Source organism: Scardinius erythrophthalmus (genome assembly GCF_964197995.2).
Source record: "Scardinius erythrophthalmus genome assembly, chromosome: 10".
Lineage (NCBI taxonomy): Eukaryota > Metazoa > Chordata > Actinopteri > Cypriniformes > Leuciscidae > Scardinius > Scardinius erythrophthalmus.
The window spans coordinates 44,730,276-44,874,454 of NC_138230.1; the positions used below are offsets into that span (position 1 = coordinate 44,730,276).

At 38.8% G+C, this 144,179-nt stretch overlaps 2 protein-coding genes and 2 long non-coding RNA genes across 9 annotated transcripts in view; all 4 read right to left on the minus strand.

Moving 5' to 3' along the window:
* Positions 1-3,867, minus strand: part of LOC308697026 (uncharacterized protein) — a 5,361-nt gene extending 1,494 nt beyond the window's left edge. Inside the window, exons 1-6 of one of the 3 annotated variants that reach the window (XM_081376060.1) lie at positions 3,714-3,867; positions 3,256-3,310; positions 2,302-2,366; positions 1,851-2,133; positions 1,445-1,578; positions 1,336-1,368 (exon numbers count right to left, since the gene is read on the minus strand). In XM_081376060.1, the coding sequence (XP_081232186.1) occupies positions 1,336-1,368; positions 1,445-1,578; positions 1,851-2,133; positions 2,302-2,366; positions 3,256-3,266 (526 nt within the window). In that variant the 5' untranslated portion in view covers positions 3,267-3,310; positions 3,714-3,867. Of the gene's footprint in view, positions 1-1,335; positions 1,369-1,444; positions 1,579-1,850; positions 2,134-2,301; positions 2,367-2,512; positions 2,616-3,255; positions 3,327-3,713 lie in introns of those variants that run through there. The other 2 variants (XM_081376061.1, XM_081376062.1) reach the window with 2 other exon arrangements.
* A 5,077-nt stretch (positions 3,868-8,944) lies between these two features.
* Positions 8,945-9,614, minus strand: LOC308696728. Its single transcript, XR_014030861.1, has 3 exons — positions 9,502-9,614; positions 9,293-9,411; positions 8,945-9,189 (listed from the first exon to the last, which is right to left on the minus strand). It is a non-coding gene; the product is annotated as an uncharacterized lncRNA (long non-coding RNA).
* Positions 9,615-17,031: 7,417 nt separating this feature from the next.
* LOC308697435 lies at positions 17,032-20,442 on the minus strand. The gene is made up of 6 exons (XR_014030939.1): positions 20,292-20,442; positions 20,138-20,202; positions 19,268-19,386; positions 18,871-19,148; positions 18,200-18,706; positions 17,032-17,373 (listed from the first exon to the last, which is right to left on the minus strand). It is a non-coding gene; the product is annotated as an uncharacterized lncRNA (long non-coding RNA).
* A 4,577-nt stretch (positions 20,443-25,019) lies between these two features.
* LOC308697029 (fucolectin-4-like) lies at positions 25,020-94,011 on the minus strand. Of its 4 annotated transcripts, none has more exons than XM_081376066.1 (6): positions 29,217-29,523; positions 28,696-28,758; positions 26,277-26,341; positions 25,703-26,003; positions 25,406-25,542; positions 25,020-25,309 (listed from the first exon to the last, which is right to left on the minus strand). In XM_081376066.1, exons 2-6 carry the CDS (start codon positions 28,704-28,706, stop codon positions 25,305-25,307), a joined length of 519 nt encoding a protein of 172 aa, XP_081232192.1. In that variant the 5' UTR covers positions 28,707-28,758; positions 29,217-29,523; the 3' UTR covers positions 25,020-25,304. The 4 variants fall into 4 exon arrangements, with proteins under 4 accessions (XP_081232192.1, XP_081232193.1, XP_081232194.1 ...); XM_081376067.1 differs by having other exon boundaries at positions 25,045-25,309; positions 28,696-28,755; positions 29,217-29,289; XM_081376068.1 differs by having other exon boundaries at positions 25,045-25,309; positions 28,696-28,755; positions 29,077-29,281.
* Positions 94,012-144,179: the final 50,168 nt, after the last annotated feature.

Consider the following 144,179-nt stretch of genomic DNA (forward strand, 5'->3'; position numbering starts at 1 on the left):
AACTAAGCTAGCAGGCTCTTGTTCTGTGGAGAAAGCCGAATAGGAGAAAGCTGAGTAAGTAGGGGTTACCATCTTCCTTTTCCCGGACTTAAGATCGTTCAAAATGCACGGGATTCAGCTTTTGCTTTCTGCGGTTGCCATTCATTGTTTACATGCACACCTTTTGTTACAATCTAACTGAATTCATTCCGATTGGTGAATCTGAATGTAGTGTTTACATGAACGCTAAACAAGTGATCGGTTGATGTGCGTTTTACCATTGCTAAGAAAATTCCCGCTCCTCCGTGAGAGATGCGAGACCGGCGCGTCTCAGTAATGACGCCACCGGCCTCGCGCCGTTCTCCCGCAGTCGTCAGCCTCGTCCTGCTCGCCACAGTAAACATGAATGGCGACTGTAGAACGCAAGAGCCGAATCCCGGACATTTTGGGCGATCTGTAAATCCCTGGCAAACTCATCACGTAGGCTAGCTAGCCTTGTTGTTGTTTTCAACTCTACACTCTTAACGGTAGGCATGGCCTCCTAAGGCAGCGAAGCAAGTGCATTCTGGGAGTTGTTGTCTTTCATCCACATAAGCCAAAAAATAAATTCTGGCTTTTCTCAATCTAGAAAGCTCCAAATTAAAAAATTTCTTGACATTTCTTCTACTTAAATGACCTATTTTAAATACACATTCATCTTCCCAGAAGTGAAGTAACCCTTTAAATATTTGTCTTGCAAGGAATATTTTCTTTCTTTACAGAAGTTTTGCGTTTATTACAAGTGAGCATATAAAATATTTGAACTCAAATCAATATTTTGTCAAATGATTTGTGGCTAGTAGCCATGTAGTAAGCCGGGGTCTTGATCACCCTGTCGGGTTTATTTTGCGATAACATCCGTCTTGATGTACATTATACCTTATTATTACATGCCTTGGTTGAATTCTAAATGTAGAATATTATTAGTTATTTCTTGATATCAGATAACACACCGTTGCCATGAAAATCAGAGCGTTGCTATGGACGCAGGATTCTAACCATAGAGACGGAACAGACCATTTTCTTTAGCGAAAGCAATATAATCGTTTTTAAATCAAACTCTTTTTAAAACCAATATTTGGTCAAATTATTGATTTTGTAGGTAGTCATGCAATACGCGGGATAATGTAGAGCGAGGCGGTTATAGCGAATACAACCCCGATAGGCTGATTCAAAGACTGTCCTGATCACCCTGTCGGGGTTGTATTCGCTATAACAACCGCCTCGCTCTACATTATCCCTTACTTCGGAACCAAATGTTCAGTAATATTATATTATGCGCTATCGACAACATTGAAAGTAATGAAAAGCACTCACTTGGGCCACAAATGTACAATGGTGTGTCCAATACTGTTAATAAAATAATAGGAGTTAGACACAATATTAAGTACATAAATTCTATCACAGAGTCTTGTCTTTCCCTTACCTCCAAACACCTCGACTTCACACAGAGTGAGGATTTCATCATTCCCAGGTAAAAAAATGTTGACATATCGGCCATTAACAGACTCAAATGAAAATGTTTGTGTGCCATTAGGAGCAGTGAGAATAGTTGCAGCCCTGCAAATACATGAACAGTGTTAAAATGAAAAACAAGCTACAATGCACGTCTAACAAGTTTAAGTCAGCTGTATTGAAATCAAATGGTTTTGTATAGCACTGCTACAAGAAACAAATGTCTAATCACAATCTGAATAAAATATGTTCAAGTACATCTCCATGGCTGTGGCTGATGAGTGGTTGATTTGTCACAATTTTACCTCCTGTTTTATTAAACCAGACTGAACATCATAAACATGGGAAGATGATAGAACAATTAAAACATTTCTTACAGCTGATTGTTGTTTCCGTTGTTGTCCAGCTTGTTACCAATACGAATCTGAGCTCCTCTAAGGCGGTCTTTGCAACAGTCTCCACGATTAGTGATGGTAACATTGCTTACATTGTAGACATTTCCAAGGTCGACTCTCCACCATGGATTAAACTCAGTTTTAGTGATAGTGCATGAGTCCTTCTTGTAATCTGAGTCTCTGTTTCCATCGACTGCATGTTGAGCATCTCCCTGTGGGTCTCCTAAGGAGGACTGCACAGCCATGCCATTAAGAGCAAGATTCCCTGTTCAAGATAATTGGAAATCAAAAAAAATATAAATATTAGACAGGTTCAGAGCATTACAAATAAATTTCAGAATATAATTTTAATAAATTAATTGGATCAATGTGCAACACAATGGTAACAGATTTTTAAATCCAGGTATTTTTACTTGTATTATTGTAAATGTACCTTTGGAATCAGCGACACACATCCCAGTAAAAAGTGTTAGAAACACAACCACACGCATGTCCATCCTGATATAAGACATAACACATCTCATATCAGCATATGAAGGAATCATTTTCAATCTCACCTCATTTAAACAAAAGAAACAAATTGATAATGTAATGATAAAATAATATAGAAGAACCTCATGATTACAGTGAGTAATGTGACTAACCTGCCTCCGTTCTTTTTTTAAATCCCTCTGCAGAGTTTGCTTTATTTTTATTTTTTCCTCATTTCATCTTGCTGTGATCAAAATAGCACCAATGCTACTTTTTCTAAATGTCAATCAGTTTAAAAACAAGTATTCATTACTTCAATGAGCTTATTATATCTGCATTAAATTACTACATTGTTTAAATTAGTCCATTTTTAGCTAACTGTGACACTTTTCTAAGTACATTTAACAATACATAACTTAGTTACCTCTGACAACAGAAAAAGTTGTGTTATGGACTCATGCACTCTGTAAAGCTGCTTTGAAATTATGTGTATTGTGAAAAGCTCTATACAGAAACGATTTGGACGAAATTGGACAATTTTAAGGAATAGCGAAAAAACTTAATCCTGTGCTTTTCAAAATTGCCGCTACTGTAACTGGTGGCTCTTGATATAAGATGTTTAATGTGACCAGTATCATAAGAGGAATCAGGTGTACTTTGTTTTATTTTTCTAGATCAAATTGTTCAAAAGTTAATAACCATTTCAATGCAACATTTTTGAACTGGTGGTAGCGCTAGTGTTTGTCCTTGACACTCAAATTTATCAAATTACTTTTCTTTACCAACACTACAAGTGTGCCAAGTTTAATAATTTTCCTACTTACAGTTCATATGGCTGCCATTGACTCACATTAGGGAAAAATAATAAAACTAATGGATTTGAATTATAATGTTAGTGTAGAAACATTCAACTCACCTGGAATTCATCAATGTATCAACCTCACAGAAGACCTTCACAATTCAGCGGTTATCTGCTTTTAAACAATACTGTCACGGAGTGGTGCAGAAGAGTAAATTTCCCATACAAACTTTTACTAACAATTAGTGATGAGAATCTTGTTCATTGCATCAGTCACGTGAAAAATGAACTAAATACTAGGAAGGTAAAGTAATTAAGTTCCCTGTAAATTATTTTTGACTGCAATATAATGATTTCTTAATTCAGAATATGATCAAAACTGCACAGGTGGATGAGTTCAGGGAATTTGCCTGTTAAATGTATAACATTTAAAGCCCCTTAAATGAACAAAATAACTCAGATTCACTAACTTTAATGAACAAGATCAAACAAGAGAGTCAGTAAAATGATCAAACTTCCCATCTCTACTAACAATATAGTGCAAACAGGTACAGACAGGCAGAAGGTACACATACCTTAAATACGACAGAGATCAGAGCAGGACTGACAGAACAGACAGAACTTAAATACAAACACAGATTACACTGATGAACAGAACACAGGTGAGACAGATGACAATAATGACTAAACAGGTGATACAACTGAACTATAGATAATGACGGTAACCGTAGAAACAAAGGAGTGGCGGGAAAAGAACAAAGGCAAACAGGAGCCAATCAAAACTCAAACTGAAAGTCCAAACAAACGCTGACACGTTCACAATTATGTTTTTATATTAACAACAAATAGCAATTGTTTATAAACTATTGCTATATTTATTTGTTATCCAATATATTATTCATGTGAGAAATATGATGTTTTCAAACCAAAAATGTGCTATTAAACATAGATATGAATATTGATATGAACCAGCAGTCTGAAGAGGGTTTAGTTGAATAATATTCTACTCAGAAATGATGGTCTATTTATTGTTGAATTAAGGCCCTCCCAACCAAATAAATTATTCTGATATCTGTAAAATAAACTTAAAATGGATCCATTACAAAAGAGTCTCCATTTTAATAAGCTGTAACCCTAACCTTCACATGTCCTCCTACAATATTAGTCTTGGTTAAACACGGAGATGATCACGTCTAAATAAATGTATAATTCATAAATTAATAACTTTAATTACACATTTTTGTGATTTTCCCCATTAAATAAAAATACTTAATATATGCAAAGTTAAGAAACACACAAACATATTATTCCATTATTGCATCTGCAGGAAGTGTCCGTTACACATTCCCTGTGTGTTATATCAATATTTATGACATGTCAGACTTCTTGTCTAATGGATAGATTTTCACTTTGTCCTTGCAATATTTTCTCGTCTTTTACCATATATTAACCTTAACACAACAACCTGACACAAACGCCTGTGCTTTTTTTTTTTGCACAATGATTATAAAGTAATTACAAGCAAAAATAAATAAATCCAGAGCATTTTTTCACTGTATTGTGCATCTAAGCAAAAAAGTTATAATGTAAATTATTATCACCTAGTAACTGTATGATGCAAATCACTTTATTGTCATATTGGTTATTGTGTTGTTGTTTTTTACAGTGTTTTACTTGTGTGTAATCGTATTAAACATTTTTAGAAAAAAACATCATTTTAAGATTTCTGACCGTCATTTTAGTGGGGTAGCAACAGAGAAATATTAATCTTGTCACATTCACCGTCTGTCTTCATCATCTGTGTGTGCACTACACTTCCCATCATCCTCCTTGTCTCACCTGCACACCTGCACTCATTCAGCCATCATCATCATCACCTGCTCTCCCTCGTTAACTAGCCATATATATTTCAGCACTCTCCCTTCACTCCTTGTCTGATCTCGTCTATATGTTGATACATGTCTCCCAGACTCACTCTCGCTACTCACCTGAGAACCTTACCTTTATCCGAAGCCTTGCTGCTATCATCCGTCTTCAGTCTTACACCTTGGAGTTTCCAGCTGCCATCTACAAACAGAGACATTGTTATTCTTTAAGTTAAGTTGCATTCTGATTATCTGCTATTTATATACTCACCCATTCTCTCTCTCCGGATCCGTACTTCTGCAAATAAAGTTATAATTCACTTACCATCCTATCTGTATCGTCTGTGATCCCTGACGGAAGACCAGACCAAAATGCAGAGCTCCACGGAAACCCTGTGTTCCATATTTCAAGATGGCAGATCTATAGAAGCATACGTGGAGGAATTCCTGCTCTACAGCCACCTTTCCACCTTGAGTGAGGTTCAATTAATGGACTTGTTTTGGAGTGGGTTAGATCCACACGTTGCCCCATGGATACCAGTAGGTGACTTTAGTTTCAACCTCGAGAGTTAACTTGAATTGGTGCTCAGTTCGTGTGGATCTTCCTATACTGTTGGTGTGCCCTCCTCGTCAAAGGTCTCTTTATGTCCCAAATCGAACCAAGGTGTTACCATACCCAGCACACTTAAGATCATTTTCAATAGTTCTAATCTGACATCGAAATTGCTTGACCCCTCTCTGATATCCGTCAGAGGGGCTCTCCAGTATGCTTCACACAAAATCAGCCCAGCCAAACCCGCTCATCCTACCTGCCCGCCAGAGCCAGCCGCCTGCCCGGTCGGGCCAGAGCCAGCAAGCGTCTGCCCAGTAGATATCGCTCACGAAGACTGCCCAGCCGAGACGGCTCACGGCGACTGCCCAGTAAAGCCCTCATCGCGGGTTCCGTCCAGCTCAACGTCCTCTTCACCGCTGGTCCCGTCCAGCACAGAGCCTTTACCGCTGGTCCCGTCCAGCACAGAGCCTTCACCATCGCTGGTCCCGTCCAGCTCAGAGCCCTCTTCACCGCTGGTCCCGTCCAGCTCAGAGCCCTCTTCACCGCTGGGTCCGTCCAGCTCAGAGCCCTCTTCACCGCTGGGTCCGTCCAGCTCAGAGCCCTCTTCACCGCTGGGTCCGTCCAGCTCAGAGCCCTCTTCACCGCTGGGTCCGTCCAGCTCAGAGCCCTCTTCACCGCTGGTCCTGCCCAGCTCAAAGCCCCCTTCGCCGCTGGTACTGCCCAGCGCAGAGCCCTCATCGCTGCCCAGCGCAGAGCCCTATAAGTCCAAATATCTTATTTTGTGTTAAGCAGAATAAAAAGAAATCCATACAGGTCTGAAACAACTTGAGGGTGATGAAAAAGACATTTTAAGTGAACTAATCCTTTAATGGATCCCTGAAGGAGGGAACAGAGACATTACGTCAGAACTGATTGACGCATTGAGATCTCGTCTGAGAGCCTAATCACCTTCAATTAGTAACAAAAACAAGCCATTGTACACTGGCGAGCAAGATTTGGTGGTAAGCCACTCCCTGTACGAGTGAAGCAGCATGCAACTAGCTCATTCAAGTTTACGCTGAGGAGCTGAGACGGGTTCTGGCCATTCAGCAGTAGTACAGGGGTTGTGGCAGGCGGAATGTAATGTAGCATGAGTAACGGAGACATTCCCTATCAGTCAGTCACGTTCTACGTTACATCAGAACAGACTGAAGCATTGGGATCCCTATGGATTGCGGCACAACCGTTGATCCTTCTTTTTTAAGTTGCATAGACCTCCATACCCGGTGGGATGGAAGAACCTAACTTTCCAAGGGGAAGATCGATGGCTGCTGTTCCTTTCTGTTTACCCTATACAGTCAGGTTTACCAACAGGGAAACTGTGCAGTAGAAGAATACACATATGGGATTGCCAAGAGGGAATCACAGGATATGGGTAATATAGACCATAGAGGGGCTGACCGACAGGCCATACACACGAGTACTAGGCCTGGCATCGTTTGCCCCACCTCGTCTAACTCCCAAAGGGTGCTTGGAGGAACTCAGAGGTTCGCCAGGCAGGGAACTCACCTGTAGAGCAAATTAGTCTCTTGTATCCCCCATGAGAGGAGAATGGAGTTGCAGGCAGGACACCAAGCCAGCCTTTCCACATATTACCTGTTTGTACATCAACACATGGGAAGAAATACGGCTCCAAAATGAGTGTGTGACAGAGAAACTGCAGACAATCTCTAAAACACCAGAGAAACACCACACACCAACGCTCAAGAGGAGGGCTACTTATAGACTGAGCCCCCACCCCAAGGGGACACGGCACACCTTGGGACTGATATGCAAAGACGATGGCATCAACTATCTAGTGGCCAACCTGTCTGGAGACACCCTTTCCCTTCTGCTGATCTCCAAAGCAAGCAAAGAGCAGTTCAGAACGGGGCCCGTGTTTATCAAGCCTCTGAGAATTACTCGCAAGAACACAGCTTAGAAGTGACTTAAGAGGAAAACAATTATTGGCTCAAAGCTGCGTTTAAAATTATGTTATCAAGCATCTCAGTCATAATTCAAGTGAAGTGTAGGACTAAATCTTAAGTGTCAGTCTTAGAGATGATTCACGACACTTTGCTGTGCCACAAACAGGATTTTCTATGATGACATAGGCATGGACCAATCACTGAATACATTTCCTTATTTAAGAATATTATCAGATAAATTCACATTGAATGGTGAAATTCCTAAGGGGAGTTTACATCCAACACACATTTTACAATACACCATTTTCAACAGAATACACTATGATATACATATTGGCAATGAAAGATAAGTGTTTTTCACCATGTCTTAATTACACATTTTTAACGGGTGTGCTGTTAACTGACATGCCTATAGATTGTATGATATAATCAGCCACTTTGGATTCCAAAAGAAAACCGAACTGGAGAGAGGAAGAAGCGCTACTGCTTGCTGAACTAGTCGAACAGCGGAAACATGTTATAAAAGGCAAGTTCAGCCCAACATTCACAAGCGCTTACAAAGATGATGCCTGCTCTGTCCAAACGATACCGTTTGATTAACTGCTCTTCATTAAACATTTATAAAACATTCTTCCTCTCCTGAAAGATTACCGCACTTCTCTGTCTCCTCAGTGCATTACAAGCCCCTACTGGCAACTCCTAACCACTTGAGAGACCTCTCGAGCTGTCCTGAATAACTGGGAGAGTAAGAGTGATCAGGGCCGGAGTGGGGCCACTTTTCAGCTCGGGAGTTTCAGGCCCAAGACCGGCCCACTTTTTCCATGGTGGAATTCCAAATTAGCACTTTTTCTAAACACTGCATGAAAATTGGGATTTCCGACCCCGTAAACGGCCGTAAATCTCCCTAATTTTCGGCAGTTAACGACAATTTACAGCCTGTGAACGTCGCGTTCGTCTGTGCCGAATATTGTCGGAAACGAACCATGACGTATGCAGAGCGCTCGCGCCGGAGGTGTGAATGGCTCTAATTACCATATGAATAGCAGCTCCCGCCAGAGAAAGGCTTGAATTTCCTCACTCACGATTGGTTGAACCCACGTGGTTTAAACAAGAAAAATCACTCGTAATTTGGTTGGCAGATCTGTTACTATTGGTCACCCTCGCTCATTATAAATTCAAAAAATTATAATATTGATATAAATTATGATATATAAATTATTTTTTTATATTCATAATATGCTATTCTGTGGTATATTCATGTCATTGTTAACCTATCGACTACTACACTATTACCATCAAGGACATGAATTTATAAAGGAAAGGAAAATTTGCCAGGGACATGCTGTTTATTCAAAGAAAGCTTTATTAGCACAAACACAAAACAATATAAACCTATGTACAAAGCATAGATCATCTGCACACACAACATATTGGAAGCTCAGTGTCTGTTTTCATCTTCGGAGCTGTAGGTGACTAGCGGCGCTCTCTCTGAATTCGATCCACTTTGAAAACGTCTGTGGTGTGTTGCCCTGTATTTAGGAGTCGCCTCTAAGCTCGACTGCAGCGTAGGACAGAGCTCTGTGAGCTCCTGGCTGGTGGTTGAACTTCATCGGACATCAGATCTATGGTGGCGCACTTCCAAATGCCCACGTCATCCTCACCTAGCACACCGTCTCGCTTCTAGCAGCTGTAAAAACAATACAGACAATCAGTACTGTGATGCACTGTGTATGGACACAAAACATCTATTAATGCACATGAAAAATAGTCACATTGACTCAAAATCTTACCCTCTTTCTTCTCGCTCGACTCTGACCTGAACTCTTCACAGCTTCGGCCTGCAATGCCAGATCTGGTTGTTTGTACCTGAAGCTCCTGCGTGCTGTCTCGTAGTATGTCTTACAGGCAGCTGGAAAACAATTAAATGAGAGTGATATGAATAAAAACAACGCTAGTCACAGTAAAATGAAACAAGGAGAAAATAGTAAAAGTTACTTACAATGTCGTCATGATCAGCGTCATGAAAATCTGGACTTGCAGACATGGCTCTGAGTAAATGTGAGGCTACGCCCTCGTTATGAGGCGAGGTTACTCTGTGGAAACAAAATGTATGATTAAGATCGTAAACTATAACGGATCTATTTTCAAGAGAATGAAAGCATATTCTTTGAATCTTACCTTTAAAATGTTTGTAAGTTTATATGAAAGTAAAAAAATAAAAGAATGTAAGATACTTTTTTTATTTTTTTACCTTGATCCAGTTCGTAGCGCCCACAATTTGGCTGCGTTCGAAACCGCATACTCAATGAGTAGGTACTTAATTTCAATGAGTACTTACTTAACGAGCGCTAAAAGAGTAGGTACTTTATAGCCAGATCTCGTTGAGTATGAATGAGAACCGGACATCTGCCATGTTGACGTTATCATGTGACCTACGACGCGTTATCACAAGCGCAACAACTTAAAAGATTTGAACGACACGTTTAATTCATCTGTCTGTAAATATCATGATATTGATTAAACTTGCTCATTTTGTGGTCTTTTTGAAGAAACTGCTGCCCATTTATTGTGTGAGTACATTTAGGGTTGATTTAAGTTCTTATATTTAACCCTACTAATGTGACCCACCGTTTTATCCTGAACGATATTTATTTTTATTACGAAATCCCAAAATTGTTGTAAGGACCACCCATTGGCCCAACGACGGAATCCAACGGCCTGGCGAAGGTTTAAAGCGTGTATGTCTTTTCAGCGCTCCAGTGAAGTTCACTTAATCTATTGGAACTTAGTTTTAGTATTACTTTAGCTCTACGTTTGATCTGACTCCAATTTCAAATGATAATCAAATTTAGATCGTATTTCTGATTAGAAATTAATCATAAACATCGATTATGAATTAATTTAGATCTTTGATTATCATTTGAAATTGGAGTCAGATCAAACGTAGAGCTAAAGTAATACTAAAACTAAGTTCCAATAGATTAAGTGAACTTCACTGGAGCGCTGAAAAGACATACACGCTTTAAACCTTCGCCAGGCCGTTGGATTCCGTCGTTGGGCCAATGGATGGTCCTTACAAAGTGGTGACAGTCCCTCCGTGATTCTCCAGGTTGTGAGTGTCTTTTCAGCGAAATATTGGGACTTGCAACAAGTAAGAGAAAAAAGATGTCCTTCTCTTTCTTCAGCCGTTTGGTAAGTCAATTCTCTTTTGCCTTTTAGAAGTGTTGAGGGAAAATTCAGACGCACCTCATATAGACACATTTGTAGAATGGGTCGGCATACCCAGTTAGACCGGAGAACGCAAAATCTGGTGGGGCTTGAGAATTAGATAAAACCACATATCAGGGACATGATAGCGGCAGCGTAGATGAGAAATGACATCCCTTGCTTTAACTTTAAATACCTCCTTGTTTGTCTAAGCAACAAGTGATGAAACCTAAATTGGGATAACATCATCCAAATTTTATTATGGTACTCAACAGAGGGTTGAAAACTAAAAACTTAAATTCTGAGGTAAATAATGTTGTTACATTTAATTATTTGCTTTGTTGCAACAACATTGCAACACTGGAAATAAGAAAATGGTCACGCTAACTTGTGAAAAAAAAAAACTTGTGAATTGATGAGCTAAAAGATAACAAGTAAAAATGTCTCACTTGAATCCTTTGTGTGTGAAGTGTAAAGTTGGACAAAACAGTGCAATGCAATTAGAATATTTCAAAAGAAATTATCTGGGAAAATGATTCCAGTCCTAGAGAACAGCTGCTATGCAGGAGTCCTAGGCTGAAATTTGGAAAAATACGCTAAATTTTAAAACTGATGCATATAATGACAATTATTGTGTTACTAGAGGCTTGTAACCAGGCCTGATAGTGTCAGAGGACATGCACAGCTTGTCCTTATCTTATGAGATAATTTAGACAAAGACCTATATGAATTACATCAAAGTAATTGTTCTTTGAAAATCTTTCAATAGTTTCAAAGAGTTCATGACTGATGTCCCATATATGGGTTAAACAACACCATTTAAGGCTCAGTCTTATAAAACATAGCTTTTAATTTGGTTTTATACCAGACTTTGCAATCACTGCATTATTGTATGCTTTCGAGGTCTCAAAAGAGACTGATAAAAGCAACAAACCATAAAACAATCTTGGCGCCCTCCATGAGACCTGTTTGTCCAACCTTTCTTTCATATTTAAATAAGATTCTTAAAAGAATGCAACTGATAACATCTCAGCCTAAAATAAGATAATTGTGTCCAATTCTAAATTGTAGTCACAAAAATCTTTAAATTGAGCAATGATTTGACCCATGTTTCTCAATGCCTGCAGTCCATTGAATGTTCACAGCATCGAAGCAGCTGTAACTGGTTTCCAGTTTGGGTGTTGCTGTGTACACAATGCTAATGCCAGCACAGCTGGAGCTGCAGGGCCAATCACCTTCTAAAAGATCAGTGAGAAGATAACAAGTCAGTTTGGACAAATTACTCAGTAGAAACCCCGGAGACCAGTAAATAAAATTGGTTTGATTTATACAATTTTATAAAATATAATTTATATTATGACCAGATTGTAATATATCTTATATTGTAATGGCCAAGAATGGCTTTAATCTCGTGATGATTCAGCATTGGGTTAGAAGAAAAAAGAATGTTTAATGAGAATTAAAAGAATCAGAATGTAGAAAGATGGTACGTGTATGTAGGGAACAAGAAGGAGGAACACTACTAGTGTTGGGAGGAAGGAGATAATAAATGGTTAGAGAAAGTATTGGTAAGAAAGGAAACTGAAAGGAAGAATTAATCAGAAAGAACTTCTTTACCTTCTATTTGTGCAAAAATCTTTAATGAGAGAAATTACAATGCCCAGTATATACCAACTAAAATGATCAACCTGATTACCATGTCTTAAATATTCATCCAAAGCCACAGGATGATTTAATTTTGATCTAACAGATCTTTAACCCAGTAACAAGGGGAGGTACAAATTTAAATTTTCTCTTGCAACAAAACCACAAACGAAGTGGTGCAAGTGTTAAAAAAAAAAACTCCTCTCTGGGAGCTTCAGCTCACATGGAATCTGATCAGGAAAGGTATTTTACTGGACATGTAAGAACAGTTGTGTGAAATGTAAACATCAGGCAGAAAATCTAAAGTCTTTATAGACCACAGAGACCCAAATGGTCAAGAGTTTGAATAACACCATAAATTCCAAAGGCTAAAACAAACAAGCACCACACCTGGTGATCTAATTGCTCTAAACACAGATCTTGTAAATAAACAGCATCATGTAAAGAGATTTCCCTAGCAGACCTGAGGGTCCTAATGCTCACAACACAGCAGACTGTGTGAGTTTAGATGCAATAGCAGTAAGATCTGACCATTATCACTGTTTAATTGACCTTTTCTTTGCAAACACATGATCATGAGAATGATACATGTCTTTGTAAACAAAAACAAATTTTCTTCTAATGGCATAAAATCTTAACAGATCAAAGCCATCAGTAACAACTGTCTGGCTAAGGCCATCAAATAAATATTGAGATCGACCATCTATCTTAATGCAATTTGTATAAAGGCTCAAGATTAAACTGTGTTTTCCTCTCTAGGTCTATTTCCTTACAGGCTGACAAATGACTTTCTTTAGAACCAGATTCCACAAGGGTCTGGTTCTGCCTGCCTTAAGCAGGACACACAACTTTACATTAGGAGATGGGGATGGAGAAACTTCAAGGGGCCGCTCACACCTCATAACACTACAGAAGCTATGTGGCCTCCCGGTGTAGCACCGGAACTAAATTATGCAACACAAATTATGGTAGGATAAAACACCACCCATCTCCTATACACAAACATACACAATACACACCATCACTATGGCAATCTTAGAACATCTCTACCTGGCATAGATCATAAGACTATCCAGGCCAAAATTATTCACATCATGCAATACATCATTCACCTTCATACATATAGGACAAGGAAAACTATTTTAATAATTTCTTTTCAGCATTACAGTCTTGTCAACTTCCTGTATGTAAATACTGTGCTGTGCATAGGACATGCATGGCTGTGGTCACACATCAATTGATTTAAATCCACATAAAAAATCTTATTGAGACCTATTAATCAATGCAACTGGTCTTTGGACAAAATATTTTTTATGTCCAGTCGTTAGCGTTGTTGCAAACCAGGAGGGCCCCCTAGTTTCCAACAAATGACAATGATCTAAACAGCTAAATTTAAAATGCAGGCATTTCTATTTGTCAACTGAACAATTCAGACCTGCACTATTGAGTGTGACCTAGTCTGTACATCAAATGCACAGAGGATGATTACAAAAGTTAAACCAGAGAATTTAAATCTCTGTTTCTATACATTTCATTCTCTAATTGAATCGATTAAAACATTAAGTTTCATTGATGATTTGCACTTATAACAACTAATGTAGACAATTTTACAATTATGAAATTGTGTATTTCCATGTTTAATTATGTGATATACTCTAATTACTCTAATTATGCATACAACTAGTAAATATACTAGTTATGGTGACTTTCTGCTACCCGTCCTTGATTCATCCAGACCAAGTCTAAATCCCACTACCAGATCACTGCGGTAGTGAAGAATTTGGTGATCAAATTACACATGTTCATTAAATATATGATTTTGAAGAAGAGACCATATTTACCACTCGCACCTTTGACTTTTGGGTTTCATATTTTTGAGTACATCATGTTTTGTTATATTGTATTCTTGTGTTTATCCAATAACTTTTCCTCATCTTACAATAACCACAAATACATCAGTGTTCAATTATTGCATGGTCATTCAGAAGTTGTTCAGGTGTCTTACACGCAGTGGAGCGTCATCAGTGAAATGATTCCTTCAACTATGGAGTTCTGATCTGCCCGGCAAATGAAACCTTCTGCTTGAAGGTGACCGAGGACTTCTCAAAGGGTCAGTTAAAACATCCTAGGGAAAACAAAGATGTTTCCGCAAAGCGTTATGACACTTTCCAATGACACTTTCTGATCATGCTGACCAACGCAAACAGACTTGATACAACGAGATCATTCTACAGACTGAATACCAACGCAGCCAAGTGCAGGTGGAAGCAAACCTGGCCAAGAGGGTCATGTGACACCCAGTCCGGCTGCTGCAGAATCCACACATTCTGCCATGCTTTCATTTTAATGTTCAACCTGTCGTAATGTTGTTATTTCAGGTGACGACTGGATTCCTGCACCAATCGACTAACACTGCAAACTACAGTGGTCAGGTCTATGAACACTGAAAATGTGGAAACAGGAAAATGTCCAAAAAATGTCCCCTTTGGCCTGATCTAAATCTGTCCCAAGGGGCCAGGGGCCGTCTGTAAGGGCTGATTTTCCTGTTAAAACAAAACTCATCCTGCAATAATGCCATAAAATGCCCCCTGGACAGCAGATAGCAAAGACAGAGCACAGAACCTTGTCCTGCCCAAACTTATCTCCTTGTCCCTTTGTTTGACTTCAACTCATCCCCCCTCTCCCTCCCCCTCTCCCTCCTCAAGTCACTGAAAGTTAAATTAAGAATGTCTATAAATCGCATATGGTGTATCTTGTGAATGTGTTGTTTTTTCCTTTTCATGTTTGGTATCATTTTAAGGGTCTCAGTGCGATTGGTAAAATGGTCTTAATTTCATTGCAGTCATTGGTTTAATGAAAAAGATTGAAGAACTTAGGAGAATCCTGTATCTCCTCTCTGGCTGATATCTCTTTACGATATCTCAAGAAACCAGGTGCTACCCCCCTGGGGTACATGGATTGGCCCAACCAACTCTAAACAACATTTGTTTAACCCCTTTTGTTCTGGTCTGGTATTTAAGGTGAGGGGACAGAGCAATCAGGGGGAATCTTTTACCGGGATCATCCCCCACACAGTAATGCATGGCAGTATTTTCCTGTTGGAAAATCCTGACACATTACTGTGTGTCTTTGTCAGGAGAACATTGCTTACTTTTAGATTCATCTTTGAGTAAATGTATATTTGAATTGGCTTTTAATAAATTACTTCTGTAATTGGCATAATACATTTTTACCTGACAAATAAATGTTACATCTTGATTTATTCTGAAGTATTCTGAAATCATTATTTTAATATATTTAAGGAGGCTGGTGCTACCGCAAACTTAGTTAAGGTAGGTCAAACTACAGGCACATGAATGAACGGAGCAGTAGGCACGTCATCTTGGAGACCTGTTGATTTCTGTCTATCACTGGTTTAGCAAGTTGTATGGAAATGGCTAAAATAAACTACACTCTCTAGTCCGTAAGCAGTAGGCGACTGACTTTAGGGGTATATTAGCAAACCCTACATCCTCTGACTCAAATCAGAATTAACAAGTTTGTGTCCGTGAGAAACACGAATTGGCCGACGTGATCTCTGTGCGGCATTCGGGTCCATAACGTATTAATAACTGAAAGTATGGGATAATCAGGATAATCAAAGATCTAAATTAATTCATAATCGATGTTTATGATTAATTTCTAATCAGAAATACGATCTAAATTTGATTATCATTTGAAATTGGAGTCAGATCAAACGTAGAGATAAAGTAATACTAAAACTAAGTTCCAATAGATTAAGTGAACTTCACTGGAGCGCTGAAAAGACATACACGCTTTAAACCTTCGCCAGGCCGTTGGATTCCGTCGTTGGGCCAATGGGTGGTCCTTACATTGTCATCTCTTGAATATGTTGTTAATTTCTTTATTTTATATCCAAACATTTTCATCCATAAGCAAAAGTGGCTTACTGCTTTGTTTTCCTTTTTCTTGTTAAATTTAACTCTCGTTTCATCCCTCAGGCCTATAAATAACAGAAAATGCATTTTTTTTTAAATGTATTATATAATTAATTATTTAAGAAAATATATATTGATATTCAACCTTATAGGTTTTTTCCTGTGTATAAAATCTCATAATATGTTTGCAAACCCATGATATATATATATATATATATATATATATATATATATATATATATATATATATATACATACATACATACATACATTTACCTCACATTTACTCGACAGCCCTACCTAGAACGGTTTTCCTCAGCGTTTGTAATGTCTGCACAAAGGGAGATTCACCTTTGGAGAAAACTGTTGATTTTATACTCGAAAAATTTAAGTATCATTATTAAAAATTAATATTACCCCAGAATGAATTGCATTGCTATCCCAGCCCAAAACATACAATAATAACAACGATAAATGCTGATCAATTAATTATATTACTTTTTACTGTAAATTATATAATTCAATTAAACAAACAAAATGTAATGTATGTCATTTGAAATAGCTATGCATGAATACACTCTAGATGTGTATATAGTAAACATCTACATTTTCATTCAAACAATAAATAAAGCATTAATTAATTGTATTTTATTTACTGACAACAATGAGAAATATTAATAAATTAGTAAAAGAATGAATCAAAGTCACCATCACACAATAAACAAATGCATATACAAGTCAACACATGAAACAAAGCTTTATTCAAACTACAATCATGTATGTAGGCTACAGACGCTGAACCCCACATCCTTCTGCCGTTTCAGCACAGCGGTTCCCATTCTGCAGCTTTATTCTGATGAATCAGCTGACCGCCAGAGGTGAGCCGTGCCTTCGTGCCGGAGGTTGTTGCGTGATGTGTTGTGCTTCACAATCTGAGGCAATAAGGACAGGTGGAGTGATGGTGGGTCTCATGAGGGCAGGTGGAGTGATGGAGGGACTCGTCCATGGCACCATCTCCAGGATTCAGCTCTGGGCTCTTCTTCATCCTCAGTGCTCACACCAGCCTGCTGGCATTTCAGATCCTACAAAATACACAAACATAACACAAAAGCAGTCATTTTAACAGCACAATGTCATTTGATTTCAGTATTATTTAGAAGACAAAAAACGCTTTTTTTCACAAATGCCACCATCATCTTCCCTTGCAGGTCCTGCTCCACAAAAGCTGTGCAGCAAATGCATAGAAATCAAGAATCAGAAAAGTGCTGTAATAGCTGTGTTTGAAATTACAATAATTAAAATAAACTACAACTTAATATTTAAATAGTTGTTGTTATTCATTTCTGTAATGTCACAAAGCCTTTGATGGCAGCATTCAGCTTCATGAGCCACTCTCCACCGGATAAACACATCTGTTCATCTGACCCTGTAACATCCAGACATGATTCACATAACCTCTGATTTATGAGCTCAACACTACATTTACATGTTGAGGTTGTTTTAACTTTTTATCCTACATAAATGTTCCTTAATTTATCAACAGTACTAATGGACAAATAAAATAGATAACTTATGTTTAGTTACTTTATAGATTTGTTCTACATAATAACACACATACATCACTCAGATGCTTATTTCATATTTAATCTGCAATTCTTATAGAAGAGTTTCTTGCCAGATATTAAATAGACATTTAGTAATTGTATTTAAGATGTATACGGTTTAAAATGTATGCAAATCCACTTTGGAGACATATGTGTCCTTACTGGAGCTTCTCTGTTAGCTATACATAATAAAATGTGATTTACAGCAAAATCACAAATATATAGCGTCTTTACATCTTCAACAATGCAACAGTTTACTGTACAGTAGTTCAACACATGCGATCATTTGATTTGTAATACTCACATTTGAGTCTCGTCCGTCATCCTTTCCGTCACGTTCGAGTATGACCTATCCTTCTTCTTTTTTATGACGTATCCTCTCGCGTGGCCTCCTGGGATAGAAGAGTATCCATCGTTGAACACTCAAAAATCTGGGCGGAAGCGAGTAAGCCATCCGGGAACTTCTCGCCTACTCTTTTATGAATACTGATGTTTCGAACGTACTGCTTCCTTCACGTACTGTTTTCGCCTACTATATAGTAGGAAAGTAGGCATATTCGAACGCACTTAAGTCCGAATCTCGCGATAATTAGTACGTCACCCAGGTAATTCTCGCCTACTCTTTTGGATTCGTACATACTTTTTCGCTCGCCTACTCTTTTTCCCATACTAAATAGTAGGGAAGTATGCGGTTTCGAACGCAGCCACAGTCTCAGAGTTGTGAAGATGGCATACTGCTTCCTGCAAATTACAGGATTATTTACATTAAACAAATAATAGCCATCAGCCATCGTTATGAGGCGAGGTTACTCTGTGGAAACAAAATGTATGATTAAGATCAGTATCTATAACGGATCTATTTTCTTATACAAGAGAATGAAAGCATATTCTTTGAATCTTACCTTTAAAATGTTTGTAAGCTTTTATGAAAGTAAAAAAAAAAAAGAATGTAAGATTCTTATTTCTTTTTTTTACCTTGCTCCAGTTCGTAGCGCCCACAATTTGTCTCAGTTGAGAAGATGGCATACTGCTTCCTGTAAATTACAGGATTATTTACAAGTCGACTCTAATCTCAACTGCAGCGTGGTACAGAGCTCGGTGAGCTCCTGGCTGCGAAAGGACGGAGGTCGCACAATCCATCCAGACACCCCGCCGACGATGCCGTCTTCCTCATCAGACATCAGGTCTATGGTAGCACACTTCCGAAGGCCCACTTCATCCTCAGCTAGCACACTCTGTCTCGCTTCTAGCAGCTGTAAAAAACAATAAAGATAATCAATACTGCGCAATACACTGCGTATGGACAACACACATCTATTAATGCACCTGAAAAATAGTCACATTGACCAAAAACTAATCTACTAAATCTTACCGTCTTTCTTATCGCTCGACTCCGAGCTGAATTCACCACAGCTTCCGCCTGCAATGCAAGATCTGGTTGTTTGTACCTGAAGCTCCTGCGCACTGTCGTGTAATATGTCTTAAAGGCAGCTGGAAAACAATTAATTGAGAGTGATATTAATAAGAACAACATAAGTCACAGTAAAATTAATAAGAACAACATAAGTCACAGTAATATTAAACAAAGGAGAAAAAATGCAACCGGGTGAAATTCAAGAAATACACACCGGAAGCAAACTATGCTTTTTGAAATTGGGGTTTTATTCTGACTGCTGTTTAAAATAAGTGACAGCGGTCAATGGAAGCACAATTAAACACATAAAAGTCTGATTAAGAAAAAAGTTTGCCTTGTTCGAAGAGATTTCACAAGAAAAAAAATAGATTTCACTAGTTAAACAAAAAAACAACAACAAAAAAAAATTGTAGAAACAGTTTACAGTAAATTTGAAGATGACAATCAAATGTCACAAAAAGCTTAACCAGTGGATCAATGCCCAAATCCACAGAATACTTAACTCAATTCAAACTGAAATGCAGTGTAATACATTGCAACTGGTCAGATTTAAATTGATTTCTCCAAACCAAAATACGTTACAATTAAAGACGATAACACAAACTGGAATACGATAGTGGCTGAGGTAACGTTAGGCCTAAGTTACAAGAGAAATAAAAGCACTTAAACAAAGCCACAACCCACGTTTAATCATGCCATGCGGAACCAGAAATATGCATTTAACCATTAAGTTATACTGTATAATCACAGAATATAGATTCAACTAATTAACAGATTTATCAAATAAACATGCCATCAGTAATTTCCCCCATAAACCATGAAACGTACAAACCCAATCCTTTACCGTCCGATCACCACGAGGTTCACTCGTCACACATGCGCTCCAAATAAATCTATAAACAAAAATGTACACATCAAATGTTCTTTTAACTTCGCTTCACAACTTATTTGTGCATATTAAAGATATTGGAGTAATATTTACCAAGAAAGATGAACGTATAACACAGAATCCGCTCGATGCATGCACCTTCTTCTTCTTCTTCTTCTTCTTTCCAATTTTACGGCGGTTAACATCCAGCTTTTTGGTGCATTACCGCCCTGATGCACGCACCGTCATGGAGCTCTCCTGTAGTGATGGGTCGTTCGCGAATGAGCCGGATCTAAGAGCCGGCTCTTGTAGGTGAACGACGGGAGCCGGCTCGCATGTCTGAAGAGCCGACTCTATTTTTAAAAATATAGCCTTTATAAATTAAATCATTATGTAGGCTAATAATGAAATGATGAATGATTTTAATTGCATTTAAAATAATTGACTAATTCAAAAACCAACAAAAACATAATTATATAGGCCTAAAGGCGCACACACATTTGTTTCGACTGTCTGATCAGCCTCACATTCTGTTCCTGTCAATCATACACGCAATGTCAACCAATTAAACTGCATGAGGGAGGGCAGAGCAAACTCACACACACACACTAGACATGCGGAAAAACCGCGGATCAGGCGGATGATGTGACGAAAAATAATATTTTAATTAAATTCGGGCGGGTGGCGGTTGAACCAATCAAATGAAAAAAGTTTCAATAGTACAGCTGTCAGTACTATTGGAGGAGGCCTAAACGTCTCTTAGATGAGACCGTCTGGGTTATTTTGTTATTTTGTTTCGATATTAATTATATTTTAAAAAAGCCAATCGTAGCCTACCACTGTGGAATAGGCATTTAAAAGAGAGACAGATCATGGTCTGATATGACTCAGAAATGACATCGGGCAATTGCAGCGCAAGATGTTCAGAAGAACGCAAGAGCTAAACTTCTACAAGCTCAATAATATCCACATTAAAAAGTAAAAAAAGAAGGTAAGAAAAATAGTCAGTCATAACTTTGCCAATTAATTAGATGTGCAAGGCAAGCAGGCTAGTTTTGGGGTTGTTATGGACAATTAAAAATGTGGATATTCACGTTGCACAGTTGTGTGGTGGACTTTAAGCGAGTTAAAACATATTTTTTAAAGAGCCGTTTGTGAGTCAAAAAGAGCCGGCTCTTTTCAGTGAGCCGAGTCAAACGAGCCGGCTCACGAAAAAGAGCCGGAATGCCCATCACTACTCTCCTGAACAGTGTAAAATGGCGTCTCTGGTCGCGCGCACGCGTCCAGCACAAGTGAATAGTATCGCGAGAAGAGAAGGATTTCTTAAAGGGGCCACACACATTTTTAATGCAAACTAGAAACGAGGTATATTTACACTACTACTAGGCCAGAAAAGTAACAAAAAAGTTACTTACACACAATATTGTCATTATCAGCATCATGTCAATTGATCTAAGTAAAAATATATGCACAGAATTGAGAAAATAGTATTTAGCCTATAGAGATAAATTGTGGCCTATCACGGTATGTTCACGGTACATTTTATACAAACAACTCTAATCGTAGTTGTAACTCTATATGTACAGTAGGCATAATTCTTGTCATTGCGTGTGTGTATGCAGCATGAGTCAAATACAATCTTCTGTTCGTGTTGTATTATGCACAGTGGTTGGGCTCTAAGAGATTGTGATGCTGTTTGCATGGAATGCACATTTTACCTTTGTGGCAAAGCCTGATTGAAATTACTTGTTGAAATAAATGGTTTTGTGTCTTTTTTACATAACATTGGCTATTGCTAATGACACATAGTAACTAATCTAGCTACTTTCATTAAATATATCAATTTAAGCTAAAGTCTATAATTAGGCTTTACTGAGCCTGATTTATTAATACCAGAGATTTTCTTAGAATTAAGTAAATAACTTTTTAGAAAAATGTTACCTGGGGTCTCACCGGGACACGCAAATATGAGTCGATCACCCCTATTTTATTCAAACTCCACTGGCTACCTGTCACATTCAGGATTGATTTTTAAAAATTTACTATTTGTGTATAAAGCTCTTAACAAACCGGCCCCCAATATCTGACCAATCTCCTCTGCCCGTACACTCCATCTCGTACTTTGAGATCCAGTGATCACTGTGTTCTCATCGTCCCCAGATCCAGACTTAAAAAACGAGGCGACTGCACTTTTGCGACTGCAGGCCCAAAACTTTGGAACAGTCTACCCCTCTATATCAGATTAGCTCCCTCAATTTCCATCTTCAAAACATCCTTGAAAACTTATTTATTTTCTCTTGCTTTTAATATCCCTTGACTATGATACAACTATTGCCTTTTTTTTTTTTTTTTTTTTAATTGTCCTGTTTCTGCCCTGCATTTTATCTATTGCCCTGTACAGCACTTTGGTCAGCCTTGGCTGTTTTTAATTGTGCGTTATAAATAAATATTGTATTGTATTGTATTTTTTTTTTAATTAAGTTAATACCTTTTAGTCACCTGGGATAAAACTCCCCCTGCTACCCTCATTTGCATTTGTAAAGCTCACAGCAGTCTCATTTACATGTTAAAGCATTAGAGGGAGGGGGGTCATGGGGCAAGCAAGTCCCACGTCAATTTCCGACAATTTCCGACAGTTTGCAGTGTTGCCTGTAAATTGCCGTTTGCAGTCGTAAACCTGAACTTTCACGACAATCTACAGCGCCGGTAACTGTCGAAAATCCCACTTTTCATGCAGTGAAATTGGATAAATGAAGCAACAGTTCAGCTCTTACTATTGTGTAGTTTGTATTAATAACAAATAATGTAAAGGTCAAATAATAATTCACTTAGACTTTATAAGCAATTGCGACTTTATTTCACACAATTCTGACTTTATATTTCGCAATTCTGACTTTATAACGCGACTTTATATCACAATTCTGACTCTATATCTTGCCATTCTGACTTTATAAGAAGCAATTGCGACTTTATTTCACGCAATTCTGACTTTAGATCTCGCAATTCTGACTTTATAACACGCAATTGCGACTTTATATCACGCAATTCTGACTTTAGATCTCGCAATTCTGACTTTATAACACGCAATTACGACTTTATATCACGCAATTCTGACTTTAGATCTCGCAATTCTGACTTTATAACACGCAATTGCGACTTTATTTCACGCAATTGCGACTTTATTTCACGCAATTTTGACTTTATATCTCGCAATTCTGAGAAATAAAGTCAGAGAGATGTAAACTCGCAATTGTGAGATAAAAAGTCGCAATTATCTTTTAAAATGTTTTATTCTGTGGTGGAAACAAAGCTTCCATACCTCCTGGCCTCTTCCTCCCATCCATCCTCCCTGACGCGTTACTGCAGGGCCGGCCCAGCTTTCGGTTGGCGCGGGTGGTGCCGCGGTAGCCTCCCTGAGAAAACGTTTTGGAAAAGACGGACTATGGACCCAACCAACTCTATAGGAGGGGAGGGGAGAACTCCCTCACATGGTACAACCCATGCAGAGGCTGCGCGCTGCGGTGTCAGAATGCGAAACGTGTGTAGCCTATGTAACTAACGTGACATTGAAATGTGAAAAAAAATAAATAAATAATAAACCTTTCCTCGACCGGCCCAAAAGTGAAGCGGCCCACCGGGAATTCTCCCGATTCTCCCGATTACCCACTCCGGGCCTGAGAGTGATTCTTAGCTTTAAGAAATTTGATAACTTGCTTGTGGTTCCCTAATAATTTTGCGGGTATAGGACAAAAAGCTGCTGTCCTCTTCCCGGTACTGTACATCTCATTACTGTATACCGGCACGCACCGCCTGAAGGATTACACACTCAAAGTCCCAGTCTTTTTGTGCTATTATGTAGGTTGTTGGTTTGTATAACTCGCAGAAAAATGTATGAGTGACACAAGGAAATATTTTTATCAAAAAATAAGACAAAAAAAATGAATGTGGTTTAATTTTACTTTTTTTTTTTTTCGCAATGTTTACCTCAGCTGTTAGAAGCCAGACTGACTAGAAAGACATTTTATATTATATTGCTGGTAGGCCTACTTAAAATGTTTCTTTTATTATTTTTATTAATTTCTTGTCTTTTGTTGTTATTTTATTAGTTTGTCTCAAAACACTGATTGATGACTTTAAACAATGCTTCATAAGAAGTTATTAATCGCTTCATGCCATTGTTTCGATGTAGCTTTGTGTTTATAAAATGTATATAAATTTATATAAAATAAGACATAGCAATATTTACATTGTTTTTTCTGATGTCCATAATAACCTTTATTTGCATTTATTTATTGTTCTGTTTTTTTTTTTTTTTAAGAAATTTCTAGTTACATGGTGCCAGATGTTGGTCTCCATGTTCAGACCGGGCAATTTTTGTATGTAATCCTGATTTTCTCCAGTTTATGGTTAAACAGGGAGAAAGGGAAGAGTTATGTACATTATTATTCTGGATTATCTTTCTCCAGGTAATTTAGAGAGATTTCTGGGGTAGTTAGTTTTTTGTATTGTTTGTTGTTTTGGCCAGACTCTCCCCTGAAGCTATTGCCCCTATTTTCATTATTATTCTTTTTCATGTTGATATTTCTGGTTTAGTTATTATTGATGTTATGCCTTTTGTCTCTCTTTATAACAGAAAATGAAAAGTTAATATCGGTTGAATTGGTGGTTGTGTTGTCGATTCTGGGACAGAAGGTTGGAAATCCTCGTTCTCTCCATGGTTTTCTTTCTATTTTTTGTAGAATGTAATTCTTTACTTTGTTATCAGCTCCTCAACCCTAGATGGGTATCTATGCAACACTATACCTCCTCCTCATTGTAAATATCCAAATAAGCCTCTTTTTTGACCCAGAAACATATAATACAACATGCAATGCTGTAGTAATTTATTGATGTAGAAAGCAGAAAGAAACAAAGATGGGTAAATACACAAACCCCTGGATCAAACTGGGGTTGAGAATCAGGTGCATTTAAAACCATTTCAAACCTTTACTGAATGTGCACTGAAACTTATCATTTCTTAAGTGAAAACAATGAAAAAAGTGCAATATTAAAGTTGCTCAGAAAACAGAAGTTTGGTATTTTGCTTGTAGGATCAGTGGACTGTGGCGTAACATCATCTCATTCCACTTAATCTGGCAATGAAATCAGAAAAACATTATTAAGGCAACATACACATAGTATAAATAGTAGAAATGTCTACACACCATCTCTCTCCTTTTATCACTCACCTGCAAACACCTCAACCTCACACAGAGTGAGAATTTTACCATCACCAGGTATAATAATGTTGACATATTTCCCATTAATGGGCTTAAACTGAAATGTTTTTGTCTCTCCATATCGGATGGACTCAACAGTTGCAGCCCTGTGAAGACACACAGAGAAATAGAGAGGGCTGAATCAAAACGGCATGAAAATATACTTCTGTCAAAGGCAAGTTTGTATTAAAAGGATTTATTCAAGGTAATCTTATTTACTCATTTTCTAACCATTAGAGTAAGTATTAAGAGAGAGACAATACTTACAGCTCATTATTGTTGCCATTATTATCCAGGCTGTTGCCGATACGGATCTGAGCTCCACTTATCCTCTCTCCGCAACAATCTCCACGATTAGTGATTTTAACCCTGGATACCCTGTAGGATTTCACCAGGTCAACTCTCCACCAGGGGTTCGTCTCTCCATTAGTGTGAGTGCATGACCCAACATCCATAACTGAATTCCAGTCGCCATCGACAGCCTTTTGAGCGTCTGGTACTAATCTACTGCTGTAGCTTAATGTGGAAGACTGGACAACTCTGGCTCCATTTTCCCTAGCAAGATTCACTGTATAACATAAAATAATAAACAATAACGGATTTCAAAATATGTCATCCAAATGATTATTACAATTACATTATTACAAATACATTATTATAAAATAATAACAGTACAAAAACAAATTCTATCACAGAGTCTTCATAAATAAATAAATAACCCATTTTCAATAACCATATTTCAGCCTATAATTTTAATAAATTAATCTGATTAATACAATGACACACAATGGTTACAGATTTTCAAATCCAGGCATTTTTATGTGTATTATTTTAAACATACCTTTCTGATGAGCGACGCACATCCCAGTAAAAAGTGTTAGAAACAAAACCACACGCATGTCCATCCTGATATAAGACATAACAACACATCTCATATCAGCATATGAAGGAAATATTTTAATTTCTCATCCTCATTTAAACAAAGAAACATATATTGGTATTGTAATGATAACATGGTATATGCTTGCAGAGGATGGCATGGCAGCCAAACTGCAAAATATGAGCCTACACACCATACTAATATTTGTTTGCAATACTTCACATATTCATTATTGTAAATAATTTTAATTAATTATAATTAATATAAGGAAAGTGATATTATCGGCTGTTTTTGCATTATCAACTGTTCCTCTTCTGTTTGTTTGTTTTGAGGTGGTTTAATTCTATTCTGTATTTAAATATAATTAAAATGCTTTGGCAATAGGCTATATTACACATATCAGGCCAATAAAGCAACAAACCTATCAGTGGACAAGCTGAACAGAATATTTGACCTCTCTCTCTCTCTCTCTCTCTCTCTCTCTCTCTCTCTCTCTCTCTCTCTCTCTCTCTGCGTTCGCTTCACTTTTGTTCAATCGGTTGATGATAACTCTCGGCTCAGATGAGGGAGACGCATCTCAATCAAGCCTATTGCTAAAGCATCTCCAAACATCGCCGGACCAAGCGTCAAAAGTGACCAATTCGGAGTGAGAACGTGTTGATTTCCTAATTCGGAATATGATGAAGGTCGGTTCAGTAGATAAAGCTCAATGGACATCATATATAGAGAAATAATTGCGTCAAAATTCAGAAATCTTTGGAAGTGTAATGGTCACCAGCTGGAATGCCCTTGAGAGCCACCAGAGGGCACTCCACACCAGACTATTATCACTCCCTCACAAACTACATTTCCCAGAACTCACTGCCCGGACTCATCATCACTGATTGCATTCACCTGTGTCTCATCACCCTGTCAGTCTCAGCCTATTTATATCATGTTCACTCATTCACTCATGGTGAAGTTTTGTGTGTTTGTGTGTTTTGGCCTATTGCCTGTATATTGGATTACGTGTCTGGATTGCCCCTTAATTAAAGCTGCATTTGGATCTCAACCTTCGTGTCTCGGAGCAATTCGTAACAGGAAGATATCACTGAACATTTATTTAACCATTGCAAAAATAAATTTCTTACTTAGGCTGTGTTCATTTTTCATCTTTTTTTTTTTTTTTCAATTAAAATTAGACAAATCTGATATTGTTTTAATCTTATATCTGTTAATCAACAGTTGAGATCGTCCGGTTTAGACCCCATTTTCTCAGGTGGGGCATGTTGTCACACCGGTTACAATGAGCCTCTATTAGAACTATGATATTCTATTCTTTTATTAATTCTATTGAGAAACCATGAGAAAAAGGGGAATACAGACTGAGAGTCAATGTTCATATGATTAATTATTATTTTGTATTGAACTAACTGTGCTTGTTGTCAAACTCAAAAATAATTTTATTTTTAATTACTTAAAAAATGCCATTATTTTATATAACAAAAATTGATAACTTTATTTTATTGAGAAAATGTTTGAGTTTGATTAGATCAGATAGCATTGTCATATGGTCATGTTACAATGTGCTCCACCTATGGGGCATGTTGTCACATTTCACTTCCATTCTTTCGGGGTATATCAAGAAAAAAGTATACACTGTGAAACAAAACCACATTATTGTACTAGACGTGTGTAAAATTAATGCAGGGGAAAATAAATACTCTGAAACCCTAAGTAGGTTTACACAAACTGAGAAAGTCAAAAGGCGTTTGGTTGTGCCCCGTTCTCCCCTAATAAAGCAATAAGCCCTGCGAAGCCGTGTTTTACAGTGAATTATTACAGTGAATTATCCATTTTATAATTATTATTTTGCTGTTTAGCTTTGTTTTACATTCACAAACCCTGAACAAATGTACCAATGCTGTCTGTCTGTTTGCTGTATGTTTCTTTCTTTCAGATTTGTATTGATATGTTGTTGTGTTTAAGTAATTGCAAATAATTAACTTCCTACTTTCAGATTCCTTAGATTAGTTTTGTTTTGAGAAACCGAGGTATTGTAAGGAAATCAGACAATCATAAGATCAATTTAAAAGTGTTGCAAAGTATTAAATGTTCAGTATTATTTAATGCTATTTAGAATAATTGACAATAAACAGTATTTTCTAGCCATATTTTTTTTAAAAATCTTAATTAGCGATAAATTGTCAGTATAACTGGTTCTTGTTGAATGTTCTTTTGTCATTATTGTATTTCTCTGAGTGCAAAAAGACACTTCTAGACTACTATATATCATATCTTTACACACTGACTTGAATTGTCGAAACACAAGTTTAGTTTTATTAGTAAAACCTCCATTGCATATCATGCTCTATAGAAAGTGCATAAACATCCAACTCACCTGAATTTCATCAATGCATCAACTTCAGTCTCAGAAGACCTTCACAATTCAGCAATTGATCTGCTTTTAAACAAAATACATTTTTATATAATAGGCTTCATAAATGGAATTAATACTATTTTTATAAGCAATTACTATACTTATTATTTGTCCAATATATTATTCATATGAGGAATAGCCTATTATGACCAAACATACGAATAATACTCAATTTCATATTTATATCATACAAACTCGCCAAAAAGAGACATACATCAAAGAATATCACTGTTTATTTCACCGATCTAACACTTTACAATAGCAATTATCAAAAGAATCACGAAGATGGAAATGATTCCTGCGTCACACTCCTGCTCTGATCACTTCTAGCCTCAAACGCACCTCTTTCTTTAGGTTTTTTTTTCCATCAAAATGAGACGATAATCTCTTGTCTGTGAGCATGCATGGCCAAACCACACTGTAATATGTCTCAGATGCGCAGATCAAACATGCGATGCGAATCAGCCAAAAACTTGTATTACCTGCCCGTAGTTGTGATGAGTGATTTCGAAACACTGCTTCTTGAAGCTTTGAAACCTACAGATCTTTTGTTTCAAATCAGTGGTGCAGAGCTTTTATAAAACTGCCAAAGTCATGTGATTTCAGTAAACTATAGGCTCCATTACATCATAACTGTTTCGAAATGTCCATTTCATAATATCAAATAGGCCTATGCAAAGTTGAGTATTGCGACCTTGGTAGTTCGGACTTGTCAAGTTTGACTCAGGAGAACGAACTGCCGAGGACTGAAGTCCGGTTATCTCTATATGAAATATGTCACAAAACACCACTCTGCCTAATTACAGCTAGAATAAATTACATTAAAATCATCACAGTTACTCATTGCACAATCAGTTTCATTAGGGTGGCATGACAATTGAATAAATTTGTAATTTAATGCAACATGTGCTATAAAATAATACAAATGACTATCAATCCGTTTTTATTAATAAAAGCTGTTCTGACAAAGAAAGCCTTTAGTGAAGAAGCTGTTAGTTGAGTTTCTTTGAGAGCATGATATGCAATGGAGGTTTTACTAAACTAAACTTTTGTTTAGTAATGACAAAAGAACATTCAAGAAGAATAAGTTATTGACTTTGTGGCTAATAATTAGGATTTTTTTTTTTTTTTTTTTTTTTAAACAATATTTATTGCTAATTATTCTAAATAAAATTTAATCATTTTCAGTTTCCAATACTCTTAAATGATCTTATTTCTGCTTGTAGATTTCATTAATCCTCAAAACAAAAGCCTTATCCAAGGAATCAGAAAGGGGCAATTGTTATAGATGGAGAGAAAGATGACCCAAGAGCGAAATGCAGCAAGCAGTCTTTAATTAACAGAGTCAGAATGTCCAGAGGTAAGAACAGAAATCTTCAGCATAAAAATAAGACAACGAAAATCTTCCGGGAAAACTGATGCCGGGAACTTTAACACAAATCCTCCGTCTAAGCAGCGGAGCGTCTCTGGTGGTAGAGGGTACCGTGAGAAAGCCAGCCGACTCCGGGATCTCCAGGTGAACAGAAAGCAACGAGCGCAGTCACAGGTACTCTGTAACAAGTAGCCTATAGCTTAGTAGCAATTCACAGTGGTAGAACAATCCTCTTACGTGCACAGGACAGGACAGGACAGGACAGGACAGGACAGGACAGGACAGGACAGGACAGGACAGGACAGGACAGGACAGGACAGGACTTCCACGGCAGGACGTTTGGCAGAGAATTCGTACGCATAGCTTCTGAAATAATCTGGCAAAGAGACAGGGGAAAACAAGGCTAGAAAAAGAGAAGATAATTAGGGAAAGCGATGACTGGTGTGGAACTGATGATGAGGATAATAAGTAATGAATGATAACACCTGGGAAGAAAGCGATGTGTGTGCGTAATCACCAATGAAGTAATCAGGAATGTGTGAGCGTGTGTGTGTGTGTGTGTGTGTGTGTGTGTGTGTGTGTGTGTGTGTGTGTGTGTGTGAGAGAGAGAGAGAATGTGTGAGACCAGAGGGGGGAGACAAAGTAAAGGAAGAACCAGGATCATGACAGCAATCAAAGTGTGAAGTGAATTATTTGTGCAACAAAAACAGTCATCAGCAAACAGAGAGACAGCATTGGCACATTTGTTCAGGGTTTGCAGGGTTTGAACAATGTTTACAGAATGTAAACAGAGCAAAACAGCAAAAGGATAATTAAACAAACATGTTATTCAGTTCTTAAATCTCAATGAGATCATCTGGTTAAATAAAGGTGAAATAATAAATAAATAAAAATTGATCAAATCATCTAACTTGGTATCGTAGAATACACATGGAAATTAAAGTTAAAATTGCCCTTTTAATAAAACGTAAATTCGTGCCTTGCACTTTTTCATTGGACAAGAGTGTTCACAGAGAGGTTTTCATGGGGCTATGTGTGTGTATAAATCTAGATTAAAAATTCAAAGAGACAAGATACAGTACGTGACATTTCCATGACAATCAGTCCCTCACGTGTGATACCCATGCTCACACCGTGCTTTATCCAACATTCAGCGTCAAAAAACCTTCTCCTTTTAAGTTAAGCAGTGCAAGTTGCCTTGGCATGTGGTATCCATATTGTGTTGCACGATGATGAATAATTTTCTACATATTTAACAATTATCAAGCTTTGTTGGCTATTAAAATATCAGCTACATTTGTAAACAATATTAGAAACAACATTAGAAAACATGGCATTGGTCTTCACAGTTACACTGGTGATACTCAGCTCTATATTTCTTTGCAGCCTGATGAAACATACCAATTCACAAAACTAATGGAATGTAGTGATATAAAAAAATGGATGACTTGTAACTTCCTATTGCTAAATTCAGAGAAAACAGAGCATTTTACTATTGGACCAAAATCCTCAACATGTAATAACCCAGAATACTGTCTAATATTACAGATCTTCTTCTCCAAATGTCCTAGGCCCTTAATTTAACCTCGTTTGGGAGTCACACTTGTTATCTTCACGGTCATAAGTGACCGGACACCTGAAAATGAATCTTCCTCCACACCAGTAAAACCAATGCAATAGAAAATATGAATGTAATTCATAATGTAATATATATATATATATTACTGATTGATTCACAAACCCTGAACAAATGTGCCAATGCTGTCTCTCTGTTTGCTGTACGTGGATGACTGAATGTTTTTGTTACACAAATGATTCACTTCACCCGTTGATTGCCCCTTTCTGATTCCTTGGATAATTTGTTTTGTTTTGAGGATTAATGAAATCTACAAGCAGACATCATTTAAGATCTATAATACACTGTAATGGATTCTAAGATAATAAACAGGCAAGAATTTAAAACGGTTTCATCAAGTCTGTAATGTTTCCTGTCCTGTGTTTCCCTTGTCTTGTGTGCACTTTTGTTATTTCCTGTTCTGTGTCATGTTTTGTAGTCCTTTGTAGTTTTTCTTGCTTATTAGTTCTCCAGGACAGGAAACATTACAAAGTCAATATGTCCATGTAATTATTTATTTAGTGTACATGACTGTACATTATCCCTTAAATGTTTGTCTTGATTGAACTTGTCCGTTTGTCTTACTAGAAATATTTTTCTTCATTGAAGCTTTGCATTTATTACAAATGTGCTAATATAATATTTCAACTCAAATTAATAGTTTGTGTCCAAAATTATTTATGGTTAGTAGCCATGTAATAAGAGGGTCCTGATCACACTTTCAGGATTTACTTTGTGATAACTGTGTTGGTGTAAATTATCATCCCTTATTGGTTATCAAATGTTCAGTAAGAATCTGATATCTAAGAATATATTCAGAAAGAATATTATGTTATATTATGTGTTACTGACAACATTCAAAGAAATGAAGAACACTCACCTGGAACACCAGTGTACGTGGATGTGTCTGTTAATGAAATAATAACAGTTATACACACATTCACATTAATAAGAACATAATCAAATTCTATCACAGATTCTTCTCTCTCTGTCTCTTACCTACAAACACCTCGACCTCACACAGAGTGAGATATTCACTGCGCCCAGGAATAAAAATGTTCACATATCGGCCCTTAATAGGCTTAAATCCTCAGTGCATCACAAGACCTCTCGAGCTGTCCTGAATAACTGAGAGAGTAAGAGTGATTTTTAGCTTTAAGAAATTTGATAACTTGCTTGTGGTTCCCTAATAATTTTGCGGGTATAGGACAAAAAGCTGCTGTCCTCTTCCCGGTACTGTACATCTCATTACTGTATACCGGCACGCACCGCCTGAAGGATTACACACTCAAAGTCCCAGTCTTTTTGTGTTGTTATGTAGGTTGTTGGTTTGTATAACTTGCACAAAAATGTACAAGTGTCACAAGGATATTATCTTTATCAAAAATTAAGACAATAAAAAATGAATGTGGTTTAATTGTAAAAAAAAATCTGGAGTGTTTACCTCAGCTGTTAGAAGCCAGACTGACTAGAAAGACATTTTATATTATATTGCTGGTAGGCCTACTTAAAATGTTTCTTTTGTAATTTTATTGATATCTTGTCTTTGTTGTTATTTTATTAATTTGTCTCAAAACACTGATTGATGACTTTAAACAATGCTTCATAAGAAGTTATTAATCACTTCATGCCATTGTTTCGATGTAGCCCTGTGTTTATAAAACGTATATAAATTTATATAAAATAAGCCACAGCAATATTTACATTGTTTTTGCTGATGTCCATAATAACCTTTATTTGCATTTATTAATTGGTCTGTTTTATTTTTGTAAGAAATTCATAGTTACATGGCACTAGGGGTGGGCGATATAGCCTCAAAATTATATCATGATATTTCAAGAATATTTGCGATAATGATATTTATGACGATATAGAAAAAAATATATGAAACAATGTTTTATTGGTGATTAGTGCAAAAAAAGTATAACATAACTCCTTAACATTTTAGTTTAACAATAACTAAAGTAATAACTTAAAAATATTAACAATAACTTCAGGAGCCTGCACAATATTGTCACCTAATAAAATTGACCTAAACTTTTAAGTACAAATGTACACAAACAACAGCAATCCAAACAAACCTTAAAAATGTAAAACACACTGCTTATATTATATATTAAAAAATTGCTATCAAAACTTAACAGTTGCCTTGCATCTTTTTTTGGATTGGCATCAATTGAGGTATATCAGTGCTAAAATGATTAAATTCACATTGCCTCTAATTCTGTGTGCAAACAAAAAATGTATATAAAATGAAATGAGTCAAGTAAACACTTTAGCCATCCATCCAAGTGGCAGACACATCACATTCAGAGATTCTTTGTCAAGAACACCAGCATATTCACTGACGTTGGCTTAAGAGCTGATCTTTGACAAGTTACTACATTCCCGCCAGTACTGAACAGCCTCTCTGAGGCAGCACTGGTGGCAGGGATGCATAGGTATTTCTTGGCTAAACGTTTTCCACCACACAAGGGGATCACACTCGCTGTCTGCTGGTGGACAGTTCAAGTAGCTGTGTAATTCAGCTGTTATTGTCTCTCTCTCAGACACGGCTGTCTTGTCTGTTGTTGCGCCCTTGAAAAAGCTTCCAAGGGTCTTCTTTGGTCTCTTGGAGGCACCTTGAGTCAGTTGGGTGTCTTCTGCTGTTTCCAGAGGGGGTTCAGCTGTATGCTCTGATAAAAGGGATTCCACCTCACAAGCTGCTCTGGCTTGAATAGCTTTGCTCTCACTTTCACTCATGTGTTCAGTGCGGAAACGTGGGTCAAGCAGAGTTGCTAAATTGATCAGATCCTCAGTCACAGTGTCTCCATACTTGCTGTTCATGTAGTCCAGTACAGACTTCTTGATTGTCTTCGTGAGGTCTGTGTCATTCTCCTTTGCCTGTAGGATGTTATTACTGAATAACTTAAGAACAGGCTTTACGCATGAGATGGTGACGTAGTCTTCAGCAGAGAATGCATCAGTAAATTCAAGGAGAGGACCTAGAGCCTTGCTCACAGAATCAAGGACCTCTACATCTTGCCACGTTAGCACCAGGTGTCTGGTGGACCTGTCAGCAGCTAAAACCTGTGTGATGGCCTTTTCTTGTTCCAACAGCCGCTGGATCATCTTTTGTCTTGATCCCCATCGTGTGGGAGATTCTGTGACCAGTTTGTGCTGAGGTAAGCCCATTTCCACTTGAGCATCACGGAGTGCCCGCTGCCGCTTCCAGCTGTGAGCAAATGCAGCCACAATCTTTTTTCCAACTCCCACTGCTCTGTCAATCCTTGAATCTTTCATACTCCTCTCGGAAGATAAAGAAAGACAGTTAGTGTCTCTCTCTCTCTCTCTCTCACACACACACACACACACACACACACACACACACACACACACACACACACACACAGGCTTACTTGAATATGTGGTTTATGGGGACTCTCCATAGAGTAAACATACTGTGTATTTTGCATGCTCAAGTTCATTATTTCAAATGTAGGCACGCAGCAATCGCGCTCATAATAGAAGTGACACGCTCGTTTTTGCCAGGCGCAGCGAGATTTTTATTTTTTTTTGTAAATATTGTAGCAGAGCTACAGCAAGCGTTTTTCGGCAGTGGAAATTGCATTACTGAAACTTCCTCGTCGTTGAGGAGATCGCAGTTCATAGTTTCATAGCAACAACAGACGCCACGGGAGAGCAAGCGCTTTAGAAAGACGCGATATGTGAACGGACAGCTATAGTGTTTTTTAAGCCATTTGATTTACGAGGACACAGGCAATGTCCCTCATAAACCATGTTTATGGTGTAATACCCATTATACACATTTGTGCCCTCATAAACCATATATTCAAGGCAAGCTGGCCAAGCACACACACAGTTTTTGTTTGGTATATGAAACTTACCAATAGCAATGTGCAGACGATGCCCAAAGCATGACAGTCTAGTCCAGTTATTGAGAGCGATGGCTTTAACAACATTGGCCCCGCTGTCTGTTGTCACACACACTTGTTTGTCCTCTTCTAAATGCCATGAGTTAAGAAATTCCCTTAAACCACTCGCAATATTACCACCTGTGTGATCCTCGGGAAAGTAACTTGTTTCAAGGCAGGAGTTGTGTAGCTTCCAGTCGTTGTCGATGTAGTGCACGGTCAGGCTGATAAATGGTTCTGCTGTTCGGCTCGACCACATGTCCGTAGCTGAGGCAAAAAACTCCACCGACGATAGCATAGCTGCAAGTTTGTTGCGGCATGTTTTATACATCTCAGGCAGGGATGTCTTTGAAAAATATTTTCTACCTGGGATGCTGTATCTTGGGTCGAGCTTTTTAACCAGTTGCTTAAATCCCTCCTTATCCACCGTTTGGATTGGCATCATATCCTTGGCCAAACAATATGTAACCGCATCAGTAATTTCCATCCACCGTTTACTCTTCTTGTCATATGGAGTGCAACTAGCGAGTGCTCCAGCGATGCTCGGTTGAGTCATTTGTTTACTTTTGGGCCGCACATCACCAGCTGCTAGTGTCTCGTCGCGTATCTTCATAGTCTGGTTATACTCGACGGTGTGTTTTTGCTTTAAGTGGTGAAACAAGTTTGTTGTGTTTCCACCTTTAGCATTAACCGTTGTCTTGCATATTTTACAAAAAATTATGTTTTGTTGGAGATCTGACCTCTTGTACCCAAACCACTTCCATACTATTGAAGTAGCTCCCTTTTTAGGAACTAAATCTTCGTCGGATTCGGAGGCTGACATGCTGCTGCGCTATTACTATCAGAGGTTTTGTTGTTGTGCGCGCGCTAGGTAACGTAAATGCGCCATACGTCATCGCGCCACTTTATCATCAATATCGCGTCCTCGCGCCGCTATATCACCAATATCGCGATATGACACTTTTTTATCATGGAAAATTTTATACCGGTATTATCGTGGACGGTATGATATGGCACAGCCCTACATAGCACCAGATGTTGGTCTCCATGCCCATACCGGGCAATTTTTTTTGTAATCCTGATTTTCTCCAGTTTATGATTAAACAGGGAGAGAGGGAAGAGTTATGTAAATTATTATTCTGAATGATCTTTCTCCTGGTAATTTAGAGAGATTCAAGTTAGTTTTTTGTTATTTTGTCATTTGTTATTTTGGCCAGGCTCTCCCCTGAAGCTATTGCCCCTAATTTCATTATTATTATTTTTTATATTAATATATCTGGTTTGGTTATTATTGGTTTTGTGCCTTTTTTACTCTTTATAGCAGAAAATTAGAAGCTAATATTGGTTGAATTGGTGGTTGTGTTGTAGATTCTGGGACAGAAGGTTGGAAATCCTCGTTCTCTCCATGGTTTTCTTTTTCTTTCTCTTTTTTGTAAAATGTAATTCTTTACTTTGTTATCAGCTCCTCAACCCTAGATGGGTAGCTATGTAACACTATACCTCCTGCTCATTGTAAATATCCAAATACCGGTAAGCCTTTTTTTATCCAGAAACATACAATACAACATGCAATGCTTTAGTAATTTATTGATGTAGAAAGCAAAGAGATAACCATTTCAAGATAACCATAAACCATTTCAAACCTTTACTGAATGTGCACAGAAACTTATCCTTTATTTTAAGGATAAAAGGTGCATAGGTAAATAAAAAAAAAAAAGAATGAAAAAAGTGCAATATTAGTATTGCTCAGAAAAAAACGTAGTTTGATATTTTGCTTGTAGGATCTCACTTCACTTAATCTGGCAATGAAATCAGAAAAGAACAATTATTAAGGCAACGTACACATAGTATAAATAGTACAAATGTCTACACACCATCTCTCTCTCCTTTTATTGCTCACCTGCAAACACCTGGACCTCACACAGAGTGAGATATTCACTGCGCCCAGGTATAAAAATGTTCACATATCGCCCCTTAATTGGCTTGAACTGAAATGTTTTTGTCTCTCCAGCTGGAATGGAAACAACAGTCGCAGCCCTGTGAAGAAGAAATAGAGGGGTGTTTTCAATCTGCATGCAGCATAGAAGGATTTATTCCAAGCAATTTTATCTTTTTTACTAATTTTCCAAACATTTATGTAATTATTAAGAGAGAGACAATACTTACAGCTCATTATTGTTGCCATTATTTTCCAGGCAGTTGCCGATACGGATCTGAGCTCCATTGATCCTCTCTGGACAACAATCTCCACGATTAGTGATGCTAACCCTGGTTACATTGTAGGCTTGCAGCAAGTCAACTCTCCACCAGGGGTCTTTGTCCACATAAGTCGCACTGCATGACCCCAGATTGAAATCTGAATTCCTGATGCCATCGACAGCATTTTGAGCTACTGTTCTCTCGTATGTGGTAGACTGGACAGCTGTGGCTCCAAGAGCAAGATTCCCTGTTTAAGATAAAATAACAGACAATTAATTTTTTTTTACTTTTATGTGCTAATGTATAATCCCAATATAATGGGCAAAATAAAGCTAAACTATAGTGTAATCCAAATGATTATTACACAGCTCTCTGGAATACTTGAATCTGATTGGTCAGTTGCCACATTCCCAGGTCTGATATTCCCAGATAATGACGTCATCAACAGTAACGCTGGATAACACACGGCTCATCCGGGTTTCTGGAGCCGGCCTTTCTTTAATGTTTCTTGTATCACGCTGTGGACCCGCTCTCTCTCGTTTCATACAAACACAACTGGTGTCAGTTGAGTCTCTGTTATTCATTGATTGTATTCAAATATTAAGATTGTATAATTTGTTGTACATGACTGAACATTATCCCAAATGTTTGTCTTGTTTGAACTTGCCCGTTTGTCTTGCTTTTGTCCCGTTTTTTTCACGGAATCTTTGCGTTTATTACAAGTGCTGTAAAATATTTCAACTTTAATTAATATTTTGTGTCCAAAATTATTTATTTGTGGTTAGTAGCCATGTAATAAGAGGGTCCTGATTACCCTTTCAGTAGTCTCAGCCTCAGACGTCACGCCCACGGAACGTTGGCTAAACGTCTGATGCATATGGTACACTTAACTGGAAACACTTCAGGAATGTCGAAGTCGTCACCTGATTGGTTGAATTTTATCGGATTTCCGGGGGGCGCGAGTGTCGCGTTTATTTTCGGTCCGCCGGGAAAACAAAGCGCAGACGTGTGATTGCGTTTCCTACTGATTTACTCTGTGTTTTGATCAGATGTGGTAATGCAGACGCCATTGTTGTTATACGTGCACGAACAGATCAATGACTTACTGCTTGTTTTCTTCTCCTTCTTTGATTTTCTATGCTGACTGACTTGTTGCACGCCGGTCTGTTGTTGTGGGGACATTTCCACGCCCCGAAACGTGACGCTTGTAACGTTGTGTCAGGAGGGGAAGAAAATATGGATAGCTCACAAAGTTATTAGGCCAGACAGACTCACGGAGGCGATTGATATTTAACAACAACTCGCGTTTTATTTCTCCAATCCAACTCGGCCAATTGTCCGTCCCAGGCTCCACCATCCACAGCGTTACCAAACAAACAAAACAAGATTAAAACAAAATCTCCAAACAGAAATTACCCGCATACATGGGGTATTCGAGGCGCGGTTGTATATCATACCATACAGAGTGCAGACTGTTTTTTAGGGAGCGCGCAGCTCTTAAAGGGGCCACACTTATTTCCACTCGTTACACGCTGAACGAAACGAACTGTAATTGGTTGTTTGACATGTCGGTCAAACGGCCTTATGGGCGGGCCTTGGCCAAAGAAAGCTGCTATGAATTCCAGACCTTCAGCCGTCAGTCTGAAGGTCTGGCTACGCAAGACTACCCTTTCAGGGTTTACTTTGCGATTACAACTGTGTTGATTCACATTATCCCTTATTGGTTATCAAATGTTCAGTAAGAATATTATTATTGTTTTATTATGTGTTACTGACAACATTGAAAGTAATAAAGAACACTTACTTGGAACACAATTGTACGTTAATGAGTCTGTTAATAAAATAATAACAGTTATACACACATTAATAAGAACATAAACAAATTCTATCACTGAGTCTTCTCTCTCTGTCCCTTACCTGCAAACACCTCAACCTCACACAGTGTGAGAATTTCGTTGCGCCCAGGAATAAAAATGTTGACATATCGCCCCTTAATAGGCTTAAACTCAAATGTTTTTGTCTCTCCAGCTGGGATGGACTCAACAGTTGCAGCCCTGTGAAGACACAGAGAGAAATAGAGAGGGGCGAATCAAAACGGCATAATTCATGTTAAATATACTTAATTATACCTAAAAGTAATTTTATCTTATTTACTCATTTTCTAACCATTAGAGTAAGTATTAAGAGAGAGACAATACTTACAGCTCATTATTGTTGCCATTATTTTCCAGGCAGTTGCCGATACGGATCTGAGCTCCATTTATCCTCTCTGGAACAGCATCTCCACGATTAGTGATGCTAACCCTGGTTACCCCGTAGGCTTCCCCCAAGTCAACTCTCCACCAGGGGTCCTTGTACACATTAGTCGCACTGCAATACCCCAGATTGAAATTTGATTCCCTGTTGCCATCGACAGCCTTTTGAGCTCCTGTTTGAGGAAATGTGGAAGACTGGACAGCTGTGGCTCTAAGAGCAAGATTCCCTGTTTAACATAAAATAATAAACAATAACTGACTTTAATCTTCTAAAGTATAATCCCAATATAATGGGCAAAATAAAGCCATAAGCTAGAGTTGTCAAAAAGTACCAAATTTGGTAACAAACGGTACAGTTTTTTTTTTTAATGTGACGAACATTTTACAGCGCTTCAAGCGTCATCATTTTTAAATTTCAGTGCCGTTTGGTACCGAAGTCAGTACTTTTTGACAACTCTAGAGCTATGTAATCCAAATGATTATTACACGTCTCTCTGGAATACTTGAATCTGATTGGTCAGTCACCACATTCCGAGGTCTGATATTCCCAGAAAATTACCGTCATCAACAGCAACACTGGATAACACACGGCTCATCCGGGTTTCTAAAGCCAGCCTTGCTTTGCTTTGATTCAAAATGTTATGTTAAAAAAAATTCATCTCATAACATTATTTATGCAATTGTAATTGCAGTGTAAATGCATTATACTGTGCAAATGACATCTAATGCCATTCAGAGTCAGTTTCTGCACGTCCCACATCTGCAGAGCGAAGATGCATTTTGTTGATTCAGATTTTATTTTTCCTGGTAACAGCCCTATAATCGTGCTTTATTATTCTTAAAATTGAACAATATTTTCAAATTTAAGTATACTTAAATATATTTAAATAAGTACCCTAAATAGAAAACACAACAAATTCACAATAAAACCTATAACTACAATAATTTAACACTAAATAACACACAAAAAAACAGTTACAGTACTAAAATAACAGCTAAGTAGTCTGTATTCTTGGTTTGCTAAAAAACAGCTTTACATTTCAGCTTTTCTGTTGCAAAAATATGACCACATTTTTGGCAAAATATGACACCTCTCCTGACTTATTGCATGTCCTGCACAAGGTGAGCGTTATTTTAGAATGCATCAGCTTAAATGCCATGACGCGAAACCCCTCGTGGAAGAAGAACGCCATCATGTTTACAACTGTGACAAGGAGCACTCATCGAGATTAGATGTACGCCTGGTCTGTTGTAGGTGTAGGGACATCGACTTCACACTAAACAAGACGTTTTTAGACGTCAAAATTTAGACCTGCACAGGGCTGGGATGGGCTACAGGACAATAGGCAAGCAGCTTGGTGAGAAGGCAACAACTGTTTCCGCAATTATTAGAAAATGGAAGAAGTTCACCATGCAAGATCTCACCACGTGGGGCATCAATGATCATGAGGAAGGTGAGGGATCAGCCCAGAACTACACAGCAGGACCTGGTCAATCACCTGACTCTTCAAAGTCGTTGTGGCAAAGTCTGTGGCACGTTGCATTTCTGCTATGGCAACGTCGCTGTCTACGTGCTCGCAACATTGTAACAACATAGAATTGTAAGACGCGACAGGGCTGTAGCAACGTTGTTGCGCGACATTCAGCAACTGAGAGACGACGTTCTGACAATTTTAGTTTTTTATGCTAGATATAGATATTCCCAATTTAGCATTTTATGTTTTGAGGTAAATTTTTAATTAGTCATATGTGAGATAATTATATATATATTTTTTAAATATTGTTTATCCTTTTTTTAAATATTATTATTTAATGGGACTATCAGTAAATTAGCCTAATTATAATCAACACCTGCAAGTGTACACTTTGAAGAGTAAAAATTGCAGAAGGTTGCGTTAATTCAACTTTATTAAAACTAACTGCATATATAAACAAATTACACTTCCAAAAGTCATGCATTTGTGAAAAACAAAAAAAACGAAAATTACTATACAAATTAATTTTAAGTATAATAAATAAAACATAAAAAGCAAATATCAGAACATGTAATGAACAAAACCGGTTCTGTACATGGCAGACAGTAATCGAAAGCCGGGCGATAAAGTTTGGTAAACGGAATCAGTCCAGGAAACATCCACAAATCCAGAGGAGCCAAGAAACGAAAGAGACTAAATAGCAGACAAATGAAATGAAAAACTAAACAGTGCAAGCGAGGCTACATTAGTCACATTAGAAAATGAAGTTGTAGGTTGTGTTTGAATAATTACGTATCTTATTTAGCTGAGGTAAATAATACGCAATACTCACGTATCCTTGCTCGATGAAGAACGAGACAACACAATGAGCCCAACGGGCGGTTGATATTTAAAAGGCCGATTTTCACGCTTCAGGGCAGTGACGAGCAGGGATGGGCAGTATTTCAGATACATGTATTTAAAATACGTATTTGAAATACAAAATACTATTTTGTATTTTGTATTTGAAAGCCTTTGGAAAAATTCTAATGTAATTTGTATTTAAATACATTTAAGGTGAGTATTTTTGTATTTTCAAAATACATAAAATACTTTTTGCCAGTCAACCTCTTTATCAGGGTATTGATTTTGTGCATCAACTAGTTCAGACCTTGGGCCTTATCTTGCACCCAGCGCAATTGACTTTGTACACCGACGCATGTATCATTCCTATCTTGCACCCGCGCACAGCGGACTTTTCCCTCCACAGACGCACATTGGTTAACTAAGAAATACACTTGGGGCTCCCCGGGGCGGTTCAGCGCAAAGAGGAGGCGTGTTCCGGCACAAACGTTCCCTCATGCTATTTTGCAGGTTTAGAAAACAATTCCGTTGCGCATATTATTCATATGCTATTTTAAGGGCGCATGCTTGGCCATAATCAATGTAGCGTAGTGTGTGCACAACGCGCATACACTTTGATTCTCTCATCTACACAAAAGCAGCAGTTTTCATTTTTGCAAATCATACATTATTACGATAGATAGATAGATAGATAGATAGATAGATAGATAGATAGATAGATAGATAGATAGTTTATTATAAAAGCATACATCTAGCTTACACATTTACCCAAATTATCATACGCCTGTTTAACCGAAGTTAATTTGGGTGTGTTTCTCCATCCCCAATGTCACTTCTCTGTGTTTTACGGCCCTGACGAGAACGTCGGTCTCCTTGGCTGTGAACCGCTGCTGGTGCGTGTCTGGCAAATCCGCCGTTATAATAGCAATCCGCCATGGAACAAGCGCGCCTGCTCTTAAAGAGAAAATGTGAGATGACGCTCTGATTGGTTTATTTCACATTATGCCCAAACCACACCTATGAATAATGAAGCTACTTCAGACCAACCCATTTTAGATTTGCGTCGGGCGCAAGAGTCATTTATCCCGCCGGTATAATAGCAACAGCGCCCAAGACCCGCCCACAAAGTTACTTGCGTTTCGCGCTTGATACTTGCATTTCAGACCGTTAAAATAGGGCCCATTCACTAGCTCAGTATTGGATCAACGATTTTTTTTTGGAATAAGGTGAGAATGTCATGATCTATTCTACTTGTTGATTAAAGTTAAAATAGTGCATTATTCACTTTAGTTAACATGAAAGAATAAAAGTGCACAGACAAGTGGGAAAATAGTAGCCTTGGAAAACCCAGACAAACTTCCGGCAAATTTAGATTTGCTCTGCAAGTAGACTGGCAAAGAGCCCATTCAAGCCGATTTCTAATCTGTCCAAATCGAGGCACCAATCAGAAACGTTGAGGCGAGCTTTACACGATGACGATCGCTCTGATTGGTTTTAGGTCTATCCAATTGCGCCCAGAGGCATTTGAGTGACGTCTGTTGGTGACGCCCCTTTGGAAATTAGTTATTAATGAAGCTTTGCCAGACCATAACTCAGTTATTACTGAGAATGGTCTGGTTTTAACCAGGCTAGGAAAATAGCGTTAGCCAATCAGTCTTGACCGGTTGTTGATTTTTATCAACTAGCTTGTCAAATGTGTTTAAAGCATTACTGCATGTTAGGGCTGGTTGATATGGCTCTATCATAGTGATGATATAAAGTGTTAATTGATGGAACTTTTTCTAAATCGTTGACATAGATGGGCCTATTTGTGGGGTAAGCAAATTTATCCGTGCAGCTTTTAGTGGGCAGGAATTATTGAAACGTTGGAGTGGAAAAACAAACACTGATGAATGATACTCCACAAAAATCTTCAGCTTTTAGTTTTATTGTACATGAAAAATAATAAAAAAGGGGGAAATAGTGTCAAATGAATCTAAATTAATTCTAAATGAAATCTCTATTTAGATACACTTTCTAATTTGAATAAACTTATAGAAACAAATAAACTTTACATAAAATAAACATAAAATTACTTAAAAAGCATTGGACTACCTGCAAAAAAAAAAAGTTTGAAAGTTTGAAATTCAGTTTATGCTGTGGAATCAAAACTGATATTGAGAATTGTGAAACCATGATATTGTTACTGTGAAGTAAAATTAAGATTTTGGTCATATCGCCCACATTGCCAGAAAGAAAGAAAGAAAGAAAGAAAGAAAGAAAGAAAGAAAGAAAGAATGACAGAAAGAATGAGAGAAAGAATGACAGAGAGGGCAGAGATGTGGTTAAGAATGAAAAGTCAGTAGGCCTATGTAATTTCTTCATTCACTGTGACTTATACCTGCACTGGATGGCCAATTCCACTTGTATTTTGTGTATTTTCAAAATACAAAATACTGTATTTGTATTTAAATACATTTTTTCACACAGTATTTTGTATTTGTATTTAAATACATTTTTCCACACAGTATTTTGTATTTGTATTTTAAATACATTTCCATGTATTTATGCCCATCTCTGGTGACGAGTACATATATAGTCCAGTGGTTGTCAAGACACCATTGGCACAACCTTAAGCAATGGCCCTGAACGGTTTAATGTCAACATTGTGACAACGCTGTGACAACATTCACCACACAACGTAGTTTGCTAAAACATTGTTAGAAGGTTGGGTACGTTGCGCCAGCATTCTGTGTTTGCTGGGCTGGGACCACAGTCTCAAAGAAAACCATTAGTAACACACTACGCCGTCATGGATTAAAAAACTGCAGTGCACGCAAGGTCCCCCTGCTCAAGCCAGCGCATGTCCAGGCCCATCTGAAGTTTGCCAATGACCATCTGGATGATCCAGAGGAGGAAAGGGAGAAGGTCATGTGGTCTGATGAGACAAAAATAGAGCTTTTTGGTCTAAACTCCACTCGACTAGCTAGTCTCGACTGTTTCCCGAAACTGTATTGTCGCAAAGTGGTCATTCAACCACATAGGTTTATGACGTCACGCATGTGGTGGAGTAATAACTTCTTTAAAGAATCTGTTTGAGATCGAATTAACGCTAGATGTTTTGTTATAAATTACAGATATGACATCTGAGGGCTATTTCTCATTTTTCTCAGTTTTTTTGCTTTATTTCCAGATTCACTCATAGGCTCGTTCTTACATAGTAGAGCATGTTCGCACATGCGCACTTCAAAAACGGTGCTTTAAATCTCTTGACAAACTAAAAGACGTAAATGACATTTGTATGTATGCTAAATAAAAGACACAGATTGTACTGAATGTCAGCTTTCTTATTTTGCTCAAGATGAGGATTTATTAAGTCTACATGTCATGCAAACTAGAAACTCTGCTTCTAACCACAGGTCGAGAGCTGTGTTCCAACTACACAACTTTGAAATGCTGTTTGCAAATGTTCGTTAGAACGATGGTTTCGGGAAACACTGACTCGTTGAATGCTGATAACGACGGAACTTGCGAACATAGTTGGCTAACGATGCTTTTGGGAAACGCACCCCTGGTAAGCTCATACTTACGAGGTGGGAAGTCGTGTATACGAACAGAAGCTGCGTTCAAGTCATTTTCATCGGAGTAAGTTGGCGGTGTACTTTCTCTTAATAAATTACACAAAAATACAGCAAGGTTCTTAAACTCTACTTCTAGAAAAATGAAGAACAAAGTAATGTGCATCAGGTGTGCTTTGCTTTTTTATTGTTTCAATTTATGAAGTCTGCAAAGTTTATCATTACATATTACATTGTTATATTATAATGCCATCATATTATGTGCAGGCTATCAGTTTACTATTGTCACAGTGTCTGGTTTGAGTTCCCTGGGTCACCACTAGATGTCCTCCTTCCCCAGGGTGTCTGTCACATCTGACAATATAATTAATCAGAATACCTAGCAAAAGTTGCTTGATCGACGTCTATATCCTTTCTGCTACTGTGTTCTCGCCGCTGCATCACACAGTCTAAAAGAGCTATTTTGCGAACGTTGTTGCAAATGCCTCGCTCTATATGCGCCAGGTGCGGATCCCATCTGCACGAGGCCGACGGCCACACGAAGTGCGTCACATGCCTGGGAACCTCCCGCGCTTAAGCCGCACTTTCTGTCGGTGGCTGCTCTGTCTGTGAGAGCATGCCTGTCTCTGTACTGCGGACGCCGGCTAGCCCTCTCCAAAGATAGTGACGCCATCTCCACAGCTCCCTCTTCCTTTTACTGCTCTACTTCTGCCAAGGAAAAAGCAGCTCCGCAGCCAATGGCAGGAAATAAGTGAGCCCACGCCGGCCACGTCCCCACGTGCCTCGCTTTCTCCTGCTCAAACACCTTCATCGGCCCTGTTCTCTCAGGCGGACCAGCGGCCCGTAAAAAGCAGGTGCACACACATGCCTCAGAAAGTTTCAGAAACTTCTCGGACTCATGGAAGCCGCATCGCCAGTACTCCGTATGGGATTACTTCATATGCGCCCGCTCCAGCACTGGCTCAAACGCACCGTGCCAGCCTATGCATGGCAGTCGGGGAGTCTGCACATTATGGTGAATCATGGTTGTTTCTTGGCGGGCTCAGGACTGGTACCATGAGGGCGTGACCATGGGGGTGGCCTCCAGGAGGAAAGTGGTTTTCACAGATGCCTCCAACCCAGTGCACGAGGGCAAGCCGGTCTCTGGCCTCTGGTCGAGCAAGGAGAAGAGCTTACATATAACTGCCAGGAAATTAAAGCAGTTTGTTTGGCCCTGCAAGGATTTCTGTCAAACTTCAAAGGGCACCACGTCTTAGTCCACATGGACAACATGTCGGTGGTGTCATATATAAATCGCCAATGGGTGGTATCAGGTCGTGCAACCTGTACACCATGACGAGAGACTTCCTTCTCTGGGTGCAAGCCAACTTGAGCACTCTGAGAGCAGCACATATCCCTGGCATTCAGAATCTGGGTGCGGATATACTTTCTCGATACAAGACTCCCCTAGGCGAGTGGTCTCTAAACCCTCAGATGGTTCGTCTGATATTGAGTGTTTTATATTCGGCGAGGCCGAAGTCGACCTTTTCGCCCTGGGAAACAACACTCACTGCTCAGTGTTCTTTTCAAAGAGCAGGGACTAGCAGGCCAATCCCTGGCCCTGTTCCCCCCCCCCCCCCGTTTCCATGACTCTCCAGGTCATCAAACAGGGGTCAGGGAGAGCGGATGCCCAGTCCTCGTAGTTCCCAGAGCTGGTTCAGATAATGGACGAAGTCCCTTGGCCTGTCCCACTGAGGAAAGATCTCCTCACACAAGCGAACGGGACGATCTGGCACCCTCGTCCCGATTTATGGGCTCTATATGTGTGGCCCCTCAACGGGTACCCAGGGACCTCCCCGAGAAGGTCTTGAACACAATTACTGAGGCTAGAGCCCCGTCTACCAGGTGTCTCTATGCCCTGAAGTGGTCAGTGTTCTCCGGATGGTGCTCGAATAGACACTTTGATGTTCTGTGATACTCTCCTTTTTACAAGAGCTGTTGGATGTGGGCCGTCCACGCTCAAATTGTAAGTGGCAGCCATAGCAGCTTATCATGCTCCGGTAGCTGGCCAATCACTAGCCCCCAGTGATGCGCGGGTTGATCCGAAATGAGCGGGTGCCTGCGGTCACCCAAAAATATTTTTAATGATATTCGGGTCGCGGTCGGTCGGGTCGTTTGAAATTAAGATGCCAATTAAACCTCTGTAATTTATATACGCCTAGTACTAGACACAATTTTCTATGAAATACATAGGCCTACACTTTATTGGCTGAATAACTGGCGAGATGACGCACAAGCTCAGTCTGCAGGTAGAGATGGAGGCGGCAAGAGAATAAATGAAGACTGGGGAGTGGAAGCTGTTGGAGTGTGGGAGACATTTGCCGAAATAATGAAAGATGATGACCAAAGTGTTAGCTTTGTCATGTGTAGGCTACTTCTTGCGATGTTATTTACACATTTGATAGTCACAAAACTGGTACGACCAACCAGGCACGGCGCCAGGATTCCAGTTTTGGATGGGCCAGACCAATTGTGGGTGGGCCTTAAATTAAAAACGATAAATAAAAAATAAAAAACGTTATCCAATCACTGCTTAACCTAATAAAAAATATTGACTAATATAGCCTATGTTATATTATCTGTGCGTATACTTAATATAGATTTTAAAGGGCACCTATTATGAAAAATACACTTTTACATGGTGTTTGAACATAAATGTGTGTTGGCAGTGTGTGAGCAAAACCACCCTAGAATGATAAAAATCCACCCAGTAGTTTTTTTACTATCTCAATAAATCATAAGCACTGTCTCAGAACGCCCTGTTCTAGATTTCCCTCACTGTGACATAGAATTGCGCTAAGCCCCACCGACGTGATTTGATTGACATCTGGTTTTGGCATAGACCCCGCCTTCGGTGATCTGTTCACCCTCCTCCATTGTTTCAACGACAGCCAGTGTGTAATGTCTTATAAGAAGTGTAGGTGTTCTGTTGTGGGATGTAAGAATGGACATACTAGTCTTCACTGACATCAGAGCCACTGAAAACACAGCGGATGGATTTTATTTATGAAGAAAAGGCGCCACTTAAACTTCCTAAATACGAGAATCATGTTCTGACTGACTGTTAACGAGGGTCAAAGTTAATCCTCAAGAGTGGATCGTTGCCTACTGTTCGCGAACCAACGTCACCTCCAGAAGTAAGTGTATTTTATGATTTTTGAGCAAATAGTCATTTCAATCGATGTCAGCCAGTTCAACAACAAATGCGTCTAAAGCTATTTATTCATTTTTTGCAGCAATTACAAATGTAAATTAAAGCTGCAAGCAGCGATGAAAGGGCCCTCGCACCCGTGCCATCAACACTCGGTGGCTTTAGGAAGACAGAGCATGGTTGGGAAATGTACATTTAAGGAGGTATATATAGTAAGAGTATGTCAAAGTCAGTTACAAAATGTTTTGTATAATGGTGATAATAGCATGCTTCATGACTCAGCTAAGTGTTGCTAGCATGTTTAGTGTGTTTCTAGCATGCTTAGTACACAATAATTCTGTGGTTAGTACTGCATTACTGTGTTAACCATGTCAGTTTCTGTTGCCAGTAGGTGGCGTTATGACTATAACTGAATATGAGCTTGGATGTGTGTTCAGGACAGAACTCTTATCAAACGTGTGAAGTTTGGTGCAAATTGGACATTGCCTTCTTGAGTAACAACAAAGTCATGTTTCATTGAATTAGCATGCTTTAGCACTTAGCTAAGCATTGTTAGCATGTTTTAACATGTTTCTAGCATGTTTAGAACTCAATGGCATTTTTAACATGTTGCTAGAACGGCATCAACGTGTTAAACATGTCACTTCCTGTTGCCAGTTGGTGGCGCTATTACTATAATTGAACATTCTCATGTAGATGTGTTCAGGCCATGACTCTTATCAAAAGTGTGAAGTTTGGGGCAGATTGGACATTCCATGCCTGAGTTACAGCAAATTCCTATTTAATTGCAATAATAGCATGCTTTAGCACTTGGCTAAGAGTTTGCTAGCATGTTTTAGCATGTTTCTAGTATGTTGTTAGCATGTTTAACACTTGCTGGCACTTTTTTATATGTTATTAGGAGTCCATAACAGTGTTAAACATGTCACTTCCTGTTGCCAGCAGGTGGCGCTATGACTGTAACTGAATATAAGCATGGTCATGTGTTCAGGACAGAACGCTTATCAAAAGTGTGAAGTTTGGGGCAGATTGGACATTCCATGCCTGAGTTACAGCAAATTCATATTTAATTGCAGTAATATCATTCTTTAGCACTTAGCTAAGTGTTTGCTAGTATGTTTTAGCATGTCTATAGTATGTTGGTAGGATGTTTAGCACCTACTGGCATTTTTTATATGTTATTAGGAGTCAAGAACAGTGTTAAACGTCACTTCCTGTTGCCAGCAGGTGGCGCTATGACTATAACTAAATATGAGCATGGACATGTGTTCAAGAGATAACTCTTATCAAACGTGTGACGTTTGGGGTAGATTGTACATTGCCTTCTTGAGTAACAACAAAGTCCTGTTTCATTGAATTAGCATGCTTTAGCACTTAGCTAAGTATTGCTAGTATGTTTTAACATGTTTCTAGCATGTTTAGAAGTCAATGGCATTTTTAACATGTTGCTAGAATGGCATCAACGTGTTAAACATGACACTTCCTGTTACCAGTAGGTGGCGCTATTACTATAACTGAATATTCTCATGTAGATATGTTCAGGACAGAACGCTTATCAAAAGTGTGAAGTTTGGGGCAGATTGGACATTCCATGCCTGAGTTACAGCAAATTCCTATTTAATTGCAATAATAGCATGCTTTAGCACTTAGCTAAGAGTTTGCTAGCATGTTTTAGCATGCTTCTAGTATGTTGTTAGCATGTTTAGCACTTGCTGGCACTTTTTTATATGTTATTAGGAGTCCATAACAGTGTTAAACATGTCACTTCCTGTTGCCAGCAGGTGGCGCTATGACTATAACTGAATATGAGCATGGTCATGTGTTCAGGACAGAACTCTTATCAAACGTATGAAGTTTGGGGCAGATTGGACATTGCATGCCTGAGTTACAGCAACTTCCTGTTTCATGGCGAAACATCAAAATTTGTCAGGCCGCCGAGGACCCGCCCTTCGACGAAAACTCAAGATCTTCGCAATTTAACGTCGCAAAGGCCTTAAGATTACACTCACCGAATTTGAAGATGATCAGATTAAAACTGTAGGAGGAGTTCGTTAAAGTATGAGGCCTGAAAATGTCAAAAACTGCACAAAAATCTGGGAGGAAGTTCAAAATGGCTGACTTCCTGTTGGGTTTAGGGCTATGCTCCAAGAGACTTTTTTGTAGGTATTAGGTCATTACATGTATGTACCGAATTTCGTGCACGTACGTGGAACGTTGCGGGAGGCGCACTCCGTTGAACTTTTATAGGTGGCGCTATCGAGCCGTTTTGCCCCGTCCAATTCTGAAACCTATATCAGATGTAAATTTTCGCCAGTTCTGACGCGTGTGCAAAGTTTCGTGAGTTTTCGCGCATGTTTAGGCCCTCAAAAATGCAATTCAATGCGGAGAATAATAATAATAATAATAATTAAAGCTGCAAGCAGCGATGAAAGGGCCCTCGCACCCATGCCATCAACACTCGGTGGCTTTAGGAAGACAGAGCATGGTTGGGAAATGTACATTTAAGGAGGTATATATAGTAAGAGTATGTCAAAGTCAGTTACAAAATGTTTTGTATAATGGTGATAATAGCATGCTTCATGACTCAGCTAAGTGTTGCTAGCATGTTTAGTCTGTTTCTAGCATGCTTAGTACACAATTATTATGTGGTTAGTACTGCATTACTGTGTTAACCATGTCAGTTTCTGTTGCCAGTAGGTTGCGTTATGACTATAACTGAATATGAGCATGGATGTGTGTTCAGGACAGAACTCTTATCAAACGTGTGAAGTTTGGTGCAAATTGGACATTGCCTTCTTGAGTAACAACAAAGTCATGTTTCATTGAATTAGCATTCTTTAGCACGTACCTAAGCATTGTTAGCATGTTTTAACATGTTTCTAGCATGTTTAGAACTCAATGGCATTTTTAACATGTTGCTAGAACGGCATCAACGTGTTAAACATGTCACTTCCTGTTGCCAGTAGGTGGCGCTATTACTATAACTGAACATTCTCATGTAGATGTGTTCAGGCCATGACTCTTATCAAAAGTGTGAAGTTTGGGGCAGATTGGACATTCCATGCCTGAGTTACAGCAAATTCCTATTTAATTGCAATAATAGCATGCGTTAGCACTTAGCTAAGAGTTTGCTAGCATGTTTTAGCATGTTTCTAGTATGTTGTTAGCATGTTTAACACTTGCTGGCACTTTTTTATATGTTATTAGGAGTCCATAACAGTGTTAAACATGTCACTTCCTGTTGCCAGCAGGTGGCGCTATGACTGTAACTGAATATAAGCATGGTCATGTGTTCAGGACAGAACGCTTATCAAAAGTGTGAAGTTTGGGGCAGATTGGACATTCCATGCCTGAGTTACAGCAAATTCATATTTAATTGCAGTAATATCATTCTTTAGCACTTAGCTAAGTGTTTGCTAGTATGTTTCAGCATGTCTCTAGTATGTTGGTAGGATGTTTAGCACCTACTGGCATTTTTTTATATGTTATTAGGAGTCCAGAATAGTGTTAAACGTCACTTCCTGTTGCCAGCAGGCGGCGCTATGACTATATCTGAATATGAGCATGGACTTGTGTTCAGGAGATAACTATTATCAAACGTGTGAAGTTTGGGGTAGATTGGACATTGTATGCCTAAGTTACAACAACTTCCTTTAGCATTTCTAGCATGCTTTAGAACTTAGCTATGTGTTGCTAGCATGTTTCTTGCATGTTACATATTAAGTTTGGGGCAGATTGGACATTCCATGCCTGTGTTACAGCAAATTCATATTTAATTGCAGCAATAGCATGCTTTAGCACTTAGCTAAGTGTTTGCTAATATGTTTCTAGCATGTTGTTAGCATGTTTAGCACTTGCTGGCACTTTTTTATATGTTATCAGGAGTCCATAACAGTGTTAAACATGTCACTTCCTGTTGCCAGCAGGTGGCGCTATGACTGTAACTGAATATAAGCATGGTCATGTGTTCAGGACAGAACGCTTATCAAAAGTGTGAAGTTTGGTGCAGATTGGACATTGCCTTCTTGAGTAACAACAACATCCTGTTTCATTGAATTAGCATGCTTTAGCACTTAGCTAAGTATTGCTAGCATGTTTTAACATGTTTCTAGCATGTTTAGAAGTCAATGGCATTTTTAACATGTTGCTAGAATGGCATCAACGTGTTAAACATGACACTTCCTGTTACCAGTAGGTGGCGCTATTACTATAACTGAATATTCTCATGTAGATGTGTTCAGGACAGAACGCTTATCAAAAGTGTGAAGTTTGGGGCAGATTGGACATTCCATGCCTGAGTTACAGCAAATTCCTATTTAATTGCAATAATAGCATGCTTTAGCACTTAGCTAAGAGTTTGCTAGCATGTTTTAGCATGCTTCTAGTATGTTGTTAGCATGTTTAGCACTTGCTGGCACTTTTTTATATGTTATTAGGAGTCCATAACAGTGTTAAACATGTCACTTCCTGTTGCCAGCAGGTGGCGCTATGACTATAACTGAATATGAGCATGGTCATGTGTTCAGGACAGAACTCTTATCAAAAGTGTGAAGTTTGGGGCAGATTGGACATTCCATGCCTGAGTTACAGCAACTTCCTGTTTCATGGCGAAACATCGAAATTTGTCAGGCCGCCGAGGACCCGCACTTCGACGAAAACTCAAGATCTTCGCAATTTAACGTCGCAAAGGCCTGAAGATTACACTCACCAAATTTGAAGATGATCAGATTAAAACTGTAGGAGGAGTTCGTTAAAGTACGAGGCCTGAAAATGGCAAAAACTGCACAAAAATCTGAGAGGAAGTTCAAAATGGCTGACTTCCTGTTGTGTTTAGGGCTACGCTCCAAGAGACTTTTTTGTAGGTATTAGGTAATTACATGTATGTACCGAATTTCGTGCACGTACGTGGAACGATGCGGGAGGCGCACTCCGTTGAACTTTTATAGGTGGCGCTATCGAGCCATTTTGCCCCGTCCAATTCTGAAACCTATATCAGATGTAAATTTTCGCCAGTTCTGACGCGTGTGCAAAGTTTCGTGAGTTTTCGAGCATGTTTAGGCCCTCAAAAATGCAATTCAATGCGGAGAAGAAGAATAATAATAATAATAATAATAATAATAAACAGAGCAATTCCAAGAGGGTCCTCACACCATCGGTGCTCGGGCCCTAATAATAATAATAATTAAAGCTGCAAGCAGCGATGAAAGGGCCCTCGCACCCGTGCCATCAACACTCGGTGGCTTTAGGAAGACAGAGCATGGTTGGGAAATGTACATTTAAGGAGGTATATATAGTAAGAGTATGTCAAAGTCAGTTACAAAATGTTTTGTATAATGGTGATAATAGCATGCTTCATGACTCAGCTAAGTGTTGCTAGCAATTTTAGTCTGTTTCTAGCATGCTTAGTACACAATAATTATGTGGTTAGTACTGCATTACTGTGTTAACCATGTCAGTTTCTGTTGCCAGTAGGTGGCGTTATGACTATAACTGAATATGAGCATGGATGTGTGTTCAGGACAGAACTCTTATCAAACGTTTTTCTAGTATGTTGTTAGCATGCTTAACACTTGCTGGCACTTTTTATATGTTATTAGGAGTCCATAACAGTGTTAAACATGTCACTTCCTGTTGCCAGCAGGTGGCGCTATGACTGTAACTGAATATAAGCATGGTCATGTGTTCAGGACAGAACGCTTATCAAAAGTGTGAAGTTTGGGGCAGATTGGACATTCCATGCCTGAGTTACAGCAAATTCATATTTAATTGAAGTAATATCATTCTTTAGCACTTAGCTAAGTGTTTGCTAGTATGTTTTAGCATGTCTCTAGTATGTTGGTAGGATGTTTAGCACCTACTGGCATTTTTTTATATGTTATTAGGAGTCAAGAACAGTGTTAAACGTCACTTCCTGTTGCCAGCAGGTGGCGCTATGACTATAACTAAATATGAGCATGGACATGTGTTCAAGAGATAACTCTTATCAAACGTGTGAAGTTTGGGGTAGATTGTACATTGCCTTCTTGAGTAACAACAAAGTTCTGTTTCATTGAATTAGCATGCTTTAGCACTTAGCTAAGTATTGCTAGCATGTTTTAATATGTTTCTAGCATATTTAGAACTCAATGGCATTTTTAACATGTTGCTAGAACGGCATCAACGTGTTAAACATGTCACTTCCTGTTGCCAGTAGGTGGCGCTATTACTATAACTGAATTTGAGCATAGACGTGTTCAGGCCATGATTCTTATCAAACGTGTGAAGTTTGGGGCAGATTGGACATTCCATGCCTGGGTTACAGCAAATTCCTATTTAATTGCAGTGATAGCATGCTTTCGCACTTAGCTAAGTATTGCTAGCATGTTTTAACATGTTTCTAGCATGTTTAGAAGTCAATGGCATTTTTAACATGTTGCTAGAATGGCATCAACGTGTTAAACATGACACTTCCTGTTACCAGTAGGTGGCGCTATTACTATAACTGAATGTTCTCATGTAGATGTGTTCAGGACAGAACGCTTATCAAAAGTGTGAAGTTTGGGGCAGATTGGACATTCCATGCCTGAGTTACAGCAAATTCCTATTTAATTGCAATAATAGCATGCTTTAACACTTAGCTAAGAGTTTGCTAGCATGTTTTAGCATGTTTCTAGTATGTTGTTAGCATTTTTAACACTTGCTGGCACTTTTTTATATGTTATTAGGAGTCCATAACAGTGTTAAACATGTCACTTCCTGTTGCCAGCAGGTGGCGCTATGACTGTAACTGAATATAAGCATGGTCATGTGTTCAGGACAGAACGCTTATCAAAAGTGTGAAGTTTGGGGCAGATTGGACATTCCATGCCTGAGTTACAGCAAATTCATATTTAATTGCAGTAATATCATTCTTTAGCACTTAGCTAAGTGTTTGCTAGTATGTTTTAGCATGTCTCTAGTATGTTGGTAGGATGTTTAGCACCTACTGGCATTTTTTTTATATGTTATTAGGAGTCAAGAACAGTGTTAAACGTCACTTCCTGTTGCCAGCAGGTGGCGCTATGACTATAACTAAATATGAGCATGGACATGTGTTCAAGAGATAACTCTTATCAAACGTGTGAAGTTTGGGGTAGATTGTACATTGCCTTCTTGAGTAACAACAAAGTCCTGTTTCATTGAATTATCATGCTTTAGCACTTAGCTAAGTATTGCTAGCATGTTTTAATATGTTTCTAGCATGTTTAGAACTCAATGGCATTTTTAACATGTTGCTAGAACGGCATCAACGTGTTAAACATGTCACTTCCTGTTGCCATTAGGTGGCGCTATTACTATAACTGAATTTGAGCATAGACATGTGTTCAGGCCATGATTCTTATCAAACGTGTGATGTTTGGGGCAGATTGGACATTCCATGCCTGGGTTACAGCAATTTCCTATTTAATTGCAGTGATAGCATGCTTTAGCACTTAGCTAAGTGTTTGCTAGCATGTTTCTAGTATGTTACTAACCTGTTTAGCACTTGCTGGCTCTTTTTTATATGTTATTAGGAGACCACAACAGTGTTAAACATGTCACTTCCTGTTGACAGGAGGTGGCGCTATTACTATAACTGAATATTCTCATGTAGATGTGTTCAGGCCATGACTCTTATCAAACGTGTGAAGTTTGAGGCAGATTGGACATTCCTTGCCTGTGTTACAGCAAATTCCTATTTAATTGCAGCAATAGCATGCTTTAGCACTTAGCTAAGTATTGCTAGCATGTTTTAACATGTTTCTAGCATGTTTAGAAGTCAATGGCATTTTTAACATGTTGCTAGAATGGCATCAACGTGTTAAACATGACACTTCCTGTTACCAGTAGGTGGCGCTATTACTATAACTGAATGTTCTCATGTAGATGTGTTCAGGACAGAACGCTTATCAAAAGTGTGAAGTTTGGGGCAGATTGGACATTCCATGCCTGAGTTACAGCAAATTCCTATTTAATTGCAATAATAGCATGCTTTAACACTTAGCTAAGAGTTTGCTAGCATGTTTTAGCATGTTTCTAGTATGTTGTTAGCATTTTTAACACTTGCTGGCACTTTTTTATATGTTATTAGGAGTCCATAACAGTGTTAAACATGTCACTTCCTGTTGCCAGCAGGTGGCGCTATGACTGTAACTGAATATAAGCATGGTCATGTGTTCAGGACAGAACGCTTATCAAAAGTGTGAAGTTTGGGGCAGATTGGACATTCCATGCCTGAGTTACAGCAAATTCATATTTAATTGCAGTAATATCATTCTTTAGCACTTAGCTAAGTGTTTGCTAGTATGTTTTAGCATGTCTCTAGTATGTTGGTAGGATGTTTAGCACCTACTGGCATTTTTTTTATATGTTATTAGGAGTCAAGAACAGTGTTAAACGTCACTTCCTGTTGCCAGCAGGTGGCGCTATGACTATAACTAAATATGAGCATGGACATGTGTTCAAGAGATAACTCTTATCAAACGTGTGAAGTTTGGGGTAGATTGTACATTGCCTTCTTGAGTAACAACAAAGTCCTGTTTCATTGAATTATCATGCTTTAGCACTTAGCTAAGTATTGCTAGCATGTTTTAATATGTTTCTAGCATGTTTAGAACTCAATGGCATTTTTAACATGTTGCTAGAACGGCATCAACGTGTTAAACATGTCACTTCCTGTTGCCATTAGGTGGCGCTATTACTATAACTGAATTTGAGCATAGACATGTGTTCAGGCCATGATTCTTATCAAACGTGTGATGTTTGGGGCAGATTGGACATTCCATGCCTGGGTTACAGCAATTTCCTATTTAATTGCAGTGATAGCATGCTTTAGCACTTAGCTAAGTGTTTGCTAGCATGTTTCTAGTATGTTACTAACCTGTTTAGCACTTGCTGGCTCTTTTTTATATGTTATTAGGAGACCACAACAGTGTTAAACATGTCACTTCCTGTTGACAGGAGGTGGCGCTATTACTATAACTGAATATTCTCATGTAGATGTGTTCAGGCCATGACTCTTATCAAACGTGTGAAGTTTGAGGCAGATTGGACATTCCTTGCCTGTGTTACAGCAAATTCCTATTTAATTGCAGCAATAGCATGCTTTAGCACTCAGCTAAGTGTTTGCTAGCATGTTTTAGCATTTTTCTAGTATGTTGTTAGCATGTTTAGCACTTGCTGGCACTTTTTTTATATGTTTTTATGTCCACAACAGTGTTTAACATGTCACTTCCTGTTGCCAGCAGGTGGCACTATGACTGTAACTGAATATGAGCATGGTCATGTGTTCAGGACAGAACGTTTATTAAAAGTGTGAAGTTTGGCGCAGATTGGACATTGCCTTCTTGAGTAACAACAACATCCTGTTTCATTGAATTAGCATGCTTTAGCACTTAGCTAAGTATTGCTAGCATGTTTTAAAATGTTTCTAGCATGTTTAGAAGTCAATGGCATTTTTAACATGTTGCTAGAATGGCATCAACGTGTTAAACATGACACTTCCTGTTACCAGTAGGTGGCGCTATTACTATAACTGAATATTCTCATGTAGATGTGTTCAGGACAGAACGCTTATCAAAAGTGTGAAGTTTGGGGCAGATTGGACATTCCATGCCTGAGTTACAGCAAATTCCTATTTAATTGCAATAATAGCATGCTTTAGCACTTAGCTAAGAGTTTGCTAGCATGTTTTAGCATGCTTCTAGTATGTTGTTAGCATGTTTAGCACTTGCTGGAACTTTTTTATATGTTATTAGGAGTCCATAACAGTGTTAAACATGTCACTTCCTGTTGCCAGCAGGTGGCGCTATGACTGTAACTGAATATGAGCATGGTCACGTGTTCAGGACAGAACGCTTATCAAAAGTGTGAAGTTTGGGGCAGATTGGACATTCCATGCCTGAGTTACAGCAACTTCCTGTTTCATGGCGAAACATCGAAATTTGTCAGGCCGCCGAGGACCCGCCCTTTGACGAAAACTCAAGATCTTCGCAATTTAACGTCGCAAAGGCCTTAAGATTACACTCACCAAATTTGAAGATGATCAGATTAAAACTGTAGGAGGAGTTCGTTAAAGTACGAGGCCTGAAAATGGCAAAAACTGCACAAAAATCTGAGAGGAAGTTCAAAATGGCTGACTTCCTGTTGTGTTTAGGGCTATGCTCCAAGAGACTTTTTTGTAGGTATTAGTTCATTACATGTATGTACCGAATTTCGTGCACGTACGTGGAACGTTGCGGGAGGCGCACTCCGTTGAACTTTTATAGGTGGCGCTATCGAGCCGTTTTGCCCCGTCCAATTCTGAAACCTATATCAGATGTAAATTTTCGCCAGTTCTGACGCGTGTGCAAAGTTTCGTGAGTTTTCAAGCATGTTTAGGCCCTCAAAAATGCAATTCAATGCGGAGAAGAATAATAATAATAATAATTAAAGCTGCAAGCAGCGATGAAAGGGCCCTCGCACCCGTGCCATCAACACTCGGTGGCTTTAGGAAGACAGAGCATGGTTGGGAAATGTACATTTAAGGAGGTATGTATAGTAAGAGTATGTCAAAGTCAGTTACAAAATGTTTTGTATAATGGTGATAATAGCATGCTTCATGACTCAGCTAAGTATTGCTAGCATGTTTAGTCTGTTTCTAGCATGCTTAGTACACAATAATTATGTGGTTAGTACTGCATTACTGTGTTAACCATGTCAGTTTCTGTTGCCAGTAGGTGGCGTTATGACTATAACTGAATATGAGCATGGATGTGTGTTCATGACAGAACTCTTATCAAACGTGTGAAGTTTGGTGCAAATTGGACATTGCCTTCTTGAGTAACAACAAAGTCATGTTTCACTGAATTAGCATCCTTTAGCACTTAGCTAAGCATTGTTAGCATGTTTTAACATGTTTCTAGCATGTTTAGAACTGAATGGCATTTTTAACATGTTGCTAGAACGGCATCAACGTGTTAAACATGTCACTTCCTGTTGCCAGTAGGTGGCGCTATTACTATAACTGAACATTCTCATGTAGATGTGTTCAGGCCATGACTCTTATCAAAAGTGTGAAGTTTGGGGCAGATTGGACATTCCATGCCTGAGTTACAGCAAATTCCTTTTTAATTGCAATAATAGCATGCTTTAGCACTAGCTAAGAGTTTGCTAGCATGTTTTAGAATGTTTCTAGTATGTTGTTAGCAATGTTTAGCACTTGCTGGCACTTTTTTATATGTTATTAGGAGTCCATAACAGTGTTAAACATGTCACTTCCTGTTGCCAGCAGGTGGCGCTATGACTGTAACTGAATATGAACATGGTCATGTGTTCAGGACAGAACGCTTATCAAAAGTGTGAAGTTTGGGGCAGATTGGACATTCCATGCCTGAGTTACAGCAAATTCATATTTAATTGCAGTAATATCATTCTTTAGCACTTAGCTAAGTGTTTGCTAGTATGTTTTAGCATGTCTCTAGTATGTTGGTAGGATGTTTAGCACCTACTGGCATTTTTTTTTTATATGTTATTAGGAGTCAAGAACAGTGTTAAACGTCACTTCCTGTTGCCAGCAGGTGGCGCTATGACTATAACTAAATATGAGCATGGACATGTGTTCAAGAGATAACTCTTATCAAACGTGTGAAGTTTGGGGTAGATTGTACATTGCCTTCTTGAGTAACAACAAAGTCCTGTTTCATTGAATTAGCATGCTTTAGCACTTAGCTAAGTATTGCTAGCATGTTTTAACATGTTTCTAGCATGTTTAGAAGTCAATGGCATTTTTAACATGTTGCTAGAACGGCATCAACGTGTTAAACGTCACTTCCTGTTGCCAGTAGGTGGTGCTATTACTATAACTGAATTTGAGCATAGACATGTGTTCAGGCCATGATTCTTATCAAACGTGTGAAGTTTGGGGCAGATTGGACATTCCATGCCTGGGTTACAGCAAATTCCTATTTAATTGCAGTGATAGCATGCTTTAGCACTTAGCTAAGTGTTTGCTAGCATGTTTCTAGTATGTTGCTAACCTGTTTAGCACTTGCTGGCTCTTTTTTATATGTTATTAGGAGACCACAACAGTGTTAAACATGTCACTTCCTGTTGACAGCAGGTGGCGCTATTACTATAACTGAATATTCTCATGTAGATGTGTTCAGGCCATGACTCTTATCAAACGTGTGAAGTTTGAGGCAGATTGGACATTCCATGCCTGTGTTACAGCTAATTCCTATTTAATTGCAGCAATAGCATGCTTTAGCACTTAGCTAAGTGTTTGCTAGCATGTTTTAGCATGTTTCTAGTATGTTGTTAGCATGTTTAACACTTGCTGGCACTTTTTTATATGTTATTAGGAGTCCATAACAGTGTTAAACGTCACTTCCTGTTGCCAGCAGGTGGCGCTATGACTATAACTAAATATGAGCATGGACATGTGTTCAAGAGATAACTCTTATCAAACGTGTGAAGTTTGGCGCAGATTGGACATTGCCTTCTTGAGTAACAACAACATCCTGTTTCATTGAATTAGCATGCTTTAGCACTTAGCTAAGTATTGATAGCATGTTTTAACATGTTTCTAGCATGTTTAGAAGTCAATGGCATTTTTAACATGTTGCTAGAATGGCATCAACGTGTTAAACATGACACTTCCTGTTACCAGTAGGTGGCGCTATTACTATAACTGAATTTTCTCATGTAGATGTGTTCAGGACAGAACGCTTATCAAAAGTGTGAAGTTTGGGGCAGATTGGACATTCCATGCCTGAGTTACAGCAAATTCCTATTTAATTGCAATGATAGCATGCTTTAGCACTTAGCTAAGAGTTTGCTAGCATGTTTTAGCATGCTTCTATTATGTTGTTAGCATGTTTCGCACTTGCTGGCACTTTTTTATATGTTATTAGGAGTCCATAACAGTGTTAAACATGTCACTTCCTGTTGCCAGCAGGTGGCGCTATGACTGTAACTGAATATGAGCATGGTCATGTGTTCAGGACAGAACGCTTATCAAAAGTGTGAAGTTTGGGGCAGATTGGACATTCCATGCCTGAGTTACAGCAACTTCCTGTTTCATGGCGAAACATCGAAATTTGTCAGGCCGCCGAGGACCCGCCCTTCGACGAAAACTCAAGATCTTCGCAATTTAACGTCGCAAAGGCCTTAAGATTACACTCACCAAATTTGAAGATGATCAGATTAAAACTGTAGGAGGAGTTCGTTAAAGTACGAGGCCTGAAAATGGCAAAAACTGCACAAAAATCTGAGAGGAAGTTCAAAATGGCTGACTTCCTGTTGTGTTTAGGGCTATGCTCCAAGAGACTTTTTTGTAGGTATTAGGTCATTACACGTATGTACCGAATTTCGTGCACGTACGTGGAACGTTGCGGGAGGCGCACTCCGTTGAACTTTTATAGGTGGCGCTATCGAGCCATTTTGCCCCGTCCAATTCTGAAACCTATATCAGATGTAAATTTTCGCCAGTTCTGACGCGTGTGCAAAGTTTCGTGAGTTTTCGAGCATGTTTAGGCCCTCAAAAATGCAATTAAATGCGGAGAAGAAGAAGAAGAAGAATAATAATAATAATTAAAGCTGCAAGCAGCGATGAAAGGGCCCTCGCACCCGTGCCATCAACACTCGGTGGCTTTAGGAAGACAGAGCATGGTTGGGAAATGTACATTCAAGGAGGTATATATAGTAAGAGTATGTCAAAGTCAGTTACAAAATGTTTTGTATAATGGTGATAATAGCATGCTTCATGACTCAGCTAAGTGTTGCTAGCATGTTTAGTCTGTTTCTAGCATGCTTAGTACACAATAATTATGTGGTTAGTACTGCATTACAGTGTTAACCATGTCAGTTTCTGTTGCCAGTAGGTGGCGTTATGGCTATAACTGAATATGAGCATGGATGTGTGTTCAGGACAGAACTCTTATCAAACGTGTGAAGTTTGGTGCAAATTGGACATTGCCTTCTTGAGTAACAACAAAGTCATGTTTCATTGAATTAACATTCTTTAGCACTTAGCTAAGCATTGTTAGCATGTTTTAACATGTTTCTAGCATGTTTAGAACTCAATGGCATTTTTAACATGTTGCTAGAACGGCATCAAAGTGTTAAACATGTCACTTCCTTTTGCCAGTAGGTGGCGCTATTACTATAACTGAATTTGAGCATAGACATGTGTTCAGGCCATGATTCTTATCAAATGTGTGAAGTTTGGGGCAGATTGGACATTCCATGCCTGAATTACAGCAAATTCCTATTTAATTGCAATAATAGCATGCTTTAGCACTTAGCTAAGAGTTTGCTAGCATGTTTTAGCATGTTTCTAGTATGTTGTTAGCATGTTTAGCACTTGCTGGCACTTTTTTATATGTTATTAGGAGTCCATAACAGTGTTAAACATGTCACTTCCTGCTGCCAGCAGGTGGCGCTATGACTGTAAGCATGATCATGTGTTCAGGACAGAACGCTTATCAAAAGTGTGAAGTTTGGGGCAGATTGGACATTCCTTGCCTGAGTTACAGCAAATTCATATTTAATTGCAGTAATATCATTCTTTAGCACTTAGCTAAGTGTTTGCTAGTATGTTTTAGCAAGTCTCTAGTATGTTGGTAGGATGTTTAGCACCTACTGGCATTTTTTTATATGTTATTAGGAGTCAAGAACAGTGTTAAACGTCACTTCCTGTTGCCAGCAGGTGGCGCTATGACTGTAACTGAATATAAGCATGGTCATGTGTTCAGGACAGAACGCTTATCAAAAGTGTGAAGTTTGGGGCAGATTGGACATTCCATGCCTGAGTTACAGCAAATTCATATTTAATTGCAGTAATATCATTCTTTAGCACTTAGCTAAGTGTTTGCTAGTATGTTTTAGCATGTCTCTAGTATGTTGGTAGGATGTTTAGCACCTACTGGCATTTTTTTATATGTTATTAGGAGTCAAGAACAGTGTTAAACGTCACTTCCTGTTGCCAGCAGGTGGCGCTATGACTATAACTAAATATGAGCATGGACATGTGTTCAAGAGATAACTCTTATCAAACGTGTGAAGTTTGGGGTAGATTGTACATTGCCTTCTTGAGTAACAACAAAGTCCTGTTTCATTGAATTAGCATGGTTTAGCACTTAGCTAAGTACTGCTAGCATGTTTTAACATGTTTCTAGCATGTATAGAACTCAATGGCATTTTTAACATGTTGCTAGAACGGCATCAAAGTGTTAAACATGTCACTTCCTGTTGCCAGTAGGTGGCGCTATTACTATAACTGAATTTGAGCATAGACATGTGTTCAGGCCATGATTCTTATCAAATGTGTGAAGTTTGGGGCAGATTGGACATTACATGCCTGAGTTACAGCAAATTCCTATTTAATTGCAGTAATAGCATGCTTTAGCACTTAGCTAAGTGTTTGCTAACATGTTTCTAGTATGTTGCTAACCTGTTTAGCACTTGCTGGCTCTTTTTTATATGTTATTAGGAGACCACAAGAGTGTTAAACATGTCACTTCCTGTTACCAGTAGGTGGCGCTATTACTATAACTGAATTTTCTCATGTAAATGTGTTCAGGACAGAACGCTTATCAAAAGTGTGAAGTTTGGGGCAGATTGGACATTCCATGCCTGAGTTACAGCAAATTCCTATTTAATTGCAATAATAGCATGCTTTAGCACTTAGCTAAGAGTTTGCTAGCATGTTTTAGCATGCTTCTATTATGTTGTTAGCATGTTTAGCACTTGCTGGCACTTTTTTATATGTTATTAGGAGTCCATATCAGTGTTAAACATGTCACTTCCTGTTGCCAGCAGGTGGCGCTATGACTGTAACTGAATATGAGCATGGTCATGTGTTCAGGACAGAACGCTTATCAAAAGTGTGAAGTTTGGGGCAGATTGGACATTCCATGCCTGAGTTACAGCAACTTCCTGTTTCATGGCGAAACATCGAAATTTGTCAGGTCGCCGAGGACCCGCCCTTTGACGAAAACTCAAGATCTTCGCAATTTAACGTCGCAAAGGCCTTAAGATTACACTCACCAAATTTGAAGATGATCAGATTAAAACTGTAGGAGGAGTTCGTTAAAGTACGAGGCCTGAAAATGGCAAAAACTGCACAAAAATCTGAGAGGAAGTTCAAAATGGCTGACTTCCTGTTGTGTTTAGGGCTATGCTCCAAGAGACTTTTTTGTAGGTATTAGGTCATTACATGTATGTACCGAATTTCGTGCACGTACGTGGAACGTTGCGGGAGGCGCACTCCGTTGAACTTTTATAGGTGGCGCTATCGAGCCGTTTTGCCCCGTCCAATTCTGAAACCTATATCAGATGTAAATTTTCGCCAGTTCTGACGCGTGTGCAAAGTTTCGTGAGTTTTCGAGCATGTTTAGGCCCTCAAAAATGCAATTAAATGCGGAGAAGAAGAAGAAGAAGAATAATAATAATTAAAGCTGCAAGCAGCGATGAAAGGGCCCTCGCACCCGTGCCATCAACACTCGGTGGCTTTAGGAAGACAGAGCATGGTTGGGAAATGTACATTTAAGGAGGTATATATAGTAAGAGTATGTCAAAGTCAGTTACAAAATGTTTTGTATAATGGTGATAATAGCATGCTTCATGACTCAGCTAAGTGTTGCTAGCATGTTTAGTGTGTTTCTAGCATGCTTAGTACACAATAATTATGTGGTTAGTACTGCATTACTGTGTTAACCATGTCAGTTTCTGTTGCCAGTAGGTGGCGTTATGACTATAACTGAATATGAGCTTGGATGTGTGTTCAGGACAGAACTCTTATCAAACGTGTGAAGTTTGGTGCAAATTGGACATTGCCTTCTTGAGTAACAACAAAGTCATGTTTCATTGAATTAGCATGCTTTAGCACTTAGCTAAGCATTGTTAGCATGTTTTAACATGTTTCTAGCATGTTTAGAACTCAATGGCATTTTTAACATGTTGCTAGAACGGCATCAACGTGTTAAACATGTCACTTCCTGTTGCCAGTTGGTGGCGCTATTACTATAATTGAACATTCTCATGTAGATGTGTTCAGGCCATGACTCTTATCAAAAGTGTGAAGTTTGGGGCAGATTGGACATTCCATGCCTGAGTTACAGCAAATTCCTATTTAATTGCAATAATAGCATGCTTTAGCACTTGGCTAAGAGTTTGCTAGCATGTTTTAGCATGTTTCTAGTATGTTGTTAGCATGTTTAACACTTGCTGGCACTCTTTTATATGTTATTAGGAGTCCATAACAGTGTTAAACATGTCACTTCCTGTTGCCAGCAGGTGGCGCTATGACTGTAACTGAATATAAGCATGGTCATGTGTTCAGGACAGAACGCTTATCAAAAGTGTGAAGTTTGGGGCAGATTGGACATTCCATGCCTGAGTTACAGCAAATTCATATTTAATTGCAGTAATATCATTCTTTAGCACTTAGCTAAGTGTTTGCTAGTATGTTTTAGCATGTCTATAGTATGTTGGTAGGATGTTTAGCACCTACTGGCATTTTTTTATATGTTATTAGGAGTCAAGAACAGTGTTAAACGTCACTTCCTGTTGCCAGCAGGTGGCGCTATTACTATAACTGAATATTCTCATGTAGATATGTTCAGGACAGAACGCTTATCAAAAGTGTGAAGTTTGGGGCAGATTGGACATTCCATGCCTGAGTTACAGCAAATTCCTATTTAATTGCAATAATAGCATGCTTTAGCACTTAGCTAAGAGTTTGCTAGCATGTTTTAGCATGCTTCTAGTATGTTGTTAGCATGTTTAGCACTTGCTGGCACTTTTTTATATGTTATTAGGAGTCCATAACAGTGTTAAACATGTCACTTCCTGTTGCCAGCAGGTGGCGCTATGACTATAACTGAATATGAGCATGGTCATGTGTTCAGGACAGAACGTTTATTAAAAGTGTGAAGTTTGGCGCAGATTGGACATTGCCTTCTTGAGTAACAACAACATCCTGTTTCATTGAATTAGCATGCTTTAGCACTTAGCTAAGTATTGCTAGTATGTTTTAACATGTTTCTAGCATGTTTAGAAGTCAATGGCATTTTTAACATGTTGCTAGAATGGCATCAACGTGTTAAACATGACACTTCCTGTTACCAGTAGGTGGCGCTATTACTATAACTGAATATTCTCATGTAGATATGTTCAGGACAGAACGCTTATCAAAAGTGTGAAGTTTGGGGCAGATTGGACATTCCATGCCTGAGTTACAGCAAATTCCTATTTAATTGCAATAATAGCATGCTTTAGCACTTAGCTAAGAGTTTGCTAGCATGTTTTAGCATGCTTCTAGTATGTTGTTAGCATGTTTAGCACTTGCTGGCACTTTTTTATATGTTATTAGGAGTCCATAACAGTGTTAAACATGTCACTTCCTGTTGCCAGCAGGTGGCGCTATGACTATAACTGAATATGAGCATGGTCATGTGTTCAGGACAGAACGTTTATTAAAAGTGTGAAGTTTGGCGCAGATTGGACATTGCCTTCTTGAGTAACAACAACATCCTGTTTCATTGAATTAGCATGCTTTAGCACTTAGCTAAGTATTGCTAGTATGTTTTAACATGTTTCTAGCATGTTTAGAAGTCAATGGCATTTTTAACATGTTGCTAGAATGGCATCAACGTGTTAAACATGACACTTCCTGTTACCAGTAGGTGGCGCTATTACTATAACTGAATATTCTCATGTAGATATGTTCAGGACAGAACGCTTATCAAAAGTGTGAAGTTTGGGGCAGATTGGACATTCCATGCCTGAGTTACAGCAAATTCCTATTTAATTGCAATAATAGCATGCTTTAGCACTTAGCTAAGAGTTTGCTAGCATGTTTTAGCATGCTTCTAGTATGTTGTTAGCATGTTTAGCACTTGCTGGCACTTTTTTATATGTTATTAGGAGTCCATAACAGTGTTAAACATGTCACTTTCTGTTGCCAGCAGGTGGCGCTATGACTATAACTGAATATGAGCATGGTCATGTGTTCAGGACAGAACGCTTATCAAACGTATGAAGTTTGGGGCAGATTGGACATTCCATGCCTGAGTTACAGCAACTTCCTGTTTCATGGCGAAACATCAAAATTTGTCAGGCCGCCGAGGACCCGCCCTTCGACGAAAACTCAAGATCTTCGCAATTTAACGTCGCAAAGGCCTTAAGATTACACTCACCAAATTTGAAGATGATCAGATTAAAACTGTAGGAGGAGTTCGTTAAAGTATGAGGCCTGAAAATGTCAAAAACTGCACAAAAATCTGGGAGGAAGTTCAAAATGGCTGACTTCCTGTTGGGTTTAGGGCTATGCTCCAAGAGACTTTTTTGTAGGTATTAGGTCATTACATGTATGTACCGAATTTCGTGCACGTACGTGGAACGTTGCGGGAGGCGCACTCCGTTGAACTTTTATAGGTGGCGCTATCGAGCCGTTTTGCCCCGTCCAATTCTGAAACCTATATCAGATGTAAATTTTCGCCAGTTCTGACGCGTGTGCAAAGTTTCGTGAGTTTTCGCGCATGTTTAGGCCCTCAAAAATGCAATTCAATGCGGAGAAGAAGAATAATAATAATAATAATTAAAGCTGCAAGCAGCGATGAAAGGGCCCTCGCACCCGTGCCATCAACACTCGGTGGCTTTAGGAAGGCAGAGCATGGTTGGGAAATGTACATTTAAGGAGGTATATATAGTAAGAGTATGTCAAAGTCAGTTACAAAATGTTTTGTATAATGGTGATAATAGCATGCTTCATGACTCAGCTAAGTGTTGCTAGCATGTTCAGTCTGTTTCTAGCATGCTTAGTACACAATAATTATGTGGTTAGTACTGCACGGTGTTAACCATGTCAGTTTCTGTTGCCAGTAGGTGGCGTTATGACTATAACTGAATATGAGCATGGATGTGTGTTCAGGACAGAACTCTTATCAAACATGTGAAGTTTGGTGCAAATTGGACATTGCCTTCTTGAGTAACAACAAAGTCATGTTTCATTGAATTAGCATTCTTTAGAACTTAGCTAAGCATTGTTAGCATGTTTTAACATGTTGCTAGAACGGCATCAACGTGTTAAACATGTCACTTCCTGTTGCCAGTTGGTGGCGCTATTACTATAACTGAACATTCTCATGTAGATGTGTTCAGGCCATGACTCTTATCAAAAGTGTGAAATTTGGGGCAGATTGGACATTCCATGCCTGAGTTACAGCAAATTCCTATTTAATTGCAATAATAGCATGCTTTAGCACTTGGCTAAGAGTTTGCTAGCATGTTTTAGCATGTTTCTAGTATGTTGTTAGCATGTTTAACACTTGCTGGCACTTTTTTATATGTTATTAGGAGTCCACAACAGTGTTAAACATGTCACTTCCTGTTGCCAGCAGGTGGCGCTATGACTATAACTGAATATAAGCATGGTCATGTGTTCAGGACAGAACGCTTATCAAAAGTGTGAAGTTTGGGGCAGATTGGACATTCCATGCCTGAGTTACAGCAAATTCATATTTAATTGCAGTAATATCATTCTTTAGCACTTAGCTAAGTGTTTGCTATTATGTTTTAGCATGTCTCTAGTATGTTGGTAGGATGTTTAGCACCTACTGGCATTTTTTTATATGTTATTAGGAGTCAAGAACAGTGTTAAACGTCACTTCCTGTTGCCAGCAGGTGGCGCTATGACTATAACTAAATATGAGCATGGACATGTGTTCAAGAGATAACTCTTATCAAACGTGTGACGTTTGGGGTAGATTGTACATTGCCTTCTTGAGTAACAACAAAGTCCTGTTTCATTGAATTAGCATGCTTTAGCACTTAGCTAAGTATTGCTAGCATGTTTTAATATGTTTCTAGCATGTTTAGAACTCAATGGCATTTTTAACATGTTGCTAGAACGGCATCAACGTGTTAAACATGTCACTTCCTGTTGCCAGTAGGTGGCGCTATTACTATAACTGAATTTGAGCATAGGCATGCGTTCAGGCCATGATTCTTATCAAACATGTGAAGTTTGGGGCAGATTGGACGTTCCATGCCTGAGTTACAGCAAATTCCTATTTAATTGCAGTAATAGCATGCTTTATCACTTAGCTAAGTGTTTGCTAGCATGTTTCTAGTATGTTGCTAACCTGTTTAGCACTTGCTGGCTCTTTTATATATGTTATTAGGAGACCACAACAGTGTTAAACATGTCACTTCCTGTTGACAGCAGGTGGCGCTATTACTATAACTGAATATTCTCATGTAGATGTGTTCAGGCCATGACTCTTATCAAACGTGTGAAGTTTGGGGCAGATTGGACATTCCATGCCTGTGTTACAGCAAATTCCTATTTAATTGCAGCAATAGCATGCTTTAGCACTTAGCTAAGTGTTTGCTAGCATGTTTTAGCATGTTTCTACTATGTTGTTGGCATGTTTAGCACTTGCTGGCACTTTTTTATATGTTTTTATATGTCCACAACAGTGTTTAACATGTCACTTCCTGTTGCCAGCAGGTGGCACTATGACTGTAACTGAATATGAGCATGGTCATGTGTTCAGGACAGAACGTTTATTAAAAGTGTGAAGTTTGGCGCATATTGGACATTGCCTTCTTGCGTAACAACAACATCCTGTTTCATTGAATTAGCATGCTTTACCACTTAGCTAAGTATTGCTAGCATGTTTTAACATTAGCTAGCATGTTTTAACATGTTTCTAGCATGTTTAGACCTCAATGGCATTTTTAACATGTTGCTAGAATGGCATCAACGTGTTAAACATGACACTTCCTGTTTCCAATAGGTGGCGCTATTACTATAACTGAATATTCTCATGTAGATGTGTTCAGGACAGAACGCTTATCAAAAGTGTGAAGTTTGGGGCAGATTGGACATTCCATGCCTGAGTTACAGCAAATTCCTATTTAATTGCAATAATAGCATGCTTTAGCACTTAGCTAAGAGTTTGCTAGCATGTTTTAGCATGCTTCTAGTATGTTGTTAGCATGTTTAGCACTTGCTGGCACTTTTTTATATGTTATTAGGAGTCCATAACAGTGTTAAACATGTCACTTCCTGTTGCCAGCAGGTGGCGCTATGACTATAACTGAATATGAGCATGGTCATGTGTTCAGGACAGAACGTTTATTAAAAGTGTGAAGTTTGGCGCAGATTGGACATTGCCTTCTTGAGTAACAACAACATCCTGTTTCATTGAATTAGCATGCTTTAGCACTTAGCTAAGTATTGCTAGTATGTTTTAACATGTTTCTAGCATGTTTAGAAGTCAATGGCATTTTTAACATGTTGCTAGAATGGCATCAACGTGTTAAACATGACACTTCCTGTTACCAGTAGGTGGCGCTATTACTATAACTGAATATTCTCATGTAGATATGTTCAGGACAGAACGCTTATCAAAAGTGTGAAGTTTGGGGCAGATTGGACATTCCATGCCTGAGTTACAGCAAATTCCTATTTAATTGCAATAATAGCATGCTTTAGCACTTAGCTAAGAGTTTGCTAGCATGTTTTAGCATGCTTCTAGTATGTTGTTAGCATGTTTAGCACTTGCTGGCACTTTTTTATATGTTATTAGGAGTCCATAACAGTGTTAAACATGTCACTTCCTGTTGCCAGCAGGTGGCGCTATGACTATAACTGAATATGAGCATGGTCATGTGTTCAGGACAGAACTCTTATCAAACGTATGAAGTTTGGGGCAGATTGGACATTCCATGCCTGAGTTACAGCAACTTCCTGTTTCATGGCGAAACATCAAAATTTGTCAGGCCGCCGAGGACCCGCCCTTCGACGAAAACTCAAGATCTTCGCAATTTAACGTCGCAAAGGCCTTAAGATTACACTCACCAAATTTGAAGATGATCAGATTAAAACTGTAGGAGGAGTTCGTTAAAGTATGAGGCCTGAAAATGTCAAAAACTGCACAAAAATCTGGGAGGAAGTTCAAAATGGCTGACTTCCTGTTGGGTTTAGGGCTATGCTCCAAGAGACTTTTTTGTAGGTATTAGGTCATTACATGTATGTACCGAATTTCGTGCACGTACGTGGAACGTTGCGGGAGGCGCACTCCGTTGAACTTTTATAGGTGGCGCTATCGAGCCGTTTTGCCCCGTCCAATTCTGAAACCTATATCAGATGTAAATTTTCGCCAGTTCTGACGCGTGTGCAAAGTTTCGTGAGTTTTCGCGCATGTTTAGGCCCTCAAAAATGCAATTCAATGCGGAGAAGAAGAATAATAATAATAATAATTAAAGCTGCAAGCAGCGATGAAAGGGCCCTCGCACCCGTGCCATCAACACTCGGTGGCTTTAGGAAGACAGAGCATGGTTGGGAAATGTACATTTAAGGAGGTATATATAGTAAGAGTATGTCAAAGTTAGTAACAAAATGTTTTGTATAATGGTGATAATAGCATGCTTCATGACTCAGCTAAGTGTTGCTAGCATGTTTAGTCTGTTTCTAGCATGCTTAGTACACAATAATTATGTGGTTAGTACTGCATTACTGTGTTAACCATGTCAGTTTCTGTTGCCAGTAGGTGGCGTTATGACTATAGCTGAATATGAGCATGGATGTGTGTTCAGGACAGAACTCTTATCAAACATGTGAAGTTTGGTGCAAATTGGAAATTGCCTTCTTGAGTAACAAAAAAGTCATGTTTCATTGAATTAGCATTCTTTAGCACTTAGCTAAGCATTGTTAGCATGTTTTAACATGTTTCTAGCATGTTTAGAACTCAATGGCATTTTTAACATGTTGCTAGAACGGCATCAACGTGTTAAACATGTCACTTCCTGTTGCCAGTAGGTGGCGCTATTACTAAAAATGAACATTCTCATGTAGATGTATTCAGGCCATGACTCTTATCAAAAGTGTGAAGTTTGGGGCAGATTGGACATTCCATGCCTGAGTTACAGCAAATTCCTATTTAATTGCAATAATAGCATGCTTTAGCACTTAGCTAAGAGTTTGCTAGCATGTTTTAGCATGTTTCTAGTATGTTGTTAGCATGTTTAACACTTGCTGGCACTTTTTTATATGTTATTAGGAGTCCATAACAGTGTTAAACATGTCACTTCCTGTTGCCAGCAGGTGGCGCTATGACTGTAACTGAATATAAGCATGGTCATGTGTTCAAGACAGAACGCTTATCAAAAGTGTGAAGTTTGGGGCAGATTGGACATTCCATGCCTGAGTTACAGCAAATTCATATTTAATTGCAGTAATATCATTCTTTAGCACTTAGCTAAGTCTTTGCTAGTATGTTTTAGCATGTCTCTAGTATGTTGGTAGGATGTTTAGCACCTACTGGCATTTTTTTTATATGTTATTAGGAGTCAAGAACAGTGTTAAACGTCACTTCCTGTTGCCAGCAGGTGGCGCTATGACTATAACTAAATATGAGCATGGACATGTGTTCAAGAGATAACTCTTATCAAACGTGTGAAGTTTGGGGTAGATTGTACATTGCCTTCTTGAGTAACAACAAAGTCCTGTTTCATTGAATTATCATGCTTTAGCACTTAGCTAAGTATTGCTAGCATGTTTTAATATGTTTCTAGCATGTTTAGAACTCAATGGCATTTTTAACATGTTGCTAGAACGGCATCAACGTGTTAAACATGTCACTTCCTGTTGCCAGTAGGTGGCGCTATTACTATAACTGAATTTGAGCATAGACATGTGTTCAGGCCATGATTCTTATCAAACGTGTGATGTTTGGGGCAGATTGGACATTCCATGCCTGGGTTACAGCAAATTCCTATTTAATTGCAGTGATAGCATGCTTTAGCACTTAGCTAAGTGTTTGCTAGCATGTTTCTAGTATGTTACTAACCTGTTTAGCACTTGCTGGCTCTTTTAAATATGTTATTAGGAGACCACAACAGTGTTAAACATGTCACTTCCTGTTGACAGCAGGTGGCGCTATTACTATAACTGAATATTTTCATGTAGATGTGTTCAGGCCATGACTCTTATCAAACGTGTGAAGTTTGAGGCAGATTGGACATTCCTTGCCTGTGTTACAGCAAATTCCTATTTAATTGCAGCAATAGCATGCTTTAGCACTTAGCTAAGTGTTTGCTAGCATGTTTTAGCATTTTTCTAGTATGTTGTTAGCATGTTTAGCACTTGCTGGCACTTTTTTTATGTTTTTATGTCCACAACAGTGTTTAACATGTCACTTCCTGTTGCCAGCAGGTGGCACTATGACTGTAACTGAATATGAGCATGGTCATGTGTTCAGGACAGAACGTTTATTAAAAGTGTGAAGTTTGGCGCAGATTGGACATTGCCTTCTTGAGTAACAACAACATCCTGTTTCATTGAATTAGCATGCTTTAGCACTTAGCTAAGTATTGCTAGCATGTTTTAAAATGTTTCTAGCATGTTTAGAAGTCAATGGCATTTTTAACATGTTGCTAGAATGGCATCAACGTGTTAAACATGACACTTCCTGTTACCAGTAGGTGGCGCTATTACTATAACTGAATGTTCTCATGTAGATGTGTTCAGGACAGAACGCTTATCAAAAGTGTGAAGTTTGGGGCAGATTGGACATTCCATGCCTGAGTTACAGCAAATTCCTATTTAATTGCAATAATAGCATGCTTTAGCACTTAGCTAAGAGTTTGCTAGCATGTTTTAGCATGCTTCTAGTATGTTGTTAGCATGTTTAGCACTTGCTGGCACTTTTTTATATGTTATTAGGAGTCCATAACAGTGTTAAACATGTCACTTCCTGTTGCCAGCAGGTGGCGCTATGACTGTAACTGAATATGAGCATGGTCATGTGTTCAGGACAGAACGCTTATCAAAAGTGTGAAGTTTGGGGCAGATTGGACATTCCATGCCTGAGTTACAGCAACTTCCTGTTTCATGGCGAAACATCGAAATTTGTCAGGCCGCCGAGGACCCGCCCTTCGACGAAAACTCAAGATCTTCGCAATTTAACGTCGCAAAGGCCTTAAGATTACACTCACCAAATTTGAAGATGATCAGATTAAAACTGTAGGAGGAGTTCGTTAAAGTACGAGGCCTGAAAATGGCAAAAACTGCACAAAAATCTGAGAGGAAGTTGAAAATGGCTGACTTCCTGTTGTGTTTAGGGCTATGCTCCAAGAGACTTTTTTGTAGGTATTAGGTCATTACATGTATGTACCGAATTTCGTGCACGTACGTGGAACGTTGTGGGAGGCGCACTCCGTTGAACTTTTATAGGTGGCGCTATCGAGCCGTTTTGCCCCGTCCAATTCTGAAACCTATATCAGATGTAAATTTTCGCCAGTTCTGACGCGTGTGCAAAGTTTTGTGAGTTTTCGCGCATGTTTAGGCCCTCAAAAATGCAATTCAATGCGGAGAAGAAGAATAATAATAATAATAATAATAATAATAAACAGAGCAATTCCAAGAGGGTCCTCACACCATCGGTGCTCGGGCCCTAATAATAATAATAAACAGAGCAATTCCAAGAGGGTCCTCACACCATCGGTGCTCGGGCCCTAAATATAGCTGCGAGCAGCGATTACGGGCCCAAGCCGATGGCACCGCAACCCCGGTGCCTTTACCTAAAGGCACCGGGGTGGCGGTACCGCCGGCTTTGGCCCTTCATCGCTGCTCGCAGCTATATTATATATATATATATATATATATATATATATATATATATATATATATATATATATATATATATATACATACACATGGCTATAATGAACAGGCTGCGATGTCAAGATTGCAATGCTGGAATGTGTGTGTGTGTGTGTGTGTGTGTGTGTGTGTGTGTGTGTGTGTGTGTGTGTGTGTGTGTGTGTGTGTGTGTGTGTGTGTGTGTGTGTGTGTGTGTGTGTGTGTGTGCATGTGTGTGTTTGCATGTGTGTTCATGTTTTTCTATCCCGGTGGGGACTTCAACCTGAATGCACACAGACTCATGGGGACTCGTGTCACAGTGGGGACCTAAATAGAGGTCCCCATGGGTAAACAAGCTTAGAAATCATACACAATGAGTCTTTTTGGAAATGTAAAAATGCAGAAAGTTTTCTGTAATGGGTAGGTTTAGGGGTAGGGTTAGTGTGAGGAGATAGAATATACAGTTTGTAAAGTATAAAAACCATTAAGTCTATGGAGAGTCCCCACAAAGATAGTAAACCGTGTGTGTGTGTGTGTGTGTGTGTGTGTGTGTGTGTGTGTGTGTGTGTGTGTGTGTGGCGTGGGCGCGATGGAACAGTGGACACATAAAAACATACGTCATTATACAGGACGACATTTAAACTGCAAAGTGTTAACTTATATTTGTGTACTGTCGCAATAAGACACAACATTGTGCTTTTGTAAAATAATTTCAAGCAATCCACCCCCCTGAAAGGCGCTAATTTTAAAATTAAACTAAAATGCTCATGGCTGCACGGGCATTCATGGTGCGCATCCACGACAAGGAACGAGCAGAACAAAGTGGACGTTTTTCAGTTAATTCCTACTTCCAAAGGAATTCATTTGAAACGCCCGCTCAACCGCTCACCCTGTGGTCTGTGTGAGTCCTAATGCCCCAGTGTAGTGACGGGGACACTATACTGCCAAAAGAGCACCGTCCTTCGGATTAGACGTTAAACCGAGGTCCTGACTCTCTGTGGTCATTAAAAATTCCAGGATGTCCTTCGAAAAAGAGTAGGGGTGTAACCCCGGCATCCTGGCCAAATTTGCCCCTTGGCCTCTATCCATCATGGCCTCCTAATCATCCCCATGTACTGATATACTGATTGGCTTCATCACTGTCTCCTCTCCACCAGTAAGCTGGTGTGTGGTGGGCGTTCTGGCGCAATATGGCTGCCGTCGCATCATCCAAGTGGATGCTGCACATTGGTGATGGTTGAGGAGATTCCCCCCATCTATGTAAAGCGCTTTGAGGTCTCAGAAAAAGCGCTATATAAATGTAACAAATTATTATTATTATTATCAACCACTATCAATGTCAGTGCGGACGAAAATATTTACTTTCGTTTTTAAGTTTGCGATTCAAAAGCCCCCAGCGGTGTCACACGTCGATTAACCGGTGGTAAAATATTCTCACCGTCACATACCTAGTATATTTTTATGTAAATACAATAGTCCTACCTGATTTTGAACACAAGAAGGCAGTATAGCTCTATGAATGACTTGACTTTTATGAGACTAAATAGTACAATTTCTATTTTTAAACTTATAAATAATTATTAAATTTAAAAAAAAAAAGAATAAAATGAGTTTGGTTGTGATATTTGTATACTTTTATAGAAATAAATGGTGTATAATTACATTTTTAGAAGATGAGGCTTTTAGTGTTTAATTTTTGTACATTACTTCAGTCCCTCACTATAGCAAAACCATTTGAGATGTTTAATATCCGTTCACAATTTAGCATCTTTAATGTATTTTCATCATTTTGAAAAAGTTTGGTGTGAAAAAATAAGCCAGTTTGGAAGAGTAGCTAAAAACTCAGAGTCTGAAATATCCCAAAAATCCACATTCAAACCAAAATATCTGACTTTCTTTTGCTCTGAGCTAATGACTGTTAATTAGAAAGTTGTCCGGCTCGGTGAGACCAATCTATATACTCATGTTTGTAACTGTTGGTAAAACTAACCCCCCCACTTTTGTCAAAAGCATGTTGAAAGTGACACACTTCCTGCTGCCAGTTGGTGGCGCTATAACTTTGACTCACAATAGTTACATCCATCTGATCGGCCTCTTATCACAAACACACTGCTGAAGTTTCATCAATATCAGTTAATGTATGCAGAAGTTATAACACTTCGTGTCTCTCTTTTCTCGCCATAAATTCATTTCCTCGCCACGGCCAAACCGTTCAAGATATCAAAGATCCGTCCGCAATTTAGCATCCTCAATGCCTTGACTTCACGCTGACCGAGTTTGGAGGCGAATCGATGTATTTCCTAGGAGGAGTACATTAAATTCCACAGCAAGCGTTTCCAAACAACCCTAAATAGCCGACTTCCTGTTGGGCTGGCGTAAAACTTAGAGCACGAAAGTTGTTCGGCCCGATGAGATCTATATGTGTACCGAGTTTCAAATTAATTCATGCAAGTGTGTTTGATATATGGACCAAGTTTTAGAACCCCGTTCAAGGGGGCGCTGTCGAGCCCCCCTGCCACGCCCGGCTACCAGATTCAGCCCCGCCCTGATGGCCGCGGGTTCTGACCTGTGTGCAAAGTTTCAAGAGTTTTCGAGCACGTTTAGGGACCCAAAAGCCCCAGAAACCTTGAAAAACAAATGAAAAAGTAAATCTCACTCAACTGACAAATCACCCCCACCCCTCACACACTCAGAGACAGAGAGAGAGAGAGAAAATTCTCCAAAAAATCACATTCAAACCAAAATATCTGACTTTCTGTTGCTTTGTGCTATTAAGTGTAAATTAGAAAGTTGTCCGGCTCGATGAGAACAATATACATACCAATTTTTGTGATTCTAGGAAAAACTAAGGCCCCATTTTTGACTAAAGGTGGCGCTACTGAGCCATTCCACCACGCCCGTTTTTGAAACTTTGCACATGTCTACTGGCTAATAAGTGTGATGTGTCTGTTGAGTTTCATGCAATTTCAAGTATGTTAAGAGTCTCAAAAGCATCAAAAAAGAATAATAAAGTTTGATGCGTTGCCATGGCAACAGTATCTAAGATATCAATAATCCTTTCACAGGTCTACATCTGCCGTGTGTCTACATTATACACATAAAGTTTGAAGCAAATCGGGTAAAAATAAGAGAGTGATTTCAAAGCATTTTGAAAGTGACACACTTCCTGCTGCCAGTTGGTGGCGCTATAACTTTGACTCACAATAGTCACATCCTTGTGTTCGGCCTCTTACAACGAACACACTGCTGAAGTTTCATCAAGATCAGTTAATGTATGCAGAAGTTATAACACACTTCCTGTTTAATTTTTTCGCCATAAATTCGTTTCCTCGCCACGGCCAAACCGTTCGAGATATCAAAAATCCGTCCGCAATTTAGCATCCTCAATGTCTTGACTTCATGCACACCGAGTTTGGAGGCGAATCGATGAATTCCCTAGGAGGAGTACATTAAATTCCACAGCATGCGTTTCCAAACAACCCATAATAGCCGACTTCCTGTTGGGCTGGCGTAAAAAGTAAAAGTACGGAAGTTGTTTGGCCCGATGAGATCTATATGTGTATTGAGTTTCATATTATTATATGCAAGCGTGTCTGATTTATGGACCAAGTTTTCGGACCGCATTCAAGGGGGCGCTGTTGAGCCCCCCTGCCACGCCCGGGTACCAGCTTCAGCCCGGCCCTGATGGCCGCGGGTTCTGACCCGTGTGCAAAATTTCAAGAGTTTTCGAGCATGTTAAAGGCCCCAAAAGTGCCCGAAAGGTTGACAGAAAAATAAGAATAATAATAATAATAATAAAATATAGCTGCGAGCAGCGATTACGGGCCCAAGCCGGTGGCACCGCAACCCCGGTGCCTTTAGGGTGGCGGTGCCGCCGGCTTTGGCCCTTTATCGCTGCTCGCAGCTATATATATATATATATATATATATATATATATATATATATATATATATATATATATATATATATACACATACATATATATATTTATTTATTTATTCATTCATTCATTCATTTTTTTTTATTATTATTATTTTTTTTTTTATTCAGATTTTATGATACACTCAAAATATTCCACAACAAATCCTTTAAATTTAATGTAAAAGTAAAAATGAAAGTAAGCAGTGTTGGGCTCACGTAACCCTCTCATCAGAATCAAAATGTTTCAACATTTGCGATGTATTTGGATGCTAAACTATTCTTTATTATAGGCTTTGTTCTTCACTCGTGTTCCAATATTGATGGAAAAAATCATCCTCTTCACATGCGCAAAAATTTGCTTGGAAACATCACAGTGGAGCGAGCGGTGCTTACTGTGAATGTACGAATTGTACTACTGACTATTTAGAGCAGTGTAATTTTTATATGTTAGGTTAACTATTTTATTATTATATTTTATTAAGGCTATAATGAACAGGCTGCGATGTCAAGATTGTAATGCTGGAGTGTGTGTGTGTGTGTGTGTGTGTGTGTGTGTGTGTGTGTGTGTGTGTGTTCATGTTTTTCTATCCCGGTGGGGACTTTAACCTGAATGCACACAGACTCATGGGGACTCGTGTCACAGTGGGGACCTAAATAGAGGTCCCCATGGGTAAACAAGATTATAAATCATACAGAATGAGTTTTTTTGGAAATGTAAAAATGCAGAAAGTTTTATGGGATAGGTAGGTTTAGGGGTAGGGTTAGTGTGAGGAGATAAAATATACAGTTTGTTCAGTATAAAAACCATTAAGTCCATGGAGAGTACCCACAAAGATAGTAAACCGTGTGTGTGTGTGTGTGTGTGTGTGTGGCGTGGGCGCGATTGAACAGTAGACACATAAAAACATACTCCATCATTATACAGGACGACATTCAAACTGCAAAGCGTTAACTTATATTTGTGTACAGTTGCAATAAAACACAAAATTGTGCTTTTGTAAAATAATTTCAAGCAATCCACCCCCCGAAAGGCGCTAATTTTAAAATGAAACTAAAATGCTCATGGCTGCACGGGCATTCATAACGGTGCACGTCCACGGCGAGGAATGAGCAGAACAGAGTGAACGTTTTTCAGTTAATTCCTACTTCCATAGGAATTCATTTGAAACGCTCGCTCAACCAATATAAATGTCAGTGCGGACGAACATATTTTACTTTCGTTTTTAAGTTAGCGATTAAAAAGCCCCCAGCGGTGTCACACGTCAGTTAACCGGTGGTAAAATATTCTCACCGTCACATACCTAGTATATTTATATATAGATATAATAGGCCTACCTGATTTTGAACACAAGAGGGCAGTATAGCACTATGTTTGACTTTATTTATGTATTGTTTAGACTAAACAACCATTCTGGCAGTTTTTAAACTTAAAATTCATTCTTAAATTGAAAAAAAAAGAATAAAATGTTTAGTTGTGATGTTTGTATACTTTTATATAGAAATAAATGGTATATAATTACATTTTTAGAAAATTTGAGGCTTTTAGTTTTTCCTTTTTGGACATTAATCCCTCGCCATAGCAAAACCGTTTGAGATATTTATTATCCGTTCACAATTTAGCATATTTAATGTATTTTCATCATGTTGAAAAAGTTTGGTGGGAATAAAATAAATAGTTTAAGAGGAGTGGCTAAAAATTCATAGGCTGATTTTGCAAAAAAATCCACATTCAGACCAAAATATCTGACTTCCTTTTGCTCTGAGCTAATGAATGTAAATTAGAAAGTTGTCCGGCTTGATGAGAACAATATAAAAACATTTTTTTTTACTGTATTTAAAACTAACCCCCCACTTTTGTCAAAAGCATGTTGAAAGTGACACACTTCCTGCTGCCAGTTGGTGGCGCTATAACTTTGACTCACAATAGTCACATCCATCTGATCGGCCTCTTACCACGAACACACTGCTGAAGTTTCATCAAGATCAGTTGATGTATGCAGAAGTTATAACACTTCGTGTCTCTCTTTTCTCGCCATAAATTCGTTTCCTCACCACGGCCAAACCGTTCAAGATATCAAAAATCCGTCCGCAATTTAGCATCCTCAATGTCTTTACTTCATGCTGACTGAGTTTGGAGGTGATTGAATGAATTCTCTAGGAGGAGTACATCACATTCCACAGCAAGCGTTTTACAAACAACCCATAATAGCTGACTTCCTGTTGGGCTGGCGTGAAACTTGTCAGAGGGAAAGTTGTTCGGCCCGACGAAATCTATATGTGTACCGAGTTTCATATTATTTCATGCAAGCGTGTTTGATATATGGACCAAGTTTTCAGACCCTGTTCAAGAGGGCGCTGTTGAGCCCCCCTGCCACGCCCGTTTCTGAAACTTTTCACATGTCTACTGGCTAATAAGTGTTATGTGTCTGTCGAGTTTCATCCAATTTCAAGCATGTTAAGAGTCTCAAACGCATCCGAAAAGAATATTAAAACTTGATGCGTTGCCACGGCAACAGTATCTAAGATATCAATAATCCTTTCACAGGTCTACATCTGCCCTGTGTTTACATTATACACATAAAGTTTGAAGCAAATCGGGTAAAATTAAGAGGGTGACTTCAAAGCATTTTGAAAGTGACACACTTCCTGCTGCCAGTTGGTGGCGCTATAACTTTGACTCACAATAGTCACATCCATGTGATCGGCCTCTTACAACGAACACACTGCTGAAGTTTCATCAAGATCAGTTAATGTATGCAGAAGTTATAACACACTTCCTGTGTCCCATTATTCGCCATAAATTTGTTTCCTCGCCACGGCCAAACCGTTCGAGATATCAAAAATCCGTTCGCAAGAATTCATCCTCAATGTCTTGACTTTATTCTCACAGAGTTTGGTGGCGATCGGATGAAATCCCTAGGAGGAGTATTTCACATTCCATTGTATGCGTTTTCCAAACAACGTATAATAACCGACTTCCTGTTGGGCTTTTGTAAAACTTAGAGCACGAAAGTTGTTCGGCCCGATGAGATATATATGTGTACTGAGTTTCATATTATTACATGCAAGCGTGTTTGATTTATGGACCAAGTTTTCGGACCCCATTCCAGGGGGCGCTGTCGAGCCCCCCTGCCACGCCCCAGTACCAGCTTCAGCCCGGCCCTGATGGCCGCAGGTTCTGACGTGTGTGCAAAATTTCAAGAGTTTTTGAGCAGGTTAAGGGCCCCAAAAGTGGCAAAAAGGCAAAAAAAAAAATAATGAAGAAAAAAAAAAAAATAATCCTTACGGAAACAATAGGGCCTTCGCCCTTTCAGGGCTTGGGCCCTAATAATCCTACCGGAAACAATAGGGCCTTCGCCCTTTCAGGGCTTGGGCCCTAATAATAATAAACAGAGCAATTCCAAGAGGGTCCTCACACCATCGGTGCTCGGGCCCTAATAATAATAATAATAATAATAATAATAAACAGAGCAATTCCAAGAGGGTCCTCACACCATCGGTGCTCGGGCCCTAATAAATTAAGGTCTGCTCTATCTCCATAGAAAGTATATAAACGTCTATCTCCCTTCCCTTAATAATAATAAAATAAAAAAAATCGTTTGAACTTAGCAAACGTTATCACAGTATTTGTGTGTGTGTGTGGGTGTGTGTGTGTGTGTGTGTAGTTTAAAAAAATGCGCGAACGTTATCACAGTTTGTGTGTGTGTGTTGCACATTCATAATTGCAAAGGAGACGCGATTAAAACTTTGTAAGTACATAAATGTATCAAATAACCTTTCCGAGACGTTTAGTCCATTCTCATTCGTGTTTTTTCTGTGCCGGTGTTAAAATATATTCGGTTCCTGAAATATTTGGTTCCAATGGGTGGAGCTATCATGAATATTTACGATACCATAGCGTGGGCGGGGCAACAAATAGCTACTAGCGAGTGGAACGAAAATTATTAGCGTGAGCGCCTCGTTTTGTTTTATGGATTTATTTCAAACAGGTAATAAAGTTGAACGAAGTTAACCTTAAACTACTCGTATATATTTTATAAATAATTCATCGTTTTGTAGCATGTGTTTCAGTACTCTTGAGTTTGCCTGAACTGAACTGATTCTGTAGGAAGCGTTGCAAGGCATATAATATATTTCTCCAAATTTTCCCAGATTAGTTGTCGCTGACATTCTAATCTATGGTATAAAACTGTTCGTTTCTCATGAATGCGATTAGGATTTTTAAAGGTGTGTGATTGCTGTTTAAATAAATATTTACAAATATATTCTTGTGTCTTTATTCTGTCTCCCAAAGTTGTCTGCATATTATTAAAATAGCCTTTAAATTATAGGCTGATAGCTCAAGACAACATCAGAACTTGGAGTTGCATGTTGCATGCTTTGGATGTTGCTTTATACTGACTCAACTGAAAATCCTTTTGATACACAACCTTTACTTTATCAAAGGTTATCATAAATGTTAAGCTTCAGATGCATTAACAGTTGTTTTCTCTAGCAATGCTTTAGAACAGTGGTCAAATTAATTGATAATGACTAACCATTAATCATAAAAATTAGCCTACATCTTAGCAGTTTAGTAATATTATCATTCTATGTAATCTTTTTGTAAACAAGTTAACACAAAAACACACTGGTGTAGAAGGCATGGCTATACCAAAATATTAAGGAAAGGTATTATATTTGAATAATATAGTCAATATTTTATTAGTCCTGCTGTATTCATTTTGTCCTTGATCCTATGTTTTACTCTTGTCTAACATTCTCGTTTTTACTGATGAATATGAATAAAATATGTAATTTTAAGACACTGTATCTTACTAATTTTGAGTTAATGAATGAAAACTCAATAATTTTTGAGTTGAGGCAGATGTTTTTGTTTATCAATTTTAAACAGTCTAGATCATATTTAGGATGTAGATAACTTTATGCATATTGTTTTATATTACAAAAAAGTATATGTATTGTATTATTTAAATGAGAATACTTTTAAAATATATGTCCATATCCCACCACACCTGAGAAACTTATTTTCTGACCTCTATTTCTGTGCAATTTACTATTGTACACAGCTTTGGCAAATAAATAATTGTTTCAGTACATATAGTTTGTGAAGCATTCAACATCCAATTAGCTATGGTGATGTTTTAAAATAATAACGAGTCTCAACCACAATTCATATAAATAAACCTACCCATCTTTGTTGAATTTGTCATTTTGGCTGTCAATATAGATAAGGAAATGTTTAAAACCTTGTATGAATTGAAAAAATCTGGAAAGGTTCCTCATGGTGTTTCTAGAAATAAATAAAAATATGTCCTTCTTAGAAGGGCACAGAACTTCACAATGAGAGGTGAGTTAAGTCCAACACTTAGTGATTTCTCTGTCTCTTCATGATCAAAACATACTACTTTTAGATGAGGTCTTATACTATATTATACAGTGAGGTTTTTATTTGCCCTATAAGCAAACACCCTTAATTTTGCAATTTCATAAACACCCATGCATGATATCAATGAAAGAAAATGTTAAATTTGGCATTGCCAAATAAAAAAATAAATTAAATGAATCAATTTGCTAGAGTTTTGTCTCTGTTTTATTACAATTAAGTGCACCTGGTACATTCGAAACTACAAATTGCACAAACTGAATATTACTTTAGTTGGACTTTGCTATGTATACATCAATACATTTGAAATAATTATCACTTAATTTGACCAACGTTCTAAAGCATTGCTAGAGAAAACAACTGTTAAAGCAACTGAAGCTTAACATTTATGATAACCTTTGGCAGTTTGTGTATCAAAAAGATTTTCAGTTGAGTGTAAAGCAACATTCAAAGCAGTGGCGTGCACAGACCTCCTCAGGGGCAGGGGCGGAAGGACCAAAAAGGGCACTTTTTTTAAAAAACATTTATTTTTTAAATAAATCACCTGTATTTAAAGCAGTACCCGTCTGTCTGTTGTGTTTTATATATTTTAATGACTTCCTCACAATTATTTGGAATATCTCACTCGATGGAGAGCAGCAGTCGGTCAGAGAGCCTCTCTCGGAAATTATGATAATATAACTAATTATTATTTACTTTACCAAACAAAACAGAGAATCAAGTCGGTAATTATGAGGAATTCATGTTTAGTTATGTTGATGTTATAAATTGTAGGCCTATGTATTCAATAAAGTGTTAGCTATCATGAAATCAGTAACACTTTACAATAAGGTTTCATTAGTTAAATTTATTAACATGAACTAATAATGAACTACACTTCTACACAATTTATTAATCTTAGTTAATATTAATTTCAGCATTTACTAAAACAATCAAAAGTTGTATTTGTTAACATTAGTTAATGCACTGACTGTGACATAACATGAACAAACAATTAAAAGTTGTATTATTATTATTAACTAAGATTAACAAATAGGCCTGCAGTAGCCTAACAAATGTTTAGTTTAGTTTCAGACACAGTTGAGCTAACAAACAACAGCACAGTCTGAAACAGGTGTAGGCTGAAGCTCTTGCTTATAATGCCTACCTTTTTAAAACATCTCATATTTTAATAAAAAATAAAAATAATTATTGTCTTACATCATTATAATGTTGACAAACAAATATAAACAGAATACAAAAACATTAGTATTTCTTATGCAGTACCATTGCACAATCCAAATACAACAAAAGCAGCTTGTTCATTTAACATTCTTTAAATGGTTTCATATAGTTTCAGTGCATTATTTTTTAAATAGTTTCTTTAACTTATTAAGTGCCCCACATATTTTTAGTTCCTCATGACAGCTATTCCATAGATTTACACCTTTAACTGAAATACAATGGTATTTTGCATTGGTCCTATGTTCTTTTTAAATTGTACAAGTTCCCCTTAAGTCATGTTGGCATTCTCTTTCTGTGAACAACCCTTGGATACTTTCTGGCAATTGATGATTTTTTACTTTGTACATGATCTGTAATGTTTTTAGTTGTTTTGCATAATGTTAGTTAATATGAATAATAAACAAATAAACCACATTGTAAAGTGTACTATGAAATCAGAGATATAAATTCCTTACAATTTAGAGCTGGACATGGACTTTTCCTTGGACATGAAATTTCCTTTCACTAGATGTATTTCTCCAAGCTAATTACACTTGCTATGGCCTGGACTAAAACGAATGACATTGTCAGACTCAGAATGCGGCTGAAATTGAGTTATACTAATGATTGTTAAGCATAACTCACATGCTGCCGCAACTTTTACAGTAGCATGGTAGGATAAATGAAACTTTTCCGTATTAGCTTAATGTTACCTGCTGCCCGTGCAGTTTGAAGACTCGCGGCGAACTGCTGCGTACATAGCGCTGAAAAAAAAACTCCGCCTACTGCCACTTCACCTCCGCCAAATGCTTCCGCCAAAAAAATTATATTTAATATTTGTTTGTATTACCGTATTATTGTTCGTGGCAATGGTGTGTAAGTGTATTGTTATTTAATATAATATTTAGTTTAATAATAATTATTATTTACATTTATCAGAGAGGGGCACAATACATTTTGAGACAAAAGGGGCAGGGGCTTGAGCCCCCCCGCCCCCCCCCCCTCCCCCCCCCCGTGCACGCCACTGATTCAAAGCATGCAACACCATGCAACTCCAAGTAGCCTATATGTTGTCTTGAGCTATCATAGGCTATAATATAAAAGCTATTTCAATAATAGCCTACAGACAACTTTGGGAGACAGAATCAAAACACAAGAATATATGTAAATATTTATTTAAACATGCAATAATAGACATTTAAAAAGCTTAATCTCAGTCATTCGTGAGAAACGAACAGTTAGGAGTAGTTTAAGACAAAACGCGGTCTGAGGCGCTCACGCTAATGATTTCTGTTCCACTCGCTTGTATTTGTCGCCCCACCCATGCACGCTATGGTCTCGTGAATATTCATGATAGCTCCACCCATTGGAACCAAATATTTCAGAAACCGAATATATTGTAACACCGGACTCTCTTCATCGTCTGGGTCCAGCAGCAGGGCGGGGATATGCAGCTAATTTACATTTAAGGTGGTATAGACCAAAACAGCTCTTTTTAAAACAGGCCCCAAAAATGACATTTTCAAATGGTTATAATAAATTAACTGTGGGGTATTTTGTGCTGAAACTTCACAAATGCATTCTGGGGACACCCAAGACCAATATTACATCTTGTAAAAAGGGGCATAATAGGTGCCCTTTAATAGCTTGATGCTCTTTAAATATTTTGTTGCATTGTTAAAAGTTTCGGTGCATAGGACGGACCTATCCGGGATCGCTCTCCATGGTTCTGACCAAAGAAGAGCGCTTTGGAATCTCCGTTATCATACCTGGGCTGCGTTTTCCGATAACATGTCTCTTAGCGCGCTACGAAGACTCTTAAGGTATAACTTAACTAAAGGTATACTACCACTAAAGGTATATCAATGCTAGGCGTCTTCAGGGCTATCATCCACTCGCGAGGCAGAGCCGCTGAAAGGCAGAGGCGCTGGCGCCCTCCTAGCAACAGCGCTGTTTTTGGTAAAACATGATTTTGACGACTTCATTAAGTTTTGTTTTATAGAAAACTCTTTTTAAAAGATTTTCGTTTTGTATAAATTGTATCTTAATTTTGATCAATGTTTTATCAATCATTCGCCTGTATTTAATGAAGAAGCAAATACTGTATATAGCAGACAATGTAATAAGGAGCCAGCACGATCACTTGCATTGCACGTGAACTGGAGGGCGCCGAAACTCAGCTTGTGCCTCACAGATTTGAGAAATATAGGCTATATATTACAGAAAGCTTGAAATGTCTACTTTTAAACGAAAATATTCAAATCAAAATAAATAGGCTACTCTCTGATTATGTAGGCTAATTCATATGAAATGTGCATTTCTCTCTGGCGTGCATGGCGAGTCCGAATCAACTTCATCTTTGCAGCGACACAGAAAACACCAGTTTATTGATAAACAATTAAATGTGTCCTTGCTAATTTAGACACATTCATAATCATTACTTTAACCGGTTAATTGTGGCAAGCTTAATGCGTGCGCTCATAATGCTCATTATACTGTAGGTAGAGGTCTTCACGGGTCCAAAAATTCGTGCCCGAACCCGAAAGAGACCCGTAATGTGCTAAACCGAACCGACCCGGACCCGTCTATTATTTCAAAAGCTGGACCCGGACCCGTGCAGATCCGAGAAATGCCTAACTGGACCCGACCCGGACCCGTCTATTATTTGAAAGCTGGACCCGAAACCGACGGGAAGACACAGACCCGACTGGACCCGATTGTCACATATTCCACCTTAAACTGCTATTACAAGTCAATAAACCTGTTGCGAAAAATACAACTTTTTGTCTTACCTAATTTAAGCCGTGGTAGCGTAGTAGCCTCCTCTCCCTTCCTTGTAACGTTACCTGACTGGCTGTGATCATGCATTACAATCCTCCGACAAGAAAGTTATTCATGTTATTCCTCTCGTTATTCCAAGTCCAAGCTTAATCCACTCATTATTTCAGCTTCAAAAGTCCACTTGATGTCACGGTGACGGATGACAAATGCAACTTTGCACATGTAACGTTAACTTACATTCTGACTCGAGTTAACTCGCATAATAACTTTGACTGTTTGCCCTTTTGAACTAACGTTATAATAACGATTGCTCGTTCAGTGCCATGGCCGCTGACGTTATTTATTTGCTATCATCTCTGTGCTCTCTGCTCTGCATCGAGTCTGAATCTGACCACTAAAACTTTAAGATTAAACAAGACGGTTAATTTATATTGTAAAATCTAAAGCGCGGTTTGGCGGTCCCTCACTGAAGCTCTGGTAACTGGTTGCCATAGAAACATGACACGCGCTTGAGACTGCACATGCACGCTAGCTGGATCAACCTAAAATATGCTTTTTAACGCAATTTATTTTGAGTGTCCTAATTTTACAAGTTGCAAGTTACAAAAAAAACACAAGCAGTGTCTAATCACGACCGGGTTTTCTCCGAGTCTGATCTAATGACTCCGATCGCACGGGTATTACACACAATGTTAAACAGACCCGGGACCCGAAGTAATAAATTCGGACCCGACCCGGACCCGGCTGATCATTTAAAATATAGACCCGAACCCGTACGGGTCCCGGGTCGGGTCCCGGGTCAACGGGTCTCGGGTTCACTGTGTAGACCTCTAACTGTAGGCTATAGCCTATTTAAGTAATTAAATTAATATAAAGGGGCGAGTTGTCCACGAATGGCTTAAATTAACAACTACTAGTCGACTAGAAAACAAACGAGTCGGAGGCAGCCCTTATTCCACATATTTTCGTGGACCAGCAGCCGCAGGCCATTCTGGGTTGAGCGAGCGACCCTGCGGAATGAGCTTATTGACGATTTATTTTATAATTCTTGACAAAATTAGAATAGCCTATATTAAAAAAAAATTCCAATGACGCTATGATGAGCATTTACTACTTTTAAAAAATGCGGGTCAGGAAGCGGGTCGGGTAGAATATTTTCCTTTTCTTTTTTTTTGCGGTCCGAGTTGCGGGCGGGTTAGTTGAAAATGTCGGTCGGGTGCGGGCTGTTTACATTGACCCGCGCATCACTGCTAGCCCCTTCTGTTCTGTGGAATAGGTGACTCCAAAGTCACTCTCAAACCCAGACATGGCTATGTAACTAAGGTGCTCTCAACACCGTTTAGAGCACAGGTGATTACATTATTAGCTAGGGGCATGGCCTCGTCATGGGCTTGGTCCTCTGGGTTTCCTCTTCAGGACATTTGTGCGGCGGCCGGTTAGTCTTCGCCTTCCACATTTGTGAGGTTTTAGAATATGGAGGTTCCTTCCCTGCAGGCTAGACGGTGACGGTGTCCGGTCTTATCGATATATACTTAGGGGTTCTGGCTTGTTTCTGTGAGCTCAGTGGTCCTTTGAAATATAGTGCAGTGTTTTACATTGCGTCCCCACTGCTTATAGACAATACAAAGTGACCATTCTCGAAAGGACTTGGTTACTAACATAACCTCGGTTCTCTGAGAGTATTGTGTAGCCGGCCGCACTATAGTAACATGCAGGGCCGTGCAGAGACCTCTGGAGGGGCAGGTGCTCAAAGTATAAAAGGGGGCACATGGAACAAGGCTTTAAATAGGGCTGTGATCAAAATACAGTAACAGGGTTTTTACAGTCTCAAAATGAGGCGGAGGTGGTAAAAATCCTAATATATTATTTTAATAATAAGATAATTAAATTAGTATTTTTTTGTAGATCATCATATAGCCTAATGTGTTTCCCACATTATTTTTGTTGGTGGAGCTTGGTATCTCTAGGGGGGTCCGGGGGCATGCCCCCCCCCCGTAAGAAAATTTTGTACATTTTAAAGATAAATTCATTAATTTGGTGCACTTTGAGTCACCCGAATCCACTGTTAAAAATAAATAATCCACCCGCAAAACCGCCCATATTCTTTGATTTAGATATCTGCATCTGATCATCACATTACAATTATTCAAATTCTCAGTGTTAAGCATGATAATATGGTAACATATCACACTGAAGGAGGCTGATTTAAAATGAACATTTATTTAAAATAAAAGTTCTTCTTTTGGCAAAATTACATTTCCTTAATAGCCTAAACAGTGAGAGGCTAACAGTTCTCCCTTCAAACTTAAATTGTCAATGTTTCATTACGTCACTTTGAAAACACAAATTTTTTGTACCTTTTAAAAAGGGCATTTTTCACCTAATTTTATTAAATGTATGCTCCATCTTTCATTTCAAATTCTCAAATTTGATCAATATATTCAATTAAAATAATAAGACACGGCTGTTACCAATCAAATTAAATAATTAACATTGAAAAATTATAACTGTATTAATTTTGATTATTTTAAATATTTTTGAATATACAAATAAGGAATGTTGAAAAGAATGATACTTTATGAAACTAAAACACCAGTAGGAGGCGGCAGGCGACCGTCTTAATGAGCGAGTCATTGAGTCATTCATTCAAACGATTCGTTCAAACGGCTGATTTATTCAGAATGAGGCAGTTTATGAATGGGTAATTGAATCTTTGACTCAACCGATTCGTTCAAAATGCTGAATCATTCAGTGATGAAACAAGTGTTGCTGTGAGATGCGCTATGGTTCTGCAGTGTTTGGAACTATTTTCGTTGCTGAAACAGAACAAAAATAGTCATTGCGTCTAAAATGTAAGTGACTTAATTTTAACTATTTGTTTATTGACCTGCTATGAAATCAGTCTCGGTTTCAATCTTGATGGCATTCAGGAAAACAGTTACTTCTATAGCCTAACGTTACACACAGCAATATAAACAACATCTCTGCATGCTCTCTTCACGTCGTCCTTGTAAAATAATAATAAGTAAACGAACACCAAAATCACTTCGCTGAGAATGAAACGCCACTTACCAGCAGCCACAGATTTGAAGACATCCTCTGGTAGTGCGCATAGCAGCGCGAAATAAAAAAAAAATGTGCGTGCAGCGTGAGGAATGAGGTGAAAGATCATCATGTGGGTCATTTTATTTACGGCTAAATTAGTATTAATTAATTCAATAAATATATTTGTTTGACAGGGAAGCTGTGCGCAAACAGGAATATATTTTATTTTTCAAAAATAGAAAAAAAGCACCCCAGAAAAAAGAGCACTTTCTCTCCAGGAATAAAAAGGGCAGGTGCTCAAGCCCCCTTTGATGTCTATGTGTGCACGTGCCTGGTAACATGACAAGTTTGTTGATTTAAACCTGCTATAATGGTGAATTCGGGCTCTATTATAGACATAGCAATGCCCATTTTGGCGCAGCACAGTCAATGAGTGAGCCAAACATTCACTGTGCTCGCTGTTCAGCTGCAATGCGTTGTACAAAATTGGCTTCAATAATCTGAGGAAAGGAGTTTCCCCACTGCATATAGCTATGCAATACTCGTTCCCTACTCTCAGGGAACCGAGGTTACGTTAGTAACAGAGTACGTTATTTATTGTTACTTTATATTATTGCCTGCTCAATGGATACAAGTTAATTCTGAATTTGATTTTCAATTGTGACCAGTGATTGGGAAAATAAACATAGGCTATAGCTTGATAAAAATGAAATCAATAACCCTAATAATAAATCATGGATTCGCTAGTGTTGTCTGCAGAGCTATTTACCTCATCTCTGTGGAAGCGCGAATTCAGAGAGAACTTAGAAAAAGTGAGATTATAACGTTGGCAGAGAATTGTTTTAAAATTTAAATAAATAAAAAAAGGTTAAATAGCCTAACCGACATAGTTTAAAAGAATTTGGGTCCTCTCGGGTCCATTTGGGAAAAGCACATTCTTTTTAAACTACCCAAGACCCGAGGCCTCTCTACCAAACCTATGGAAATAAAATAATGACAAATGTTTTTGAAACATAAAAGCTTGTTGAATTGCTCTACTTGAAAAAATATGAATTGCATTAACCCTGCTTGCATTTTAATGCATTGTATTTTTAAGGCTTGCATTTTTATGGGTTGAAATTCAACATCGTCGAAGTTTTGGACCTCGTGTTTTGGGATCAAAGTGGACCCATGAAGACCTCTATTATAGTGTTTGTCTTATTGCCCAAATGTTTTTTTTTTTTTTTTTTTTTTTTTACACTGTTATGGATTCTAAGATAATAAATCTGTAAGAATTTAAAATGGTTTAATCTCAAATCAATATGTCCATGTAATTATTAATAATTTGGTGTACATGACTGTAGGCTTCATTATTCATTAAATGTTTGTCTTGTTTGAATTTGTTCGTTTGTCTTGCTAGGAAAAAATTTTCGTCACAGAAGATTTGCATTTATTACAAGAGAGCTAATAGAATATTTAAACTCAAATCAATAGCCTGTTTTGTGGCTAGCCATGGGTTATTTTGCAATAACAACTGTCTTGATGATGTACATTATCCCTTACCAAATGTTCAGTAAGAATATTATTAATGTGTTACTGACAACATTCAAAGTAATGAAGAACACTCACTTGGAAAAAAAGAGCACGATGATGTGTCCATTACTGTTAATACAATAATAACATACATTATTATACAATTATGAATTATACATAAATACAAAAATAAATTATATCACAGAGTCTTCATAAATAAATAAATTACAGATTTCTGATTAATATGTAATAATACACAACGATTACAGATTTTTAAATCCAGGTATTTTTACATGTATTATTCTAAACGTACCTTGGGAATCAGCGACACGCATCCCAGTAAAAAGTGTTAGAAACAAAACCACACGCATGTCCATCCTGATATAAGACACAACAACACATCTCATATCAGCATATGAAGGAATTATTTTCAATTTCTCCTCATTTAAACAAAGAAAGAAATGATATAGCTATTGTAATTATAGAATAGAATAGAATAGAATAGAATAGAATAGAATAGAATAGAATAGAATAGAAGAACCCCATGAATAAAAGTGAGTGTAATGTGACTAACCTGACTCAGTTCTTTGGATTTTAAATGCATTAGCGGAGTTTGCTCTATAAGGAAACTATCTCCTAAATTTGACATTACTTACTGATTAGTTAAGCTTGTTTCTACATTAGTTAATAGTAGTAACTGTGTTAATGTACTACTCGTTAGTCCTGCATGACTTCATGCATAGTTACTTATTAATGAAGGACCATTATTATAAAGTGTTACCGGTGGAGTCTTGATATAAGGTGTTTAATTAGATCAGCATCACGAGATAAATCAGGTGTACTAAGTTTAATTTTCTAGATCAAATGGTTCAGAAGTTCACTTCAATGTAAAAAGAATTAACTGTTTGGTGGCGCTATAGAGTTTGTCCTGGACACTCCAAAGTTCGTCCAATTACTGTTCTTTACCATCACTACAAGTGTGCCAAGATGTATAATTTTCCTACTTATGGTTCATATGGCTGCCATTGACTCTCATTGGGGAAAAATAATAAGAAAACGTATGAATTTTACCATTTTGACCCCAGTGTAGAGAGTGCATAAACCTTCAACTCACCTGGAATTCGTCAATGTATCAACCTCACAGAAGACCTTCACGATTCATCCGGTATCTGCTTCTTTTGTAAAAAATTATACATTTTAAAAACAATATTAATATTTGTTTATAAACAATTGCTATATTTTTTTTATCCAATATATTACCATATGAGTTATTTTATGCCCTGTCAAAACATTTCAAACAAAAAATGTGCTATTAAACATAGATATAAATATTAATACGAACCAGCAGTCTGAAGATGCTCTAGTTGAATAATATTGTGCTCAGAAATGATGCTCTTTATATTGTTGAATTAAGGCCCTCCCAACCAAATAAGTCTTATCTGATATCTGTAAAATAAACATCAAATGGACCATTACTGTCAGGGTTATGTTTGTTTTTGATCTGTTTCCCTGTTCTGGGGTGTGTTTTCCGTACGTCGCTAACTCAGTTAGCTGGATTTGATTATTGGCGATATGGCATGATCTTGGATTGTTTGGTCTTTGACTCATCCTGGACTTGCTGTCATAGCAACATGTGTGTAAGCTTAAACCTGCTCACGAGCAGCTCATTTCATGTCTACAAGATTAGATTGCGGCTTTATAAGCGGAGCTGATGCGGGAAGTCCTTTAGCGCAGTGCGATAGTACTTTTTGATAGATATTGTTTTCACACTCGTGAGGGTCTCATTAACAATTACATGTTCGACTCGTCGGGCTTTAACAACGGCAACAACCTGTGCGCATTGCTCTGCAGTTTTTTTGCAAGTGGCACTTTCCTTTACACTATTAGAGAGAACTTGGTGAAAAGTCCTGTCTGTCGTGTATTTGCAAAGTTTACCTGGTGCTCAAGCTGTTTTTAGGGGTATTTCCAAGCTACTTAAGACCCAAGGTTGTAAAGCACTTTTTTAGTTTAATTTTTTTTGCCAACGCAGCTAAACTATAATTTTTAATGAAGATCATGCAATCATGACAATGCCAGTATGACTTATGAAGTTGACTGTCCACCACGGAGGGGCTGACGCGAGGAGTACCAGATCTGAAAACCAGGTCTGGCTGGGCCAGTAAGGTGAAACCATCAAGACCTGCTCCTCTTCCACCCTGAAATGCTGGGGAAATGCATATTTGCGTAGGCCCCCGGGTCCAGCTGTGTGCCAATGCATCCGTGCCAAGAGTCCCCTCGGTCAGGGAATCAAACATCTCGAATCAACTCCAGATACCTGGGGATGGAGTCTCCATTCTTTCTGGATACACTTCAGGACTTTTGTAGAATCTTGCACAGGTGTTAGGTGACGACTAGTCAAAACCCCTTGTGGAAGAAGAAAGCCGTTGTGTTTACAACTGTGACAATGAGCGCTTACCAGGATCAACTAAACGCTGGATTTTCAAAAGAAGTTCACTGCTCCATTGTTGCAGTAAACTTGCACAACGTTCTTGAATTAATCATTTATTAGATGCACGCTGGTCTGTTATTGTAGCGGCATTAACATTATATTGCCGAACTGTGATTCAATTAAAATTGTAAAATGAAAATTAATTTGTGGTGTTTTTGAGTTGGTATAACATGAACCATTTTGTTGACAGCTGAAACTGGACAGTGGATTTCCCAGCATGCTCCTCATAAGATTGGATTGGGGTTCTAAACTCAAAACATTCTCCAATTACATTCATGCATGTGCTACACATTATATTATCTTATTACAAAGCAAGGTGAATTTTCTATACAAAACACTTTGTTAGTGTGAAGTTTTTACAACATGTTGTACAATTTAACAGTATGTAACAGTACATTTTAGTAGTATTCACAGATCAATGTAATAATAGTAATGATATCATTATGTTCTTCTATCAAAACACTTTTCCTGGCATGCAAGAAAAAACATGATAGAAATGTTGTGTAGTTTTGTCATGTCAGTATGAAATTTATGTGTGCTTAATGTAAACAGTACTCTTTCATTTGTGCAGTTAGGTACTTTTTGGTTGTGTTTACTTTAAGGAATAAAGGAAGAAATGTAGCGCTCAGTAAACATAACATTAGCAAGACTTTAGATATGCAAAATCTCCAAGCCTTATCTTTAAGCCTCTCTATGTTTTCTTTTTTTGCAATATATTCACAAATTGAAACCGGCTACGCTCCACAGTGAATCTCTGAGTTTTGTAAATAAAGTGAAATAATTCCTCCGTGTATCCATTATATCACACAGACTCTTGAAGTTTAGTCCTCGATCTTGTATCAAACAGCAAAAAAAAGTTGTAGAATGATGTGTTTGAGTTAATTTGCATTGCATGCCCATTTGCTGAAACAATAAATATTGTGCAGACCAACTTTTAATTAAATTTTTGTTTAAACACGGCAAGCTTGGTAACATTTTAATCATCAAAATGTTAGTAATTGTACTGTAATAAATGAGTATCTTTAATTTTGGGGTACTGAATGATAGCTTCAATTAATAGAAAGTTTTGCAACCACAGTGATTACTGTTTTAATCCTAGTTGAATTCTCCTACATTTTAATTTAATCATTAGCTCAATTGGTGCTGTTATAGAATTTTTTTTTTTTTTTTTTTTTTTTTTTCGGTGGTTAAAATGCTCATGCTCTGTAGTGTTTCATTGATAACTTCATGTATACAAATCATACTTGTTTTGTGTAAATCCATAATTATTTATACATTTTGTTTCAATACAGGAAGACTTGAAGTATTGGTGCAGAATGCATTTACTCATATTGTGGTTGAGTAAATTGATTATATTTATATACAGCTGAAACTGGACAGTGGATTTCCCAGCATGCTCCGCATGAGATTGGATTGGGATGCTAAACTCAAAACATCCTCTAATTACATTCATGCATGTCCTACACATTATATTATGATATTACAAAGCAAGGTAAATTTTCTATACAAAACAATTTGTTAGTGTGAAGTTTTTACAACATATTCATGTTGTACAATTTAACAGGATTTGAGTTGAATCCAGGCAAATTTTAGTAGTATTCACAGATCAATGTAATAATAGTAATGATATCATTATGTTCTTCTATCAAAACACTTTTCCTGGCATACAAGAACAAACATGATAGAAATGTTGTGTAGTTTTGTCATGTCAGTATGAAAAGTATGTGTGCTTAATGTAAACAGTACTCTTTCATTTGTGCAGTTAGGTACTTTTTGGTTGTGTTTACTTTAAATAAAGGAAGAAATGTAGCGCTCAGTAAACACACTGTAACATTAGCACAACGTACACTACATTGCCTTATCAAGACTTTGGATATGCAAAATATCCAAGCCTTATCTTTAAGCCTCTCTATGTTTTCTTTCTTTGCAATATATTCACAAATTTGTTAACTGTACTGTGAAATAAATTATATTCTGATGTTCAAATATGTGCAAGACTAGACATCTTGTGTTTTAAACAGGCTACCTTTATAATGATTGGGTTCATACACATTTTAACCAATACTTTTCCATGACTTTTCCATGACTTTGTATTCCTGAAAATGTCAGTCGACATTAAAACTGACACAGAAGCGGCATCAAAACTGGCAATTAGCCTACTATATTTACACTTCATTTACAATTAAATAAAAAATAAAAAATTAAAAAATTAAATTATTTGTAATTTTAACATTTTATTTAAAATATACTTTAAATATGAAACTAAAACCACCAGTAGGTGGCGGCAAGTCACTGTCTTAATAAGCGAGTTGTTGGAGTAATTTCAACCGATTCGTTTAAAACGCGGATTTCATTAAATAAATAAAAAAATCATCGATGTCTGTTGGACTACGGCTTCATTGTGAAATTCTCGCCGGCGATATAAAGTGAAAATTGACAATATTGTGTCCAAAAAGTAACTCACAATGTTAACTTTATTGTTAATTTAACTGCTGTATAAAATAAATAGCACATTTGCAATTATATGCAAAGGAAAACGGCACTCTTGCTCATGTAAAATTCTAATATGACAACATAATATGATATAAATATGTAACAGCTTTAAAGGAGAACTCCGGCAATATTTAAACCTGCTTTTAGCCTCTTAAAGGGATACTTCACCTCTGGGAAGATGAATGTGTATTTAAAATAGGTCATTTAAGTAGAAGAAATGTGGAGAAATTTTTGAATTTGGAGCTTTCTAGACAGAGAAAAGCCAGAAAATGTATTTTTGGCTTATGTGGATGAAAGACAACAACTCCCAGAATGCACTTGCTTCGCTGCCTTAGGAGGCCACGCCTACCGGTTAGAGAGCACAGTTGAAAACAAGGCTAGCCTAAGTAAGTGATGAGTTTGCCAGGGATTTAGAGACCCAAAATGTCCGGGATCCGGCTTTTGCGTTCTACAGTCGCCATTCATTATGTTTACTGTGGCGAGCAGGACGAGGCTGACGGCCGCGGGAGAATGGCGCGAGGCCGGTGGCTTCATTACTGAGACGCGCCGGGTCTCGCATCTCTCACGGAGGAGCGGGAATTTTCTTAGCAATGTTAAAACGCACATCAACCGATCACTTGTTTAGCGTTCATGTAAACACTACAGTCAGATTCACCGATCGGAATTAATTCAGTTAACGTTAGATTGAAACGAGAGGTGTGCATGGAAACAATGAATGGCGACAGCAGAACGCAAAAGCCGAATCCCGGACATTTTTAACAGTCTCGCCCGCCGGACAAGTCCGGGAAAAGGAAGATGGTAACCCCTACTTACTCAGCTTTCTCCTATTATTCAGCTTTCTCCACAGAACAAGAGCATGCTAGCTTAGCTTCCAAAGAAAGACGGCTGACACTGTGTGTACATTCTGTGAGTGAGATCCCACCCTCTATGGGCGGGCTGAAAACATGCGGAACAACGCCATCTACTGGCTGTAGTCTTTAGCCTCTGGACAGAAAATCCTCCGATGACGCAAAATGACGATTTTTGCGTCATCGGAGGATTTTTTCCAGACAAAAAATACATAAATCTCTTGTCTCAGGGGGATATGAGGGGGGAAAGCATGGTAATTCGAAAATACTACAGGTTTTCTACTAATACAAAGCTTAATGCTAAATCCTGAAGTAACCCTTTAACATCCTTGATGTGTCATTACAAGTGCACAGGTCATGTGAGTGATTCCTTCAGAGTGAACACGAGTGAGTCTGACTGCAGTAGATGTGAAAGAAATGTATAAAAATGATGTTATTTAAACCAGCGCACATACCTGTGTTTACATCCTGTTTTCGGGTGAAGTCCAAAGTAGTCGATTGCCGAGTTCACACGCGTGATCATAGGTACTAAACCTATGCGCGTGAACTCTGCAATCGACTACTTTTAGTACTTTAGTACTTGCCCCATTGAAGTCAACAGGGTGCACTTTTTAAAAATAGAATAATTCGGTGTAGGCAACACCGATTTTTGTTGTTGTTCTCTGTATTGACAGCACTCCAAATGTACAAAAAAAATGAGCTCAATGTTAAAATTGACCGAATCGCAATTAAAAGTAGGCCTACTGAAATTAATGTATATGTGACAAAAAAGGCTATTTATTATTTTGGCCGGTAAAAATATGCTTGGCTGGTGGATTTTTTCATCTACCAGTACCCGTGGCAGGTGAGCCAAAAATGTAATTTCGGACCCTGGGGTGGGGGAGGCGCAGGGTCGCGGGGCAGCAGCGCATTTATCATGTGGGTCGCGGGCTAAAAAGTTTGGAAACCCCTGGGATAGAGGAAGCAATGGCTTCCTTGGGCTATTCCATTTGACTTTTTAAGGTCCTATGATTGAGGAATGTGTTTCCTTTTTGGTCAATCAGTAAGTAGTGTGTTTTTTTTCTCAATATTACCAAAACCAGAGTGTACATTTATTTAATGTATAACTATGATAATAGGAGTGTGTTGAGCATTGGGCTATTCATGCAAATTGTGAATGTGTGGTCTATTTAGATGGACCTTTTTATTCCTGTGCTTTCTTACATGGGTGAAAGTACTTGCTTCAGCTAACTTTCTGCTTTATGGTTGGGTGCCTGGATTATGACGCATGGACGTTTAACGTTGAGCACTAGAGGGTTTGGATTGCACTTGTGGAAGACAGGAGGACACTTTTCCTAGCTGCAACATTGGGACTATCAAGTTAAAAGTGTGGAGTTTTGCAAGGACATTTCATCCATTACCAAGCTATGTCGGCTTCACCATCAGCTTAAGTTTAGTAATTCACTTTTCCAGTCAAGATTCCCAAACGCTTGACTTTTCTTGTTTGATGTCTGATGTAACTGATGGTTTCCTTTTTTCTACCTTGTTTATTATTTTGTTTTGTTTTGTTTTTGTATAATGTAAACGTTTGAGATGTTGGGTTGGTGAATACATTATAAGCGTAAAGCTTGGGTCTAATTTTTCAGAAATATTGCTGGGTAAACCAAAGCAAACTAGTCTTTATCTAGTTAATATCAAGCCTTGCCATCTCTACTCTAATATATAACTTAAGTCCAAAAGGGATAAGGGTTATAAATATAAGACAAAAACTCATTTGGGGACATCTATAACTGACTGACACATCACGCAGTGAAAGCAAGCATGAGAGACAAACGCGGTGTCAGCTCGCACTCGCAGTGCCTCGTACATAGTTAAAACAATGATTACAATATCATCATAGTTCATAGACAATATCGCACACTCCTAAGCACATAAAGAATGCACTTACAATTAAACTGACACTCCTCTCGCGTGCAGGAGACAGACGTAGGCTAATATACTGCTTATCGTTTCACATGCGGCCAGAGCTGCAATCCTCTTTCCGCTACATTCTCGACCCACCGGTGCTTGCAAAACTTTATCATGCTCGTGCCACTTTTCTGGCATTTCAATTAAATTTGTCAGCAACGACTTCGCCTCAGGCGACATCGCAACAAGTGAGTGAATCGGATTTGGAAGTGAACTGAACATTATTCCGCCCGAATATAAGGACGTTAAGACAACGCAAAATATTTTTTTATTAACCCTCTGGGCTTCTTCATAATTGGGTCACACTTAGCTTCCTCCCGCCCGAAAACGGGCGAAGCCTTAAAATTGTACTTAACTTTGTCCTAGGATAACCATTCAAATATTGTTTTGTTCTATAATGTTTTCTGATTATTATATAGAATTTTTAGAATTTTTTATGATACTTTGCATTAATTATGTAATTTTTATGAGCTATTTTTTCCATTAGAATTAATATATATATTTTTATTTTATTTATTTTATTTTATTTTTCAATAAATGCAACATTTCACATCAAATTAGAGTGCAGGCCTAAAAAAAAAAAATATTTCAAGTGAGAAGAGCGCCACCTAGTGGCTTCAAAATTTATTAATTTGTGTCATGTCCTATAACCGCCCATAGGCGGCCTATAGCTTTTTTATTTATTTATTTGATTTATTCCCATTCGGAAAGAAAACAATTTATTACTAATCAACCACTGAATGGAACAACACAAATTATATATCATTTTAAAGCTTAGAATCTCAGCTTTTTAATGCATCTAATTAAATGTATTAATTCCTAACGAGTGCTGAGTAATCCCTCTAAAACCAAGTGTACCGCCAGCAGGCGCCACCTAGCTGCGAAAATATTTATTACCATATTTTTCAAAAATCTTGCCTTGATAAACACAAAGTTGATGTCATTTGAAAGCTTAGAGTCTGAACTTTACAGTGAATGTATCCACTGTGAAAAACTCTTAAGTATTGCTGAGTTATTTGCTGATACATAGAATTTCTCTTTTTTTCATAATCTATAAAATAATGTACTGCAATGTGTCAAAAACATCATACAGCTCATGAAACATTCTCAGATAATTGAAAATGGCACTTCATTTTTTACAGCATATTATTACAATTAAAATGAGCCCAAAATTAACATAATCTATTGCTTTTATGACAAGATATTCTTCATGGAGAAAAAATTGCCCATGAGGGGGTGTGAAAGACTGTACAAAAAGGCTATCTCTTTTCAAAATGCTGTAATTTTTGATTCCTTTATCCAAAAATTATTATTTTTTTATCCAGATGCAGCTAACATGTAGGGGGACTTCACTAAAAAAGAATTTTCCTCCTACCTTATTTCCTTCCTGAGTTATTCCATGACAAATATGAAAGATATGCAAAATCATAATAAAAATTATATATATATATTGTCTTTTATCCACCGTTTCTTGGCGGGACAATGTCCAAATGTAATGTAATTTATATTTTCAAAAAATTTAAAAAGAGTTCTTTCAAACGATACCTACCTTTTGACTCTCCTTGCTATAGTTTTGGAGTTATTATGATTATATAATTTTTATATAGTTTGGGGCAAAATTTGCTGTTTCAGTCTTACCAGTTCATTTCTCTGTGTGTGTGTGTGTGTGTGTGTGTTTGTGTGTGTGGGTGTGTGTGTGGGGGGGGGAGGGTGTCTTATTTGCACTCTTGATGTTCTAGAGTGTCACCCCTTCATTGCTGTACACTTTTTTTCAGCACAGTGGCTGATCTGTAGCTTGTACTACCAAAAGTTTCTCTGAGTTTTCCTATTTTTTCGTATTTCCCATTCATTTCCTATGTCGCCCGTTTTCGGGCGGGAGGAAGCTAAGTGTGACTTTTTTTTTTACGACCCTTTAACATATCAGAATCATCTCCTTGATTTTTTTGTGTGTTCATATAGGTAATAAAAGAAAAGTCACCAAGTTTCACCCCCATCCGATGAAGCAAAAAAATTAAACAATTCGAAACGTTCAAGTTTTCGCCCGTTTTCGGGCGAAGAAGCCCAGAGGGTTAAACAGTTTTTGTATTAATCACATATTATGCTGTGTTAAAAAAAACTCCATGACTTTTCCTAAACTTTCTGGGTCTTTTTATTTTTTCAAAACCTTTCCAGACCTGGAATTAGCATTTTTCAAATTTCATAACTTTTCCAGGTTTTTTCAAAACGTACGAACCCTGAATGAACATGTTAGTTAATCGCGCTATGGGAGTGTTAAGCCGGCCGCACACCGGACGCGCAGCTCAGCGCCGCGCAGCGCAGCGCCACGTCTTTTAAATTCGAACCCATTATTCTCTATGAGAGTACACACACCGGCGGCGTCTGTCCGCGGCGCCCAGCAACGGCTCAGGACCGTGTTCAAAACCCTGCCGCGCCACACAGCGCCATTTACATAGTTTTATATTAAATTTACATTTATGTGTCTCAAATCGTAGTTAATGTATATACGGACTTAACCCCGTGCTGCAATATACATTTAGTTTTATATTTATTTACAGAAATCAGAAAATTGCTGATGCTAACGGATTTTCAGGTGACAGTTGTCCTAGACGTGGCGCTGCGCGGCGCTGAGCTGCGCGTCCGGTGTGCGGCCGGCTTTAGTTAAGCCGGCCGCACACCGGACGCGCAGCTCAGCGCCGCGCAGCGCAGCGCCACGTCTTTTAAATTCGAACACAATATTCTCTATGAGAGTACACACACCGGCGGCGCCTTTCGGCGTCTGTCCGCAACGGCTCAGGACCGTGTTCAAAACCCTGCCGCGCCACACAGCGCCATTTTCATAGTTTTATATTAAATTTATATTTATGTGTCTCAAATCGTAGTTAATGTATATACGGACTTAACCCCGTGCTGCAATATACATTTAGTTTTATATTTATTTACAGAAATCAGAAAATTGCTGATGCTAACGGATTTTCAGGTGACAGTTGTCCTAGACGTGGCGCTGCGCGGCGCTGAGCTGCGCGTCCGGTGTGCGGCCGGCTTTACACTGCATCACTGTTGAGGACAACATGCAAATTCATTTCTCTCAAAATACATTACTATGAGTGGATGGTAAACTGGGAGAACAATATAGTAAACTTTATAGTTATAACCAGGGCTGGTTCTAGACATTTGGAGGCCCTAGGCAAAATTAATGTTGGAGGCCCCCCACCCCCAATAAAAAACACTTGAAACATTCCTAACCTTTTTATTTATACAACATTTAATCTTAAATTTAGTATATTTTTACTTACACAGTACATGAGTTTAATGAATGGATAGTGAATGAATGTTGTATGATTGTTGGTTATCTTTTTGTCTAATTCTGGCATATTTACATGGTGTATTTTCATAACAATGTACATGAATATGCATGGCCCCAATTAAATAAACTAATAATAAATAAATAAATAAATAAATAAATAAATAAAATAAAGTTTGGGCACATTACTATTTTTAATGTTTTTGAAAGAAGTCTCTCATGCTCATCAAGCCTGGATTTATTTGATCAAAAATACAGAAAAATAAAATAGCTAGTGAAATATTATAAAAAAAATTAAATAATGGTTTTCTATTTTACTATACTTTAAAACATATTTGTGATGCAAAGCTGAATTTAGTGTCACGTGATCCTTCAGAAAACTTTAAAATATTCTGATGTATTATCAAATGTTAGAAATGGTGCTTAATATTTATTTTATAACCTGTGATACTTTTTTTCAGGATTTTTTGAATATTAATAAGTTGTTTAAAAAAATGTCTTCACTATCACTTTTTATATTTAACACATCCTTGCTGAATAGTCCTGTTTTTCTCTGTATTTTGATCAAATAAATGCAGGCTTGTAGAGCATAATAAGAATCTTCTTTCAAAAACATAAAAAATAGTAATGGGTCCAGACTTTTTTACCGGTACTGTACAAATTAATCAAACTCAAACTTTATCTAAGGAAATCTCTTTTTTGTTTAATGAAGATGTGATTGTTGTTGTTATTTTGCTGTTTTATTCAATTTAATCAGTTCCAGAATACCAATATATTGTATAGGCCTATATATTATAATATTAATAACATATATAAATACAATATATAATATAGACATTTAATATATTGACTGCAGATATTGTTATTAATATCAGTAATATGATATTATGTATTGCATTGTTATCTTGTCTTTGTTGTTATTTTATTAGTTTGTCTCAAAACCCTGATTGATGACTTTAAACTATGCTTCATAAGAAGTTATTAATCGCTTCATGCCATTGTTTCGATGTAGGCCTGTGTTTATAAAACGTTGTATCTAAATTTATATAAATTAAGCAAAAGCAATATTTAGCCTATATTGTTTTTGCTGATGTCCACAAAAAAAACTTTATCTGCATTTATTTATTGGTCTGTTTTATTTTGTAAGAAATTCATAGTTACATGGTGCCAGATATTGGTCTCCATGCCCATACCGGATTTTTTGTAATCCTGATTTTCTCCAGTTTATGGTTAAAGAGCGAGGGAGAGAGGTGTAGCAACAATGACAATGACAGCCAGATGGTCTGAATTAGCGGATCCTGATTGTTTCTCTCATGCTAAAACACATATGAGCATGTACATGTTCGTATTCAGAAAGCGTTGAATAATGTGGCCTGGTAGCATGTCTCCAAGTGTAAGGGTGGAATTCCTGCAGTGGTTCAAGCTGCAAGAACTGCCGAATGACTAAAGAAACGTTATTGGCAAGATGGTAGAAAACTGCACATTTCTTGTCTATAACCACCCACTGCCACTTATACCAACGACGGAAATAAGTGCAGTTACAATAGCTTAATATTTGTGGGAGAGCGTTGCTATAGATAGTGATGATATTGTATTGCAATATGTAGCACTTCAAAGTCAAATCCAAATCAAAACTAGTTAGCACATTAGTTGCAATTGAAAAGGTTTAATGACAAATTATGGTTATGGTTACACCTAAAATAGTTACAAAATATATGTATGAGATGATGATAACTTATATTATTAATTGTACCCAGCATATATGAAAAATGTTACCTGAGAGAGAGAGAGAGAGAGAAAGATAGAGAGAGAGAGAGAGAGAGAGAAAGAGAGAGAGAGAAAGAGAGAAAGAGAGAAAGAGAGAGAGAGAGAGAGAGAGAGAGAGAGAGAGAGAGAGAGAGAGAGAGAGAGAGAGAGAGAGAGAGAGAGATAAAGAGGAGCCTCCAAGAAAGGGACCCAGAGAAGAAGATAGCCAGAGCATCAAAGAGACAGAGCAACAGTTACAATCTTCTTTTATCCTTTCCTTGACCATGTGACTAAAACCCAACTGTGAGACATTCAAACTGACCAATCAGATAATTACACTTCCACCACTGTACTAAAGGTGTGACAATTCATCGACCCCCCAAAGTACAAACATTTGGCCTGCAAGCCTAGATCACTATCAGCCCCTCTGTGCCTTAGGAACTCCAAATGGTCATTGTCTCTGAAAGAGGGGGTAGAAAATATATTTTCAATCCTACAAATTCCCCCCTTGGCACCGTTGGCCACACACATGGAGTCCAAAGGTGACACAATCCATAAAGACATGCTTTTTGTTGCGTTTAGTTGTATCTTCAGACTTTTCGTCCAAGCTTGTTGCAATCTCGGTTGGTCAATGTTCAGTCTTTGTTCTCCTTCAGCCCTGCATGAGGAGGCTCCATCAAATGGTGTTGCACCGTTCATAGAAATGCAAATCATCCATCGAACACTTCACACCTCCACAAGAACAGGCACTGAATCTGTGAGCAAACACTGGTTCCTCTTTCTGAGGCAGGACACAGAATGTGAACTTTGGTTGCAGGGATCCTGTGGTCTTAAAAGAGCATAACAACAAACAGCAAAAGCAGACACATGGCATTTGTCATTGGTCAGAGGATTGATATGGTCAGATTAAAATTAGTCTTTGGCAAAAAGCCCTTAAATTGATGTACTTAAAAATATGGTCAAGGGAGAACAAAAGAAGATCTTACAAGCTCTTACACTGTTTCTGGAAACATTTAAATAAATTGCTTTTCAACAAAACAAAAAATGCTGGTTTAAAACCCCATTCCATGAAGAGTATCAGCAAAATATTCAGTGTAACCAAACACAGAGATTCAATTGAATTAATGTCCAAAAACATTGTTGCAAGTAAAATGGACAAAATACAAATAAGCAGAAATCGTTTCAAATGCATTAATGAGAATACAAATATTTGTACTTGGGTAAAAATGAGAAGTACTGACATACAATTTAAAATTTAACTTGGTGAGACAAATGATTACTTAAGTGAAAAAAGTAAATCCAAAGAAAAACAAAACAATTACTGGATGCAATTCAGTTATAATTCAGTCTAGATGTAAAGACTTAAATAACATTGTATGCATTCATTTTGTGAGGCAGAATCATATGCAAATTTGACTTTGTGTGAAGATCAAATGGTGGCTGCATTTAGCTGTGGCTATGTGTGAATTCATCATGCCCCAAAACAAAGGTGAGGAGGTTTTACAATTGCGATGCAAATTTGGTCCTGTTGTTGTAACAGGGAGCCAGCCTGAGAATGTGGGTATGAGGTGTGATCTGGCTCAAAATCTTTTAAACACCAATGTTTCAGTTAAAGGAGCATGAGAAAAGTGCAAAGTACAGAGTTACTGAATCCTGTTGTGAGGGAAGCATTTTCATGGTTAATGCAAATTGTGATTACCATTGTGGCCACATGGCAATTCTTTGCTCCTTTGCGTGGTTTTACTGCAGCTATATGGAAAAATAGCAGAGTTTCCACTAAGGAGACAAACAAATTCAACATAGTCACACATGCAACTTGAAATTGCTATGCAATTCCAGTAAACAGTTATTCCAGTTTACACAAGATACATGGTCTAGAATTCTTAGCATCTACAACCTTTTAACCTAAGTGTTTCATACAACACTTACAGTAAAGCAATCATGTGTTTTAAAGAATTAACTTAATTAGCCTATGTGCACATGTAGCACAAACAACTATAATGTGTGTTCTATGAGCACGATGTGTTACGCACAATTACAAATTTGAAAATACAAAAAGGATCATTGCAATTTGGATATTAAACTTATTGCTATTGGGCTACTAACCCACTAGCAAGTGAAGTTAATAGCTGAAGGCCTTGCATGAACAAAGCAGTTAACTCACTAAGAGTTTTACCTGTACGTGCAGATCGCAGATTTTTGCTCTTAGAAAGTGGTTTTGTATTTTTCTGAAAATAAGGAGGAGGTCTGCCCCTTCCCAGTGACCAGCATTTTCCCTCTTTATGGCCTATTTTCTGACAGGAACTGCAAAACCTGCTTTCTTTACCATAAAAATGTTTGCCACGTTCTCCTGGAGTTTGAGGGTTTTCGCGACTCTCTAATGCTTGTACACCATGCGTTCTGGTACATGACTCTGCGCTATAACGGTGTTGCATCACCTTAAGAACTGAAATAGGCACACTTTCTTGGTCAGTTGCACATGCATTTTCTGAACTAAATGATTCAGATTCATTAGAGCAAGTCACCTCCTCTAAGAAGCGAACGTGCTTTTTAGTCCCATCGCTGTTAAGCATTTTGGGAGACAATTTAGCATTTAGCTTAGCCTTGAGTTCTGCAATGGTCTCTTTGTGATTTTTACACTTTTCAGTCAGGGCAAACTGCTCAGCTAGTAAATTATCTAGCTGTGTTTGAAGATCTTGAATCTTTGCCTCAGACTTTTGTGCCTCTGCACTCTTAGATTGCACTTCTTTACATTTAGCATCTATACTTGAAGATAGACATGTTGTTAACTCACGTAGCCGTGTAAAACTTATGAAGTTTAAAGCCTCAATTATTTCAGCATGTTTTGATTTCTTTTGATGTTTGCCAATTGTGTCCCACCATTGGAGCATTTCCTTATCTGGACATTTAATCCCAATGTACTCTTTCTTGAGTTTACTCAAGGTAGGCTCAACTTTTTTGCTCCATAAAGCAAACAATACATCACTGATATCAGATTTTTTCCCTTCCATCCCCGAGGAGATCTGAATATTCACAATATTTACAAATTATACAGTAATGGGACAATTAAAGCTATTCAAAACCTTTTAAATTCTGTTTCATTCAATTCATGCAAATGGAGACATTTCCTATCATACCATTAAACAATGAAAACAGACTTACCCATTCCATGGTCAGAAGGTCAGCTTTAATCCATTCACAAAATCAACTGTGAAAAATGTCCTCATTCTGATCAAAGTGAATTTCAGAAAACACACTGCAAGGGATCCCGGGTTTCGGCACCATCTGTAAGGGTGGAATTCCTGCAGTGGTTCAAGCTGCAAGAACTGCCGAATGACTAAAGAAACGTTATTGGCAAGATGGTAGAAAACTGCACATTTCTTGTCTATAACCACCCACTGCCACTTATACCAACGACGGAAATAAGTGCAGTTACAATAGCTTAATATTTGTGGGAGAGCGTTGCTATAGATAGTGATGATATTGTATTGCAATATGTAGCACTTCAAAGTCAAATCCAAATCAAAACTAGTTAGCACATTAGTTGCAATTGAAAAGGTTTAATGACAAATTATGGTTATGGTTACACCTAAAATAGTTACAAAATATATGTATGAGATGATGATAACTTATATTATTAATTGTACCCAGCATATATGAAAAATGTTACCTGAGAGAGAGAGAGAGAGAGAAAGATAGAGAGAGAGAGAGAGAGAGAGAGAGAGAGAGAGAAAGAGAGAGAGAGAGAAAGAGAGAAAGAGAGAGAGAGAGAGAGAGAGAGAGAGAGAGAGAGAGAGAGAGAGAGAGAGAGAGAGAGATAAAGAGGAGCCTCCAAGAAAGGGACCCAGAGAAGAAGATAGCCAGAGCATCAAAGAGACAGAGCAACAGTTACAATCTTCTTTTATCCTTTCCTTGACCATGTGACTAAAACCCAACTGTGAGACATTCAAACTGACCAATCAGATAATTACACTTCCACCACTGTACTAAAGGTGTGACAATTCATCGACCCCCCAAAGTACAAACATTTGGCCTGCAAGCCTAGATCACTATCAGCCCCTCTGTGCCTTAGGAACTCCAAATGGTCATTGTCTCTGAAAGAGGGGGTAGAAAATATATTTTCAATCCTACAGGTCGGTGTGATTAGAACGGTCAGTGCATGACGTGATCAACTGCTAAATTCAAATGTGCTCTCGCGCGTTGGCTGGCGCTGAGCCAGAGACAGGCGCGCTCGGCTCAGAGCTGTCATATATCACAACTTTTCAGTGTTTTCAACCACATAATGTTTATTTTAGGTTTCAGACATATAAATACAAAAAAAAATAAAAAATACATTTAGAGTTTGTAAAATACACACTGATGTTAAAGGAAGAGGCAATAATAATCCTTTTCCATTATAATTAGACACGTTTTATTCATATCAGATACACATTGTGTAAGTAACTTTAAAGTTTACTCTATTCTTCTCCCAGTTCACCAGCCACTTACTTTTATGTATTTCGGGAGAAGTGGATGAATTCACATGTTGTAAATCCAACAGATCCGATTCTCTGAACTGCGTCTGCGGCACAAACTAAGATGGCGGCGCCCATCGCGCATACAGCTCAACTAACGCGATCGTTATAAAGGTGTTTAAACAACAAAACACTTCCAATTGCATATATTTGACAATCGGAATATCAGATATTTCATGCCATATCTAACAAATTTGTGAATATTTTGAATAAAAAAGGAAAAATGACAAAAGCAGATCATCATTCATTCAGCTCTGTTGCTGCTGCGGTGTGTCACGTGACACGCAATGACGCGTCACCATGGAAACCATAAAGTGACACATTCTAAATAACGGTCGCCTTGAAAAACTCACGGGTCAGTCAGAACATTTTAAACTTACGTGTGAAAGGGTTAAAGTTTTTCAACGTTGTAAACATAATACATGAATAAATAAATCGAAACATAATACATTAAAATTATAATGGAAGTTAAACTTAAAGCACGATCGTACAGCAGAGTAGTCACGTGGTGCGTCATTCTCTCCAGGATGCGCTGCAGGGAAAATAAACATAATCATGAACGCTCACTATGTATTTGTAGCCTACTTATCATTTTGATACTAGGGGGCTAATAACGCTAATATAGACAGTTGCAGCATGTGTTGCCTTCATTATAAGGCTTATAAGGCTTTTAATTTTTTGCGGCTCCAGACAGATTTTTTTTTTTTTTTTGGTCCAATATGGCTCTTTCAACATTTTGGGTTGCCGACCCCTGGCCTAGATTAAGCAGTGAAATCAATTACATACACTGTATTAACTGAGTAAATATAAGTAAAACAAATTAAATAGATCCGAGTAACTGCATTTGGTACATTAACAAATATTTATGAGTAATATTAACTGTTTATATGCCAGTAATATTAACTTTTTTATTTCCTCTAAACCTTTGTAAAAAATATTCCATACAACCACCGGTATAACTACATGACATTGGCCTATATTGTCGATGAGTAGCCTACAGCAATACAGCACATTTTATACTATTTTTAACACGTATACAATATTGCCTACATTTAAACTCATGTAACAAATATTTTTGAAGTAAAACTTAAACATTTAGGCCTAAACATTCAAGTAATTCAAGTGTAATCAACCGGTCTGTTATCCAATATACACCGGATCAGCGCTAATTGCCGTGCCGGAGATGGACTCGCCTCTGCGGGGGAACCTCTAACTTTACACCGCTGTCCTGCGTCACACACAGCCGAAAGATGCTGCGACGCGATTGACTCCATCACCTGCCAATAAACAAACAGTGCATAGTTCTGAGGACATTTTATCATCCAAATTAGTTATATTCATTATCTTTAGGAATATAGTCTTGTGTTTTTTATGCAAGGCGTTACAATCACGGGAAAAGGCAGGTGCGAGTCGACAACTCGTGAGTAACATTGCATCTCTGTATGTTCTTTCGCATTAAATAAAATGATTTAAAGCACATTAATGGTTATACAGATAAATAAAAACATACACACACCTGAATTTCACAGAGGAAATACACCAGTTCAGCGACGCTGAGAAGAGAATAGGAGAACTCTCTGAAGACTGAAGAGAGACTGAAGAGTGGAGAGAGCTCAAACAGCACGCGCTCACTCAACCGCTGAGTGTCGTCAGAGGGCGGGGGAGGGGTGCATTGTTTTAATTGATTTAATTTTATGCGTGTTAAAAAATAATAATATTGATTTTAAGTAATAGGCTATTTGTGGTTCTTGAAACAGATCAGTTTAATGATCCATTCCCAAATAATGTGATGGAAATTTCACAAATAGCCTATATTAGCTAAGCGTATTTTAAATATATTATTGCTTATAGTCAAATACTAAATTGTTTTAGTGAAAAACTTAAATGCAACTGTAAATTTCAGACAAAATGAATTGTTGGAGTTTTAGTCAATTATTTCGGTATGTTCAACTCAAACTATCAAGTAAATGATATCCAGAGATTTTAAGTTAATAAAGTTAATTATTACTGTGATATTTACTAAGCCACTGAATTTTTTTTTAGAGTGATAAGCATAAGAAACACTTCGACATTTAGGAAAGTTTTATGTTTGTAGGTTAAGAATAGAACTGTTGTATACCATAGTAGTACTGTGATAAAGTTTAGAGAAATTGTCACAAATGAAAATGAAATCTGGTGATGCAGGATTTAAAATGAAAACTATTGATATGTGAAATATGCAAATGTATCTTGTAGAATACACTCTAATAAATAATTTTGTAATTAAAATGTGTGCTTGTGTGTGTAGTTTAAATGTTGTGTTTCATCTAAGGCTGATTATACAGTATATAACCATGATTGACTACAGGCATAGGGCTCGACTTAGGACAAGATAAGAACAAGCATGAGTGAAGTACAGCCTTATACTGACTGGTAAACTGCACTGTGTTATATACACATCCATGCTGGACATTCATATTAAATTAGCATTATTTTCCTATGTTTTTACATCATGAAAATCTATATTGGCTTTAGTTGTATGTAGGACATATATGACATATATGATTAAAAATACATTAATATTATGCAATTCATATATGTGGTTTTTGCAGCATATATGTCCCTTACAATATTCTGTTGGATCATATAAGAATCACAGATGTTTTTAGCAAACCTTTTCCATATAGGTGACATGATGCTGAAAATGAGAATATAATAATCTGGAGATTTATTTTTTTAAATGCCGCTTTACTTTGTCTTTGCACATTGGCTTTGTAAACACTAGGTCAATTCCGCCTACGTCACGCTTGACCTTTGAACATGAGTACATAATGTCTGTCGCATCACAGCTAGTGTAAGACGAGCATTAGTGGTTAAAAGTATATAAATGTTTTTTTTTTTTTATAAAATGTCCGCTGGTTTGTCTAGATAAGACTCTTATTCCTCGGCTGGATGGTGTCGAGACTTTGAAGCTGCAATGAAACTCACATTTGGACCCCATTGAAGTCACTATATGGAGAAACATCCTGGAGTGTTTTCCTTAATTTCTTTTCATCTGAAGAAAGAAAGACATGAATTTCTTGGGTGACGTGGGGGAGAGTAAATTATCAGGAAATTAATTCTGAAGTGAACTAATCCTTTAAATTTTAGCAATTTTGTTATGTGCTTTTATCATTTTTATAACTTTTTCCATAATATTTATTTAGCTTTAATTTATTTTTCTGTTTTAGTTTTAGTAATTTTAGTACTTCAACTTAAGTCTTTCTTCCCTATCGTGCCCAATATCTGAGTGAAACTCTTCTGGAACAAGAACAAATGTGGGCGGGGCTTGATTGTGTCTGTGGGGAATTGATTGGATGGTTGTGGTTTGCTATTGGTGGATCTCATGTGAGTGACAGGTTGCCCCGCCCTTGTCAAAAGAGGATAGTTGAGGGGAAGTTATTCTGATTCAAGATTAAGAGACTCAAGACACATGAATTTAAAACAATAATGATGTGCGTGGATGAATCATTTATAATAAACCCTGCAATATTCCATTAAAAATTAAGAATTGTCAATTTTGAGTTCAGTTTTTCATCTAATATTTGTTTTATTTTAGCTTAGTTTTAGTTAACAATAACAACAATGATGTCCAAAGTTACTCTACAACAGTGTTGGGGAAAGTTACTTTGAAAAGTTATGCATTACAATATTGTAACTCCCTGAAAAAGTAAATAAAAGGAATGTGTTACATTACTTTTGTGTTATGTTTTCTCACCTGGGCTTGGCTTGTTTGTTTTGTTTTGTTGTTTTTTTTAAAAAGTTATATTTTTGGGCAAATGTTCTATATTTTAAGTTCTATATTTTGGCCAAAATTAAATAATAAGGTTGAAGGAAATGCAAATTTACGTGTGTACAGTAGAGGGCGTCGCTCATATTTAACTGAATCATCAGCAAGTACATTGGTCAATAAAGTGAGATTAAATGCATAAAAATATTTGTTTTGTTTAACATTTAAAGGAGAACTTGGTAGCTTTTTTAACTTAATAAAACTGTCTAGAAATCATTTGGATGGTTAAACAACCTGTTCTGGTGATATTGGTGACTTTCCCCGCTCCCCCCAGCGTTCCCAGGCGGAAAACCAACCTTGCAACTTGTTCACTACCGTCCCGGCAAGATAGAAATTGGAAGTCTCGTGAGAAGCGAAAGCGAGAACGAGAACGAGCGCGAAACACAAATTGCTTTACGGCAATTCGACATAAACACACACGCATGTATGATGTATTACCAGATTACCCACCTCGGTAGACATAGCTCCACGCGATACAGTTGGCTTGCTCCGATCAAAACAAACGCACATGAGCAGCGGTAGAGAGGGGGAGGAGGCCGCCGCAAGTGAGTTTTTTACGACTGTGTTGTGAAATATACGCCCCACCACAGCTGTAGGGGGAGCTCGTGGGGAAAACATGCGACAACAAAAGGGAAAATCAGTGAAGAAGTGACTAGAGTTCGCTAGAGTTGCCGAGTTCTCCTTTAATTATTGGAGGTTTTGCATACTATTCTGATTTTGCATTTCACTGATTTTAATCATTTTGAGGAATTCTGAATCTATTTTTTTTTTTTTTTTTGCCAGTGAGATGAGTAAATGCTTACATTTAATCTAGAACTACAATAACAACCAATTTAATCTCAATTTCTCTCAACAGAGGAGAGGAGATAGCCGGTTCCTACCAGACTCTCGTACATTTAATTTTTACAGAGAGTCTGGCCACTCTTCATTGACAAGCGTTAACATCCTTGAATTCTGTTGAAGTTTAAAACTATTGGATCTGCCCACCTTCATCCTCACTTATGGCTCATTTCCACTGAGCGGTACGGTACAGGACGGTACGGTAATTATTTATGTTTCCACTGTAAGGACCATCCGTTGGCCCAATGGCGGAATCCAATGGCCTGGCGAAGGTATCAAGCGTGTATGTCTTATCAGCGCTCCAGTGAAGTTCACTTAATTTATTGGAATTTAGTTTTAGTTTTACTTTAGCTCTATGCGTAATCTGACTCCAATTTCAAATGATAATCAAATTTAGATCGTATTTCTGATTAGAAAATAATCATAAATATTGATTATGAATTAATTTAGATCTTTGATTATTCTGAGTATCCCATACTTTCAATTATCAATTCATTATGGACCCAATGCCGCACAGAGATCATATTGGCCAGATCGTGTTTCTCACGGACACAAACTTGTTAATTCTGATTTTAGTCAGAGGATGTAGGGTTTGCTAATACCTCTAAAGTTGGTTGCCTACTGCTCACTCGAACAAGAGAGTGTAGTTTAATTTAGCCATTTCCATACAACTTGCTAAATCAGTGATAGACAGATGACGTGCCTACTGCTCCGTTCATACATGCGCCTTTAGTTTGACCTAAGATTTGCGGTAGCACCAGCCTCCTTAATATATTAAAATAATGATTTCAGAATACTTCAGAATAAATCAAGATGTAACATTTATTTGACAGGTAAAAATGTATCATGCCAATTACAGAAGTAAATGATTAAAAGCCAATTCAGAAATAATAAATACATGACATCATTTACTCAAAGATGACTCTAAAAGTAATTAATGTTTTCCTGACAGAGACACACAGTGATGTGTCAGGGCTTTCCAACAGGAAAACACTGAAACATCACTATATGGGGATGCCTGGTAAAAGAGTCCCAAAGACTGCTCTGTCACCTCGCCTTAAATACCAGAACAAAAGGGGTTATACAAATGTTGTTTAGAGTTGTTTGGGCCAACCCATGTACCCCAGGGGGTTAGCACCTGGTTTCTTGAGATATCTTAAAGAGATATCACCCAGAGAGGAGATACCGGATTCTCCTAAGTTCTCAATCTTTCTCATTAAACCAATGACTGCAATGAAATTAAGACCATTTTACCAATCGCACTGAGACACTTAAAATGATACCAAACATGAAAAGGAAAAACAACATATTCACAAGATACACTATATGTGTTAAATAGACCTTCTTAATGAACATTCAGTGTCTTGAGGAGGGAGAGGGGGGATGAGTTGAAGTCAAACAAGGGGACAAGGAGATAAGTTTGGGCATGACAGTGTCCTGTGCTCTGTCTTTGCTATCTGCTGTCCAGGGTGCATTTTATGGCTTTATTGCAGGGTGCGTTTTGTTTTAGCAGGAAAATCAGTTCTTACACCACTGTCAAAAGTTGTGAATGGTACCAAAATACCGAACCGTTTTTTTTTTTATTAGCATTAATACAGAGGCAGGAAGAAGTACTTTAAACCAGCCTTTATTAATTTTTAAGAGATTGGGTTTGGGGCTGGGTCCATGGGACTGTTTCTGAGGGACGAGTCTGAGGGAAGAACAGGAGACAATGGTAAGGAGAATGCAGAAGACAAAAGGTAAGTAAAATAAAAAGTAAATCCCCAGAAACAGTCCCACAGACCCAGCCCCAAACCCCATCTCTGCAATAATAATTAATAAAGGCTGGTTTAAAGTATTTCTTCCTGCCTCTATGTATTAATGCTCATGGGTAGCCTAAATGGGTTCCATTCAGACCTTAATAAGAACATAAACAAATTCTATCACAGAGTCTTTTCTCTCTGTCCCTTACCTGCAAACACCTCGACTTCACACAGAGTGAGATATTCACTGCAGGCCAGGAATAAAAATGTTGACATATCGCCCTTTAGTAGACTTAAACGTTTTTATGAATCCAGCTGGGATGGACTCAACACCTGCAGCCCTGTGAAGACACACAGAGAAATAGAGACGGGCGAATCAAAACTGCATGAAACGTGTTAAATATTAGGGCTGCACAATTAACCGCACTGAAACGGCACACGATTTGGCAAAGGCTGTGATTATTTTATGCGCGGTTTGTCAGTGCAGCGAATGTAAATGCTGCTCAATCTGAACACCAGAGGGCGTCTCACACACACTCCATCTGAACACCAGAGGACATCTCACACACACTTCACCTGAACACCAGAGGGCGTCTCACACACACTCCCTCTGAACACCAGAGGGCATCTCACACACACTTCACCTGAACACCAGAGGGCGTCTCACACACACTCCCTCTGAACACCAGAGGGCATCTCACACACACTCCACCTGAACACCAGAGGGCATCTCACACACACTTCACCTGAACACCAGAGGGCATCTCACACACACTCCCTCTGAACACCAGAGGGCATCTCACACACACTCCCTCTGAACACCAGAGGGCATCTCACACACACTTCACCTGAACACCAGAGGGCGTCTCACACACACTCCCTCTGAACACCAGAGGGCATCTCACACACACTCCCTCTGAACACCAGAGGGCATCTCACACACACTTCACCTGAACACCAGAGGGCATCTCACACACACTCCCTCTGAACACCAGAGGGCATCTCACACACACTCCCTCTAAACACCAGAGGGCATCTCACACACACTCCCTCTGAACACCAGAGGGCATCTCACACACACTTCACCTGAACACCAGAGGGCGTCTCACACACACTCCCTCTGAACACCAGAGGGCATCTCACACACACTCCACCTGAACACCAGAGGGCATCTCACACACACTTCACCTGAACACCAGAGGGCATCTCACACACACTCCCTCTGAACACCAGAGGGCATCTCACACACACTCCCTCTGAACACCAGAGGGCATCTCACACACACTTCACCTGAACACCAGAGGGCGTCTCACACACACTCCCTCTGAACACCAGAGGGCATCTCACACACACTCCTTCTGAACACCAGAGGGCATCTCACACACACTTCACCTGAACACCAGAGGGCATCTCACACACACTCCCTCTGAACACCAGAGGGCATCTCACACACACTCCCTCTGAACACCAGAGGGCATCTCACACAGCCCTGTGAAGCGCTCTAGCAGTCGATGAACAGAACTGCATGCGTCTTGCGGAAGAACACTGTAGCCGGAGCTACATCTCTGTGTTTATGTCTATGACGCGGGTGAGTCATGCAAGCACTGGGCTAACTTTACTCCGCAGCGGTGCGACCCGACCAGTGTAAAGTAGTCCGAGTCTAAACGCTTATTACAGGCTTAACGTAGTGATTCAGGATAAGACAAAAACACGGTTTGAAAAAAGGCATTCATGATGTACTTGCTCATACATTTAGTAAATTCTGAACTTAAAAAGTTACAGACTGCAGCTTTAATAGTCGTCTTTTGAATGTTTTGATCATCAGATGTAACTGATACACTCGTTATTTGCAGCGACTTTCAAAAAGGTGATTTACTCTAGTTTGGTTGCTACCGTAGATATCAGTGTTTATACTCGAACTAAAAACTTTTATCTCAGTACTTCTGTGATCATTTGAATATTTGTAACACAGAAATGTCTATACTGTGTGGTTGAAAAGACTGTGAGAGTAAAGCTGTTTCATATATATATATATATATGAAATATGAAATATATATATATATATATATATTGACAAATGCTCTCTTAATGACAGCACAAACAGATTTGAATGTTCCCGTGTTAAGTTTTTGTCATTTAGAAGTAAGATCGCGTAGGTGTTTGAATCATGGTTGAACCGGAACTTAGGAAATTCGCACGGTGCCGGTATTTTTCCAAAACACTAACGGTTGTGGATAAGAACCGATTTTTGGTTCTCTTACGAGAGTCCGCTCGTACTGCGTTTTGTAAAAACGCTATGGGAAAAGTCTCTTTTCACGAAATACTGAAGCAAAAAATTATCCTTAAAGGAGAACTCCGGTCAATTTTAACATTGAGCTCATTTTTTGTACATTTGGAGTGCTGTCAATACAAAGAACAACGACAAAAATCGGTGTTGCCTACACCGAGTTATTCTATTTTTAAAATTTGCACCCTGTTGACTTCAATGGGGCAAGTACTAAACCTGCTTTTAGCCTCTTAACATCCTTGATGTGTCATTACATGTGCACAGAAAATGTGAGTGATTCCTTCTGAGTGAACACGAGTGGATCTGACTGCAGTAGATGTAAAAGATATGTATAAAAATGATGTTATTTAAGCCAGCGCAAATACCTGTTTACATCCTGTTTTTCGGTTGAACTCCAAAGTAGTCGATTGCCGAGTTCACGCGCATAGGTTTAGTTACCAATGATCACGCGCATGAAATCGGCAATCGACTACTTTGGACTTCAACCGAAAAACAGGATGTAAACAGGTATTTGCGCTGACTTAAATAACATAATTTTTATACATATCTTTTACAGAAGGAATCACTCACATTTTCTGTGCACTTGTAATGACACATCAAGGATGTTAAGAGGCTAAAAGCAGGTTTAGTACTTGCCCCATTGAAGTCAACAGGGTGCAAATTTTAAAAATAGAATAACTCGGTGTAGGCAACACCGATTTTTGTCGTTGTTCTCTGTATTGACAGCACTCCAAATGTACAAAAAAATTAGCTCAATGTTTAAATTGACCGGAGTTCTCCTTTAATTTTCATATATGTAAAGCGCGTTGCAGCAGTACACAGCTATGGCGAGACGGCTTGCTGACTCATTGGCTGCTCTGCGGCAACTGCATAAGCCTATCGAGCGAGGCCTAAAGTGACGTCAGGCCTCCTCGCCATTTCCCGCCGAGACGGGCGTGGCTAACCTCTATAAAAGGAGCTCGAAAAGGCTGATTCACTTGATTTTAATCTCTTCAGCGAAGCACACGCATCGCTGGATCACGGAAGCAGCGTCGTTTGAAGTAAGCACTTCAGCGGGACGAGCCCTCGAAGCCGCTGGCCAACGCCGCCTTCTACAGCCGTACCTGCTGCGCTTTCCTACGCCCATATCCTTTATTTGCAAATTGCTCTGTTTTGTGTGTGCGTGTGGGTGTTCGCTTGTAACACTCACCCCCTAAAAGAGCTGCGTCTTTTTAAAGATGCCATCCTGCGGCTCGTGCCGAGCCCCACTCACCGAGGGAGACAGTCACGTCATCTGTGTCTCCTGTCTGGGTGAGGACCATGCAGCGCTCGCGCTCGCTGACGGCGGCTGCCCTCACTGCAAGCTTTTGCCGATGGTGACTCTGAGGACTCGCCTGGTATCCTTCTCGAAGCCTGCATTCACGGCCGCGTTGCCCGGCCGTAAGAAGCGCCGCTCGCAGCGGGTCCCGGAACCAGCTCCAGCCCGACCAAGCTCGCCGGTTCGCCCGCCAGCTTCGCCGGCCTCTCTCGAATCACTTCCTGATGCTCAGCGCCCGCAGTCTGCCGCCGCTTCATCAGAGGAAGTTGTTTCAGAGGCCGCGTAGGGGGAAAAGGATTCCTGCTCTCTGCTGGCTTCAGGCAGCGAGGACTGGGCGAGCTCCGAGGATCTCGCGCCTCCTGCCCGCAAGCCCACGACGAGAGCCAACATCGAGACGGAGCTCATGCGAGTACTCGCGCTGGCCGCGGCGAGCCTCGGCCTCGAGTGGTCTGCACCGGAGCTCCCCTCTCGTACCCGGCTGGATGGTCGCTTCCTCCCTGGTGAGCGCACTTCTCCGTAATCAAAGCCCGCTCCTTTTCTTCCTGAGTTACATGAAGAAGTTGCGAAGGCCTGAAACGCGCCCTACTCTGCGCGAACGCGCTCATCTGTGTCGCCTGCATTTTCCTCGCTGGATAATGCCAAAGACCAAGGCTACCTCTCACTTCCGCCGGTGGAACAGGCGATAGCGACCCACCTTTGCCCGTCCTCTGCTGGACGGCGGACTAAACCGGTGTTGCCTTCAAGAGCCTGCCGCATGACGTCGACGCTGCTCGCACGAATTTTCTCCGCCGCTGGGCAGGCCGCGTCAGCGTTACACACCATGGCTACGCTGCAGATATTTCAGGGTGATCTCCTCGGTAAGTTGGACGAGATGGGATCCGACGCTATCTGCATCGCGGATTTGAGGAGTGCTTCTGACCTCACGCTCCGAGCCACCAAGGCTGCCGCACAAGCCATGGGATGGTGTATGGCTTCCGCCACTGTTGCTGAGAGGCACTTATGGCTGACGCTCACGGAGATGGCCGATTCCGAGCGCACCGCGTTTCTCGATGCCCCACTGTCTTCCGCTGGCCTTTTTGGTTCTTCTCTCTCCGAGTTCGTGGAGCGATTTACCCGAAGCCCAGAAAGCGTCCCAAGCCTTCAAGCACTTCCTGCCGAAGCGCTCCGGTTCTGCAGCGAGCCGTGATAAACGGACCTACGCGGAGCTCTCAGCCTCAGCCCCCGCCTTCGGCCGCCTCTTCACAGCAGCCACATCAGCGCAGCTCGAGGCCCCGCTCTCGATCTAGCACCCGGCGCCCCACTACGCGCGGGCCGCGGTCGAGGATTGTGGTGAAACCGGAAGCCCCGAAGAAGTCCTAGCACGCCTAGGAAAGCGCAGGTGTGTGAGTCCCGTTGCGGCCGGCCTCAAAAAGCAGTAAATGTGCCCGCTCCCAGCCCACATCTACTCGCACACATGAGTCCCACGAGACTTTCTCAGTCCTCCCTTACTCAGTTAAGCACTGTAGTAAGGTCGAGGACGAGCGTTCCGCCCGCTGTATTAAGCGTGCGCCCCGCCTCAAATGCCACAGGCATAACGCCTATGTTTTTGAGCCCCGAAGCGCCTATGTCGCACGGCGAACAGAACTGTATCCGGCCCTTAGCCAACCATGCAGAAGCGTGGGCAGCGCTTCCAGGGGTATCGGACTGGGTGCTAGGCATTATAAAGAGAGGCTTCTCGCTACAGTTTTGTCGACGCCCTCCCCGCTTCACAGCGCGCGTCGAAACTACGGTGTCATTGGAAGTAGCACACCTACTTCGCGCCGAAATATCAAAACTGATAAGCAAAGGGGCGATAGAGCGTGTACCCCGAGCTCAAAGCGAAGGGGGGCTATACAGCAGATACTTTCTAGTCCCCAAAAAGGACGGCGGTATCAGACCCATACTGGATCTAAGACAGCTGAACAGAGAATTAGTGAAACGCAGTTTCAAAATGCTCACGACCAGGAAAATCCTCGCGCATGTTCGCCGAGAAGACTGGTTCATGTCGATAGATCTGAAGGACGCGTATTTTCAAATACAGATAGCGTCACATCACAGGCGATACTTGAGATTCGCCTTCGAGGGTCAGACATACCAGTATACAGTCCTGCCCTTCGGCTTGTCCCTGGCACCTCGTACATTTACGAAATGCATGGACGCAGCGCTCGCTCCTCTCAGACTCAGAGGCATGCGAGTGCTGAACTATTTGGACGACTGGCTGATCCTAGCTCAATCACGATCACAGCTCGTGGAGCACAGAACCATTTTACTCGATCACCTCGAGAATCTTGGTATCACGGTCAATTGGACAAAGAGTTCACTGAACCCCAGTCAAACGATTACGTTTCTGGGTACCTTTCTGGACTCACAGTCTATGACCGCGCGGCGAGATCATTCCGCTGCGGCGCATCCACCCCGCTCAGGAAGTTTCAAAGGATGCTAGGTCTCATGGCCTCAGCATCACCAGTTCTCCGGCTGGGCTTGCTCCGCATGCGCCCGCTGCAGTTCTGGTTGAAAGCGCGAGTACCGCGCGGAGCGTGGGTGTCCGGTCGTTTACGCCTCAAGGTCAATCAGAACTGTGTGACAGCCCTGATACCTTGGCTGGCGGACGACTGGTACCGATCAGGTGTAAGCCTGGGGACTTCCTCAGGAGTGAGGATGGTGTCGGCAGACGCATCCACCTCAAGATGGGGAGCGCTGCTCGAGGGCAGACCGTTCTTCGGCCTGTGGTCGGAACGAGAAAAGCTCCAACACATCAACTGCCTAGAAATGCTGGCTGTGCACAACGCGCTGACGCGTTTTTGTCCCCATATCAAGGACCAACACGTCGTAGTCCGTTCGGACAACATGGCCGTGGTGTCCTACATAAATCGCCAGGGCGGTCTGAAATCCACATCCCTGTACAGGCTGGCGAAACGCCTCCTAATATGGGCTCAGCACAATTTACGCTCGCTGAGAGCAGTGCACGTACCTGGGCTTCAGAATGTGGGCCCAGACAGACTGTCCAGGAACAACATTCCCCCGGGCGAATGGTCTCTACACCCGCAAACAGTCCGGCTGTTGTGGGAGAGATTCGGCAGAGCGGAGGTGGACCTATTCGCGTCCCACAAAAACGCTCATTGCCCCGCGTTCTTTTCCAAGAGCGACAGCGCGCTGTCTCGGAGGTGGCCGCGCTGCCCGCTATACGCTTTCCCCCCGTCTCCCTCCTGCCACAGGTGTTAGAGCGGGTCAGGGAAACAAAATGCCCAGTGCTGCTTGTAGCACCGTTCTGGAAGAACCAAGCATGGTTCCAAGTCCTGATGCAGTTAGCAGACATCGCTCCATGGCCAGTGCCATTGAGGAGGGATCTCCTCTCGCAGGCCGGGGGCTCGATTTGGCACCCACACCCGGAGCTGTGGTCCCTTCATGTTTGGGTGCTCAGCGAATATCCGTTGGTCTCGCAGAGAGAGTAATGAATACCATCACTCAGGCTAGAGCGTCGGCGACTCGGCGGCTTTATGCTTCAAAGTGGTCGGTTTTCTCCGGCTGGTGTACAGCCCGGAGCCTATCACCCCTCGATTGTGAGGTAACGGAGGTTCTCTCCTTCCTACAGGAGCTGTTGGATAAGGGCAGATCCCCTTCCACGCTCAAAGTTTATGTGGCGGCTATTTCAGCATTCTCTGGATCAACGCTGGGTCAGTCACTAGGAAGGAACGATTTAGTCATCCGCTTCCTCAGGGGAGCTAGGAGGCTGAATCCACCCAGACCTCCTTCAGTCCCTATGTGGGACCTTTTTTTACGGTTTTGGCGGCCATGAAAGGTGCCCCTTTCGAGCCTATCCAGTCTATTAGCCTCAAACATTTGTCTTTCAAAACAGTGTTTTTGATGGCTCTCGCTTCAGTGAAGCGCATAGGCGATCTGCACGCGCTCTCCGTGAGCCCAGCGTGCTTAGAGTTTGGTCCTAATGACTCTAAAGTCATACTCAAACCTAAGCACGGCTATGTGCCAAAATCCCTCAACACGCCGTTTCGGGCTCAGGTTATTTCCCTGTCTGCCCTACCGGGATCAAGTGAGGAAGGGGACTCGAGTTTTCTTTGCCCCGTTAGGGCTTTAAGAGCTTATGTGTCCCGCTCTGCTGTCTTCAGACAGACAGAGCAGCTCTTTGTCTCGTTCAGTGGACGTTCCAAGGGAATGGCTGTTTCGAAACAGAGTCTATCCAGATGGATAGTTGACACCATAGCGCTGGCTTATTCTGTCAAGGACATCCAGTGCCCGTTGGGAGTTAGAGCGCACTCCACGAGAGGCGTTGCCTCCTCGTGGGCTTGGTCTAGCGGGATTTCCCTACAGGATATATGTACGGCGGCAGGCTGGGCCTCACCATCTATATTTATCAGGTTTTATAACCTAGAGGTTCCCGCCTTACAGGCTAAGCTTTTATCGGTGTAGTCGATTCAGCTGTCTAACTAGATCTCTGAAATCGCAGGCGCAACGCGCTACCGACTATCTTTGGGCAGAACTGTGTAAGACCCACATTTCCCACATTAGTTCAGGCTCCCTACCCTGTCTATGTGATGTCATATTCGCGTCTGCGTACATGGCCATATAAGGACGGAGGGAATCCCCTCTTGTCTCTAGACTCTCTCTGTGAGGTCATATTAAGCCTGCGGACGCTACAGTATAGGGAATTAAGGTTTCCCCTCCCTTATTCCCTGACTCTGTGTGAGTCTATCTGGTGATTATGCACTGTACACCTGAATTAGCTTCCAGTGATCAGTGTTTTTATCCCAGCACACACGACGTTTTACAAGGGGTTCCCGTAGCGTTTTTACAAAACGCAGTACGAGAGGACTCTCGTAAGAGAACGTACTCGGTTACTAACGTAACCTCGGTTCTCTCTAGAAGAAGGAACGAGTACTGCGTTCTCTGCCATGCGTACGGTTCACTCTGGTTTGCTTCGGCGATCAAAATCAAGTGAATCAGCCTTTTCGAGCTCTTTTTATAGAGGTTAGCCACGCCCGTCTCGGCGGGAAATGGCGAGGAGGGCGCAAAGCGCCCTCATTGGCCTGACGTCACTTTAGGCCTCGCTCGATAGGCTTATGCAGTTGCCGCAGAGCAGCCAATGAGTCAGCAAGCCGTCTCGCCATAGCTGTGTACTGCTGCAACGCGCTTTACATATATGAAAATTAAAGGAGAACTCCGGTCAATTTTAACATTGAGCTCATTTTTTTGTACATTTGGAGTGCTGTCAATACAGAGAACAACGACAAAAATCGGTGTTGCCTACACCGAGTTATTCTATTTTTAAAATTTGCACCCTGTTGACTTCAATGGGGCAATGTTTAAACCTGGTTTTAGCCTCTTAACATCCTTGATGTGTCATTACAAGTGCACAGAAAATGTGAGTGATAGGCCTCGCTCGATAGGCTTATGCAGTTGCCGCTGAGCAGCCAATGAGCGAGCAGGCCGTCTCGCCATAGCTGTGTACTGCTGCAACGTGCTTTACATATATGAAAATTAAGGATAATTTTTTGCTTCAGTATTTCGTGAAAAGAGACTTTTCCCGTAGCGTTTTTACAAAACGCAGTACTCGTTCCCTCTTCTAGAGAGAACCGAGGTTACGTTAGTAACCGAATACGTTCCCAACCCTAATGATAACACACATCATTCCAGGAAATCCCTATCGGTCATCATCGCTGATGCTGAATAAACAGAAGATTGAAACGCTTTGATTGATTAAACATGACTAATAAACACACGACTGCCTTATTCTGTGTAAGAAGCACATCATCTCACAGAAGGAGGAGCTCAACTGTCGTTATGAAGAGAGTTTGGAGTAAAAGTTATTAAGTACTGTATTTTCGTTGGACAAGAGGTTCATAAATACTTCTAATGTTTCTCATAAATGCTTCAACATTCTCAAAAGATGTTTGACGCGTGTTCCTTTTCAAATGCACGTTATAAGTGATTCAAACTCCCAGTGCTTTCAGATGGAGCAGCATTTACAGAGCCGTACATCACTGACAAGCTGCACATAACAAACAATCACAGCCTTTCCGTTTTTAAAATCGCAATAAGCCAACTCGATTCAAGTGCGATTACATGGAAATTGCGATTAATCGTCCAGCCCTATTAAATATACTTCTGTCAAAGGCAAGTTTTTATTGTAAAAGGATTATTCAAAGTAATGTTATCTTATTTAATAATTTTCTAACTATTTGTGTAAGTATTAAAAGTGAGACAATACTTACAGCTCATTATTGTTGCCATTATTTTCCAGGCTGTTGCCGATACGGATCTGAGCTCCATTGATCCTCTCTCCGCAACAATCTCCACGATTAGTGATGCTAACCCTGGTTACCTTGAAGACTTCCCCCAAGTCAACTCTCCACCAGGGGTCTCTGTCCGCATTAGTGTGACTGCATGTCCCAACACCCCAAATTGAATTCATGTTGCCATCGACAGCCTTTTGAGCTCCTGCTTGACCGTATGTGGAAGACTGGACAGCTGTGGCTCCAAGAGCTAGATTCCCTGTATAACATAAAAAACTAATTTTTACTTTAATGTGCTAAAGCATAATTCCAGTAAAATGGGAAAATAAAGCTAAGCTATGTAATCCAAATTATTACTACATGGCTCTCTGGAATACTTGAATCTGATTGGCCAGTCGCCACATTCCGAGGTCTGATATTCCTAGATAATGACCGTCATCAACAGTATGGTCATCCAGCGTATAACACACAGCTCATCCGGGTTTCTGGAGCCGGCCTTCCTTTAATGTTTCTTGTATCACACTGTGGACCCGCTCTCTCTCGTTTCACACAAACACAACTGGTGGCAGTTGCGTCTCTGTTATAGTTATTAATTGTGTTCAAATATTAAGATTGCATTGAAATATTTTTAGTATTAAGAGTACAGTAGTGTTCATCTTGTTGCCCGAATGATTGCTCTTTACACCTTAATGGTCGGTGTTTCCTGAAACCATGTTTCCAATGAACATTCGCTAACAGCATCGCAAAGTTGAGTGGTTAGAAGCAGAGTTTCTTGTTTGCATGACATATGGACTCAAATACTTTTGAGACAAATATGCAAGCTGACATTCAGGACAACCAATATCTTTTATTTAAAATACATATGTAATTTATATCTTTTAATTTGTCATGTGATTTAAAGCACAAGAGTGTGCATGTGCGAACATGCTCTAGTGCGTAAGAACGAGCCTATAAAGCAAAATAACTGAGAAAAAAGATAAATAGTCCTTAGATGCCATGTCATTATTTATAGCAAAACATCTAGTATTAATTCTCAAACAGATTTGTTGGAAAGGCTGAGTCACGTGTGCATGCGCTACTTTCTGCCAGTCATTATCAGCAGAGAGAGTGACTAAGCGGAAGGTGCAATCTGTGTGTGCAACGTGTGCATCAATAAACAAATGTAAGTTGACCAAGACCTGTTTACTAAGTTAACGATGAATGCTTGTTAAATTCATAACAAGAATTCATATGCTCGTTCATTTAAATCACTTCATAATTAGTTTCGGTTTTTAATGTTTCACCATTTCTGACCACTGGGTGGCGGTGTTGCATAATTTCATTGCTTGTATATTGATTCCTTGATTTATTCTAGAATTGAATTTGATAATACTTTTTTTTTAAGAGATTGGTAGCTTTTTGGAAATAATGTTTGTGTAATAATACTCAAGACATTTGTTAATATCTTTATTCCTTTCCAATTGTAGACCACACACATCTAAATACTCTATTAAGCTGTAAAGCCTGTGTACTTCTGTGTTCTGTACAAAGACTGTCAACAATAAACCTCCTTTGCATGGAACTGATCGAATCCAGTGTGTTCTGATCGACACCCCATTAAGGAAAGCTAGAAATAAACCATCACCTATTACAGTATAACCATTTTCAGTCCTACTATCGAACAAGATTCATTAAAAATAGTTCCATAACATGCGTGACATCAACGTGGTTGAACGACCAATTTGCGACTATAGGCTACGGTTTAGGGTAACAGTCGTGACTAACAGACTGTTTTTAACTCTCTCTTTTCCAGCACTTTAGACAAAGTTGCTCCGTTGCGCTTAAAAAAGATTAAAGAAAATAGACCAACGCCGTGGTACAACGAGCACACTCAGGCCCTTAAGAGAGCAGCCAGAAAAATGGAGCGCAACTGGAAGAAAACAAAACTAGAGGTATTTCGCATTTCATGGAAGGAGAGCTCGATTGCATACAGAGAGGCTTTAAAAGCTGCTAGATCTGCTTATTTTTAAAACCCTATAGAAGCAAATAAACTTAATCCTAGGTATTTATTTGAAACGGTGGCTAAACTAACGAAAAATAAAGCTTCAAGCAACGAAGTTTCCAAGCAACACAGCAGTAATGACTTTATGAACTTAAAACCGACCACTTTGAACTAAAATTGATAATATCAGGGACAAAATTATAACTATGCAACCGTCTACTACAGTATCGCATTAGGAGTAGTCTCCCTGAGGAAAATTTTGATTCATTTATTGCTATAGGAGAGGAAGAATTTTCTAAACTCGTTAAATCATCTAAATTGATAACATGTATGTTAGAGATGCTTCCAGAGGTCATAGATCCTCTTCTTAATATCATTAATTCATCTTTGTCTCTAGGATACATACCAAAAACCTTTAAGCTGGCTATGATTAAACCGCTTATTAAAAAAAACGCAACTTGATCCTACAGACAGAGCCGGATTAACGCAAAGGCAAACTAGGCACGTGCCTAGGGCCCGATTGGCGGGATGGGGCCCAGACAGAGAAAAAAAAAAAAAAAAAAAAAAAGTACAAATGTCCTATCTACAATTTATTTCAATATTTATTAATTAACTAAAAATAGTGACGATGTTTATCTTAATCATAGACTGTTACATTACTGCAGTTAAACCAATTAATGTGTCCGTTAGCGGGTGCCGGCTTCTGAAAGTATGTGTAACGAACGCATCCATCAGGTGCGCGAGGCAAAAGCCTAATAAGCAAACAAAGAAGCACAGCTCATAATGCAGGTGTGTGAGTTGTCGTCATCTATTTTGGAGTGATTGCAATGTATTCTAAATATAAACTTGTACTGTAGATCAGCGTCATTTCTGGAAAAATCATTCACCGCTTTATTACGAGTTTAAAAGAGCGCGAGCGTCATTAACGTGCCCAGACGCGACGCTTTGAATTTGCGCGTACAATGAATAACATCGCGTCGGGAGCTGACTAGTAAAAAAGCTATAAAATTAAAAGACAAGACGTCTGTATTCTAAGTTAAAAAGCCAATACACTACAACATTTTTAAATGTTTCAAATAGTCTAAAGGATCTCATATCTATGGGTCTATCTTCTAAATTCTGCTGATGATTAGATTCCTGACATTACGCCAATAATATCACTTTATATATTTTTTTCTGCTCAGTAGCGATCGTGTCTTTCTCTTCCACTTGATTTGTGTATAGCATATTTAAGGTGGCAATGCAATATAAAAGCACTTATGCTCATCTACTGAAGTGTGATTCTGGAACTGTGAATAAATTGAATAAAACAGCAAAAAAACAACAACAACAATAACATCTTCATTAAACAAAAAAGAGATTATCTTAGATAAAGTTTGATTAATATGTACATAGAGTACCGGTAAAAGTCTGGACCCATTACTATTTTTAATGTTTTTGAAAGAAGTTTATTATTATGCTCTACAAGCCAGCATTTATTTGATAAAAAAAACAGAAAAAAAAACAGGAATATTCAGCAAGGATGTGTTAAATATATAAAAAGTGATAGTGAAGACTTTTTTAAAACAACTTTTTAATAATCAAAAATCCTGAAAAAAAGTATCACAGGTTATAAAATAAATATTAAGCACCATTTCTAACATTTGATAATAAATCAGAATGATCACGTGGCACTAAATTCAGCTTTGCATCACAGAAATATAAAGTATAGTAAAATAGAAAACCATTATTTTAAATTTTAATAATATTTCACTATATTATTTTTCTGTATTTTTGATCAAATAAATCCAGGCTTGATGAGCATAAGAGACTTCTTTCAAAAACATTAAAAATAGTAATGTGTCCAAACTTATGTACTGTGTAAGTAAAAATATACTGATTTTAAAATTAAATGTTGTATAAATAAAAAGGTTAGGAATCATATTTGTTTCAAGTGTTTTTTTATTGGGGGTGGGGGGCCTCCAACATGAGTTTTGCCTAGGGCCTCCTAATGTCTAGAACCGGCTCTGCTTGTACTGTAGATCAGCGTCATTTCTGGAAAAATCATTCACCGCTTTATTACGAGTTTAAAAGAGCGCGAGCGTCATTAACGTGCCCAGACGCGACGCTTTGAATTTGCGCGTACAATGAATAACATCGCGTCGGGAGCTGACTAGTAAAAAAGCTATAAAATTAAAAGACAAGACGTCTGTATTCTAAGTTAAAAAGCCAATACACTACAACATTTTTAAATGTTTCAAATAGTCTAAAGGATCTCATATCTACACTGTAAAAAATTTTCCTGTAAAATAACAGTAAAGAGCTGGCAGCAGAGACGCCAGCAGTATACCGTTATTTTTACGGTATTCATACGTAAAATGACTTTACGGTAGTAGTCTGTAAACCAGAAAAATGGTATATTTCTGTATTTCTATAATTTACAGTAAAGAGCTGGCAGTAAAGACGCCAGCAATATACCATAATTTTACAGTAGTAGTCTGTAAACCAGAAATACAGTATATTTCTGTAGTCACAGTGTTAATGGTTTCACAGTCTAATACAGTAAAACAAATGCATATTTCTGTGATTATTTGGAAATTACAATATTGTTTAGGTTGTTACTTTAACTTTTCACAGTTTACTGTAGACAGGCACAGTAGATAATACAATAACTAAATTTATCAGTTTACTAAAATATCAGTCTTTATTGCAATCAGTATTGATTGCAATAAACTTCATTATTCTCAGGCCTATAGACAGTTGCTTAAGATATACATTATTGTGAATATTATGCAAAATAAGCAATACAAACTTCAAAGTCAAATACCTTTATTTCAAAGAGCAATGTTAATATCAACATGAATACAAAAAATGGAAAAGTAGTGTCTGCTTTAGACTAAGGCAATAAACTTAAAATCTTAGATTGCTCGTCAGAGACTGCCCCTAACCCTTTACCAAACGTGAAGGGCATAATCTATAGTTGACTTTTTTATTTTATTTAAAGGGTTAGTTCAGCCAAAAATGAAAATTCTGTCAGTAATCACTCACCCTCATGTTGTTCCAACCCCGTAAGACCTTCGTTCATCTTCAGAACACAAATTAAGATATTTTTGATTAAATCTGAGAGCTGTCTCACTCCTCCATAGGCTTCTAAGGGATTGAAACTTGCCGGCCCAGAAAAGTTTTTAAAGATATTGTTAAAATAGTCCAAGTGACTACAGTGGCTTAACCATATGTTTATCAAGTGACGAGAATACTTTTTGTGCGCAAAAAAAAAAAAAAAAAAAATAACGACTTCATTCAACTATTCATTTTCTTCTGCGTGGGTCTGAGTATATTCACGTAGTGTAACAGCGCAGCACTTCTGGGTTGTACATCACACGCTTCACACGCATCACACACATGACCAGCTATGGCCAATAGTGAGCCTACGTGGTGACGTACAACACAGACGCGCTGCGCTGTTACACTACGTGATTATACTCAGACCCACGCAGAAGAAAATGAATAGTTGAATAAAGTCGTTATTTTTGTTTGTTTTTTTGCGCACAAAAAGTATTCTCGTCACTTGATAAACGTATGGTTAAGCCACTGTAGTCACTTGGACTATTTTAACAATGTCTTTAATAACTTTTCTGGGCCGGCAAGTTTCAATCCCTTAGAAGCCTATGGAGGAGTGATCAGCTCTCAGATTTCATCAAAAATATCTTAATTTGTGTTCTGAAGATGAACGAAGGTCTTACGGGGTTGGAACAACATGAGGGTGAGTAATTACTGACAGAATTTTCATTTTTGGCTGAACTAACCCTTTAAGACATAAGTTTGAACACTTAATAAATTCTCTTGGAAAACTGCACTATTAAGACAACATTAAGACCTTTTTGATTAAATGAGTAAGAACATTTAGCATACAAGCATCTTTGGCAATGTTTTTGGGGAAAAAAGCCCACAGGCGCACGTTTTTCCTCTTAAAATGCAATGTATTGTCTGTAAAAATATACTTTTATAGTAACATTTTGAACATGCAGAATTGGCAACATTTCAAAAACAAACTTAAGAACATTTTGAAAATGTGCATTAAGGCCATTTTGTAACTATTATAGTACAGTAGAACATTTTGACAAAATGCATCATATGCATCAATAAAAAAAAAAAACATTTAGGGATGAAACTGTAAGGTAGGCATCTGTGCCACTAGACTTGCAGGTTACCTCTTAAAATTGTCCTGTGAGGTAGGCTTATGTTTTTACCTCTGAAAATAGTCCTGTGAGGTAGGCTTGTGTTTTTACGTTTTAGTTCTTGTGGATCCAGGAGAGATGACCATCACTTTGGTAGCTGTTCCTCTCTGCAGCATTATTCCAGTGTTGCCACTGTCAAACAACAACAAACAATCATAATCATAATTAAAGCTGCAAGCAGCGATGAAAGGGCCCTCGCACCCGTGCCATCAACACTCGGTGGCTTTAGGAAGACAGAGCATGGTTGGGAAATGTACATTTAAGGAGGTATATATAGTAAGAGTATGTCAAAGTCAGTTACAAAATGTTTTGTATAATGGTGATAATAGCATGCTTCATGACTCAGCTAAGTGTTGCTAGCATGTTTAGTCTGTTTCTAGCATGCTTAGTACACAATAATTATGTGGTTAGTACTGCATTACGGTGTTAACCATGTCAGTTTCTGTTGCCAGTAGGTGGCGTTATGGCTATAACTGAATATGAGCATGGATGTGTGTTCAGGACAGAACTCTTATCAAACGTGTGAAGTTTGGTGCAAATTGGACATTGCCTTCTTGAGTAACAACAAAGTCATGTTTCATTGAATTAACATTCTTTAGCACTTAGCTAAGCATTGTTAGCATGTTTTAACATGTTTCTAGCATGTTTAGAACTCAATGGCATTTTTAACATGTTGCTAGAACGGCATCAAAGTGTTAAACATGTCACTTCCTTTTGCCAGTAGGTGGCGCTATTACTATAACTGAATTTGAGCATAGACATGTGTTCAGGCCATGATTCTTATCAAATGTGTGAAGTTTGGGGCAGATTGGACATTCCATGCCTGAATTACAGCAAATTCCTATTTAATTGCAATAATAGCATGCTTTAGCACTTAGCTAAGAGTTTGCTAGCATGTTTTAGCATGTTTCTAGTATGTTGTTAGCATGTTTAGCACTTGCTGGCACTTTTTTATATGTTATTAGGAGTCCATAACAGTGTTAAACATGTCACTTCCTGCTGCCAGCAGGTGGCGCTATGACTGTAAGCATGATCATGTGTTCAGGACAGAACGCTTATCAAAAGTGTGAAGTTTGGGGCAGATTGGACATTCCTTGCCTGAGTTACAGCAAATTCATATTTAATTGCAGTAATATCATTCTTTAGCACTTAGCTAAGTGTTTGCTAGTATGTTTTAGCAAGTCTCTAGTATGTTGGTAGGATGTTTAGCACCTACTGGCATTTTTTTATATGTTATTAGGAGTCAAGAACAGTGTTAAACGTCACTTCCTGTTGCCAGCAGGTGGCGCTATGACTATAACTAAATATGAGCATGGACATGTGTTCAAGAGATAACTCTTATCAAACGTGTGAAGTTTGGGGTAGATTGTACATTGCCTTCTTGAGTAACAACAAAGTCCTGTTTCATTGAATTAGCATGGTTTAGCACTTAGCTAAGTACTGCTAGCATGTTTTAACATGTTTCTAGCATGTATAGAACTCAATGGCATTTTTAACATGTTGCTAGAACGGCATCAAAGTGTTAAACATGTCAATTCCTGTTGCCAGTAGGTGGCGCTATTACTATAACTGAATTTGAGCATAGACATGTGTTCAGGCCATGATTCTTATCAAATGTGTGAAGTTTGGGGCAGATTGGACATTACATGCCTGAGTTACAGCAAATTCCTATTTAATTGCAGTAATAGCATGCTTTAGCACTTAGCTAAGTGTTTGCTAACATGTTTCTAGTATGTTGCTTACCTGTTTAGCACTTGCTGGCTCTTTTTTATATGTTATTAGGAGACCACAAGAGTGTTAAACATGTCACTTCCTGTTACCAGTAGGTGGCGCTATTACTATAACTGAATTTTCTCATGTAAATGTGTTCAGGACAGAACGCTTATCAAAAGTGTGAAGTTTGGGGCAGATTTGACATTCCATGCCTGAGTTACAGCAAATTCCTATTTAATTGCAATAATAGCATGCTTTAGCACTTAGCTAAGAGTTTGCTAGCATGTTTTAGCATGCTTCTATTATGTTGTTAGCATGTTTAGCACTTGCTGGCACTTTTTTATATGTTATTAGGAGTCCATATCAGTGTTAAACATGTCACTTCCTGTTGCCAGCAGGTGGCGCTATGACTGTAACTGAATATGAGCATGGTCATGTGTTCAGGACAGAACGCTTATCAAAAGTGTGAAGTTTGGGGCAGATTGGACATTCCATGCCTGAGTTACAGCAACTTCCTGTTTCATGGCGAAACATCGAAATTTGTCAGGCCGCCGAGGACCCGCCCTTTGACGAAAACTCAAGATCTTCGCAATTTAACGTCGCAAAGGCCTTAAGATTACACTCACCAAATTTGAAGATGATCAGATTAAAACTGTAGGAGGAGTTCGTTAAAGTACGAGGCCTGAAAATGGCAAAAACTGCACAAAAATCTGAGAGGAAGTTCAAAATGGCTGACTTCCTGTTGTGTTTAGGGCTATGCTCCAAGAGACTTTTTTGTAGGTATTAGGTCATTACATCTATGTACCGAATTTCGTGCACGTACGTGGAACGTTGCGGGAGGCGCACTCCGTTGAACTTTTATAGGTGGCGCTATCGAGCCATTTTGCCCCGTCCAATTCTGAAACCTATATCAGATGTAAATTTTCGCCAGTTCTGACGCGTGTGCAAAGTTTCGTGAGTTTTCGCGCATGTTTAGGCCCTCAAAAATGCAATTCAATGCGGAGAAGAAGAAGAAGAATAATAATAATAATAATAATAAACAGAGCAATTCCAAGAGGGTCCTCACACCATCGGTGCTCGGGCCCTAATAATAAATAAACTTTACAATAAGGTATGTACAGTATACACTCCAAGCTAATGTTTATGAAGTAATAATACCAGTTCTCTTGTGGCTTAATGTGGCAATGCCAGACTGTCAAAACAAAGAGAGTGAGATTAAAGAGCTCACCGATCTATATGAAGTTCCATTCAAAGTCAAGGAGATTCTTCAGTAGCATGGCGACGTGTGTATTGACTGCAGAAGACTTCTTCTGGACGATCACACCTTTCTTCTTGGAGACAACCTTGCCCCTTTTGGCCTTTGTCCCTCTCTCTGGATTTATACCAATGAAGCGCCTGAAATCAAAATAGTCTAAGATCAGAGTGGGGTTGCAACAACTTACTGTTTTGTGTACATTCAATTAAATGTAATTAATTGTTTTTTGTCTTTCTTCATTGCACAAATAGAGTGGACTTGAATGACATATAGAAGTGACATCAAATGGAATTATGATAAAGCCTATAGTCCAAAAACATACCCTGTGTGTGTGTGTGTGTGTGTGTGTGTGTGTGTGTGTGTGTGCGTGCGTGCGTGCGTGTGTGTGTGTGTGTGTGTTTTGTGGCTTGAAATGTACAGTACTAATACCATTTTATGCAAAAATACAAACACATACACATTAATTTAATTGTATATATCCATATAATGATGACAAGGAATGAAGGGGTTTTACCTCTGAATGAATTCCAGAGTGCAGGCTGCCTCATCTTGATATTGAAGGTTGAATATATAGTAGATTGCAAATACAGCAGCAAGTCCCGTTGCAAATGTTGGAGTGATGCCCTCAGATATTACACGGCCCTCAAAAGTGATCATCCAACCTTTAATTGTGACTTGCCCTGTTGCACCTGAAACTTTAAGTCATAACAACATGGGAATGCATGTTACCTTGTGTAAACATTTGTAAACTCAAGATGAATGGTCGATATGATACTGTATATAATGTGTCTATCAAGGAATTTAAATGAAATGTATACCAGGCAGTATCAGGCGAGGACTTGCAGGAAGACTGAGAGTTGTCTCAACGTCAGCTGCAGTGGCAGACACCTTTAGGGAACAAATACATTATGCTTACCATAATACGATTTTTAAGAAGAAAAATTGTAAAAAAGGTCAATAATTAGTAAACACTAGGTGAGAGTAACCTAGAGGTGAATGAGGTAGGCTTCTGAAGTAACTACAGTCAAACTGCTAAATAGATTTGGCATTCAAAATTAGGTAAAGGGTAACAATTTTATTTGTACAGGTCTTGGGGAGTTCTACTGCAAATGTCTAAAAAGTAGTATGCACCCTTTTGTGGCTAAATAAAAAAATAAAACTTACATCTGTAAGGAGGATCAGTCCGGTTAGGTCCTCTCCAAAGTGTGCCATGAGCAATTGAACAACACGAAGTGCCATCTCATTATCTTCACCATTAGAGAGGATATCCTTGACATCTTTGTTGGTAGGTTTTCCCCTGAAGTATTCTGTGATGGCTCTTCCACATTCCTCCATACTGAGTTCCAAGCTACGAAGCACATTGATGTCTGTGAGCAACTCAAAATGTGCGTATATATACCTTGGCGTGAAAAGAAAAGGCCATTTGCTTTTCATATCTTCAACGTCAGGTGGTGGAAGTGTATTTATATGGCGACGTTGTAGAGAGAATGTGAGCTCCATTAGATTTTTAACTTCTGCTCTTTCTGCTCCACCTGCACCCTCTTGTCTGTAAATCTCCTCCAGTCTCTGGCGGTGCTGCTCCACAGTGTCATCGGTTTCTTCTGGGGGTAGCTCTGGCTGAAAACGTGTACAACCATATGTGTCAGTTGGACCCCTCTTGCCTGTAGAGGATCGGTGGCATGAGAAGCTTCCGTCACGGTTCACATTCTCAATGCGGTTTTTCAACTGAATCAAAAGTGATGTATAACCTCCACACAGAAGTGACCCATCTGGTGCAATATCAGCAAAACTCTTTGGGTACTGCCTGATGATATTTCGAACCACAGTTAGGCACTGTGCGCGAGTGGGGTTAGCTTCATACCTTCTCATTTCATCCGCGAGTACTCGTACCATCTGGCGTCGCTCAACTGGTTTAGGTCTCTTGCCATCTGCAATTGCAGAACGAATTTCCTGTGGCATTTGTTCCCAAGGGACCTGGAATGTTTCTGGCCATGTTTTCAGTATCTGAGATGTGGAAGGTCTGTTGCTTGGCTCGCTGTTTCTTGCCTGGCTTGAACATGATGAAATGGTCGATAGCTGTGATGAGCTAGAATTAGGCGGAGTGCATAATGTTGGTGATGAAGACCCAGGCACCGACAAATCACTATTCGTCAGTGGTGACGAAGTTGGAATGACTTGAAGATCCAATGTAACGGTCTCGGTTTCTAAAAAAACAAACAAACAAAAAAAGAATTAGGGCACATAACTAATAAACTATATCAGAGTCACTGCAGACATTTGGCCAAAAGTCTACATAACTCTCCTCATATTAGGCATATTTGAAAAGTTTAAAGGTGCATTATGTAGTTTTAGAAAAAAGAAATTCCACAACTGAATAAACAAGAGAATATAACAAGAGAATGGCACACTAAATTAACTATACCTAACTTGAATGCATCCAGGAGTTTTCTGCGCTGGATAACAGGTAACAGATCAGCAATGTCTTCCTGTTGTACATATTTTAAGTCTTCTTTTGACTCCAAGCCGGAGCTCTGAAGTTTTAATATTATTTGTAACTGGGTTTCTTCAGACAGATTTGGCAAGGTCTTGCAGATGATCTCTTTGATTTCTTCACTCATGTTCGCCATCATTCTGGACTAGAGGGAAAGAATGGTGAAGAATTATCAGTGGTGTGCCATGGACAGTGTACTCAGGCAAGGGATAGTAATCTAGCAGATTCTCCTGATTAATACAACAGTAGCTTCTCTGCATCAGTGTGAGGCTGTAAACACCCATGTCAGGAATACGCAGGGCACGATACTTTTCAGCAATAAAATATACTGCTGAATCCTTATGAACGAGAACCACTTTGATTTTTCCAGTGACAAGCCCCTCATCATCATCATCAATTACAATGAGCATGTTCTTTCTGTATTTTGTCCCCTTCACAGTCACTTCATTGGCTATCAGAGTGTTTGTGGACTCAAAATTGTGATGTGCAACTGCTTCTATGATTACATCATTGTAGTCATCTGAGAAAAACTGTGTGGCCCTCTCCACTGAAACACCTGGAGGGAAGAAGGTACCAGCACTCAGAAAGGCCTGCAGAAGCTGATGTCTCTCTGCAAGGGTAGAACATGGATTCTTAAAGTTGCGCAATTTTCTCAAACACTGCTTAAAATATGCGTGTTTGCTCTCGAATCTTAAAGTCCATAGGCGAATAAGTGGCCCAAACTGGATAATGAGCTCAGGATAATGACTGACATAATGATGTTTGGGCTTCAGGGGGTTGTCAGGAAAGGTTTGTATTCGGCAATGCAAATATTCATCAATCAGAACTCTTAGGTAGGCTATCTGACCATTTGAAATTGCAGGTGCACAAATGAGGTCCACAACTTCTTTAAGTTGCAAAACCAACTGCCATACTTTGTTGTCACCTGGATTTTTTACTTTGTCTCCGATCAAAACGGGCAACATTCTCAGCAAACACCAATTCTGCACAGCATGTCCCCCAAGTTTTCCACCCTCTGGATTAACCTCACACGGTTTGTCATTAGCATCCCTACAGAGATACTTGAACTGATTTATTCGTCGATTCAACTCAATATAGCTAAACATTTTTTCTACCTTAACAAGATGGTTAATGTACAGTGCCAGATCAGAGGATACAATACCTTCAAAAAGATCATGGCCAAGACATGGAGGCAACCCAGGCTGACATACATGGAAGTATTTGAGCGTATTAAACACAGAGTCAAATTTAACACCTCCACTAGATGTAGACTGTCCTTCACTGCTCTGAACATGACCACTGTATGACTGCACTGTGCGTTTTGTGCCCTGGATAAGAGGATCTGCATGGAATGCTTCTCTGCTGATATCACAATATCTGCAGAAGTGTGAACTCCTGCTGAAGTTCTCCACAAAGCCTCCTATGTTATGTGAGCCTAGGTTGTCACCTGCAATGGCACACAAAGTTCCCTTGTAGACCTTTCCATCAGACAGGGTAACACCATTGAGCTCAAGATCTTTAAGATCATTGACAAGGGTGCCCATAACCAAGTCTTGACCAAAATACTTAAAATCGTTTTCTTTACAGAGAAGAACAAGTTGCATTTGATCAGTGCTGGATCTGTTGTGTGGCATTAAATCTGCAAGAGTTAGATACACTGCAAGTATCTTGTGTTTTTTCTTTCCAGATCCTAGTGGGTTTACCACTTCAAATGCATCCTGATACAGGATCAAGCTCAGTGATGAGCTCTCCGTTTGGAAGAGAACATTCTCAGCCATATTTTTGCCATCCCACACATCCTTAAGAATATCCTTAGAACCAATACTGGAGTGTACTTGCTTATATTGTTCCTGCACTGACTGGCAATGGAATAGAGAATCAATTGTCTGTTTAATAGGAACATACTGGGCAAAACACTCTTTGCCTGCCTCATTCTGACCTAGACAGATCTGAACTGGCTCAACATAGTTGAAGCTGTTCTTGAAAACTGTTTTTCTCTTCTGATCAGTTTTCAGTGGCTGAGTGTTGCAGGTCCTAAAGAGATCCTCAGTTTTCATGACATCAATCACATTGTTTGTGTCAGGTTCAGAAATCCCAAGTGTAATCAACTTCTCTTTTAGTTTGAACAGCAAATGTGACTGGCTTATATCATGTATTTCCTGAAAATCTTCAATAATTGTTTGGATGACAGAGGATGGAAGCAAACACTTGGCTTGCAATTTCAAATAAAAAAGGGCCAAATTTTTAAAGAACTGTGATTCATCAGCAATTTCTGGGTAAATCTCTTGTTCATCACCTGCATCACTGGGAGGATCAATCTGCATATCAGACTGATCTTGTTCACTTTCATGGGAAACGCCAGGATTCACAACAGACTCAGCCAAATTTTCCTCAGCACCATTTTTATGTTTCCGACTCATGTGTGATGTGAATGTTGATAGAACTGTAAAGCTCTTGCTACAGTGTCTATAAGGACAAGCGACTGTTTTCCCCTCTCTAATGTGTGTTTTCAAATGAGAGTAAAATAACGTCAAAGTCTCACACCTTGCACTGCAGATATCAACATGACATGTTAGTTTAACACCGGACAAAGTAGGCCTAACTACACGTTTGTTATGTCTGTAAATGTGACACTTAAAAGTTGAAAAGTTTTGAAAAGTCTGACTGCAATCTGGCAAAACACACTTAAAAGTTAAATTAGGTGTATTTTTATGAATTCTCATGTGCCTTATGTATGTCACTATTGTGGCACAGTTATGGCAACAGATCTGACAGGGGAACATTTTGTTACAGCCTGATTAGTCTTGATTACGGCTGCTGGCTTTAGTGACACCGTATCAGTCTTCACGCAGAAATGTTTAACCTTAACCAAGTTGCAATGTTTATTGTGAAAGAAAAGCCACAGATGAAGCCAAACGGTGTGACAAAACTCTCTAAAACAGTTGGGAGAAGTAGGCGATGTGAGACGCGCAGCGACATATAAATAAAAAAATAATTAAAAAATGCATTCGCAAAGAGTCCAGAAAGGCAATATTTTCTCACCAATTTTCCGTTTAAACAGAAAAATGCAAAGCCTTGAGGATTCAAGTGTCTCTCTTTAACCGAACTACAATTAACGTTAGCTTAATTTTCTTGTTAACTGTTTGTAAAACACATTAAAAGTCGACACAAACAAAATAAAACTCACCAAAACCATGTCGGTTAGCCGATGTTCCAATAATCTTATGGTTTGGTTGAAATAAATCCTTAATCACCGGGCAAGATGTAAGCTAATTATTGCTAATGATATTTTCCTGCTGCCTCCATCTGCCGATTGCCTCTCTTACCGGTTAACAAGTGTTGTTCCTCGGATGCAGACGTTCGACTAATGTTTCAAAATTAAACAAAAAACACCCAAAAGTAATATTGTTTTGGCTATTCAAATCTAAGCCTCGCTGATAATGACATGTTAAAATCCCTAGCAAGACAAGCTCCTGAGAATCAGTTTGATATCAAACATTCTTGGCAATATGAATAAGATTTTAATTACCTTTTAATTTGTAGAAGACCCGATGGATGTTGATGAAGAACACTCGATGATGTGTAGCATTCACGTCATTTAAATTGTGCGTCCTCTTCTGGAAAATCTCCTTTCCAAATGATGGTTCCTTAAGTCCCTTCAGGAGTTGATGGCAAATTATTTCTGTATTTTTTTAAAAGAAAATTTACCAAAACAAAAGCAGTAGCCTCAATTTAAAAGACTAACGATGTATCAAACTTCTGACCGTTCTCCAAATTCTCCAGTCAAAGCAGTTTCTAAAAAATACTGTAGTTTCCTGTAATTTAAAACATCAACATACTGTTTAGGGCCTCTGTCCTGTTGCTCCAGGTTAAGCAACCCACAATGCATTGCTAACTACAGTACTAAACTGTTTAACATGAAAACAGTATTTTACTGTTGAAAATTGGCTGTAAATTTACAGCAATTGCTTACAGTGTATGGGTCTATCTTCTAAATTCTGCTGATGATTAGATTCCTGACATTACGCCAATAATATCACTTTATATATTTTTTTCTGCTCAGTAGCGATCGTGTCTTTCTCTTCCACTTGATTTGTGTATAGCATATTTAAGGTGGCAATGCAATATAAAAGCACTTATGCTCATCTACTGAAGTGTGATTCTGGAACTGTGAATAAATTGAATAAAACAGCAAAAAAACAACAACAACAATAACATCTTCATTAAACAAAAAAGAGATTATCTTAGATAAAGTTTGATTAATATGTACATAGAGTACCGGTAAAAGTCTGGACCCATTACTATTTTTAATGTTTTTGAAAGAAGTTTATTATTATGCTCTACAAGCCAGCATTTATTTGATAAAAAAAACAGAAAAAAAAACAGGAATATTCAGCAAGGATGTGTTAAATATATAAAAAGTGATAGTGAAGACTTTTTTAAAACAACTTTTTAATAATCAAAAATCCTGAAAAAAAGTATCACAGGTTATAAAATAAATATTAAGCACCATTTCTAACATTTGATAATAAATCAGAATGATCACGTGGCACTAAATTCAGCTTTGCATCACAGAAATATAAAGTATAGTAAAATAGAAAACCATTATTTTAAATTTTAATAATATTTCACTATATTATTTTTCTGTATTTTTGATCAAATAAATCCAGGCTTGATGAGCATAAGAGACTTCTTTCAAAAACATTAAAAATAGTAATGTGTCCAAACTTATGTACTGTGTAAGTAAAAATATACTGATTTTAAAATTAAATGTTGTATAAATAAAAAGGTTAGGAATCATATTTGTTTCAAGTGTTTTTTTATTGGGGGTGGGGGGCCTCCAACATGAGTTTTGCCTAGGGCCTCCTAATGTCTAGAACCGGCTCTGCTTGTACTGTAGATCAGCGTCATTTCTGGAAAAATCATTCACCGCTTTATTACGAGTTTAAAAGAGCGCGAGCGTCATTAACGTGCCCAGACGCGACGCTTTGAATTTGCGCGTACAATGAATAACATCGCGTCGGGAGCTGACTAGTAAAAAAGCTATAAAATTAAAAGACAAGACGTCTGTATTCTAAGTTAAAAAGCCAATACACTACAACATTTTTAAATGTTTCAAATAGTCTAAAGGATCTCATATCTATGGGTCTATCTTCTAAATTCTGCTGATGATTAGATTCCTGACATTACGCCAATAATATCACTTTATATATTTTTTTCTGCTCAGTAGCGATCGTGTCTTTCTCTTCCACTTGATTTGTGTATAGCATATTTAAGGTGGCAATGCAATATAAAAGCACTTATGCTCAT

Bases quoted from the DNA above. Each gene is read 5' to 3' on its own strand.
- LOC308697029 (XM_081376066.1), bottom strand. The intron at 26,004-26,276 runs GTATGTTTAAAA...TATGTTATACAG, and splicing joins GTGCGTCGCTCATCAGAAAG to TGAATCTTGCTAGGGAAAAT. The intron at 25,543-25,702 runs GTAAGTATTGTC...GTGTCTTCACAG, and splicing joins AATGGCAACAATAATGAGCT to GGCTGCAACTGTTGAGTCCA.